The 121,896-nt window shown below is 41.2% G+C and overlaps 5 protein-coding genes across 8 annotated transcripts; 2 read left to right on the forward strand and 3 right to left on the reverse strand.

Annotated features, from left to right (window-relative positions):
• Positions 1–10,243: 10,243 nt before the first annotated feature.
• Positions 10,244–65,395, forward strand: enpp1 (ectonucleotide pyrophosphatase/phosphodiesterase 1). Of its 2 annotated transcripts, XR_003927931.1 has the most exons (27): positions 10,244–10,448; positions 14,822–14,894; positions 15,945–16,070; positions 17,608–17,733; positions 18,471–18,534; positions 19,915–20,012; positions 20,105–20,184; positions 21,283–21,402; positions 22,519–22,628; positions 22,792–22,857; positions 22,961–23,033; positions 23,573–23,681; positions 26,243–26,374; positions 26,513–26,544; positions 26,688–26,815; positions 28,257–28,326; positions 30,458–30,545; positions 31,489–31,673; positions 32,649–32,688; positions 33,222–33,382; positions 34,879–35,014; positions 36,925–36,999; positions 38,626–38,758; positions 39,911–40,055; positions 40,290–41,329; positions 45,790–45,794; positions 65,366–65,395. XR_003927931.1 is itself a non-coding variant. In XM_030046907.1 (25 exons), the coding sequence occupies exons 1-25, from the start codon at positions 10,311–10,313 to the stop codon at positions 40,440–40,442; spliced, it is 2,661 nt and encodes an 886-aa protein (XP_029902767.1). In that variant the 5' UTR covers positions 10,244–10,310; the 3' UTR covers positions 40,443–41,572. The 2 variants fall into 2 exon arrangements, 1 of the variants encoding a protein (XP_029902767.1); XM_030046907.1 differs by lacking the exons at positions 45,790–45,794; positions 65,366–65,395 and having other exon boundaries at positions 40,290–41,572.
• Positions 45,934–54,138, forward strand: sytl3 (synaptotagmin-like 3). 2 transcript variants are annotated; one of them, XM_030046908.1, is made up of 15 exons: positions 45,934–46,206; positions 47,119–47,334; positions 47,551–47,618; positions 48,064–48,115; positions 48,253–48,319; positions 48,425–48,497; positions 49,154–49,269; positions 51,063–51,185; positions 51,499–51,668; positions 51,767–51,869; positions 51,956–52,126; positions 52,269–52,374; positions 52,870–52,975; positions 53,124–53,320; positions 53,750–54,138. In XM_030046908.1, the coding sequence occupies exons 1-15, from the start codon at positions 46,085–46,087 to the stop codon at positions 53,839–53,841; spliced, it is 1,782 nt and encodes a 593-aa protein (XP_029902768.1). In that variant the 5' UTR covers positions 45,934–46,084; the 3' UTR covers positions 53,842–54,138. The 2 variants fall into 2 exon arrangements, with proteins under 2 accessions (XP_029902768.1, XP_029902769.1); XM_030046909.1 differs by having other exon boundaries at positions 52,272–52,374.
• ezrb (ezrin b) lies at positions 54,168–87,150 on the reverse strand. The gene is made up of 14 exons (XM_030046910.1): positions 87,061–87,150; positions 85,809–85,917; positions 79,704–79,787; positions 70,513–70,608; positions 68,087–68,361; positions 67,082–67,165; positions 66,757–66,903; positions 64,354–64,450; positions 63,566–63,729; positions 61,864–61,994; positions 60,220–60,380; positions 57,719–57,811; positions 56,605–56,844; positions 54,168–55,875 (listed from the first exon to the last, which is right to left on the reverse strand). The coding sequence occupies exons 2-14, from the start codon at positions 85,818–85,820 to the stop codon at positions 55,711–55,713; spliced, it is 1,749 nt and encodes a 582-aa protein (XP_029902770.1). The 5' UTR covers positions 85,821–85,917; positions 87,061–87,150; the 3' UTR covers positions 54,168–55,710.
• Positions 87,151–87,728: 578 nt separating this feature from the next.
• Positions 87,729–121,196, reverse strand: tagapb (T cell activation RhoGTPase activating protein b). 2 transcript variants are annotated; one of them, XR_003927944.1, is made up of 16 exons: positions 120,945–121,196; positions 117,166–117,251; positions 110,056–110,226; positions 107,067–107,228; positions 105,665–105,706; positions 105,091–105,175; positions 104,910–104,963; positions 104,372–104,441; positions 103,829–103,956; positions 102,801–102,962; positions 102,207–102,316; positions 101,653–101,839; positions 101,259–101,349; positions 99,357–101,106; positions 94,031–94,034; positions 87,729–87,740 (listed from the first exon to the last, which is right to left on the reverse strand). XR_003927944.1 is itself a non-coding variant. In XM_030047326.1 (14 exons), the coding sequence occupies exons 1-14, from the start codon at positions 121,032–121,034 to the stop codon at positions 99,926–99,928; spliced, it is 2,619 nt and encodes an 872-aa protein (XP_029903186.1). In that variant the 5' UTR covers positions 121,035–121,196; the 3' UTR covers positions 98,931–99,925. The 2 variants fall into 2 exon arrangements, 1 of the variants encoding a protein (XP_029903186.1); XM_030047326.1 differs by lacking the exons at positions 87,729–87,740; positions 94,031–94,034 and having other exon boundaries at positions 98,931–101,106.
• Positions 89,682–93,978, reverse strand: rsph3 (radial spoke head 3). The gene is made up of 8 exons (XM_030047327.1): positions 93,742–93,978; positions 93,048–93,135; positions 92,816–92,957; positions 92,530–92,675; positions 91,277–91,480; positions 90,719–90,881; positions 90,413–90,499; positions 89,682–89,852 (listed from the first exon to the last, which is right to left on the reverse strand). The coding sequence occupies exons 1-8, from the start codon at positions 93,852–93,854 to the stop codon at positions 89,791–89,793; spliced, it is 1,005 nt and encodes a 334-aa protein (XP_029903187.1). The 5' UTR covers positions 93,855–93,978; the 3' UTR covers positions 89,682–89,790.
• Positions 121,197–121,896: the final 700 nt, after the last annotated feature.

Genomic DNA, 121,896 nt, shown 5'->3' on the forward strand with positions numbered 1-121,896 from the left:
GGCTTCACCTGTGCAGTCAAAACCACAAAACCTAAACTTCAAAAGCACACTCCACCACATTTCTGGCTCTAAACTGGGAATTTTCATATTTCTGCTCTGCAGGTAGCTCTGCAGAAAGGTGCATGTTCAGTCTCCCCATGGAATAAAATAAAATACATTGTAATCAGGTTGTTACCTCTGATTAACAGAGGACATAGCTGTTAAGACATACAATGTAAATTGACTTTGGAAACATAAGCCTAAATGTGCTGCAAAAAACACTTTTCAAGATTAAAAAAATTGCACTTAAATGTAAACATGCTTTCACAGGTCAGTTAATGAAGTCCTGTGCAATTTGATCTGAGACGTCATGTTTCTAGTTCCAATGAACACAGAAACCCAACAGACATACTGTAATATGTGTCAGAGTGCATTTGCTGTGCATCTCTTAAACGGTGATTTATCTGTGAGTCATTGCCTCTCACATGAGCAGGCCTTCAGTTCGATGACATACTCTTTGAAGTGTGTCCTCTGAGATACACAACGACACAGCAGGCACTCAGCACAAAGTTAAGGAGGAGAAACAATAGATACAGGCAGGTCACCAGGCGTCCCGTGTGACTTAATAAGAAGTACAACCTCACAGCAAAGTCCAGTAAAGCTTTTCTTCCCTTCATGCAGCATTGTCCACCTTTGTTAGTGACAGAGCCCTGATGCAGCCTCTGTGCAACAACATCAGCTTGCATACTGTGAGGCAAAATCTATTAAGCTTTGCCATCAAATGCATCAAAATTTCAGACAATGCTCACTGACCAAAGATAAGAGAATAACAATACAAAACAATAAATGTGCATATGTTATTATGAATATTGCATAACAACAAATATTTTCCCGAGTGCCTCTGTTTATAGTTATTACATAAAACACAAAGCTCGACTATCCTCTAGAGCACATCCCCTGCTTTTTTAATGAAAGTCTCATTCACAAATTCCCATTTCACTTACCATGCAATGTTGCCAAAGTGATAAAAAAAAAAAAACAAAGGTACATAAAAAAAATAGTAAATCCTGAAGCAATAATGCACTTCAATTTTGCAGGCATCCAGGCGAAAATAATGCCATCTCCATTATTGCCATTTTATCTGTGTGCGTATGTGCACAGACATAATAATGCACACATACAGAAAGAGTCCTGGACAGACATGTAGAGATGCATGCAGATGCACACACACACACACACACACACACACACACATTCTTGTTTTGATACTGTATCTTTGCGAAGACATTGTAATGACTTCCTGTCTTTTTTTACAGCCTTCTACAGCCTTTCCCAAACCCCGATCATAATCAACATATGCCTAACCCAAAGCCTTAACCTTAACCTTAACTTTAAGTTTAATGTAACCTTAATTCTAACCTTAACCCTAACCTTAACCAACAAGCCAGAATCTACCTCTGTAGTTGTGAAATATCCCCACTTCCCAAAAATGTCCCCACTCCGTTGGTTAAAAATGAATTCTGGTCCTTATTATGTGTATTTACAAGTACACACACACATACACACACACATGCACATGCACATGCACATGCACACAGGCAGACACAGCACCATGTTAGATTTTGCACTAGTTAGCACAGCATGGGGTATAAGGCTGACTTAACATCCCTGGAGAACACATTACATAATCAATTCTATGATATGAGGACATCATCAAGGCAATGCCAGGGAGACAGGAGTCATCCCAAACCCCCCTGTCTGCCCCTCCCTCCTCCTCCCTCCTATACCAGCAAAGCATCCTGGGAGCGGTGCCCTTCAGCTGCCTACATCTCATTACATGAGAGCCACCGTGGCCTCCAGCTTCCCGCTGGCATTCAATTAAAGACTTTTATTTGCCCATCATTTGCTGTGTCTTCATAGCTTTGCCAGTGCACCTGCTGTTGTTGGATAATTATTACAAAAGTCCCTCTGATTGGAGAGTGAATCTATTTAGTGGGTAGGATACACCTGCCCTGCTCATCAGGATGACAGCATCGGGGGCAGTGAAATATAATACCACGACTATTTTTGATTACTTAAGAACTGAGACAGAACAGAGGAATTAAGAGCTATAATCTGATTGGTTAGATGGTTCCAGTTCATGCGGCATCACTTGTGACCGATAGACTTTTTGATATTTTGTCATGGTTGAAAGGTGTTACGAGGCTGTGTGACCCGAGGTCAAATTTAACAGGTAAAATCATTCTGAAATTGCTTAATTGGAGAACTGATTACCAAGAGGCTGCAATACTTCTACATCTAATTAGCTAATTGATTTTCCTTCTTGTTAAATTATATGTGACACTTATATTGAGACCTTTTTTAAATCTATCCAGCTTATTATATCCTGCATTTGCGGGACTTTCATTTTTGTCAAATGAACAAACCATTAAATATATTTACATAATTAAAAAAGAAAATAGGTGCCTCTGAGGACACTGGGTGTCCCAAATTTTCCAACATTTTGTACACAAAAACAAAATCAGTTTGTAAGGACTGTAATTCAAGTAACTCTCATAAAGGAGCATTTTTGTTTCTGAACAATTGATAATGCTTCAGTGAGGACAAATCACCTCTTCTGCTACTACAGGCTTGGTAGCCATGGCCTGAAATCTCCTGTAAACAGATGGTGAAAACATCTAGTTCTGTGAAAAAATAAAAATAAACAAAAAAATTAAAATAAAAAAATAGCAGGCTTGCACCCAGCTGGCTTTTCTCTGCAACTTCAGAAACCATCAGGTCATTCTAACACAGTCTTATCTGTTCATTGAATTGCCGTGAATGCGCTGACAAACTGCTTTAATTATTCAGAGATCCACTCTAATGAATACTGTCACATGTGTCATTGTATGTGACTGTTTTATTATGTAATCCTTGTCTGTCTATGTGAATATTTCTACTGTGGCTCCTCGTCATCACCAGCAGCTCTTCTTTTTATAGATTTGCACTCACTGCTGACAGCATGACCCTCATTAAAATTAAGGTGGTTAAGGTCATGTATTGATTTTGTGCCATGGATTCATCTGACGAAGATGGCAAACGCAATAATACATTTATAAATCATGAGCAACTGAGGACCCATGTCAGAAAATACTTTCATGTTCAGGGTCAGAGCAAAAAAAAATTGCAAAAGATTACCATAAGTCAGCAGAAATTAGGAAATTGCAATTCAAATTATCATAGAAATTATTATTATTTACTTTCTTTTACTTATGATCTCACAGATGGAGGTTGGCACAGGCTCCGTACAACAGAAAAGCCATTTGCAGATATAAATGAACACTGATTGTGCTCTTCTCTTGAAACACATTGATGAGGTCAGTCCAGGCAAAAGCAGTTATCCCTTATTGATTTCACCTAGTAAATCTATACCAATTATATAGGAACAAAGATAGACAAGTCCAATAAGGATTTCTTGTGACAACGTACATTCTTGCAACACAGCATCTTAAAGATGGGTTTAATATTGTATTATATTCAATGTATGCACATAAAAAAAAGCACGCAAATGTGGTATTTCCATAAACAACCTGAGTAGAGATGCACAAGAGAAGGAGCGACAACATCAGAGCAGTTCTTCTGAGGCTATTCTGAGGGATGCTGAAGTTGCACCTCTGCTCTTTAATCAGTTGCCTCTCCTGTATTATTGATGGATACTAATGACTGAGAGGGAAAAGTTGGGGCGTCCACTCCAGCTTTAGCTTGCCGTCCCGCTGAGTGACATGTGTGACACACGGTAATGAGGCACTTTGCACACCCTGGGCTTTCCAGCTGAGCTTTCCATTGACTGGACATGAGGCTGTCTGTCTGTCTGCCTAGCTTGCTCTCTGTCCCCCTAAGGTCTTCATCCTTCACATTATGATTTCAAATTATGTCATCTTAAAATTGGCTACGGTTGAAGCGTTTGTCTTTAAGATAGAAAATAGCCTTTTAGAATTTTTCAATCTAGCCCTGAATCATTTAGCCCATGGTGTAACACAATAGTAAATCAACATACTGTTAATGTAGTTTATGAAAACTACATTAACAGTACTTTTCATTTGCTGTTCTAAACACACTTTCCAGAAAAAGTCCTGTGATCTACTGGGGTTGATGCATTTTACACTTCTGGCAGCATCTACAGACGTTAGTTTGGAGTAAATTTCAGATTTCAGAAGAGATAGATAGTTAGCATGCATGTATGGAGTATGGTAGTATGGACTCGCCATGACTGAATAGACAGACAAAAACAAAAACAAAAACAAAAACAAAAAAAAAAACTAAACTAAAACTTCACTAACTAAATGAATGAATGAATGAATGAATGAATGAATGAATGAATCTAAGAAAAAATAAAAGTGATTTCTGGAAAGTACAGTGCAGGAACACCACAGCAATGAAATCCAATTGTCACATCAATAAATAAATAAATAAATAAGATAAGATAAGATAACGAAAGAATGAAATAAAGATAAATGAACAACTTAACAGCAATAGCAAATTTCTTTCTTTGACATATTTCCTCACTGACTGGCCTCTGTTTCCACAATCTGGAAAGTCTTGCATGTCCTCAACATCTCACGTCCCGCTGGCACTGATCACCAGAGACTCTGTGTGAGTGAGTCCTTCTGTTTGCCTGACTGTCTGTAGTTGATTGTACCGCCGTCCTGCTTCCCCTCTCATGGCGTACAAGTTCAACGCCTCACACGAGATGTGTTTTTTAATAGTATCGCCAAATGTTCAAGCATTCCAGAGACGTACGACCTCTTCAATCCCGGTTCTCACGAGGAAAAGGATCATTCAAGAGCAATCACTCCACACTGAGTCAGACATGTTCACAGACATACACAATGACAGAAAAAGATTAGTTTTAAACAGAAGACACGTTTATCACAGCTCAGTTTCCATGCAATTGAGATATAGGATAGAGGGGCAGGAGACGGCAGGGGAAGTAATAACCATAATATGAAGAAAGTAAATCCTGCTTTGTCACCACATTTACCTCTAACATTTAGGGTATCACTGCTTTCTTCCATTTCCAGAGGAAAGTTGATGGAGAAAAGAAGCTGGAGGATGTTTTGGAGTTGAGGTGTAAGAAGAGCCAACACACTTCTCATCATGAGTGGGCATGGCAGGCTGCATGATAAAATTAATCCTGAGGTGAGTGTGGTTGCAGCTGCAGAAACCGACCACAACTCTGAATACAGATGTGTTGAATGTGTGTGGAGTGATTTGTGTAGTCCACTGTTGCACTGCACCGTGCGATGGATCCCTGGGCTTCATTTCCAAAAATATATCCAGTTCAGGAGGGGGGAAAAAATCCACCGCACTCACCATTTAGTATTTAACAAACAACTGTATGCTAGGAGGTAGTCCCAATATATCTCAGCATTTATTCAAAACTGTTTGTCTCATTTTGGGCATGAAACTCTTCTATTTTTACTCTGGTAAAACAGAAAAGCAAACAGGCTTTTCATGCCAAACCTGCCTCTGTTGTAAAAGCCCCCACATCACCAAGCAGGAGCAGCTTCGAAAGCCTCCCACCAGCGTTGTCCTTTTGTTAAGTGGCAAAAGAGAAGACAACCTCGGCATAGTCGCACCATCATCATAAAGAACAGAGCTCGCAGCACCTGATGCAGACCTGTAGCAATACTACTCACACTTCACTTGGCTATATAAATATGGGTTTATGCCACATATGTTCTCCAACAGTTTGACTTATAGAAGCTTCTGGAGCTTCCTTGTCCCATCATGGTCCACATACATGTCCAAAATACAAATCTTTCATAATAATAATAATAATAATAAAACATGGAAGACTTGTGTTTTACTGCCACATACTGTCATTCTTTGCATCAGAAGATAGACAATAGATTTCACAGGAAAACAATTAACACATATAGGCTGCACAAAGCCAGTAATTGAGCAGCATTATGTCATGTTTCAGTTATGGATGGGTATTTATGAAACAGCTTTGAAAGGTACTCATTATGTCAGGAAAACAACAAGAGAAAACGGCACACCAAAGACACCCAACAATAAATCCTCGCTGACAAGTAGTCAGTTCCTCCAGAAGACAGCGGCTTTCAGCATAACGTGCCGAGAATTGTGTCATGCTGGATAAATAATTCATCTCATTTTTACAAGTGCCTACTGTATATCTCAAGAGGATGATGTGCCCATAGCTGTCAGCTGATGAATTCTTTAAGCACACCTACTCCTGCTCCGGCCGATACATTATTAATAACACACTGCTCGCTTCGAGTTGAGGCCACTTGTCGCTGGGGGTTTTGATTGTTCCAACAATAAAGTATAATTGATCTCAGCCCACAGACTCAACGCCTCACTTCAACAGCTGAGACCGTAAAACCGATTAAGCCACTATCTGGATGAATCAGACACCGGGGGGGTCATGATGATGTCACTTGTTGCTGCATAGCTCTCCTTTTAAATTTTGGGCTGGTGATGGCTTTGTCGTGCTTGTCTTACTTTTAATTATACTCATTATTGTTATCACTATTTTTAGTATTAGTGTTAGAAGTAGTAGTAGTAGTAACAGCTTAACTCTGCCAAAGTGCTTCACATAAAATAATAATAATAATAATAATAATAATAATAATAATAATAATAATAATAATAATAATATAAAATGCACACAAAGGAAAAAGGTACATCAGTCAAAACACAGAAATATACAAATTATTTAAGGCAATTTAAGGTGATTTAAGGCACAATTCATTGTATGTATTTGTGGTAGTAGCAATAGCAGCAGTGGTAGCACTAGAAATAGTAATCATAGTAACAGCAGAAGCAGCGGTAGTAGTGGTTGTAGCACTAGTAATAGTAACAGTAATAGTAATAGTAGTGGTAAAGTTATAGAAGTAGAAGAAATGGTAGCAGTAATTGCAACTGAAGTGGTAGTAGCACTGTTATTACTAATATTTATATATTTGCTGTTGGTTTTGTACATTAGTAACCAGAGGTGGAAGTAGCTAATTACATTTCCTCATGTTACTCTTTTTAAAGTCCTTTTTTAAAGTCCCTCACTTCACGATATATTAAATCACATCCATCATACAAATGATTACAAATGATCGATGACAGAATGTGGACACTCAGTCAGCAAAGATGAAAGGAGGAATCTGCTTCTACTTTGTTGGCTCTACTTTTTGTCATTTCCAAATTTCCAATAAAAAAAAAAGCACGATGAAAAATTATAGATGCTTCATCGAAACGAGAACTGTTTAGACTCAACCAGCAAAAAATATGGAATAGATGTGGGAAATGTAGACTCAACCATCATCACTATGTGCTTATTCCACATTAGTCAGTTGAGTCCTCACTTCAATCAAGCCCTGTGAGTTTTGCATAATGCACCTTTAAAAGAATCTAGTTTGTTCTTTCATCACATCACACCTGACTGTCACTGCTCTGAAAAAGTAACTCTAACTTTTACTCGCAGTACATTTTAATTAAATGAGCTGCTTTTTACTCTTTACAGTAGTATTTCTACCTCTATTAGTAAAGCAATAGTACTTCTACTTGAGTAGCAATTTGCAGTACTCTTTCCAGCACTGTTGGTGACTTTAGCACTTTTTAAACACAAGTTACAGAGAGCTTTCCAGACAGTAAGACAATAAAGATTAAAGTGCCGTGAGATTAACAACACAAAATTAGAAACTGGGTTAAAGCACAATTGAAAGCAAGTGAAACAGCCAAAATGCCATGGAAATACAATAGCTCTGAACAAATTACATAAAAGCCTGTCTAAAAAATGTGGGTTTAAGAGGTCATGATAAAATATGACAGTGATTTTGCCAGCAAGTCCCTACTCAGAACAAAGTGTTTCTTTAAAGCACTTTAAGGAGCAGGGAGGAACATGTGACGGGGACAGTAAGTGCTACATGCGTAGGTCAGAATTAAAGGTCATATTGTAATGGCCAGCTGGGTTGGGGACAGCTGTAGGGAGACACTCTGCTGGGAGACAAGCAGTTCACTGAGCATGGGACACACACAGCTCTCCTACACACTCGCTGTAACCCCCCAGAAAATAAATAAATAAATTAAAAAAAAAAAAACACATTGGAAAATGGACACACAGACATGCACACAAGCACACATTCACACATATAGCAACACAAAATCACACTCTGCTTCATGTTCAGGCATGCACACACACACACACACACACACACACACATGCATGCACCGAAACCAACAAGGAGACAAAGATAAACAAGCAGTGAGAACAGTTAACCCTGGGCTGTTCCTGAGTGCAAGACAACAGCGAGGTCAGAGGTCATGCGTTCCCGCCACAGCAAGACACATGTGATCGTCATTATCACACCACCTACCACAGCTGGCTCAGAAGTAAATCTGGACCTCGCTGGAGCCAAACTATTACTGCCTGTGCAAAAGCTGCCAGGGACGAGGGGCACTGATATTTGTGGCAGTAATATTTATAGCTGTTTTTTTATGTCAGGAAAACATCATCACTACAGGGAATAGCTGGTTTACTATTATAGTAGTGGTGTTGCAACATCACCATCTTGTGGATAGTTTTATAACGCATACACGCATGCACACACAACACATGACTTCCTGCAGGAAAAAAAAAGAGAAGAAAACTTTACTCATATTACTATAGTAACAGATGTAAACAGAGGTGCACACTTGGCATTTAGGGAGATCAATGTTTTTTTGTATAATTGTGGGTATGGTCATATTTGGCTCCAGCCACTTATGCTTAATTTAGGCCATGACATTACAGCAGTTCTGCCTCCAAGGAAACAGTTGCATAACTAAAGCTTCACCTTGCCAGAGGGTCACCAGCCAAATGTTTATTTTTCACTATTACTTTACTGTCTAGGAATCAATGATTTAACTCAGAGCTCCTTGGCAAGTCTGTGGATCTCTAGTGGTGGGACTGAGTACCATTCTTCCAAAAGACATTCCCTCATTTGGTGTTTTGATGAAGGTGGTGGAGAGTGCAAGCATATTGGTCCAAAATCTCCCATAGCTGTTCACTTGGGTTGATATCTGTGCACTGTGAAGGCCATAGAATGTGATTTATATCATTTTCATCGTTGTCAAACCATTCAATGAGCTCTCCTGCCCTGTGAATGGGGGCATTGTCATCCTGGTAGAGACCACTCCCATATAGGGTAGAAATGTATCAGAATGTATCAGAGGAGACCCAGCAGACCCCCTCACTGTCAGGGTCCAGCTTTCAGACCTGTCGTGTTCTCTTGATGGACATCACACATGAACTTGTCCACATATCCAGAACACGGTGAAGGACACTGTCTGTAATGGGTTTTTGCACTGCAACCCTACTATAATCTCCCACTTTATGTACAGTACCTTTTGGAAGAATGATTTTCCATCCCTCCAGTAGAGTTTCACAAATTTGTACAATCTATGCCAACACTTGATGACACATTTTTTCCCCTTTCCCTCTGTGTGTATGTCTGACTGTTTTGTTCACAGGTGACATCCCCCCAGTTATTCCTCATCTAAAGTAAACACCATCTGAGCACATTAGATGCTGTTCCTTTGGAAACAGAGGTCTATGGTCCAGAGTTCATCTATTAAAAGAAAGAAAGAAAGAAAGAAAGAAAGAAAGAAAGAAAGAAAGAAAGAAAGAAAGAAAGAGGTTAGGACCCGTCTTTATAAGAAAGAGGGCTTTCACTGCAATACTGTATAACACAACTTCAGTGTTAACCAGAAGGGGGCAGCAGCACTCAATCAGCTGAGTTAAAACTTCAACTTAATCCTGTGAGGTTCCCATCAGGTGTTTGACGAACAGACTGGGAGCGGTCACCCATTGTTGACCTGAACCGGACAACTTGGCAAAAGTAGACAATAATGAAAGGCATGTTTGCATGTAGTAGAATGGATTTGTCTGCTTTAAAATGAGACTTTAACTGTGGTGACAAAATACTTAATAAAATATTTTTTTGACTGGTGAACAATGCAGAAAGTTACAGGCTTAGCTGGAAACCTGCCCCCCTGGTAAAACACTAAGAGGTGGGTGAAATTACCACTTTTTTTTTTTTTTTTTTCATTTTTCTTTCTTTCTTTCTTTCTTTCTTTTTTAATATCCCACCAGCTACTCCAATGAATCGCACGTGCTGCCGCTCAACAAACTTGTAGTCGTGAAGAAACGAGGCGGGGCCACTCTAACGCACCGAGGGTCACATCCTACTCGCAGGGCTATACATAGGCTCAACACTCCAGAGAGTTTGCCAGGGGAGTGCTGTCCGCCACAAAGTCCCTTGGAAAACACTGGCAGCGGTTTTGCGCTCATCAGCATGGAAATATCCAAAGGAGGAGACGAGCGGTCGGCTGAGCAGGCTGCCTCTTTATTCGGCTCGCCGGGGCTGGACAGTGAAATGAGACATGAGCAGGGCAAGAAGAGGAGATCCAGGCACTGTAAAGTCATTACCGGGGTACGTACTGTGTGCAGCCCTACCTGCCCGTCTCAGCTGCGGGCCACCTACACACTGCTGTCCAAGTCTCTCACACCACCCGAGCCTGCAGGCAGAAACTTCACACTTCATGCCATGCTGTTATTTAATTTCACAGTAATATGAGGTAATATTATGCTGTTATTAAGTTTACTAACTGTTGGACCGCAAATCAGCTTGTCAAAAGCACTTTATAGGCTAAATAATATTCATGCAAGGGCTCCTATTGTTTTTGTAGCACTTAGGCAGTGAGTTTATAGTGATCTTATCATACTTTGTGGTGTTTTTATGCCCTGTGGTATCACTATAATCAGAGTGAAACATTGCTGTGGGTCAGAGATTTAGTTTTGTTGATTTTGCTGATGATAATTTTGCTTTAATGTGTTTCTTTCTTTCTCTTTTTTTTTTTTTTTTTTTTTATAAGTGAGAATGTGGCATTTCCTTTTACCAGTTTTCAGAGCCCACCATGTTAAACTGTGTAGTGTTGGTTCACTGTTTACAGTCAGTGTCATCCAGCCACAGCTGTCACACGGGCTGGCAGGGATTGGACAGTGAAATGCAGTTAAGTTCAATCCAATCATAAGAACACACACACAAAAAGTTAGGATTTTAATTTTTTTTCTGGAAAATTGTAGTCTATGACAGTGTCACATCCTCACTCTGTATCTGCTGGTTGGAGTGCTCCATTAAAGCCACATCACACTTGCGTTGAATGAAGTAGTCCAGCCCAACACACCATTGTTTTATGGCTGCAGGATTACATGAAATAGAAAAAATCTAGACTCTTGTGCACCATTTTATTCACATTTCCCTGTAATTCAGCAGGACATATGTGGCATCTCTGGAACTCCTTTGATCTCCACTAAAATTTAAATTAAAGCTCTGTGGGTTTGAACAGAGCCCGGCTGTGTGGCGTGCATCTCAATGTCAAAACCACCTATGCGACCAGCAGGGCTGAAGAACGCTGCTGTTTGCAGGCAGCAGGAATACATTTTCAGCTGAAAGTCATGTGCTGACAGACGCTCAAATGGAATCGGAAAGAGAGCAAGTTATCAGAGTCCAGACATCTTGATCTGCAACACTTTCTCAGAAACGGCCTTTGTACCACAATGCAAACAATCGTGAGAACTCAGGAGGAAGTGAAGTCCTCTTGTTCCTGTCAATCACATTTGCGTCAATATCTTCATAGTAGACTTATACTGTTTAAATGAGGAATTTATTTACCAAAGCGTCATTGAGAAGTGAATAAACAATAAAAACTGCAATGAAAACAAAACATCAGGCAACATTTCCTCACTGAACATTTTGGTTCAGTGAGGAACCTCCATCACACTGGCAGTGGATCACCTGACAGGCTAAAATGACATTTGGAAAAAAAGGTCAATACACCAGTTTAACCCAATTAATAACCAATGAAAAATACCCACCACCTCTCAACATCACCTATCAAGCCATTTACTTCCATAACTAAAATAAACCACAATAACCAGGGATTTCCCGTTTGGCAGCTGGATGGAAAGCACTTCTGCCCGTTTGGGACTGATTAGATATATATGTGGAAAATTCAGAGTCTAGACAACAGAATGCCCTGTGCTGTCTTGAATCTTGAACCACCATATTATGGCAAACATCTGTTAGTAATTGTGCTGTTGGTACACAGTCGTGCAGTGTTGTTTGAGGTCTTGCAACAGGAGTGGTTGCAACATGTTGTGACTAAACCCAATAATGTTAAGTTAATTTTTTTTTTTTTTTGTCTAGTATAAACTTCTTTACCAGCTAACGGGAGACATTAACTCGTCTAAGCCCTGCACCGCTGGAATAGTCACTCTTTTCATCTGTTCTCAGTGCTTTGTTGTTATTTGCATTTCATGGCACACGAGAGTTTCATTTGGCGGTGTGGGCAATCAGATGAAAGCCTCTTTTGCTGTCCAGTTTGAGTTGTATTTTGCCCATTGGCTTTATCGGATCCTTGTTATGTAGACACCACACACAGGGGTTGTACTGAACTAGACTTAGTAGTAGAGTGTGTTTCAGTAGTAGGTTTCCACCAGACTGTTGACTTTCTCAACCCACATAGATCGAGTCCAAAGGTTTTCCTAAGGAACCCCCCTCTCCCTCTTTATGTCTCTCTCTCTCTCTCTCTCTCTCTCTCTCTCTCTCTCTCTCTCTCTCTCTCTCTCTCTCTCTCTGTTTTTCTCCCCCGAACACACCACACACCTATGGTTTGAATGGGCGAGAAAATAAGAGCACATACCCAGACACTGTGCCCAGACCATATTTTCATACCTGTCTAGGAATTCCAGGTCGTGTGTGTGCGAATCACACCAAATGGATTACTTGTGGTGGGTGATTTCCACAATCCTCTGTTTTCGAGGACTTTAACATGAGTCTGTGAGCTTTCTCATGTGCCACGTTCTTTCTGTGACAGTTTTCAGCTGCACGTTACTAAAATTGGTTTCAGTGGATTAATCTGTGCCGTAGTCATAGACGCTACAGGAAATAACTAGAAATAAGTGAAGAAGTAAGTGCCTTGAAAACAAATAGAGTTACAGTAGGCTATATCATGCAGAATGTCTTAGTTGTGCACTTTTTTTTTCTTTTTTCACTTACGCCTAAATAGACTAAATTATTTCAGAAAGAAAAGTTAAAAATTAGGGTTAAATGAGCCTTGTGACTTGATAAGACCCGGTAAAATGGAATTAAACTTTTATGACCCTGGCGTGGGGGGTTTGGGCCCTGCAGCAGCAAAAGGATACAGCAAAGAAAAAAAAACTGAATAAAAACAGGATCAAAACAAATCCAGGGTATGTACTGTAACATTAACCCAGCTAACCTAATTTGAAAGGTGTCAAGATTACATTAAGTGAAGAGAAAAGAGTGAAAAGTATGAACTGGTGAGTTACAGTATTGTTGAGGGTTGAGATGGACATGGATGTTTGATTTTATGTTTTTGTAGAGATTCTTGTGGCTGAGACCTCCCATTCTATCCAAATGCATGTTTTATTTACCTCTCCGGCTTTAGACTGGGCTAACCCTCCCCCTGCTCTCTCACTCCCCCTCCTTATGTGCCACACTGCCCTGTTGCATCCTTTTAAGTAGCACACAGCTCTCCAAACAGCATGGCACCACATGTAACTACAAGGTTTAATACACAACACTCCAACTCCATGCCGATTAAAGAACTAAAGTAACCCCTGTGTGCTGTGTTTAGGCTTAACGTGGGCTTTGTATTGGGCTGAAATGCTACGACTGCTGAACTTCCCCTCTCGAAATGAGCTGATTTAAATCAACCCTCCTCGATTGAGCTCTTTGAACCGCCCTGTTAATTACAAAGCCCATGCCCCCGCTGAGAAGGCCTCTCTGGGCAGAGAAGTGGCCTGCAGCTGGTGGAGGAGCAGGCCCGCGTGCCTCCCACCCTGCTTTTACTCGTCAATTAGAGAAGGGTCAAAGACCTAGTTTTGGAAGGAGTTTAAATTATGCATGGGCAAAATTATTAAAAATCTCGGGGTGTGGAGAGTGAGTATGAACGTGAAGAGTCTCCTATCCTTCAGTTGCTACCATCTCAGGCCTAATGGTGATGACACTTCACCCACAGCTGATTAAAGATTAAAAAAGCCCCACAACCATGTGGAAACCTCACAAAAAAAGAGCTCTGCTGTACAGTTACAGTACCAACTCTCAGGTGCCTCTGAAAAATGAATATTCCCAAATTGTGGTTTTTGTCACGGCGATGCCAGAAATCTGTCAAATGTACATTTACTTTTAAGGCATTTTGCTGATTCGTTTATTTAGAGTGCCAGGTTAATCTTTGTGTTGTTAACAGATAGCTCAACCGCTGATTTCACAACATTATTTCCCTTTTCATAAGATTCTTACCTCACAAGATTACAACAGATAGCGAAAATCCGTCTCTTGCATGTGTCACCTGAGCTTTGCCGTGGGAACTTGACAGCTAGTTGGCAAAATGGCAATCAGTCATCAGTAATACTCATATTATTTTACATTAAACAAAGAAAAGGGCAGGAGTGTTGTAGCAACATTCCACAGTGTTTTGCTTTTCTGTTTTTCAGTGCTGCAGTTTTTTAAATGGGAGTAATGTTTGCATCACAAGATACTTTCACAGAAGTAATATGGCAGTCCATTGAGTTATTTTAAAAAGGCAGAAAAAACATCATTATTCAACAGACGGCCTTCTGTCTTTGCGGCAAATTCTCGCCAACTGTTGTGTTTACAGCCCACGCAGCGGGCCAAGGGTTCAGTCTGAAATTTAATATCGTTACATGAGCAGTATGAACTACAACGTTTCATCAACAGGTTTCACAAACACTCTCTTGTTTGTCCTTTCGGGGCTGTAGGTGCTGCTGCTGTCCTTGCTGCTTCTTATCCTGGCCATTGTATTGTTTACGAAGCAGCGATGTGACGTCAAAGGTAAGGTTCACTGTTTGCTGATCAACAGGCCACAATGCCGACTTTTGATTTTTAGTCTTAGTAAAGGCATTACATCTTTGACTTTTTTAAAAAAATATATTACGGTAGAGGAGTTTTCCTCTTTAGATGTAAAGGTGACATGACACAGTGCCCTTGTCTGTAAACCTGGGTGATGTCCTGTGGGCCCCCAATTGCCTGGACCAGGCAGCTGCCCTGATAAGATAGAGCTGTCTCCTAGGAAACCCAAGGTTGTAGAGGATAAGATGCTGTGTTTCAGACGGTCAGGGTCGGTCAGGCTGACTCCTCTGAGACACATATTGCATTTTTACCAGAATGCATACGTGAGTTTGGGTAACATCAGTAAGCATAGTTTCCTATTTTAGGGTCCCAGTATCCAATAGAATATAGATGAGTAAAGAAAAATGATATCTGGGTGTGTAGTAAATCTTTTGGGCTTTAAATATCCCTTGTTAAGAAGAAACCTTGAGAATTGGGTGGCATCACATTGTGGCGTCACATGTATTGCCCATCTATGCTTACCTAGATTGAGCCTTCAATAATAGCCTTCAATCAAGACCTGAGTTAAACTAGTTCTTAGTCATTTCCTTTACAATTACAAAAGGTTTCTCAAGTCTCGTGGGTAAGAACTACAATCCCTCCATGTTTTCCATTCAAAATCACTCTAACTTTAATTATCTTAGTCGTCCAGGTAGAGCTGGGGAATAAGGACAAAATCAAATATCACAATATCTTTGACTATCTATACTGTGACAATAGTGTAGGGATGATTGTGTGCTTGATAAGATACTCAAGAGGTTTTTGTAAAACAATCATTAGTGATGTGGATTTGATGACCAAGCAGGCAGAGGTAAATAATAAAACAGGTAGAACAGTGTACCAAGTTCAGAAAATTGCATCTCTTTACTGTAATGCAGCCTTTAAAATGCATGCTGTATCATGATATTGCAATATCCAAAATCCCAGACAATATATAATCTCAGCATTCTACCCAGATACTTTATAAATCATTTCTCTTCTCTGTGTCCACAGTGATGAGCTGCAGGAATAGGTGTGTTACAGGGAGGAGGGACAGCGCTGCATCCTGCCACTGTGACCCGTCCTGCGAGGCTGAGGGGTCCTGCTGTTTGGACTACCGGGAAGTGTGCCTGGAGCCCAGTAAGACTCTCCTCATGCCCTCACTGCGCACGTCTCAGCCGCTTTAAACTGGAAATATTCACAGCTGCAGAGAAGGGGGAGGTTCAGGTTACCAACCAGCCACTACAGAGAGAGAGAGAGTGGAAAAAATAGTGAGAAAGAAAGGTGGACGACAAAATGTACATGCATTCATTTCGTCCACAGGATATGATTGTGTCAGGGTGGTGCCATATTTTGGGTATTTTCCCAACCGTGTAGCACAACACGTCGTAAACACACTTCTCAGCCGAGGAGGAATGTTCACCCAGGGCCGGCTTGTTGACTCCAGCTAGAGACGAGCTATGGATTCCATCTGGTTAGACGTGGGCAGCGGTGTCAGTATGCTCTCTGTTGCAAACCGCCGTGCCAAAACACCCCTCTTCCATTTCAGCTGCAGCGGTGGTCACTGTGGGCAGCTGGCCCCAGCTTGGGCGGGGCATTTTCTGTGGCGTTTTTCCCTGTAGCTTATATTTCCGACCCAGCTAGCATGGCAGCCAAATTGGAGGGGTAAATTCTGACTTTGTGCTTGCCTTTGATGAGATTTTTGAATTTCATTAGCAGCGCTGGCTGTCATGACGCTGCCTTCGTTGTCCGGATTATCTGTGACAGGTTTCACACTACAAAAAAATCTACACCTTAGCAAGTGACTTCATCTCATATTCAGGCTTAACATCTTGTGTTTCTTAAAAGAGGTGAAAAGATCTGACAGCCGGATGAAATAAATCCAGTTGTTTCTCATGCTGATCAGCTTGTTTCCTGAATTTTCTTGAATCAAGTGTCATTTTCTTGATGCGAGTGGGCTCTTCTGCCTTATTCTGCTTTGTTTTAGATGATTTAAACCTGTTCCCAGGAAAATTCCTAAAACAAGTGAAGCTGCGCTGTGAGAAAATGTGAGATTGTCTCATCCCAGTGGCAGGACAAGATCCTAACACTGAACATGAGACTACATGGCTTGTTAAAATGGGGATTTTTTGAAGTGAGTGAAGGTTAAATAAAAATAACTCCTCCAAAAGAGCTTACAGTACAGCACGTACAGTATAAGGCCGATGTGAGAGTGTGTTTTCCCGTGGATTACTGACCACAGCAACTTGTCTCCTGAGACAGAGCGTCCCCCTGTTTGGCTGTCCAGTTGACCGCCGTCCAAACCACACTACTGGCCTAGAGAGAGAGTGAGGAGGGGCCTTCTCACCGACATGCTAAAGATTCCCGCTGTCATGAGCCTCGTCAGCAGCAGACGTGACAAACTGTAGGAAACATGGTGGCAGGCCAGTCGCTGAAAGACCGTTATCCAAAAGCTCCTCTGAGAGTATAGTTTAATGGAAGATTGTGTGAGCCATTACAGCAGGGAGGATCACTTTGAGATTCATTCCGACCTCTCTACTACCATGTCATTTGTCTTGATCATTTTGCAAATCACACACATTTGCTCACCCTCCTCCAGGTCATGTTGTGACTCTCCTCCCCTGCAGTATTTTTTCCACCCCATAAACGCCAGTTGTTCTCCCTGTCTTCCGGCCAGGTCAGCGCTGGACTTGCTCCAAATTTCGCTGCGGTGAGGAGCGTTTGGCCGACAGCCTGTGCTCCTGCGCCAGTGACTGTGAGAAAGTAGGCGACTGCTGTGTTAACTATAGCAACGTATGTAAAGGTGAGCATGTTGACAAAACCAACACTGCAGATACTGTGTGTGTTCACGGTTACAGTCGCCTTTTCCTCCCTGCTGCCTCTCCTGAAAAACAAATAAATACAAGCAAATACGGTTTGCACTACTTTTTTGTTCTTGAATCAAGTGAAACCAGTAGAATGATTTGACTTACTTCAATATCTGGCCACGTTTGGCAACATAAGGTGGCCACTTGTAAAATCTGGCAAAAACGCTACGCACTTTTTTTTTTTAGTAACAATGAGTCATACTAGATGTGTTTTACTTGCATCAGAACACACACTGCGAGCCTCCCTTTGCAAAGATCCTGATGTATGAATATTATTTAATCAGCCATATATGTCTCTTTATCCCTCTGCACATTTACATAATGTACGCATGTGACTGACTGTCTGGTTCCAAAAATGTCGCAATGACTTCCTCTCACTAAGCTTTAGAGAAGTCCTTTTTACTGCCTTTCATCATCTCATGAATACATGAATCACAAAGTAGCTGTATATTCTTGCTCTTGCACCGCCTGTTGGACGTCGCTCAAGCGGCCCCATAGTATAATCTCTGTTAATTTATACTGTAACCCATTATAACCCCATTTCCTTCAGCAGTAAAAATTCATGAGCTTTGCTTTGGCCGATGCAGTTCTAGCACACATCATTTGCCACTTTATGTAACTCAGGTTCATTAAATAATTTGGTATAAATGTGTAATCATGTGCTCTTTTCCAGTTGGAGTGAAGAGTTGGCTGGAGGATGAGTGTGAGGAAATTCAACAGGAGCAGTGTCCAGCAGGGTAATGCCATATTTTTGTACTGCTCTTAAATGTGAGAAACCTGAGTTTGATATTTCAAAGAAAAAAAAAAAAATAAATCTGAGTCTATTTGTTAGGATTACCTCAGCTCTTCTCCTCCTCACTGCACAATAGTCAGGGGACATGATATGACTGCCGAGTCAGCTCCAAGAATAATACAGTTTGGTTGTGTCACCCATAGTTTTCTTGAGTTTGGGCCATTGTTCCCTGTAGGCGGTTGTTAGTGGAAATTATACAGCGGAAAAAAAAAAAGAAAGGCCTCTCTGTCAGCAACGTGCTGCCTTCAGTCTTCATTTCTTGTTTTATGTAATGGTGTTGGTTTAACCCAGTGATAAACTCACCGTCTCTATGGAAACTTAGCTAATGGCTCTGAGGATTAGGCACATGTTTGAGAGTGTGTGTGTGTGATCACATGTGTGGTGTTCCTCTTCGGTAAGGGTAAGGGCGTAACCCCAGACTCATTAGACTATGGAAAAGCAAACTTTCTGGCTTCTCTTGGACTTGTTGTTTTTTTTAGGGAGTTACAGCTCCTCACAGATATCTTTGATCAAATGAACATTGTCTGTCTTTTTATTTCGACATTTTGCGTCACTCCTTTTCTGTTCAGTGTCTTTACGGCGTCTCTGTTGGCTGCAGCTCACATTTGAGGTTTTCATTTATTTTATAAGTGGTTTGCCTTTTACACGAAAATAAGAATCTCTCCTGGAACACTCCGTCTGCAAACATTTTTTCACTTTTTGGTTTTTATAATTACAAATTGTTTTACCTTACAAGCCCTAGTGGTAATCAGAGCTTAATAAGGAGTTATGAGATCTTAGAATTTAACAGTTCAGTAGTTAAATATACTCCTCATTTACTGTAAAGCAAAATAAAATGTAACCACTTTATTTTGATAACTGTGTGACTAATTAAGGGCAGTGTAACAATAACAACTATAACCTCAGTTCTGGCAAGCTAAAGACAGGGTATTTACATAAATGCAAAGTGGTCCACTGATTTTTTTTTTTCTTATTTATTTATTTTTGAAGAAAAGGGAAGGGAAAAATGCCACTATATGTGGAACAGAGGAATCTATTTGGACCACAAGTCTCAGATTCATTATCAGCAGAGTCACATTTCTCTTCCTGTGTTCCTCCATGTGTCTGAGTGCACTGCATTTTGACTCCGCTGTTCCTCAGTCAAAGAGCCGCTTTGTGCTCTCCACACAGAAGCTACTGTACAACGCTATTTCTAAACCCACCTACTCTCTGCCAAGGATAGTCACGTCCCCTGAGCATGAGGGATTCTGTGTCCCATTCACAAATGTACCTCAGTGCCCCATTTAAAGTGGCGTTCTCCCTCTCTCCTTGGGTCCCTGCCCAGTTTTTCCAAGTCTCCTGTGATCCTGGTGTCCATGGACGGGTTCAGGGCGGGGTATATGAAAGCCTACGGCGGCCTCCTCCCAGTCATCACCAAGTTACGTAAGTGACCGACAGTGGCATTGTCTGCTCCGCAGCTGCTGCACTGTTTATCAGACAAAACAGTCTTAATTGAATGTTGCTGTTTGTTTCAGGCAACTGTGGCACATCGACACCGTATATGAGGCCTGCTTATCCCACAAAGACCTTTCCGAATCACTACACCATCGTGACCGTAAGTGAGCCAGGCCGTTCACAGGGTCAAAGGTTAAGCTAGTGCACGTATCCAGTTGGATTGTTTACGTTACTTGACTGGAACATATTTCTGCAGAGGATTTTCTCCCATCATGTGAACCTGGGATTCTTTTCCCATGGCGTCTTATTAGAGCCACTGATGTGTGATAAAGACTGCTGTTGCGGTCTAAATGCATAGAAGAGGAGGCTGAAATGAGTTGCCTACATGCTGGACTGCACCTCTGCTGGTTGAGAGCAGACCCTACAATTAGCTACAGCAGCTCTCTGACAAAATAAACTGGCATAAGCTGTGGCTTCCAGTGATATAACAGTGTGAGAAGGAGAAAACAGAGCGGAGAATCGCTTGTTAATCCCTGCAGCTGTCATGTAATGCATGGCATGTACGCTGCAAATCTCTATCTTAACAAGTAATTTAGTCACACACATTGTAGGGGAGTAACTAGGTATGTGTAATTAAATTACAGAATAAATGTAGTTGTAATCAGTTACAGCAGCTGAGAAATTAAATGTTGGTGATTACGAAGGGGTTGCATCTGAATACATCATTTTCAGTAAAAAGCTTATATATAGAATATAACATTAATTTGAGCGTTGTTTTTGATTGGTTCTTGTTTGAATTTGCTCCGTCTCTCGTCTGCCAATCAAATCACTGCCCTCTGAGCAACCTGAGTGTGTGTGTGTCATATTAAACTGATTGTTTTTAGGACTTTTCAGCTTTATTGTCCCGTTTAAAATATTTTTTTCTTGGAATAGTAATCAAAAAGTAATCATATGTAATAAATTGCATTGCTTTGAAGAATGTAATTAAAATAGTTACATTACTAATTACATTTTCACAGGGTTACTAATAATCTGCAACCTATTACATTTCAAAAGTAACGTGCTCAACACTGGTAAAAATCTTGTTTTTCGTAAAAACAAGTGAAATAAAAATGCCAGTGGTGACCAATGTTTTTCCATATGATCTGCTGTACATTTTGTTACACTTTTTGTGTGTGTGTGTGTGTGTGTGTGTGTGTGTGTGTGTGTGTGTGTGTGTGTGTGTGTGTGTGTGTGTGTGTGTGTGCGTGCATTGCAGGGTCTCTATCCCGAGTCTCATGGAATTGTGGACAACAAAATGTACGATGTGACCCGAAATGCCACCTTCAGCCTGAAAATCGCAGAGAAATTCAACCCACAGTGGTACCAAGGCGAGCCTGTGAGTAAAGCCCACATTTTGCTTACTGAGGTGCAAACTATCTGTCTAGCAAATATTAGTTTTTCATGTGATGTCTTTGTCACGCTGTGAGGTCCAGTGTTTAGAGAAGTAAGAGCTGCTGACCTAAAACATTGGAAGGAGATTTTTGTAGGTGTTAACCAAAGCCGCATGCAGCCATGAGCAACAAATTCCTCTGCCAGAAATAATGCAGAAAGGGTGATGATGAGTAACATTTCCCACACGTATCTAAGGACGCAGAACAGCATTGAGTAATGTCTTGTGAAACTCAACAAGCCCTGGATCTGTGGAAAACTTGAAGTGAATCCAAAGAATGCACTTCTCACAGAGCGCCGCCGTCACGTGTAAGATATATGAATCACTGGTGGAGAACCCGAGTAATTGTGCTCTTGATCATGTTATCCACCGTGCTGTAATTTGCTGTCTATGAACGGCGCGAGCCACTTGTTTTGTTGACAGCGCTCAATTTTCATCTCTGAGAATCTGAGCTCCCTATAAATGCGCCTTTTGATATAATTACGGATTCTGCTTGGGCAAAATGACAGCCTGTGAGGGCTGCGGGTTGTGCTTGTTTAGACGCTCTGTGGTTTTCATTTAAATGGGAAGCCTCTTAAATTTCATTCTTCAGCTCAGTGACAGGCCCCCGCACCCCACCCCTCCTTCAATATAGACGATGTATGTGCCTTTGCAGGAGGGAAGGCTGCTGTGAATGAGAACGAGATGCTCTGTGATCCCCGGGGAGCAGATGAATTTGTCTTAATGGCATTTTAACCAATACAACTAAGTGCACTATATGTCCCTCCATCATATGCTCAGAAGCTCATAAATAAAAACCCATCTAGCTGCAAGTCAGTCTCATGGTTGTTGATTTAATGTAAACATATGGGACTGGATTTCCATCAATCTTGAGGGAGCAGCTTCTGACTCTAATGGATTAAACACTGCTGCTGTGATATATGATGATGAATGAGTCGGCTATTACCTGTGTGCAGCCTAATGTGTCTGATTTAACCAGTAAAGCTCCTCTCCTCCACTCCTTTCACCTCTTCTCTTCTCTTCTCTTCTCTTCTCTTCTCTTCTCTTCTCCTCTCCTTTCAGGTCTGGCTTACTGCCATGCGTAACAACCACAAAACAGCAACTTTTTTCTGGCCTGGCTCAGACGTGGCTGTCAGTGGCAAGTTCCCAGATTTCTACAAGAAATACGATAAGTAAGAGACATGTCGTTACCTTACATTCTTTTTTTTTTATTGATCCTCTTCTTTTTAATTGCGAGGCTATATTGCTTGCGGCAAAGAGAGTTTATGGCATGACGTAGCTTGTTCACGTTCACGATGAGTGTCCAAAAATGATGAAAGCCATTTTGTTTCGCAGGAACATTCCTTTCGAGAAGAGAGTTTCAACATTGTTTGAATGGCTCAGTTTACCTCAGGGACAAAGGTGTGCCTTCCTCTGCATTATCATTACAGTGATGTTTTTTGGGGAGGTTAATACAGCACATTTCAGTGTTTCTTTTGTAATGTTCTTTTTTTTTTTTTTTTAGACCTGACTTCTACACTTTGTACCTGGAGGAACCTGACTCATCAGGCCATCGTTACGGACCAGCAAGCAGCCAAGTAGGCCGTACCAACCATCACAGTAATCATAAGCTGGCAGGCAATTAATGGAACACCAAAATAGACAGATTGTGTACAAGATCGCCTACACAGCTGTGTGATATATTAATTATGATGCATGTAGGCTGTGAATAACTAACCAATCTCCTAATGGAAAAAACACAACTTATAAAAACTAACATTCATCACATTCAAAAGCACTGACTATATCACTTTACCCGGTTGTTTTTATAGGAATTGGTGACTTTTTTAATGGAGTGTGGTGTCAGGGTTCAGTTACTGGTCCTGTTTTTCATCAGTGGCCTTTCACCTACATTCCATTTGTTATTGTCGAAGCTGATGAGCAAACCTGATGAAGCAGTGATGTGAAGCACACCAAGGTTTTTAGTGCCTCACTGTATATATTCTAAGTTGAAATTTTATATTTGAGTGATGAAGTGGGTGATAAGGGCATTGATTTGCTGCCGTATAGTTTTTCACTGTGTCTCTTTATTCTTGCTCTGCTAAATGATTTTGTCGGCCTGCTGCTGTGGCTGCAGGTGATCGAGGCCTTGCTGAGAGTGGACAAGATCCTGGGCATGCTGATGGACGGCCTCAAGCAGAGAAACCTGCACCGCTGTGTCAACTTGGTCTTCCTATCTGACCATGGTGAGATAAAACACACATCACACAGCTCTCACCGAGGCTGTTGTACATCCACTAGCATCAACCCTCAAGTGTGAAACATATTTCATACCCACTAACGTCTAACAGGGTGAGATCAGACCCTAATTTGAATGAAATGAATGAATGAAAAAGAACCCTCATTCATTTTTTTTTTAAATAAAAATGTCATTACACAAGTAAAACACATGCCATTTTCATCAAAATCTACTTTATTCCCATTACATCATATTTGGTAATAATTAAAAAAAAGAAACTATCCAAGTTTCATACATATTTTGTAATTGGAAAAAAATAATACACACGGCTGAACTACCAGTCTAGCCTAATGAACAGCATGAACTGATGAAGCCACTTGGATAAGGCGAAACGTCTTCTAGACATATAGTTTAGTCCAGTTGACCTGATTCAGTTTCCTTAAGATTCTGAATCGCTGCAATATTGTTGCAGTTTGATTTTTTTTTGTTTGTTTGTTTTAGACTGTGTATGAAAATTTAAAAGCAGCCTGATTACATCTGCTACCCCAAATCTTTCGAGGCTTCATCTTATGCCAGTGCATTGCCATCTAAAAACAAAACACTAGTGTCCCCCACACTGGTTTACATGGGAACACATATTGTGAAACACTGCATTGATCCCTGTTTTGAATGTGACATGACACTCTGTCCTCTGACATTTATTTGTGTGCTCAATTGGAGAGGCAGCGATGCAGAAAAGTTCTACAGCCCCAGAGCCACAAACGCCCCATCCCCTAGCTCCATGCTGAAGCTCAAAATTATTATATTTACACTTTCTCCCACGTGCCATGTGCTTATCACCTGTTATCGGCATGTCAATTACATGCAGTGCACAAAACCTAGAATAAACATGTAGTGGCATACATCCTAAATGCTGTATTCTCTATCACACAGACTTTGCTATTGAACCCACACAAAACTTTGCAGTCAATACTCATGACTTAAAAATATCAAATATATTCATGTGTCAAGTCAATTAAACAGAAAATAAATCCAGAAGTCATTTAGTCAAAAAAAGGGATGAAAAAAAGCCAGTCAAAAATAAAAATGGGTGGATCTTGTCTTTTTTTAGGTGGATTTAAATAGCCTCAACAACAGATTCTTTGGCACAATGTGAGATTTACTACGCTTTATAATGAAGCAATATGAGGAAGTGGTGTTCTTTATTTCACTTTCATAAAAACCAGCTGTTCATATTGTTGCCGTTTGCAAACAAACTCGGTGCAGCCGTCTTGAAACGCTGTGGTTTCACACCAAGAGGGTCTTGGATTGTTTTACAGCCTGTGTGCTCTGGGTGCCACTGAGGGCTGCTTAGAGGCTCAGTGTCAACTTCTGCTGTTTGACTTGGTTGAGTCACTGCACCTGTTGCAGGGGAGCTACATGTCAGAGCTGTTGAAAAATGAGTCTGTTATCCGAGTGTAAGCCGTGAGGAATACTGCTTAACATGAGCTGTGTCTGTGTTAGGGAAGGCTGTGCCAGGAAGGAGTCGCTCTGGACATCTGGGGCCCAAATGTCTAGCCTTGTAATTATTTCTGTTAAAGATCAATGCTGTGAAAGAAATGTGGCTTAGGGCTATTCCCAACTACCCTTGTAATAAACGATGCATCAGGATTTTAATTTAAACTCAATGTGCTAGTTTTTAGTGTGTGGTGGCCGCCTTCAAGGATAAGAAAGAGTCGCCAGTGTTCACACGTCATGCCTGCACACTTCCTACTGGGAAGGTCAAGGGAAACACAAGCGATAAGGCGTTGCAACATGAGCCATTCAGAGGAATTTCTCATTTCTGATTAAATACAACTCCATTGTCCTTTCAAGGAAACCTCCAAGGAAATAGAACCATGAGGCATTGTACAACCAGCAAAATAAAGAAAAACATTCAGTCACTTTTTTTGGACAGTCCAATGCTGATACTCAGCTTGCAGTCTTTGGCTGTGATTTGTCACTAAAAAAAGAGAGTTTCAGGTGGTACAATAGTGTGAAAAGTAGTCAACGTACATCTAAGTTTTAGGTCAGGGACACGGAGTCTGTAAAACTGCAGCAAATAGGGAAGTGACACCTCTATGTCCATTTTAGCAAGTAATGCAGTCTCACATTAGCTGGTAAAATCTTGCTTTTCTGGAACCAAGTGAAAAAAATTGGCAGTTGCATGATAAAAATCTGCCGATTGGATGAAAAAATCTGACAATCGTATGAGAAAATCTGCTGACTCCAATCTGATTACATCTGGATGATGTATTGTTTCCAGTGTTGCTCAACGTGTCTCCAGAGTTTTCTTGAACCAAGTGTCATTTTTTTGTTACTAATGGAGGGATTTGTCATGTTTAAACATATTTACGCAAGTTACCACGGAAAATGCTGAAACAAGTGAAACTGGGCTATTGAAATGTAGTGTTAATAAACATCCAGGCACATTGTCATACAATCAAAATGATGCACAAGCTTTCCCTTTTCCACACTAAAGTAAAGTAATTAAGATAAGCACTGGTTATTATCATTATTGTGATTGTAATTATTATTGTCATTTTACAGGAATGGAGGAGGCATCCTGTAAAAAGGCAGTGTTTTTGTCCTCCTACCAGGACAACACTGATGATTTCAATGTCATCCAAGGCCCTGCCGCTCGCGTCAGACCCAAGCGCCTGCCAGAGGATTTCTATTCCTGTGAGTTCCTGCCGATAAGGTCTTGCTTCCTTTCACTCCCGGCGCTGCACCATCACTCACTGTCAGCGCGACCGCAAAGTAGACTAACGTGCCCAACCTCGTTCTCATTAACACTTTCCCTTTGTTTCTTTTTCCCAGTCGACTATGAGGGGCTGGTGAAGAACCTGTCGGTATGTGAAGTATTCCAACTGCTCTGCGGACGTTTGTATTGATAAGCAGAATGAAAGATTATCTGCTTGCTTGGCTTCATGTCAAACAAACCCATTCTCCCTCTGCTCTGTGTTGATTCTCCTCGTCTCTGTCTGTTCTGAAGTGCAGGACCCCTGACCAGCCAATGAGGCCTTACCTCAAAGAAAACCTTCCCAAACGCCTGCACTTTGCTAACAACGTCCGTATAGAGCGGGCCCACCTCTACATGAAGCCCACTTGGCAGGCAGCGCTGTAAGTCACCACCCAGTCCTTTGTCTCACTGGCTAGATCAGTCATCACTATGTTGGGCTTTGTATTAGGTGTATGAAAGGGGAAGTTCACCCCAAAATGGAAATTTAGTCATTGCCGATCAAGCACAACCTGTCTCAGACCCGCAGGCGTTTGACGGACTACCAAACATGTCACGTTACAAACTAAAGTTTCACTTCAGCTTTTTCCAGTCAAAGTGATTTATTTAAGATACAAAAAATACATGAATTTCTCTAAACATCCCGTGCAACATGTAGCAGGTGTTTTGTCACTGAACAGCTGGACGTGAGTGGATAAGGCCTGTATTAAAGTCCAGATGAAGCAGCATTTTGAGAATATCTAACCTCCGTATGTTGGCATATTTCTGAGTGAAACAGGATAGACGGGACATAATGGAGGGAGATTTGATTTGAACGCTGGAAAGTGTGTGTCATAGAAAAACATGGAGATTTACAGCAACTCAGAGTTGATTGTAGCCTAGAAACGACACAAGGTTTGAGGTGGTGGATAACCAAAGACACACCGTTAACTAACTAATGAATCTTAGCTCTGGGCCTCAAGAAGATTGAAGATTGATCGACGGGTGGATGATATGATATTATTGGTTGACACTGGTTGTTTCGTGCCTATAGCACATAAGCACGCATAATATTTTGTTTTACAGGAAGGAAAAAATGATTGTATTTTGACATAAGAATAAGAAATTATTTTAGTATTTTTTGGCATATATCATTAAACGGATGCACAGTATGACCAGAGTTGTGATAGAAAAGGGTTAAATGTAATTTTTCATTTCATCTCGATTTTAATTTTGGGTGTGTTTGTGGGCTGGGCATGTTAACACAGCAAGCTTTCTATTGGTTGGTTAATTGGAAACCGAATCTGCCAGTTTTCTTAGTTTTGATTGAAAAGTAGCAGTTGCGGTTTTCTTTACCTCATATACAGTAGTCGAGTTGTAAAAAAAAATTCAGGGGTGATGGTCAATTTTTTTCACTTGATGAAAAGTGAGGATAGCAGTTTTACAGGGGCGATGATTTTGACCGTTTTTATTTCAGGGGGGATGCCATCCACCCTCATCCCCCCTCAACTCGAGCACTGCTCATATATCTCTACATAATTAGGTAAGTATACAAGGAACAGTTGTGCAAATCATTCATCTGAGGTTGTTCCTGAAGGTGACCCGCTGCGTTCTCGGTTTCCACAGCTGACGGGGTCAAATAAGAAGGATTTCTCAGCACTTCCTGTGTACAGCTGTCACAGTGCCAATCCTCTGGGTTCTGTACTGTACGCAGAGTGGTGATTCCCCCGCCTCCCGTTGTGTTTCTCATTCTTGCACCCCTTTGTCCCTTGGGGTGTCTGTGTCTGTGTCCAGTTCACTTCTTTGACAGTGTTTTTTTTTTTTTTCCTCTATCTCCTCCCTCAGTGATATGAAGGAAATCAAGTACTGTTCCGGAGGATTCCACGGCTCAGATAACGTCTTCAAAAACATGCAGGTCAGAGACGGGAGCAGGGCATGTATCTACATCCACAGTCAAAGTTTACCAGTTAACTATATCCTTACAGTGGACAGAGTCTGGAAAATTAATTAATGTTCACCCTTAGAAGACAGGATAGAGTTTGTAAAAATAGCACTATTTCACTGTCAGATAGCAAGGTGTGCACATGCTTGTAGGTATGGATAAACTGAATTGTTGGTATGGCAACATTCAGTGGAGGACGTTGCCCAACCTCTGGCCACAATATGCTCTCACAGCTAAGAATAGAACATAGGAAAACCCATCACACATACTCCATGAAAATAAACAGACTGTGTTTAGACAGAATTGAAAGCACCAATCAGCAGGCTCACCAGAGGACGGATGACATAAGCTCACCATCAAGACATGAGAAGGTCTTTGCTGTAGCCGCTGTGGCTCCTTGGATAGCTCAGACGGTTGCACAACGATTAAAGGGATTTTTTTGCCCCCAGATTTCACAATGACACATCCTAATCCAGAAAAAAAGCTCTCTTTGATTACACAGGCTTTCATTCTTTCTAGCTCCGGTTGTAGCTGTGGTTGTTTGCATGCTGTTTTTAGATTGCTGGCATTTTCTATTTTTAAGTGAGAGAAGTTATTTGCCTCTTTTTCCTATTCCGATAGTTACTCATTCACATCTCAGGTTGAAGTTCAAGTTTGAATGTAGAGCAGAGTGAAATGGTCCTCTCAGGACCAAGGTGCAAAAGAATACACAAAAAATACTAGACAACACATAAAAAAATGATAAATGACAAATTGCATAATAATAAAACAAAAAAAAAGTCTATGAGCAGACAGGTACAAGCACAGCCCTCTACTCTGCTGAGCATTAACAGCAGCTGGAGGTTAAATGCACCGCCTCAGTTTTGTTGAGAGAAGAGAGCTTTCCTTGCATCAGATTTTCCCAGCCTGTCTCAGGATTCAAACAAGTCACCTTCCACTCCCACGTTGGATATTTGAAGTTGTAGCAGACAGACAGACAGCACTCAAGTTCTTGAAAGTCATTGGTTAAAACTTGTGATTCTCTCACTAAAACATGTTCGGCTCTACTCACTTTTTTTTGGTTTTCCATTGCAAAAAGTTGGGGATAGTACCTGGTGCCTGATGCTTTTTTTCAGTACCATCTCCATTGAGGCTCTGAGCGAGCTGAACTGATATTAAAAACTAAAAAAAAAAAACAGATCTTTATTTAAGCCAGGAAGGTGAAACTTGTGAAACTTGTGTTGTAGTTACTAATTTGTCAATGTATTTTTTCAGTAATTTTCTTATGACACTGTTCATGTGAAGCAGCAATTTCAAGTTGGTCTTGGAAAATGGGCATAAATGCCAGCTGTTTCTGTACACTGTAAATGTACTCATGCAGTAAAAACAGGAGTGAATACTAAAACGAGCACCTTAAAACACAGGCTAAAAAGTTCCCTGAAATGTTGTGTTACTCTAAAAAAGCAAGTACAGTAATTAGACCAGTTGTCAGGAGCCACTTACCACCTACACATGTTCTGCTTTTGGCTGGTTTTGTTTCCGCTGGAAATGTGTTTCACAAGGTTTCTGTCTGCTACCTTCATGTTTCTCCTTGTGATATGGCTGTGTAAGTTTCAGGACAAGGTTAAATTGACTAGGTATAATTAGCTAACAAGGTGCTTCCCACTTCCCTAAAAGACACTGGGCACACAAGCCAGGGAAGGTCTGCAGCACGAAAGCCTCCAGGCCTGCCTGCGCAGAGCAGACGAAAAACAGCAACAGCGTGCGTGAAATAAACAGTTACATCAACTGCAAATATTTCCACATTCCGCCTACTGCAGTTGTGTGCTAGAATTGGATTCCTTAATTTAACTTTTGAAGATCATTTCCATTAAAAAAAAAAAAAAAAAAAAAAAACAGTGTGCCTTTTAGTTTTTAGCACATTTTCAAATATTTACAAATAGTTTATTTATGGAATGAAATGTTTGACATCCAACTCTTGGTGAGTTTAAATGCAGTTGTCTCATTCTCATAAATGGAAAAGTGTTGTTTGAATAGTTCGCACTACTGTATATGTCCTTATTTTTGTATTTAGAAATTTCTGCAAGTGAATACATGAATTGTTATGTTTATCAACTTTTCCCAGGCTGTTTTCTTCGGCTACGGTCCAGCACTTAAACACAAAACTGTCGTCCCCCCGTTTGAGAACATCGAGGTTTACAACCTCTTGTGTGGTAAGTCAAATTGTGTACTTGGTGCACTGTACGCTGCCCAAACTGTAGCTCTGAAATATTCTGCGCTGTGTCTGTCATCGCGTAGTTATTTGATTTATTAGGTTTATATGATCTGTTAGATCTCGTAAATGCTTTCTCCCTCTCTCTCTCTCTCTCCCTCTCTCTCTCCTCCTCTTTTTTTTCTCTCTCTCTCTCCTCCTCTGTCTCAGTCCCAGCGATGCTTTATTGCCATGAATGTCAAACAGAACAATATTGCCAAAGCACCTCAAAACAGTGAGCTAAGCAAATACAATTCATTTAACAACAGAGTGAATGCAATCCGAAATAAGACTAGATCAATTCAATAAGAAGCATTCAGATAATAATATAAATTCATAAGCATAGCAAAATTGGAAAAAAACAGAAAATAAAAAGACATGTTGTACGATAAGTAAACATGATTGGTTGTCACATCCAGTCAGATGTTATTGCTGTCCCTAAGTTTGTCACATATTGTGCAGCTAAGTATGCGGCACATCCCTCCCAAAGTGTGATATATTGCTGCTGTATTGTTGGTAATTATTAGGCCACATTTGTTCACTCACATTTCAAGTGAAAGGGCATCTCTGTGTCAGTCTCATTAGTTGTGGTTGTGCCGTGATCACATATTCCTTCCTCTTTTGGTTTCTAGGGTGTTCTCGCCAGGCTGTAATCACTCACTCTGTACCTGCATCTGCTTTGGATCTCTTCCTGTGGAAAGACATTCTGTTAATATTCTCTCTCTCTCTCTCTCTCTCTCTCTCTCTCTCTCTCTCTCTCTCTCTCTCTCTCTCTCACTCTCTTTCTCTCCCTCTCTCTCTCTCTCCCTCTCTCTCTCACTCTCTCTCACTCTCTCTCTTTCTCTCTTTCTCTCCCTCTCCCTCTCCCTCTCTCCCTCTCTCTCTCTCCCTCTCTCCTCTATTAGATCTCCTTGACGTTTCTCCTGCTCCAAACAATGGGACTCATGGCAGTCTGAACCACCTCCTGAAGAGGCCTGTGTACCTCCCAGTTCACCCGGCGCAGCTCTCTCACGATGTCCCCTGTGAGGCCAGCAGCCCCGTCCCGGCTGGCGACCTGCAGTGCACGTGTAGCTCCCACACCACGACAGATGTACGTCCAAAAATCTTGCAAGGATGAAGCGGGACAAATACGCACAGGGACAAAGAGTACCATGATAGCCCTCTCAAATACTTGTGCTATTTTACTTAAAGGTGCATTAAGTATCTGTGACCTCTGTCGACCTCCGTCAGCAGCCAATAGGACATCGTCCCACACCCTCCTTTGACTGACAGTGGCTTGTAATTCAAACAGACCACAAAGCCACACTTTCACAGAGAAGAGTGTCCCAGATAATTAGAGCAGAGATCCAACAGAAGTGTCTCGTGAAGAAGTCATATATCACCACGCAAACTACTCAGCCTTTGTAGCTGAAATGTGTTGTGACAACCGTTGCTCCCTCGTAACACCTTCCTCCATGTGGAATAGGCTGACAGCTCCAGTCAGTAAATGAAGGGAAATTCCAGTGGCGAGGCAGTTTTTGTTCCAAAACAGAGCACTGTCTGAAAAGCAAGTTTATGAAGCCAGAAATCTCAGCGCCTGGAGAAGTAATCATTGAGTCTTGGGTATTGATCAGCAACCCTAAAAATCATACTTGGGCTGAATTCACACAGGATTAGTGTAAATACTGGGAACTACCACAGTGTGAAGTCGGGTTGCGTTGCAGCAAAAGTTGATTCTTGCTTGACTTTCTTGCCGGACACCACTGTGTTTTTTTGTGCTGAACCCCCTACTGCAGCCAAAACGCACTAACCCATTTACAATGAATGGGAGTCTATGTGTTTTTGCAGCAATGCCAGATTTGGAGTGAATTCAGCCGTTTTGCCCCTTTAGGTACACACCGCTTTGGTGTAGTAAATCAATTTCATCCAAAGTAGCTTGTTTAAAATGTTCTCAGAGAATACTGAAAAAACAGACATTACCATACAAGATCTTTCCGGTGTGTATTGCATGTTTTATAGACCATGCTGAGTGTTCTTAAAATAAAATTTAACGCAACTGGACTAACAACACGGCATTTCTTTTCAGGAGGAAAATATGAACAGACAGCTAATCGCAACTAATTCTAGTGAGTATCGTATTGTTTCATTTTGTTTGGCACTTAGTTTACAGGAAAACGTTTAAATTACCTCTTCAGCCCTACCGGTTCTGTCAGGGGGGTTGATATTGTTGCGTGGCAAAACTTGTTTCAAACCAACAGAACTTTATTTTAAATTATAATCAGTGATCCAAAAGATGCCAGATATGTCCTGCTGAATTACAGGGAAATGTGTATAAAATGATGCACAAGACATCTAGAAAATCATAATTTGATATAATGCTGGAGCCATGAAACAATGGCTTCTTGGGTTTGAATATTTCACAAAAATGTTGTTTCAGAGAGAAAAAAAATGTTGTTTTTGGAGATAATTAAGGGGAAATTTAAGGGAAAATCAGAGTTCAGTGGGTTAAAAAAGACTGGGTCAAAGGAGTATTCAGATTGTGGTGTCTGTTGTCATATCTTTTGTCTTTATCTTTTGACTCCTTTGGGGATTTTGTGCCTGCAGTTCCTCCTTGCTGCTTTCACATTTCTGTTCACTGATGGGTTTTTCCTCCCTGCAGGCTCTAAAGTCAGCATACGCCGCCTCCACGTTCCCTATGGAGTCCCGCGAGTTCTCCAGGAAAACGCTGACTACTGTGTGTTGCACCACTCTGACTACCTCAATGGATACAGCAAAGACCTTCTCATGCCTCTATGGGTGGCTTATACCATTCAGCCTCTGGTGAGTCTGACTTTCAGAGATCGCTTTTATCTCCAAACATAGCTCGTTCAGCTGAGTTGCCTTGGCTGGGATTGCGCTGTGGTTTGGGTTTGGCTGGGACATGAAAGACGTCGTCCAGAAACACTGCGCCGAGCAGCTCATTGGTGGCTCATCGTCTAAGCTCTTGTTGACTGGAACAGCTCTTGTCTTACTCATTATGTGGCGGTGCTTAAGTATAAATCACAAACCTATGACGGACCGATAGATGTGTACATTCTCATAAATGTTATGGTATACGTTGTGTAGTGTTGTGTGTTGCTCCTGGTCTTAACAGTTTCCAGTGAAGGTTTCCCTGTGGTTGTGGATTTGTTTTCATTCAAGTTTTGATTGAATAAAGGTCTGAATAAGTTCCTACCACAAGTCCTCAGAGGCACACAATGGAGGAACTCCCACACATGAGTCGCAAATGGCAAGAAAAACCAAAGCAGCTGAGATTTAAAAAAAAAAAAAAAAAAAAAAAATTGCTATGGCTTTTCCTGCCATTTAGATTTGTGTGAGAATTTCTCCAGAGTGTGCATGATATTTTTTCATTATGACATTTTTTGCTCCTCCACACTGGCCGTTTCACTAAGTCTAATAGCCTGGGTGCAGAGCCCTTACTCTACCACAGATCTTGAAGGACTCAAGCTTTAAATTCGTTATTCAACTACAGATTGTTAAAATCCATTTTATAGCATGACATATGAAGCTCAATGCACTGCATCACCACTGAAAACTTAATTTTCTTAGCATGTCCTGGTTGAAAGCACCCATTCCTTTGCCTGCCCAGAAAGCTAGATTGGCAGACACCAAGGTCATATGCAGTTCATTTGCCATCTATGTGTAGACGTGTTGACCATTTGTGCTTTCATAAGATATTTACATGCAAGCGGTTTTTGATAAAGAATCATTAATAATGTTAATGTAATGACCAAGCAGGTATAGGCAAATAATTGAGCAGCTAGAACAGTCTAATAAGCTCATAAAATTACACCCCTTTACAATAATACAGCCTTTAAAGCCAGGAAAAAGCAACACTATATCACAATGTTATGATATCCAAAATCCCAGATGATTTGTGGTCCTTATCACAGTGTTGATATGTTATTGATAATTCACCCAGCCCAGTAAAAATGTTGCTATATGCTTCCAGTACAACCTTGTAAGTTAAAATTGCATCTTATGTTACGCCCATCCGCAGTGCATACTTGTGTTTTTGTGCACATACCAGAACAATATGCAGCGCATTGCTCTTGATGCTCTATTTTTTCTGCCTATAATTAAGGGGGAAGTTTAGATTGTTTTAGCGTGCACTGTAAACAGAAAAAGCACTATGCCCTCACTGACCCACATATACGCAGGCAGAGTGAAACCAAGCCAAGTGATCTTGCACAACACTCAGAGCTCTGGCCTGGCCTGCAGTCCCGTCCACCTCTGACTGTCCTGTGTGGTGCTCTCTCTCTTTTTCTGTCTCGCAGACCAGCGTCCAACCCCTGAGCCCGGAGCTGGAGGCGTGTGTTCGTGCAGACGTACGCGTCCCTGCGCTCGCCAGCCAGAAGTGTCTGCGGTACAGAGATGACCCCGCTCTGTCCTATGGCCTGCTGCATCCCCCCAGTGAGTGTGGGGATGTTACAGCCCCCGCCTCCCCGTCCCTTGCTGGGTGTTCAATTAGGGTTGACATGTTTTAAAGTAGCGCTAGGCCACATTCTTTTGTAAACCTGTCTTTACAATCCAGTTTACAAAGTGTGGCTCACGAGAGTGGAATTGAGCTCATAGGGCTTTTTTTCCCTTATAATAATCAGCACAAACTCGATTTCTTGAGTGGCGGTAGGGAAAATCACTTCATCGGGTTACTTCACTAGTGTTTCACTGATAAGACAACAACACCTCCAGAGAGCTCAGTGGCATCATCTGGTGTCCCAGGTGTGCTATCGTCCACATTTACCCCTTCCCACAGTTTGATGGGCCACCTTGCAGCCCAGATCGGGTCATTTCTCTTCAACCAAAGCCAGCTGTTGAGTGTAGCAGGCTGCTACACTCGGCAGCCACCGACAATGACTGGTGGCTTGTCGTGTGACCAACCCAGGAGCTCCCATCTCTTTAAGGAGCCCAGTGGTTGATTTTGGCCACAAAACCTCTGTAGCCCACCTCCAATGGGAGCACTCACGCTCTCCATCCCTGCTGCACTGGTTCAGCTGCTACATGTGCATATTTTCAGTTTGATCCATTCATACACTTTACCCTTTGTAGCCTCTCAAGACACAGTTAGCTCCCCAATGCATAGGAACCTCTGACCACAAGAATAGGTCTAGCCTGAGATTTGCTGTCGTGTTCTCTGGTGGAAAGATGTGTTTTTGGTCTAGATCCACCTCCATCTTCCAGTCACGGGCTGTTTCCAGCAGGCCAGATTCCCTCGTTATAGGTGGAAACTTTGGGAGTTGTCCTGCTGTTACCCTGCTGTTGTCCTTAAGGCGGTGGTGTTAGAGAAACCAGTTGTTTGGAGTGGCAGAGCTTTGGCAGCTGTTTGCTCTGTGATACTTGCTAGTCGCCACAGAGTCTGATTGTGTCTCCAAGTACAGTGTATAGTGGCCTTGGCAAGGCTGGTTTTGCTGCCAGTGAGGATGTGCCTTAGAGTTGCCGGTTCTTTCCACAGTAGACATGATGGATATTCTCCAATTCACTGGTTTACGTTCTTGAGAGTGGGAAGCACATTGTAGGTGGCTCTAATGATGAAGCTATTTCTGCCTCCTCCCATCTCCCGCAGATCCCTCCAGGTGAGTTTGCAGTGCTCCAGGTTTTTCCATGTTGTCTACTGGCCTTGTTTGGCCTGTCAGACTGCTGTTGCACTTCACATTACCACCTCTTACTGGCGATCCTCAGCAACTACCAGCCACTGGATGAATGTTGCTTTGGGCCAAGTGGGTCAACTTGTGACAAGACCGAAGTCGAATGGATTGAATGTCCCATTGCCTCTAATAGATATGCACTAGATTTTTTCCAGTTTGCCATTTGACATTCTTGTCTTCCGGTTGCAAGCCTTCATTCAAATTACATCATGGTTCTACTGAGTGAACCCTACGCGAGAGCATAAACTTGGCTTTAGAGGCCATTGTTTTATGACTGCAGCATTACACCAAAAAGAAAATATCAAGATGTCTTGTGCATCAATTTATACACATTTCCCTTTAATTCAGAAGGGCATGTTTGGTATCTTTGGAAACCTCGGGTTCTCCACTAGAATTTAAAATAAAGTTCTGGTGGTTTGAACAAAGCTCAGCCACAAACGCAGCAAGCATTTATGATCTCATCCCTTTGGTATAAAACAATACAGGTTGGGCTGGTAAACATGAACATGCCATGTGTAATTTACTGACATCAGGTTACATTATTCCTGTTTCAAGTTTCTGCTGCCATTTGAAGCCAACAAAATGTCAAGTTGAGCTTTAGACCTGCAGATTGTGTTTTAGGTCATACGCATGTGGCTGATAACTTCTTTTTCCTCATTTTGTTGTTACTCCCTACAGACCTAAGTGCCAGTGGAACAGAAGCAGACTCTCTCATCACAAGCAACATGGCACCAATGTTCCCGGCATTTAAAGGTGAGCCACTGGTTAGTGAATTTCAAGTGAAGATGAAAGAGTGTGGTAAAGTGGTTACCACACTTTGGTTAGTGAATTTCAAGTGAAGTTGAAAGGGTGTGGTAAGGTGTTGAGAAAGTGTTAATTTGTCTTCCAGGCGAATGCCATTTAGTTTTAAGCAACTCTGAAGCAACTTTGAGAGTGAATATTCAAATTTTTGTGTTTAGCCTTTGAACTGAATCAGAGTCGACTAATTCAAAGAAGATTTACTCAAATAGTAGGATCAGGACTAGACATCATGTCACCCTCTGTTTTGTTTAAGTGCCACTGAGACGGCAAGATCAGGTATTATGGTTTGCCCATGGCCTTTAAGTGAATCATGTTTTTACTACAGAACATTTTATAATCCTCTCAAACTGAATTCCCGTAATTAAAGTCTTTCTCTCACATATACTGCAAGTCCAGGAGCTGAAACCAAAGCATTTCACTCTCTTATTCTTGCATAATGAGATGCAACAACAAAGACTCTCAAATCTAAACTTAACTCCAATTGGCTTTGAAATATTCCTGACAGGAATCCAAAGATCTTCCCGCCATGATTACATGGGACTAGTGTACTTTAATTTACGTAACCTTTACTGAGGGTGTAGCCACAGGAACTTAACCAGATCTGATACTCCTTCACTCTCAGGCACTACAGTAAGTTTGACTGTAAATGTAGATTGTAATTCTGTAAACATTAAACTGCTTATTCAGGTGACTGTACTGTTATTGTGAGAAACACATATGTTATATACCTGCCCTACAAATTCTCTAATCTCTAATCTCTAATTTTTGTTAGTTTTGTTAGTCTCCTTTGATCAGTTTAATAACTCTGTTAGATGAGAGGAACACTGGTTTATTCACATCATTTTGAAATGTAGATCTATGTAAATGTAGAATGTAGATCATCTTTAGTCAAGTCTGTTTTTGGCGTAATAGTGTTTACGTGAAAGAAAATGTGTTCTTTCTTTTAGTTTTGTGGATGTATTGCTTAACGCAGGTCTACTTCTCCATGAGGATAAGTCCTTACATGCATACTAATACTACGCAGCTGAGTGTGTTAAAAAAACAACTGTGTCACATCTTAAATCATCAGTGTGGTTTGGATAATAGGATCATCGGAAAGTGATCTGCATAGCTGCAAAGATGAGCCATGCCACTGCTTTTGTTTGAACGTGTAGATTCTGCCGGGTGATTAATGCAGTGGAAAGTCGATGCCTCAAATACCGTTAGTCACCGTAGCTCAGTGAGAACAACAAGCCACTTATAAACTGTTTGGACTCGCAGTTTTGGGGCACTCATCCTAAAAACACAAGCTCTCTGACCGCGAGGTGCATTAGTGAGATACGCCCCCCCAAATAGCTTGTGTACTGTAGGTTATGTTGAAGGCCTCAGCTTGCAGACACTGCCCTCTGGTGGCAAATGGTGGTACACTGTTATCGAGTTGGCAAGTGGTTCTCAGCAAAGAGGGAATGTGCAGAAATCTCATAAAGGGAAGTGGAAACATCTGATTTTGAAAGATTTTTTTAAACATGGGTTACATGAGTTTTATTACATTTATCATGTTATAACAATACTAAAAGCTGCTTCTTTTCCTCACTACAGATGTTTGGACCCATATCCATGGAGTCCTGGTTCCAAAATACTCGCAGCAGCTGAATGGAGTGAACATCATGAGCGGCCCCATATTTGACAAAGATTATGATGGAAGGTTTGATGCGCCCAAAGCAGCCACAGTGTAAGCAAATAGTCACACACACACACACACACATTCACACTCCAGGCCTACAGCCCTTTTGACTAGGCAGGGTGACTGAGTGCACATGATAGCTGTGTGTTGGTGGAGGCTGAGTTACTCACCTTCACCAGCAGTACCACATGCTCCTCTGGAACATCTGGGGGGTGTTCAGTGTCTGTCGAGGTTGTAGGAGACAACAGCGTTATGCCTTTGTTTCCACTTTCTCAGCTGGTCCATGCATGCGAGCCTCTTGAATTTAACCTTCATCCAACCTCATCATCATCATTTTATGCTCCACTTTCTGGTTGATGTATATGAAGAAAGCTGTGTAGTCACAGTGACAGTGCTTGTTTAATTTGATGTTGAAATAGTTTGTTGAGGTGGGAACCCAAATGTGTAAACCAAAAAGAGGTCAGATGAAGGGCAAAGATGTTTTATTTGATAGGAAGGGTGTGATTGATTCAATGTGAAGTCACGATAAATCCTGTTTCTTTAGGATATAGAAGTAATGGGATATTGATGTAAATAAATTAATAAATAAAATCTGAAATTATTCAGCAGTTATTGCTACAGTGGTGACTATCTCACACACCTGTAATGAACTGCAAATGAAAGTCAAACTGAACACACACAGCTTTGCTTTGCAGCTACAGTAGTTGGCTTTGTTAGTGCGGTCGAAGTCATTGTCCTGCAGATATGCCTGTTTCAAAAGACTTTCCACAGTAAATGTAGGTCAGAGATAAACAGGAAGGGATATCTAGACCTGTGTGTAAAACAGCACTGTTGTGATAATGAAACTTGTATTTCTCATCCTTCAGTCTGCGCTTTATGAATAATCAGCTTCTTAAGATATAGAGGATGGCTTAGAATTCAGGCATAGGCCTACCATTAGCATATTTAAAATGTTTCATTGGGATTAAAGTATTTATGGAGCATGTGCACAGCCCTCTGTGATGGTTTTACAAGCCTGCAATACCTGAATATAAGCAGCAGATAACGTGTGTATGAAAGATAAAGCTGGCACAACTGCAGCTGTTTCTGCATCAGCTTGAGGTAACTGCTTTGCTGTAATCCTGGGTCAGGTCATAATTATGATCATAACACCCTGAGACTATAATACTTAATGCTCTGTGGTCGTTTTTTGTCCCTCAGGAACGAGGCTCCCATCCCGACACACTTCTTTCTGATCCTGACCAGCTGTGGGAACTCGTCCTTCAGCGTCGGTAGCTGCGAGGGTCCACTGCAGGCCCGCTCCTTTGTCCTGCCCCATCGGCCGGACCACACAGAGACCTGTGCCGTGAGTGTAACACCGCTCGCCTGTCTCATTTCAACCTGCAGCACCTGTGTGGAAACATATTGACAAATTCTCACCTGGAAAAAAGATGTCAGGGCTTAGCAGTTTAAACAAACCACAGATTAAAATGATTCTCTAGGAGCCTCTTGTCAACTTTCCTCACCTCCTTGTTTCTGTTGTTTTTTCACATCCTCTCATCTTCTTTTTTTTTAAAATCCTCCTCTCTTCCTCCCTCAGAATGGGACGGACTTCTCGTGGGTGGAGGACTGGCTCCAGCTTCACGTCGCTCGGGTCCGAGACGTCGAGCTCCTGACGGGACTCAGTTTCTACCACGACAGGATATCAGTCGAGGAGACGCTACTCCTCAAGACATTTCTGTACACTGTTTAAAATCACATATCAGAGGTCAAATGAAGATTTAAATTCGTAACAGAAGCCATATTGGTCTGCACAAAGGCCATTTTTTTGGTCCATGGTGACATACTGTAGTCAGTGTGTTAGTGGCTTTAACAGGTGCCTCATTTATAAAAAGCTGCTCATGCTTCCAGCCAGTCTCTTGCCACATCATTACGATTCCAGCATTGTCCAGTTGTGTGCAATTTTCTGCAATTATATATATATATGAGTATAAAATAATTAATTTAATCAGTTGTGTGAATGTCATAGATCTGTCCTTTATTTGTTTTTGATCATACTTTCTGAGGTGATTCCTCACTGGGATTGAGAATAAAAGTCAGAGAATGTTTTTTATAAATGAGGCTCCACAACTCTGTACCAAAGACACCATCACAATTTGCTGAGTGGCTCCACTAATTAATGCAAAAGAAACCAAAACATTTTCTGTAGTACAATGGCTGGGGAATTTCGGGAAATCCCAGACAATCTGGAAACGTTTGTTTCACCCGGTTGCTGTCAGGCGTTCCTACCACACATTCGGATCCAGATGTTTGTGATCTGGAAAAGAGCTGAACACCCAAGATGAGAAGTTTGGTCAAAGAATAACAAAGTTTTAGTCTACGATGGGAAATCACAAGAAACCATGTTTTCCATGCAGTCATGCAATATGGAATAATATTTTTCTATTTTGTTTATACAGTGTCAATGCTGTTTTTTTTAAGCATTTTGTAAATTTTTTAAAGTTTTTTTGTAAATACATGTGGGGAAGAGCAGGAGAATTAAAATTTTGATGTAATTATTGCATTTGTATGTGTGTGTGTGTGTGTGTGTGTGTGCGTATGCCTGTGTGTGTGTGTGTGTGTGTGTGTGTGTGTGTGTGTGTACTGGTTGAAATTCGCTTGGGAGCAAAAGAGCCAGCAGTGACCTTCACTCTTTGGTCTTTCATCTTTCCTCTCCACAGCGACTGTCTGGCAGTCAAGGATGGCATCATTTGTGGAAAAGATAACACTTGAACACATCCTTACCATTTCCACTGTTTTTGTGTCGCAGCAGTTTTCAAAATTGTCAGAAATGGCAGCTATGGAAAAATACACAATTTCACATAAAGACTCTTTTATACTGACTTTGTGGCTCGTTTCCTTTGTTCCTCACCAATTTCACAAAGATTTGATGGCAACAACAGCACAGCATGTGCCCTGATGTTACCCAAAACAAAGAGCATCTTTCACGTGAATCTGAGGCAAACAGTTTCTCACTGCTCCAGATTGCAACATGGGTTTGTGAGGGCAGGAAGGAAACCGTTTTTTATGCTTACCTCTGTGCATGAAATCTGCCACTTCCTCAGGTTGGCTCATGTTTCAGTACAGTGAAGCAACCCAAGAGGTAAGAGCTTGCACTCTAGGTTTCTGCTCTGAACATTTCACTCTTAATCTGACCTAGTTCTCATGTCTGTCGGTGATTTGGACATTTGGTTATTGTTTCTATCAGGTGGATTGTCACTGTGTCTTCTCCCAGTTGCTCCAGTGTTAAAATTCTGCAGCAAAGTATGTCGAGCAAAACTTTTGTAATACACTGTTTGCATTTGACTCAATGTCATGACTAGGGGAAAGTTAAAAAGGAGTGTTACTATTAAAAGCAAACCAACTAAGAATTCCATTTATAAAGGTGAGAGTTCCTGTTCTCTGTTTAACTTAACTGTGTTTAGTTTGTCTCAAGGCAGGGTGCTGCGTAGAAGCATGCCAAAGGTTGTCAGAGCAAATGCCTGGCAGAATGAGGGTCATGACATGCTGTACGCTTGTGTCACACTTTAAACATAGCTGTCTATGTCACGCCAAAAGGCAAATATTGATTAATGTATAGACTTTAACCAAGCCTCACAGTTCAGCGACTTCTCATTCTGCTCTACAGCTTATCTTTGGTGGTGGTTCTCTTTCATGTGTGACTTACACTCCTGTCACTGGAGTTGTGGTCATGTAGGTGTCTGGATGTTATCTTGTCAAAGATATGTGCAAATATGGACCTGTGCATGTGCTGCCCAAATACACATGCATTCAAAGGGGGCCATCTGTCAGCTGACCAAATATGGGGCAGCCATACTGTAGGCTTGTAGTACTTGTCACTGCTGTCAAGAGGAAAACTTTGTAACTCCAGATAGGCTGTTTTTTCTGATTTTCATCTTCAAATTAAATTGTAAAATGCCTGACCCTTAGCCTATGAAAACTCATTGCATAATTTCAAAAATAGGGGGATATCAGCACCACACAAGCTTTTTTTTTTTTTCAACTAGGGGGAAATTGATGGGGAACACACACGGTCCTGTAGCCAACAGTGTTGCAGTGTACGAACCTTTTACTGTGTCAGTCAGGCTTCAGGTCTATTCGTTCATTTTAATGAAGCCCACAGTCCCTCTGTCACAGCTTGTGGTGTGTGAGCGGGACCATGACAGCTAGTGTGTCGGTGTGTTTTTATTTGGAATTTGGTTGCGGTGTGCCGTCTGGCTTTAAGCTCTGGCGCCCCTGACAGAGGTATGCAGTGGCTCTGCTCGCTCTGTCGTGCAGGGTCTTCCAGGAAGCTCAGCTCTGCTCTCTGGGTGGGAAATGTGTCAGAGGGCCTCATGAGGACTCATGTTTTCTCACGCCAGTCACACTCCGTATTTGGGTCTCCACATAAGCAGTCAGGTGGCCTTTGCTGTCACTGCTGTGGTGGACTGACAGCAGCTCCCCACCCTCACTTCTCGGATGTTAAGTCATACTGTCACTAGCCCTGGATCATTTGAATCATTATGGCCATCTAAATAGCAGAGGCAAATACAAAATGAGTGTGCGTGGTTTTAACACACTAATGATCGCCGCCCAGTACTGTTTACAGTGTTTTCCCAATTGCTAAAAGGCATTTCTTGAAACCGCCACCCATTTTCTCAAAACCTTAAACACAAATTAAAAAACTCAAACTACGTTCACAAAACCCCAGACTTTTCTATCAAAATCAAACTATTACCTCAAAACCTTTTATCCTGTGTTCAAAACCAAACAATGTGTTCAGATCATACACACAGCAAGTAAAAATATATCAGACACTACATAAAATAGTTTAGGACACAGCATCCAGGGCATGGAGTTAACAGAAAATGTTTATTGTAAATGCATTTAGCAAAATTATATTGTAGTCAAAGCAATATCTAGACTACGTTCAGCACTTTCATAACAAAAAATAAAACTAAATGAAAAGCACATTACTACACAATCAAAGTCACTGAGATTCATTCTTCAACATCATGTCTTTGTTGGGGGTTCAGCCAGAGGACTTCATCCACGTCACAGGCAATATTTACTCAAACTGGGTTGGACTCTTTGTCCTGCTTCCCTCGTTGTCATCCCATGAACAAGGACATGGTGTACAATAGTTTCCCAAATTTCACCAGTAATGATAGTTCTTGGTCTTCCTTGGCCTCTTCCTCGTCCCCTTCCTCATCGTCCACCACCTCTCATACGTACTCTTCCTCCTCTGCCTCTCTGTGTGTTTCTGTCCATTGTAGATGGATGCACATGTGCCCCCTGTGCACTCTGAACTGACCTTTATCCTGCCCAGTTGGTGTGATCACATCATTAGAATGATGTGTGTTGTGTGTAAAAGGTGACAGCTGTGTTAGAGTTGTGTTCACATTTAGCTGTCAGTGTTTACAGTTTTGCAACACAAGTGTGTGACAGTGTGAAATGTGTTTAGTGACTGAGAATGTGTTTAAGGTTTAGCAAAAAAGAGTGGATGAGTTTTGCAAATTGTGTCCAAGTACATGAACAGTGTTTAAGGTTTGGCCAAAAGAGTGTTTGATTGGAAAAATGAGTTGAGGCCACTGAGAATTTGGTTCAGAGAATGGAGTTTAGTGTTTTAGCAACTGAGAAAACCTGTAAAAGCTCAAACCGAGTGCAGGCAGTGTTATACAGAGTTGACACTTCTGCAAACCAAGACACATGAATATTGCAGAGGAACATCAACCACATCTCCTCCACAGAGACACATGAAGACCGGCTCCATGTACCGAGCATGCACACTGCAAAAAAACCCCTCCATCTTAACAAATCTTTTAGTCTCAAATTAAGAGTTAAAGTCTTCATATACTTAAAGCAAGGTAAAAATCTGTCAGTTTGAAGAGGTAATCCCACTTGCTTCCAGACCAAGTGTCATTTTTTTGATACTAGTGGGCTGATCTCCTTTCTTGTGCTTGGTTTCAACTCATTTCTTCCCAGAAAAGTTCTTGAAACAAGTGAAATGGCATTGGAAGCAAGTAGAAATATCCATCATCCCACTGGAAGTTTTTTTTTTTTTTTTTTCACTTGATTTCAGAGGATTTTAACATTGAATGAGACTAAATGACTTGCTTGCAGTGTAAGTGGACAAAATGTCTCAGAGTAGTATTTTCTGTAGCTGTTGCCTCTGTGAGCCATTGGGCCTAATTACAGCTGACACCAATTGTTGTCACTGGCCTCCAGGCAGCTCTGGATAATAACAAGGTCTGGGTTTTATCTTCCAACACAGGCTGATGTCCAGCCATTCACAAGGCCTGTTCCCTTCACTCTCTATGGTTTATTTGCCCACACTGTCAAGTAAAAATCAGGGGTTTCACTCCAAACTGAGATATCAAGGATTTGAAAAAAGAGACATGCTCTTATAAGTGTGACCATAAAATTAAGGCAGTTTGTGGCACTCTTTAAAGGCTTTTTCACAATTTAAGTCTGTATTTGATGCATTTTACAAAATTATCCTCTATATTGCTCTATATTTCAAAGATAGATGATAAAATTCTACTGCTCGGGTAATGACTCATCTTTACAAAATGGGTATTTAATACTTTTTAGAATAGAGCTCTGCAAGTGCAGCAGACCAGACAGGAAGGAGAAAAAATAGAACAGGCAGAAGAGAGACACACATGAGGCATCAATAATGCAAGGTTTAGCATTTGGTTTGTTTGGCCGCCCTGCCATCATCAGTGAAGCATCACTGCCCCGGCGCAGCCTCCGGACACACATGTGGGTTGTGAGTTCTGAAGAAAAACCTTGTCACGTTGACGTAGGACAGGATGATGAAGTCACGCACAACGTGAGGAGCCAGAGGGGGGGGCGGAGGGCAAGCGCAGACCATGCTGCAGGCACAAATCATGATTATCTGCCCAGAAGAATGGCCAAATCGTCTCAATGTAATAGTGCATATTTGTTCCAAAGGTCACCAGATTTTACATCCAGGCTCTAAGTCTTCATTGAGTTTGACTTGCTGTCACTGGAAACAGGATGTTCTCCCATATTCCTCCAACATCACAACATGTAGGATTGACAGCTAAGTGTGAGAGGTGTGGTTTTAGTCATCCAAGCGGAAACGCTGATAGAACGATCTATATCTGGCCGTGACGTGGTTGTGGCTCTGTGGCAATCGTGGTGAGGACAGGGGGCATCTACCACCGAGCAGGATAACCTTTAAACCTTTTCACTTGACTCCACAGCCTCAGAGAGACAGAGCAGGACATCTGGAGCCTGTGAAAAAGCATCCTGTGTCCAGTAAAACGCAACAGGGGAGGGATCAAGAGGGGAGAGACAGTGAACAGAGAGGCAGTGAAACAGAAAGAAGAAGAGCAGTGAGACGGAGAGATGATCAGAGACGGCTGCTTGGAGATGGATTTGAATTTGCTTCAAGCTCTGGAGAGAGAAACAGTCCTGGAGGTTCTGCAGAGGGACAAACTTCTACGCACCATTGAGGAGGAGAGGATCAGGTAAGCAATTTATGACCACTTTCATAAGTATACACTGTGGGAAAATCGTTTTATACCTCATTGATATCTCGGCATTGTTTCCGAATATGAGAGTGAACTCAAAAGGAGGCTTAATTATGATCTTTACTCAGTGACTGGGGTATACCGATTCACTAATTACTTTGAAGCATCGAATACATAAACAGAATCCATCACTGGACTCATGACTTTGTCCTGAATCAATATGAGACACTTTGAATCATAAATTCATCTTAAAAAAGACTTGATGTTATGGGGATGTAACAGAATACTTTAGTCAGTGATCATTATAATGTGAAAAAGAATAAATCATTTTATTTTTCAGGAGAAAGAATTACATTGGTTTGATACTCTTTACTATAATGCATAATATGAATTTCACATCACACAGCTCTATGTCAGCCTGAAAAAGATACAAGGATACAAGGATACAAGGATAAATGAAGTTTATTGGTCATTATACAACAGGTTGAATAATGAAATTAAAATGTGGTTCCCTCTTGATTGATTAATTGATTGTATAGAAAATAAAATTATTAAACATGGAGGAGTGCAGATGGTGCATTTAGTAGTCTCACAGCCTGTGGGAAGAAGCTGCTCTGTAGTCTGGTGGTACGGCAGCAAATACGTCTGTATCTTTTGCCTGACGGCAGCAGGGTGACCAGGTGGTTAAACTGAGTTTCAGTGGGTTAACCTTCATCACATCCCTGCTGATGATGCTGCATGAGGTTGACACTGACAGACAACTTGGATCTGTTCAACAAAGTGTGTTTAATTTAAGATACAGTAGCCTCTGTTATTTATTTATTTATTTATTTTTTTTTTGAAAAGATCTTGCACAGTGGCAGTTCATAAAAGTCTCCATTGATTCCTCTCCATCCTCCCTGATCCCAGGAGGATGAAACATGAGCTCCAGGAGCTCCGTAGGAAAGGTGCCAAGAGCTTTGCCAGGCAGTACGGGGAGCGGACCTGCGCCCGCTGCCAGAGGCCCCTGGGAAAGTTCTGGAACTCGGGCGCTGTGTGCCGAGGCTGCAGCCACCGGATCTGCAGCAAGTGCCGCGTGGGCGTGGGAGCAGCGGACTGGAAGTGCACCGTCTGCCACGCCTACAGGTTAGAGAACTGAGGGTCACCACCAACCACGAGACAGAAACAGCTGACATATTTCACTCCTGTCGAGGTGGTGATGTTTCAACCACAAGGACAGTAAATGAGATCTGTTCTGTCCCATCACACAAAATCTTCTCATGCACAAAAGCAATCATTATTCCCCTTGCTGTCAATAGTTATTTTTTTTATAATCTCTTTCTTGTTTTGTCCATCTCACAGGGAAGTCAAAATCAGGTCTGGTGAATGGTTCTTGGAGGAGAGGGCAAAGAGATTTCCAGTCACAACAGGTTTGTTTACAATATTCAGCCATCAAGCATGGACAAGTGGTCTGTGCATTCTTGCTCATTCCACACTGATTGATAAATAACGCATAATTACAGCAAAGAGTTTTCAGCTGTTTCTAAAATATGTTGTTTTGAACTGAATAACATACTGTTACCATCTGACAGTGTGGTGAAGCAGGTTTATTCATGTATTGTAGATCTGAATCCTGATTCGGATGGAGATCATTATGGGATTGAATCAGTCCATTTTAACACTCAACGTTGGGAGCAATTTTAACTCATTTATGATTTGTTAACATTAGTTATGTGTCAGATTGGTAATTGAACTTGTTGATGTTCAATTATGTCCACTTGTCATGCTGCAGGTTTAAACCAGATTTGTTTGCAAACACACAGACCAGGAGTAACATGTTTGAAGTGGCGTTCATATTATTTTTCTGCTTTGCAGAGAGACATGAGACTGTTGGAGAGAAATTATTGAAGTCCTGCGATGTACTGAGGTATGACACATTCTTTCATCGTGTTGCTTTGAGTGTTGGCTTTTGAATGTTTGTGCAAGACTTCATCCATCAGATGAAATTATTCAAAATAAAAGACTAAGTAATGTTTGTTTTTTTTATCCCTGTACTTTTCACAGTTATATATCAATTGTGCCACCTACTCCTCCACCGCATTTTGACGATTCAGTATGGAACAGATCTTTGGTAAAGTAGCGCCAATCTTACAGCATTATTAAGCCATCATTTGCACCATTATTTCAAAGTAACAACGAATATTACATGCCAATAAAGCTGTGGTTTCATTTGCAGACTTTAAAAAACTCAAAACCTTTTACCAAATCAATGGAGGACCTAATGGTTTCCTTCACCAGCCACATTAAAAGTAAGTCTGGGTTGATGTATCTTTATGAAACATGGTCAATTAATGAGTAAATTACCTGGTAAAATTACTCATCAGGAAACTCCTGATATAAATTAAAGTGGATTGACAAGTGCATTTTGGTCACAGTTTGCATGATTAAAATCAGATGGCTTAACATTCTCTCTCACACACACACACACACACACATTTCTGGTGGAGTTTATCACAGTTGCATCTGCTTGTACTTCTGAGACGTTGCACTTTTGCGCAACAATAACCGCAATGGAAAATTTTCACCACAGACATTTGACGTACCTCATCTACCGTTTCCTTTGTAGAGACAGTACAAATATTAACACACTCAGCTTAAAACTGATTTACTAAACAACGGCAATTTGGCTACCTGAACATTTGCTCTGGCAATGATTTTTTTCCTCCAAGTTGAATGTGTATTATTCCATTTTTTCCATTGTGAATGGCACAAGTCTTTAACTGAAGGTTTCATTTGGGTCTTTCTAAATAAATCTCAGCTCTGGGGCTTGTGAAACCTGTTCAAAACCGCTGTGTGATTTCAGAAATGAGGCTGTTCTCAATCTTTTTGAAAATGTCCTCTTGTGGGGATTTTTCTTCACCAGAAAGTGACCGACATCTCTCTCTCTCTTTTTTTTTTCATGCAGAGATGTCCATGTCTCAGAACGATGTGCGAGCAGACCACATGCTGCTGAGAGTGGACGAGTCAGGATACAGAGGCCAGAAGAGCCTGTCAGACACAGACATCAGCACATCTACCAATGTAAGTGAATCTTCCAGCACATATCCGAGCCACCCAACTCTTGAGTCACCAAATGAAGGAAAAACGAATTCAACATGAGATACAAAAACAAAAGCCAGCATTAAAGTGTTACTACTGCGGCTGACAAACCTTGCTGACTCATAGCCACCTGTCTTCCCCCTAAATTTCCCCAAGAATTAAGTAATCTATGAGTTCTGTCGACCTCCACTGGCCACCAATATGAACTGCAAAAACACTGACAAAGCTGGCAAAGCCTTCACTAACTGACATAAACAGTATGAGTCAAATTTCCACAACACAGACAAGTGAGTGAGCAGTTTGTGGCAGAGATCCAACAGAAACATCTGGTGAAGAGTTAAAGCATTACAGTGCACGATACGGTCATATGGTAACAATACGGCTTTGTTATTATGAATCACTCAAAGTACCGCCGTCCAGCATGAGGTTATGCAGGGATGAGGTGGAGGAAGACGTGCTGTTAAAGGTGCCTTAAGTGATCTGTGACTTCACGGCAACCAGCAGGAATTAAAACAATATTGACAGTCCTGTGCTCCTCATGGCTTTTGTTCCAAAGCAGAAAACATGTTTGAAAGCCAGAAACCTCTGCAGTGAGGAAATCAGTGAAGTCAGAGACACTTTGATTATAAAAGGAAACCATGCGCCATCTTGGAACTACCCCTGGTGACTGACATATATGTATTGTGTTTTCTCTCCATATTTAAACTGTAAACATCATGGAATCATTACTATTTGCTTCAAAGGACATTAAGGACATGCACATACTCAAAAAAAAAAAAAAAAAAAAACAGCAGGGATTGCCGTATTCTGCTTGGTGGCAGCTACTGTCATTGCCATATGAACTGTAAGGAGTCATGGCCAGCACAAGTCAAGTTATAGAGATCCATTTAAAAATGCATACATCAGATTTTTACCTGTATCAATTCTACAGTGTCGAGCAGGCCTACAGGTTGTCTGGGTTCAATGCTGTTGATGTCAATCTTTTGCCTCATACTTGCATGATCTCTCATGAATATGATCAAAGTTGTGCGGTTACACAAAAAGTGTGGTTGGCTGATAATGTCTTAAGGTGATGTTGACGTGCTGCCGTCTTAGCGTTTCAGCTCTTCTCATTCTAAACGGATGGTGTGCATGATTTCCTTTTACAGTCACAGTGTTTCTGGTTAATTCTTCAGCATAGCTCACCATCCCTATCAACTCCCCACAGATACAGTATGATCATTTTGAGCTCTGGTAAAATAAATAAATAAACAAATAAATAGTTTAAAGGGGGCCTGTTACACTTTTCTTTCTTTTCTGTCATACATAAAATTTTATAATAAATAATAAATGTGACCAAAGTTTCAAATAATGAGGTAAATATGTTAAAGCAGCTTCAGACTGCTCTGAATACTAAGTTACCGATTTTTTTCTTTTTCTTTTTTTTTTTTTTTTTTGCTACTTTGGCTACAAGCTGACATTGGCTTAAAACAGATTTCTTTATATCGTCATCTGCTCCAGCTTGTGTTGAGTGCTGTAATGAGAAAGAGAAAGAGAAAGAGAGAGAGAGAGCAGTGGTGGTCGAGCAAGGTAAAGAGTGAATGAAGGGAGGGAGTGAGAACAAAGCAGTGAATCAGAAAAATAAAACGTTATTTTGTGATTGCTTCACAAGGCCAAATAAACTACAATATAGAGCTGAAAATGATCACAATAGGTCCCCTTTATAAGATTTTTTTTAAAAAAAACTACTTGTTGCCCCTTTAAGTTTGATCTTCATCCCAACTGTGTGTTCTCAGCTCACCAAAGGCCCCAGTCTGCCCAACCTGTTCAAGAGAAGCAATTACAGCGACCAGGAGGGCTCGTCCACAGGGGCGGAAGAGGAAGCCTCCATCTGTTCAGAGTACTCTGGAGGAAAGAGGGTGAGTAGAAGCTGATAGAGACAGATAAAAGTGATGTTAAAAATGCTGCAAGCGGCATCCTGTGACCTCTAATATCAAATGATAGTGAGAAGATAATTTCTCATGATCTCATGTCACATGCACAGCCACTAATTTTCTCCCTAGCTCTTGTTTCTTTTAACTAGCACAGTCATTCACTCACGAGTGAGTGACCTGGAAATTTAGGCTTACATTACAATGCTCCTAGAAAGGGGATTGAAAAATGATCATTATCCGTGACGTGCCTCTCTAGCCTTAAAAATGGGAGGTTACACTTTGTGGTTTGCTCCCTCAGGGCAGCTGCAGCAGCATCAGCACAGAGTGCGGCCTCTTTGAGAGCAGCAGTGTAACAGGAGAGTTGGAGCTGGCCTTGACCTACAACACCGACACCTCCTGTCTGCACATCACAGTCAGCGGCTGCAGAAACCTCACCTACGGAGATGCCAAGAGGAGGAAGTGTCACCCGTGAGTGTCTCAATGCAATACCCACACTATATGTAACGACATTTCATCACTCGCTTGTCAAAACCCCAGCAATATGCATGTGCCCTTTTTATTTGCAGATATGTCAAGATCTACCTGTTGCCGGAAAAGACTCAAAGCACTAAACTGAAGACGACGGTCAAGAGAAATACAACTGATCCTGTCTATAATGAAGTTTTAAAGGTAAAAGGAAAAGCTTAATTTGTCAGTAATTGTTTCAAAAACTGTATGTATTCCAGTTTCATTGGAATCTCTGTTGGATTTCACAGTACCACATAGAGCGCCCTCTGCTGCATGGGAGGACGCTGCAGGCCTCTGTGTGGCACTCGGGCACCCTGAAAAGGAAGGTGTTTCTCGGAGAGGCGCTCATCCCACTGGAAGACTGGAGGTTTGAGGACAAGGCCTCGCAGGGCTTCAACTGGTACCTGCTGTGTCCCAAGGTAAAACCAAGGACCCAGGAAGGTTCACATCACAAGCTTTGATCACAAATGTGTGGACAAGAATTTGAAGTCTTGTTGTCAGGGGGAATGTTTTGTTTACAAGCTGTTTTTCAGCTTTCGCTCCTGTTACTTATTTCCCCAGCGGCCTGAGAGTCCAGAAGAGGCAGCAGAACAGGGCAGAGGAGAAATGCTGGTCAAAGTCAAGTTCAGCACCAAGCGCCGGACTTCCTATGTCTCTCAAACTGATGGTGAGTTACACCAGCTTCACTTCTGTGTATAATTACACCACTCACTTACAACTGTTCTTCAGTGAAAAAAAAAAAAAAAAAAAAGTATTTTCAGGGTGTCAATGTTCAGAAACTAAGAAAAACAAGACCAGAGCTCATAGAGGAGCATCTGATCCTTCATGAGAAGCTAAAACATGAAAGTCACAGAGAACTGGAGCTGCTTTTCCCCTGACGTTTGAGCACTTATTACTGCTAAGATATTGTACACCACTGACACCACTTATAGTTACATAATTTATATATATATATATATATATATATATATATATATATATATATATTCCACTACTACTACTATTACATTTTCCAATGTCATTAACATAACTGATGTTATTCCATTGTGTTTATGAGGTTTATGACTGAAGTAATTACTGTGCACTCAGTCCAGCACTAGGGGTCAGTGGAGCTTCTCTTTTGGATCGAGCTGTGACCATCTTGTTGTCTTGCTCCTTGCAGGGGTTAGCACCGGGCCACATGGCAATGATCAACTAACTGTCCTTATCAAAAGTGCCAAACACCTTCCCATTAAAGCAAACACTAGTCAGAGCACCTACGTCAAAGGGTAAATATACATCATTGTGACTGCGTGTGTCTGTGCATTTCAGTGTCAGCGGGTCTGCAAGGTGTGTTATGTGTGTTCTGGTGTGTATTTGAGAACGTATTTTGAGTGTAAGGGCGTGCTGTTGCTATTTGTGTGTGTTGTGTTTTAGATGTCTGACTCTGAGGAGAGGCAGAGAGCTCGTCCAGATGATGTCCATCCAGCAGGGGAGACCGGGCTCCGAGCAGCTGCTGTTTGACAGAGTTTCAGCCTCTGAGCTCCAGGACAGCTGTCTCACCCTGGACGTGTGGGGCCAAACCTCCTCCAGCCCCACAGACAGGCCCCTGGGAGCAGCTCGAATGGACCTGGGTAAGAGAGGCGACTTCCTTTTCCAAACCCAGAGATTGTGTCCAGAGTGAGAATCGGGGTAACTCGGTTAGATTCAAGGCAACCTTCAAATTCAATTTTTGGGGCTCTCTCAGATGTGCCAGGAAGCTAGAAATCCATGCAAATGAAATAAGTGGAGAAAATGGGGGGGGGTCATATTTCACAGATGAGATTTAGAGCCACGCCCATCACAGGAAGTGGTTTTGACTTATTTAAGAGTGAGGTATCCAGGGCGGACTCTTCAGCAATTCCCTCTGTACAATAAAGCCTTTCTTGTCTCTGCCTAAGCAGCGTGTGAAGGATATGCTCAGTTTCTGGTTTCACTGCATTATGAAAAAGAAAAAAAAGCTTGTGAGGAAGGCATGGTGATGTCACTGATCTGGCATTCTCTGTTAACCCCCGATTCCCCAGGGTCACTATGGCAACCGGTGTTGCAGATGCCCAACAAGTGGCATGACTTCAGCTTGCCCATTCTTGCCAACGTCAACAGTGGGAGAATATGACGGCACTGAATTCAACAGAGGAGGCCTGGACGTTTGACCTCTTTCCCCAAAAACAGACTCAGCACTTTAATAAGCTGTTTGCACTGACAACCACACCCCCTCTCACTTTCTGTCAGTACTTATGTTGTAATTATTATCAGCTATACATTATTTATTTAAATAGTTGGCATACTGTATGTTCTGATTGTATTTATATGATTTACTATGCCCAACTATGTTTGTAAGAAATAATCAATGTATTTATCTATCAAACTGTGTCACTTTCTGATTGTGATATATGTACGCACATCTGCAGCAAACATCAAATAAAAAATAAAAACACACCAGTCTGTAATCATAGGAGATTTTTATTGCCAATATGTTGAACACCTCATTATAAAATCCTGTTCAAATACAAAGGCCAGCAGAGCTGTGTGTCTCCATTACAGTGTCAGTAAAATGCTACTCTAGTCCACGTCCAGAGAGAGGAGAGTGAGATGTGCTGGTGTTACACTGCCTGGATTGGTCACTGGTGGCCAGGCTGCAAAACCAAGTCTTCAGAATTTTCACCTCAATCCTCACTTTAAGTATCAGCATAACACTTAACTTAAATGAAAAAAAACACAATCAAAATTGTGAATGATTTTTCAAAACAGAGCATTTTTTGACTTTGCATCTTGGCCAGAAAGTTAAGACCGAGTGTCTGGACTGGAACGTCCAGAAACTGCAGAGGGACACCAAGGAAAAGAAGGCCACTTGGGAGGATAAAAACCTCACAACACATACTCGACTCTCGCTTGACAGCGACATGATAAGGAACATAGACAGAAATAAAACACAGTAACCTACGTGTCCCCGTCAACACAGTGCTCTGAAATTGTGAAGATAAAAACATTCCTCAGCATTCTGTGAACTGCACGGCAAAAAAATCAAAAGTACCTAGCTAGAGATCTCCTTAACCGATTTTGGTGGCATGCAGCTGGATATTTCCTAAAGTAAAAAATAATAATTTACAATTAAATCTCTTTAATTTAGTGATCTAAAGGAAAACTTATGGAACATAAGACTGCTATTATTGTGGTCAATATATAGAACCTTTGAAACATATTAAATGTTCTCATTATCATTAGTAGATAGCAAAATAGCAAAAATATACAAACCAAGATGAAATACCCTTTTTAATGTCCCATATACAGTATAAATATCAAACTAAGCATGATTTTAAGCTACTGTATAGCAATATTAAACATAAATGGAAGTGTTCAAATATAATGGAAAACAAAAACAAACAAAATACAATTTTATGCTTATACTGTTTCCCCTTTCTGAGTGGTCCCTGCGAAACAACACAAACATTGTCCTTTTTCACCTTTCACAACAAATGATAGACATCAAAAAGAAGCGAGGCTTTCGATTACATCTGCTATGTGCACATTGTGGAATAATAATAATAATAATAATTATAATAAGGATAAAATTTGGCTTTCCCACTACTTATCACACCTCTGGTTATAAACAATGATTTGGTCTGAACCGATCAAATTACACACAATCAAATACACAAATAAGATTTGAAACACTAAGAAAGAAGGTTTTGGCACTAAGTTTTTTGTTAAAGGATTTGCTAAGCCCTGCATACTGCCGGACAAACTTGTAACAGGAGTTTGCCTCTTTGTAAGTGGTGATGCACACCTGTCACCGTGCTGATACTGCTCCAGTTTGGTATAAATCTGAAAAGGATACGTGTTATGTATGCACTGTGATGTGTTGTGTGTGTGCTGTGCTTTGTAACACCAAGTGTTTGTGTGTGTTAGTCGAGGGGTTAGTAGTGAGAGGTGGTGACCATTCAGAAAGGGTAAGTGGCTGAGAGCTGCCCGGCCCGGAGGCGTCTTATAAGGCCTCAAACTCGTCGATCCTCTGCTTGGTGTTGCCCTGCCTGATCTGTCGCAGGGTCCTGTACTTATCTCGGCCAGCCCGCACGTTCTCCGAGTGAAGCACGTCATTCTGGGTCTTCTTGCTTTCGTCACGTGCCTGGGCCAGCTCGCTGCTCAGGGCCTGAGGGCAGAGGAGGAGGGGCAGGTGTGAGATGTGGCCTCTAACAAACTAACAGCACCATTAATAGTAAACAAATGAGATTTTCACTTGAGGCAAATACAAGTCAACCAATTTGCTTAAGCTTAACATGTTGATACAAGGCATCAGATTATTTTTGAAATGTTCAGCATATATGCATATGTCCCTAACAAATTAACATTAAAATACAACAACAAAGATAAATGTTTGTCCTGCATGAAATGACATTATCTTAAAACGAGCAGCCACCTGCTTTTACTTCCAGATAAGGTAACTTAGGTTAAAAAAAAAACATGTTCAAACAAACAGAAAGTGCACTGGAATCTGACAACTTTACCCCATTCTATTTGGAGATTTTTTTCACATGTGTCAATAAGGTGAAACTGTACAAATGTTTCAAAAATTCCTTGTACCAATCAAGTTTAAAAGAGAAGTGTCACATGATGCCACTTATTGAAATTCCTCAAGGGAAACTGCATTGGAACTGAAGGGGGAGAAAAATGTGCTATTATTTAAAAGAAAAAAAATCAAAATCATGGTAGAATTTTTTTTGGAAGTCTACAGATTTAGATCGATACAATTTTCTTAGCACATTATGGCCTGAATACAGCTATTGATCATAACTGATCCATGTGAATTTATAGTGTTTTTATGAATGAGTGGCTGTGTGATGGTGTAACGCTGCATGGCGTGGCGAGGTGCTGTCCTCACCATCAGCTGTTTCTGGACACGCTCGTTCTTCTCGGCCTCGGTCACACGATCCTCCTCGTTGCGGTGGTCGTTGATGCCTTCATTCTGCAAGTCGGCGCTGTGTGTGCTGGTGTTCTCCTCGCTGTCGCTGTTGTCGTCCACGTGGTCGTACATGGGGGGAGGCGGAGGTGGCGGGGGCGCCGTCATCACCAGGTGCAGCTCCTCCTTGGTCTTTAGCAGGTCGTCCTGGGCCTCCCTGGCCTGGTCAGACGAGGAGAGAAACAGCAGCAGAGGCAGACGGGTGAGATCTCAAATGCTGTTTGTTTTCACTGATACAAACCATAGCCGAAAAATTCTTTTACTTGGTTCATTTAATTTCATGCTGTCCAATTACAAGCAAACTAGGGCGTGCAAACAAAGGTCACATGGACTCACAAGCGTCTCATTTATTGTTTTGGTAACCTGCCATCGTGTGAGGTTAGGTTTTGTCAGCATCATGGTAATCAAAATAAACCTGACTCCAGTCCCTGTAACTTCAAATAAAATTTAAACTAATTATTGACTTTCTCATGTTGGGACCGTCTCCTTAAAACTATAAACCTTCGTATTTGGAAATGTTTCCTGTAGTTGGTTCAGATTGAAGAGGATCTAAATAAACATGAACCTGACCGTGATTGAGACTTTATTTAGTGTAGTTAGTTGGTGCCACCCAATCATTGTTGTCACCTGCCCAAACAAGTTAAATAAATCTCTCCCAACATGCTTATTATGCCCACGCCCGCTATGCACAGAGAATCAAGAAACTGGAACATGTTCACCAACACTACATCACTGAATCCCTCCCTGTCAAAGGTTATACATGTTAAGATGTGCTACCATTTCTTAAAACACATTTGCCACACAACTATCTTTATTTACATTATTATTTACTGGATGTAACTCTGAGCTTTCCATTAAAACATTTGCATTATGTTACCACCAAGCATGACTTCTGCATAGATTACACATCTGGCAAAGGTTTACATTTGCACTTTTTGCACTGTAGTGTAATAGATTGCAGTATTAAGTCTCTGAAAACACATGCATAAATTTATAAGGCAGAATCAATTCCAGCTTGGATGGTTCAGAGTCTCACCCTGTGCTGCCATGTCTCGGCCTCCTCCTCCTTGCGTCTCTTGGCCTCCTCCAGCAGGGAAATCTTGGCTGTGTGCTCTGCAAGCTCTGCAGCCTAATAAAAAAAAAAAAGGAATGAAAACTTATTTAAGATTAAAGACAACTGATCAGGGGTTTCCACAGTGAAAGTTTTCTATTTGTTTAAGCAATAAGGCTACATTAAGTTAATTTTTAAAGGTGTTTCCAGAAAATGTGAATGAGTACATGACAAGCAGGTAGAGTCTCGACTGGCACTCCTCCCAGAACAACAGCCCTAATAGCTGCCTAATTTGGCAGGTTTGCTGTATTGTTATTGGCACAACCACGGGAATGCTTCCTCCTGCAGGTTTGTTACACCTGAATTGTCTGGAGATCAACATCCAGCACTGTGACTCTTCTGCACATGAGAATTTACGGAATCCACCTAAGAAACACCCTATTATTATTTATTTATTTATTTTTTGGAATAACTTAGTCAAGCATATTATTTTCATCCAGAGACAAGAAGCTTGAGAATATTTATGAACTTTATGCAACCTTAAATAATCTTTCAAGGGCAAGTTTGTGTGTCAAAATTTATATTATTATTATGATTGATAATAATATTATTATTGTTACAGAGAATTAGACAGTGAAAATTTTCATGAACATCTGCATTTACAGAAAATTGCAATGGTATGTTTCCACCCTTTTAAAAACAATTTCCACTGTTATGTATAGTGCTTTTTAATAGCCAAGAGGAATTTAATTAGTCCTCTAAGCTGTTGTAAAACCTCTATAAACCATAGACTCGCGTGGCTTAATTGAAAACCTGTTTTAAATATGGTGCTCTACATTGAAATTATTTTTAACTTCAAGTTTTCAGACCTAAAACAATGCTGGGCTCTGATTACTGTCAAGAATAGCAACAGAAAAAGGAGCCGCTGCTGGAAATGTTAACAATTACATCTCTGAATAGCCTGCAAGCAAAAGTGGTGCATTCTTTCTGACCACCACAACGAGAACAGCTTGTCTTTCAGCAGACTAAACGAACCAGCGGCACAGCATTAAATGGTGCACCTGCTTTTGTTGTCCACAGTGTGTGTGCACTGTGAGCCGTAAAGACTGCACACACACACTCTCACAGAGCTGTGCACCAGAGCTCAGCACAGCTTGCAACATTTGGCCATAAAATTGTTCTGAGAAAGGTGTTCGTCTGGCAAACGGTTTGCTCAGAGAAAAATATTTAACACAGCTGATGCATGTGGCACTGTTTTAAAGTTACCTGCTTTGGAAAATTTTTGGTAGGGGTCAACTGTACTTCATACATTGTTCACACATTTAAAAAACAACTCCCTTACGTGTTTTCACTGACTGCCAGGGGAAGCTGCATGGTGACTGAATCCATTACTCATGCATCTTAATAGGTTCTAAGCACAAAGGGTGTTGCAGCGGGTGTCTGTCTGTCCTTTACAACAGTGGTGGTGTTTGACTGAATGTAGACTAAGAGCCACTCCAGCCAGCTTTACTGCCAGGGCTGTTAAAAGTGAAGGAGGGAGCTCCACCTACACTGGGTCCACACTAAACCCTGTGTGTGGTCTGCAGCAGACTGGACTGGGGTTGGGGGGTCAGTCTGAAGTAGTGGGGTGTAGTCCATCTGGACGTTACATATTGGTTTTGTCTGGTACGGGCTCAACAGTCAACACTACAGCAAGCCTGGGCCAGACCCGGCCAACACAGCAGCTGGACACACTGAACACTTGAAACATAAAGGGTTCATTTAACTTATGAAAACAAGGCCCTTGCTGAGTGGAGAATTATTGGGAAAAAGGTTGCTGGACACTCATAGCTCCCATGAAGATTCATTTGTAAACTCAACAAAGCAATCATCAACAAAGCAATCATCTGAGTTACTCTGGGATTTAACAGTGCTCTATGTAAAACTGTTGATGGCAGACTGAAGTGAGGACCATTTAGACTGAAAACACCGAATTAGTGACTCAGGCTGATAACGATATCAAGACAAAACCATCATTACTTATTATTATACTTGTTCCATGTTTTTTCTCAGTTGAGTCCAACTGGTCCTCACTTCAATCGACCCTTGGCAAGTTTGCATATTGCACTGTTAAAGACTGCTCAGTTACACAGCTGAAGGCCATCAGGTTGCTGTCGCATGACCTGTGTAGACAGGTGCACAGTGACCACTTGGTAATGTGAAGAGAACACAAACACTAACTGATAGAATAAGTAAGTCTGTGTCTGTGTATGTGTATGAGTGTGCAGCAACTTTTGAGATCTATTAAGCAGATCTCTAACCCTTGCACCTCATATCTTTTTTCTTGTCTAGCGGGCATTTCGGCAGGTAAAGCATTAACACAAAAATGGTAGAATATACCGAACATGACAAATGATGGACTAAAAAGCTTGTTTCCCTTCCTGGGTTTCAGGAGCAAGTTTCTCTTGCTTATCAGCCTGTGGCAGTATATGAGGAGCTGTACTGACCAGCTGCTCCTGGTTCTTTATCTGGTCCTCAGCCTGGCGGGCCAGCTCCTCTTTGGCCACAAGGGCAGCCTGGCGCTCTGATTCCAGACGGGCTGCCTCATCTTCAGCCCTCCTCCGCTCCTGCTCCAGCATGACGGCTCTCTGGATCTGATCCTGCAGGTCTGAAATACAGTAATAGAAAGAAAGAATATGTTATGAGGCAAATGTTCAGCTAGTGTACACAGAGATACAAAACTACACCTATTGATTGATTTATTGATGCTCACTGCTGACAGAATGTTAAGGGAGAGAGTTTTTTTTCAGCTGGTTATGGAGAAATTCAAACTAAAATTCTCAATTTTTTCATTATTATAACAAAAACCACACAACTCTGCTGACTTCGCTTCAACCAGAGCTCCTTCTCACTATTTACAGTCACTGAGTATCAGCAATTTAGAGTTAAATTTCACTTGTGATCAGTCTTGCACCATTACATGGAGGCACTTTATTTAGAGTCAGTTTAGCTTTGACTGCAAGTGTGTTCTTCAGCATCAGAATCAGTATTTGCATAGCTGACAACAATCAATATCTCTGTAATATAAGAATCACTAAAATTAGAGGGTTGAAATGTGAAAAAGCTATAGCTTTCCTTAAAAATAAAGTCAGGTTTATGGCATCAGAAGAGTGCTACAACAGCACTGTTCATAGCTGTGTGCTGTGAATTCATCGCTAACACGCAGACAAGTAGCCTGTAAGAGAATGCCCTGACCTTCAGGAGTTCCCATGTTTGAGGTAACAAAGTATAAAGTAGCAATTTAACTAAAATTGCAAGTCAGAAAATTACAAATTACAACTTTTCAATGTTATATTGCAACTATTCAGTGTTGTATCAATGCTACTGCTTAAAAGCATATGACTAGTGTTGATGGAGAAAAAATCAGAGAGTCCTTGGAGACAATGGTCCAGTTAGATGTCAGTCTCAGAAAAGTATACAAAACTGGCTTTCAAATACTTTCCTATGACTGTCTAAAGTTTCAAGTACTCACACTGTCCAGTGTGGCAAACCACACTCAAAATGGAAATGGTTTAAAACAAACCACAGGTGTTAGACAGATTCCTGTTACAAAAGACTCAGGATAACACCTGTATTATCTTTATGACCAATGTTTGATAGAGAAATTGCTCATCAAGGCTGAAGAGGAGGCTTTGAATTCATTTAATGTCTTATCAGCCTGATAGGCTTATCTAATTCTGTGCACAAGGAGCTGGCAAGTATCAGCCTATAAAATGTGATCAATGACAAACAAAAGAAGAAAAGTACTGTTGAAGTTTTCCATTATACTGAGTACATTACTGCTGAAGTGAATCATAAGCCGTCCAAGTAATGCTTAGTTTTAGGTTTATTTCAGACTCCACTGATAAAGTTTACAAAAAAAATTAACCTGTCAACCTGTGGGAAACAGAGCTAAAATTCTACACGAATAATCAGCTGTGCCTCCAAATAATTCAATATTCATATCCTTCACCAACTGTACACACATAACCATATGTACATAAGTTTTGTCTACTAACAGAGACACACACACACATACACACACACTGCCTATTCTCTAAGCTAAATGACAGATGAGCTACTGAAAGCCCCTGATGTCCCCCACCCCTTACCTTTCTCTGCCTTCTTCGTCTTCTCCTCAAACTGGTAGAGCCTCATCATCAGCTCCTGCTTCTCTCGCTCCATCTGCTCCTTCTCTTTCTCGATGGCTTCCCTTTTCTTCTTCTCATTCTCCAGCTGGGCCCTGCAGATAAGAAACAGCCATCGTGAGACACAAAGAGAGCTGACGTAGCTGACACACAGTTAACACTGAAAAACAACAGTTGTGGGGCACAAGCATACACTTACACTAGCCAACACACACACACACGTGCATGCATATGTATACACAGACCCAGATTCTCTACACTTTTGTGTACCAACAAGTGCTTACCTAAAATGATAAAATCAGAAAGCCATATTTACTAACCATGCACAATGAGTGTAAAGTTGCTATTTAAGTTACATATGCATCAGCATATGTAACTTATACTCGGTAAATTTCATTATTTTTCCAATTTTCTGATTTTGGTGTTTGTAGGCATGGCCATGCAAAATGAGATTGCAGCATTAAGAAAGATTTTTCTCAAATAGTTCGACCTTTCTGAAAAGCTGTTTCCACTGTTACAAGATGCAGCATCATGATCAGCCAGTCAGACAAACAAAGTAGAGGGTTTTCCATCAAATAATCTAAATCAGATATAGATCAGATCAGAGGGTGCTCCCATATTTTATCTTATTTTTTAAAAGGTCATGTAAGGGTGCTAGAGTGCTCACATAACACCACAACTGTTCATATTTTACTTTATTACTAGCCTTTCTTGTTACTATTTTGGCATTTATTTCCCTTATCTATTGCTTTTGCTGCTGCCAACAACAACCACATTCACCCCTCAGGGATCAGTGTAGTTTCATACTCCTTTATTTCTTATTTGACAAATCAGCAGAAACTATGCGTCTGCTTTGGTTTGTGGCACAGACTCTCATATACCCTGACCACTGTAAGCTACCGTGTGTGAACCCTAATCCTTCTGCTGCACACCGGTGATCTACTGGTTCTCCATCTGGTGTTCAGTGTGTGACAGGCATGGTGTTACATCACCATGTTTGAACAGCTGTGCAGGACAGACACTGGCCTGACAGCAGTATGTGAGACATAAGGGTTGCCATCAATTCACTTTCAGTTCAGCTGATCCAGGAAGTGGATTTCCTTCCCAATCCAACCATGAAAATCCTGTTCCATATGTCCCATTGTGAATGGAATAACTGACGAATGAATGATCTATTATTAACCGCTGAATAGCAGTTTGAATTTACATATTGAACTGAATGAGGTTAAAGCGGACTGCTGAGACTGGCATCTGCCACTGGCAAAGCTGCTTCATTCAGTGTATAATGAAGTTATAGTGTACCATGTTGATCTTACATATATGGTGTGAATTATATTGGGTATCTACGTCACTGTTTTTGCAAAGAGCTGTTTCTGGTGAGTTTTCGTCATGTACATTTTTAAAGGCATAACCTCCACAAAAGAATACCAATCCTGCCCCACTGCAGCAGAGTGTAGGGAGACAAAGGGGATCATGACATTCTGGAAACCTTGCCAAATCACGCATAAACTATCATGATGGACAGACTGCAGTACTAGTAAGCATTAAAATGTCTTTATTTTATTTTGGGTGAATTAATCATTAATCATGTATTGGTAATATGTTTACTGTAATGTTTGCACAATGTTGTCTCTGTGTCTTTCTAGGTGTCAAGCAGTTTCCATACCTCTCCATCTGTCTCTGTTGCTTCTCCTCTCTGGCCTGGGACTTCATCTGCTGCACCTCAATGGTGTCTGGCTTACGGCGACGCATGTACAGCTCATGGTTGCCCATGCAAAGCTGCAGGATGCGTTTGTTTATACGCAGTCGAGGGGCATAGAACACAAAGTCCTGGGAATCAGAGGGGAAACAAACAGAGAAATCAGGCAAGGGAGGGAGAGCAGGAGCAGAAAAATGAGCAAACACCAGGGTGAATCAACTGTTGTGTTGCCTGCTCATTGTGCGTTTCTGATATGAATGACAAAGGCTGCGCTAATGGCCATGAGCTGATACAGGGGAAAACTGTTAACACCATTACAGAAACCGCTCGACTTTTATTGAAAGCCAAAATGTCTACAGGTGCAGAGATAAGGTATATGGAAACCACAGGGATGTATGTGTATGTGTGAATGGAGAGTGGGTGTCCGTCAGCAGTACCTGGACAGTAACCAAGGCTCTGTTCTACATGTTACATCAGAATAATGATATCTTTAATGGGTTTCCTTCCCACAACAGAGATACAAGATGGTATGGATAAGATGGAACAGGAGAACATCAAAAAAGTTCTGAAAACCTTTTTACTTAAAGTGGAACTGAATTTATGAATGCTTACAAAATATATTGGGACAGATGGCAGAGGTAAAAGGGGACAGAAGGGGGGGTTGGAGGGGTGGGGTCCTGGGGGAAACGGTACATTTGACACAGATGTCAAATCTAGATGAGGGTTGTTGATGCCGTATCTGATGTTGTACTCACCGGGGCTTTTTTGTCAATGGGTTTGATGATGAACTTCTTATCGTTGAAGGAAATGTTTCTGATCTCACTCCAGGGGAAGCCAATCTTTGGAGTCAGTCTGCAGGAGTGACCACATGAACACGAGTGTGACTGTGACACTGTTCCACACGTGCAATGCAATTCATTTGTCAGGTGGGAGTACTCATATCCACACATGCTCTTCAAGACCAAACAATCTCACTCAGATTTACAGTCTTCAATGTGTACAATAAATCTCTTCAGGGCTGGCTATAAACTTGTCTGTCTCTGTCTCCAGCAACTGTATGAGGGATGAATCAGGGGTGTAGCCAGCTTCTGCACTGTGCCAGACAAACCTAATGGATGCCAATCTCATTTGACATATGACAGAGTTGCAATGTGAACAGTAACAAGCTGTGTGTTGTAATATACTGTAGTTATGCAGTGATCCACCTCACAGTGAAACTGTACTGTCAGAGCCTACTGCCTGAACTGGAATTTCAATCCATTACTGACCCTGACACATGCTTGTGGAATTGAGAAAATAATTTGGAGGTTATCTTTGCAATTCAGTATTTCTGTCATCGTTCTGAAGGTTTTTCAAGGTGTGTGTACCCTTCAGTGTCACACTAGAGAAAATGATCACTCTGGTCATGTGATTTACAACAATTTTCTAAAAGCCAGCAGTGGCTTAGAAAGAGGAAGACAGCCCCAGTTGGTACACTGTTTATCTGGAAATAAGGCGCTTTGGCGGTTAATGAGAAGAATTCTTAACGTGTAGAATGAACGGCGATGGCAGGCGAGCAGGCTTTAGGAACCAGGGACTCAAAAATTATCTTAATAAAATGGATCTTAAGGTTTCACATTCCATAGAAGCAAGGCCTTACAGTACAAAAGTGGTTTACAAAAAAAATGGCGATGTGTGGAAACAATATTATAACAATTTATCAAAGTCAGATTCACCATTAAACTAAACAGATCAAATAGATGCCTGCTTTTACAATTAAACTGTGAGTGTGTGTGTGTGTGTGTGTGTGTGTGTTTGACAAGGGTGGTTGCTAAGAGGAAAGCTTGGCACCTCAAGCAAATCTGTCCTATAAAATGAGGGAGCAGCACTGCAGTTAGTGGTACAGGAGAGCAGAAGGAGTTAATCCCAAGTCAAACTGTGCCTTGGTGCAGCCTTGGCTGTACTGCTGCATTGTGGGCTTGCTGCCCTCATTGGAGAGACTCCGTGTTGTAGGTTAGCCTCACATTCTTAAGTGCCGCACAGCTTGAAAAACCAGTCGGCGTAACCATGGTTACAGCAGAGGGCACCGTGGAAGAGAGGCATTTCTTTGCTGATCCCAGGGAGTGCATAAAGAGACAGACTCACACAAGGACACAAAGCCCTGAATGTTCCTTATACTGTCTCTTCTCATCTACTGGCTTGTTACATTCAGAGGTGTCACAGTTATACAGTTATATAGTTGAAATATCATATTAACTTTGGTGCAAATAGCAGATAAGCAAATAGATTATTTGGACGCAAACAGAAAGCAAAACACAACTTCTACTAAAAAAGAAAAAAAAAAAAAAAACACAGGGTCCAGTTAGAGTCCTTAGGAGGGAGAAGTTTTGCTTTCTCATTAATCCATCCATCAATTAGCTGTATTTATTTCACCCATTGAGGCATAAACAGCAGACCACACTGCTTTCAATGCAACTTGGCATGGAGAGCTCACATATTGCAGCCAGCTCAATATGGAGGGAGCGACAGCTGGTAGTCAACAACACAACTGAGCCAGCAGGTCAATACAGAGAGTGGCTGGCGGGATTACCACCGCAGGGTCAGTGACTGAACGGCAAGTCAGCTGGGATGAGGGTGGACACTCTATGACACAGTCTACTTCACTCCAGCAATCCCATAGACCAGGCCAGGAAAACTTTTTTTTTTTTTTTTTATAATCCATTAGCCACGTGGATCCCAAAATGCTAAAATGTCTGGCTCAACAGACAAATGTGTCAACCACAACCAAATCTTACTAGAATTAGGCTGGTAACTGGTGGTAATTTCACATCCATTCATGGAGCTACACTATCTGACAGCTATTAATGCCCTCAGCTAAAACCTTTGGTCTTGATCTTAACAAAATCTCAATCACTAAGTAACTTTGAGTACGGTGCTAAACAGTAAAGAAAAACTCATCCAATGAGACAGAAAATGTTTACTTATTCCTGTCATACTGTCTACTGAGAAAGAGGAGAAATGGGTAGTGATTAACTACAGGCATGGACCTCGCCCAGCCACTTTACTTCTGTGTTGCAGGGCTGTAGCTAGGGGTAAGCAGAAAACAAAAAGCAGAACAGACACTGACAACAGGGCTTGACCTGAGCTGTTTATTTCTGCGATGGACTATAAGTGCTTACTTGTCCTCTTTCTCATAGATGTTGAGGCCCAGGGCGTCCACTCCCAGCCACAGCTCTGTCCCTTTCTTATTCTTGATGTCAAAATAGTTGACTCCATACATTTCAAGGTCCTGGGCAATCTTCAGGTATTCCAGCATAGCGTCCTCCCTGTAAAAATGGACAGGATTCAGGACAAGCACTAACAATCTATGTAACTCCTACTCATACAGCAGAAAAAATGTATGCAATATTTACATACCACAATATACAGTTATTGTTTAAATTAATTTTTTAGCTGCATTCACTCAATGTGTGCCATTGGCACATACACACAGCACACACTCACTTAAGCATCCCACGGTGCTCCTCGTGCCACACCTGAATCCTCTCCTCCCACTGTTCTCTGGACAGCTTGTGCTGCTCCAGGACTCTACAGGAAGAGAAAGGACGCTAGCAAACATCAACTACATCACAATACTTGGTACAGACAGGAGATCATATCTTTGGTTTTGCTAACAGTGGCAAATAGCATTATACCATGAGTAATGTCAACAAAGCCATCTGATTGCTAATGATAGATGACAATCCCTACAAAGGACAACAGGCCAAGTCTTATCAGTAGCTGAGCCAACTCTTGTGGTAAACAAGAAACTAATTAATTTTCGTTTCTCTTTTACTCTTATGTAAGTATGATACTTTGAAGGAAGTCTTTCATTCACACTGATTTTCCTCTTGGATGTTGTGGTACAACCAAGGAGCTAGTTTATGATCTTTCTGGTTTTCCCCCTGTTTATATGTTACATAAGGATGCTGCTTTCATGGAAAGTATTCAGTGTTGGGTATTACTGTTCTAATAAAACTTTGTTCTTTTTCTTGAATGCACTTGTATGACCAGATAGTGATCTCCAAGAATAAGTGACTGAAACTCTGAATGTCTGAAGGATCTAATTCCCCAAATATTTAGTTCAGAGTAGTGTGCTCACTCTTCTGATCTAAGTTTTATTCTTACTTGCTGGTAGGGATGGTGAACTGTCTTTGCTGCAGCAACAATGTGTTTAACCATTGTTGGAGAATCCAGCTTTCTCTTAAGTTTTGCATTTCACTCTAAATTTTTGATTTGTCATGTCCTGTGTGACATACCCACCAAATCTCAATTAGTACAGATGGGATACTTTTCTCTGTTGTTGCCAGCTCATAAGAGACTGGTGTGTATTTTTGCATAAAATCGCTATGTACTGCAGGTTTCACTCTTAGCAATTAATATACTACTATATTATACTACACTATAATACACCATATTATGCTAAAGCTTTGTTCTCCTCCGTGAACGTACTGCACTGATGCAACTCACCGCTGGGGCAGCAGCCGCTCAGAGGTGAGGTACCCAGGCCGGTGAATGTCTTTGGTAAAGTCTCCAAACTTGGCCTGGACGGAGTAGGAGGCCAGCAGCACGGCTGTCTCTGGTGGGCAGTAGACCTCGTCGCTCAGGATGCTCTCTTTCACCTGCAGGAAAAAGAGCTTCTGGGTGATTTCCTGGATCAGCTCCTCAGCCACGTCCTCGGGGAAGAACTTGGCCCGAAATTTGAACTGCAGTGGGTTCTCCTTCTTCACGTCTTGAGAAGAAACCTGGAGTGGAATTAGAACATGGAGAAGAACATATCATGCAAGCATTAGTCTCAAATGAATACACTAGAATTTACATAACTCCATATAAATAACTAGAAATGTCTTATTAGGTCTGAGGACAAATACTTTAAAACAGACATTTCATTATCAAAATAGTTAAGGCATTGTACATGGTACTGCTGAGAATTTTAATGGTTTGCAATACCATGAGTATCTTTTATTATCTTTTATCTGAAATAACAAAATATCTTCATCTCTTTAAATGACCATACCAGTGATTTTTAATGTTTGGGCTATTTAGTAAAATTTACACATATTTTCAGCTGTTGAATACTTTACCATGAGTCACTAAGCATTTGATCATTATTATTACGTGGTCTTAGAATGTGAATAAAAGACCAAAATATTATGTGGCAATACAGTGCAATATGCAATTTTAAATCACTTCACTTTACCTAGGCTATAGGACATCCTGCAGGTTCAGAGATATGCTGCCCTCACTGAAATATGATCTATCATTTGCATCCAGTAAACAATTGAATAACTCCCAGCTGTGTGTTTACAAAAAGTGCCTCTTCCTCGAATTTTAAAACAGGAACTAAGCGGTCTTGATCAAGAGAATGGAGCTATAAAAGGCCTGGAATATTCCAGTATGTGCAAGGCATTGTGCTGATGAGCTACTGTGCAGCGCAGTGTCAGCACACAGCAAACAGTTTACTGCTGCTGACTGAGGCAAGCGTGACCTTTTCTCTCACTCTGTTTATGATTCTAACATACCAAAAAGCCTATTTCAACATGTTTCTCACTCACGGAAGATAGACTGGGCACTCAATTAAAAACATGTTTAGCAAAAAGTATAAATCTCAATTTGTTTCAGTTACAAGCACTTTAACTGGAAAGGCCTTTGATGGCATTACATAGAAACAGCTGAATATGAGCTACTAGCCTGGGGAATACAGGTGCATGTTTGTGAGACTATTAATGCATTACCAAGTGATCTGAAAACACTGCAGGGTGTTGATGGATCGTATAGCCACTGTGATACAAAAACAATCTTGAGAATGTGGAATTCTGCTCATTTACAGGCATGGCTTCATTCCACAGGCTGATTGGCTTTACTGTAGGTACGTGCACAGCGTATATTGGACAAGGCAGAGTATGAGCACCTGGGGAGTAACAGCTAATGGAGGCCAGGCAATCTGTGTTTTCTCAGGGACAACAACAGAGAAAAATAGAGGCAGTTTATGGTGGTTCACAAAGAGTTCACACTCTTGCCAAATAGTACTGTTCCAGCTGATTATGTGCAGTGCCCCAACATCCAGCAGAGATGGAAACCAGACAGGGCTTAACAATTAGCAGCCACACCGGAAGTGGAACACCATTACCACAATGCAGACTCTGCATACATAATACAATGGCTACTAAGTAACTCAGGGAAAGGCAAACACAGCAGCACTGATTCTACCATTCCTTCAAATGAATGCTGTCTTTCTGTATCGCCTTCAGTATTTGGCTCCGTTCAGGAAGGTATTGCAAAACCTGAGCAATTGAAACATACCTGAGGAATACTTTGAGATTAGGAGTCAGTACACCATGTCAGGGTAATGTTGTATTTCGGAATATTTTGCAATGCTGTTTTACAATGTTATCATGATGAACTTGTAATCTGCCCGTAGCAAAAGACTACAGCAAAAACAACCAAGAATTACAAATGTAATTAGGTTAACTATAATTAATACTATTGATGTAAATTAGCATCGACAAGAACATGGATTGTGGTCATGTAATATTTATCAAGCCAACATGTTGTCCCATACCAGTGGTGCACCATTCACCTAAAATGGTATGAGATGAACAGATAGACAAATGCAACAATGAAACAATGCAACTCAGTGGAACAAATGCCTGGGCCAACATGTTGTCCCATACCAATGGTGCACCTTTCACTTAAAATGGTATGAGATGAACAGATAGACAAATGCAATAATGAAACTCAGATGAACAAATGCCTCTGGTCAAGAATCTGTGATAAAGAGCACAACCAGAAGTGGGCGTGGCCGTGTGAGCACCAATTCTAATAAGAAGAAGAAAGCATAAATATAATCTCACAAAATCAGACAAAAAGGACTTTTAATTGAAGCTGGATCTTACCTTTTTGTCCAGTTTTAGCCAGGTAAGATAACCTTTGCCGTCCATGTACTGAAGCCCAAAGTACCAGACCTCACGTAAGCCGATGGTTTTCACCACCTGCAAGGGGAAAAATAATTTTTCTTAACAGCGCTTAAACCCCTTAAAGTTTGTGCAACAAGGTCAGGAGGATCAATTTCCCTCCAGTTAACGCACTTCCAAATGCTAGTTGAAAAGATAATCAATATAATCCAGATAATGTTCATGCTCAAGAAATTCTTCATATATTGAACGTGAGCATCTTATAGCCCTAAAAGATTGCTGGTTTGTGAATTTGAAGACAATCCACTCCTGATTTGGTTGAACTGAAAGTGAATTCAAATTCCTGCTGCAAGAACAATTCTATATCTATGAAGTATATGAAGTTCATGCTAGTGAAAAAAAAACTGTAAACTTGTTTCAGCGATAACCATAGATGAAAACTTTTACTTTTTTTACAGGTGACAAAACAGTTCTTGGTATTGGACTCAGAGTTTTGGACAAAATAATCTATACAGTCGGCAACTTTTAAGAATGCACAACTCGTTCTTCCAGGAAAACAGAAAATGAGAGAACGTAACCGCCCCTGCAGTAGTCACACAGATACTGATCATACCTACATACTGCAAAAACCAGTGAAGTAATCTGTCAATAAAGTCAAATGAATTGCTGATGGCACTCTGCCAACAGAACGAGGGGCTGTGAAAAAGTCCTTTGAGGGTTTAGCAGAGGCTGGCAAGGCCTGCAGAATCTAACCTTAAGGTGACATACTCAGGTACCATGCTAATCTGGTGAACAACCCTCATTGGATTACACATTCCCAGGCCTCAGTATGGGCCTGGAGGACAGGTTTTGTCAGCTGGTGGAGAGGTAAACAAAATTACACTCAAACACTGTTTTGGCTCATAAGACTTTTTTCTGCTGTGTTGCTCTGATGTCTGGATCAAATTAGTTAAGTCTGCCTGGAAATAACAAATTCTAGACAGGGAGTTGTTACTAAACTCAAATGTTTATTATATTATTCATTTATAGATGTTGTGGGTAGCACCAAACAAACAACACCAATCATTAGGTTACATTATGGTTAATCTCTGGCAATCCTTCAACACTTTGCTCAGTTATTAGCGTTCTCGATTTACATTATAGTTCCAGTTAATTCACATCGCTCAATCTGTTGCAATACGCCACAGCACACATAAGGATCATTAGAAGGGCTGGTCTTAAACAATGAAGTCCTATTGTTTGGCTAGTGAGGAGGAGTGATATAACTGTGTAACTAGGGTGTGCTGCATGACTAGCATCCTGTCTCTGACTTCAGCATGCTGGAACAGAAGGAGAAGGCTGGAGTGAGGCGGGGGAGTCTGCCTCTAACAGAAATCCTCATTATTTTCCAAACTAAATGAAAAAGGCTGATTTTTTTGTGCCCAGTCTTAACTTCAAACCCACTGGAGACACAAACACGTAAGACTAATCTTGAACAAAAGAAAGTTTCATGATCAGTAATATTTGAAGATTTTTGTGCAGATTAAGCAGAAAGTGAAAACCCAGTTATAGCTCTGGAATAATCACTTGTGCTGTAGGAGGAGCTGCAGTTTTCCACTGGCTTCTGAGAGAAACCTCAACGACCAGAGGCTCTTTATGGTCTTCAGAAAGGCAGAGCAATTTCCTAACAGCACTGCACAGACCAGCACAGGAGTTTCAGTGCATGTCTGTGTGTGTGTGTCTGTGTGCTGCATACACTTCTCCAGGCCCAGCTGGAGAATCTCTGTACCAGGCCAGGCCCTTTTTGAATGCATCTCTGCCAAATTCCCCACCCAGTCACCAGGTGAGGTGCTAAGTTGCCTGGGTGAAGTTTGAGTCAACACGCAGGCACTCCGACCAAGCCCATTCCGACTGATAAGCTCAAGCCAAACTTAAAATTAAAATCAAACAGCCCCTCTTAGTGACTGACACAAAATACAGGGCAGGCTGACCTGTGGGCGCAAAGATGAATGGCTTAGATTCAGGAACCTTCCCTGATGGATTTTATTTAGTGCAAAAACAGGCGCTACCAAGTCCTGGAATGAGAGAGCACTTCAGACTGCATCTCACCTGTAATGAAACTCCTAGAACCTCACAGCACAATTGGCCCATTCATGGTGGTTTTGCTCTATGGAGAGTGGGAGGCGCGGAGAAAGACTGGGCTACTGAACAGATATCTTAATGAAGGATTGCTGTTCTCAGGGGATAAGCTACAGGGGGTTGGTACAATCTTGGCATTGTCAGAAAAACAACCATTTCCTCTGACAAGCTTGCTGTCCTTTGACAACACAACAAAATAATGCTGCTGAACTTCCGTTTACCAATACCAAGAATAGTATTCATTTGATAATAGTAGTTTTTTTTTTTTTTCAAACCAAGGTTACAAAAAGCTTTACAAGAAAATCTGTGCAAAATAAATTTATCTACAAGCTGCAATTCTGGGGTTCAAGCCAATACAACCTGTAGAAATTGAAAGCTGCAGCAGCTTAATTAAAAATATCTGCTTGTTTTGGTGATGTTTATACAAACTGTCATTGATGCCAGGCCCATGCACATGTTTGGTAAAAGTAACCGGTGAAAACTATTCTGAATTCGCTCAATGAGGGGCTCCACCTATTGAGTGATTTCCAAAGTTTTACACACTTGGTTCAACATAGTTATGAAACATATTGTGTGAGTTTTTTAATTATTGGGCAAACAATTTATTTACAGTCTGATTTGTGTCATGCCACGCCCATTTTTTTTGCATCTGTAGTGCACCCTAGTGGTCGATTTGAAGTACTTATGTGGACATATCCTGCAAGTTTCATAATGATTGGCCCAACAGTTGAGCCACACATTTTGAAGTTCATTGGTCGCTAGCTTGAAAACTGAATAAGATATCAACAAGCTTAATAAGCTTGGTCCAGTAATGGCCCAAAGCAAATCTGGTAGCAAGTGGACCTACGGTTTGGGAGAAGATATCAAAAATGTGTTTTTTCAAAAATTAAAAATAGCAGAAAATCCAATAGGGTGGACTTTTTGGCCTTTGGAGGCAAACTTTGCAGAAGTTTTCTGTAAATCGGACTTAAGGCATCGGAGTAATGATTTCTCTACAAAACTTTGTCCTTTAATTATGAGGCACCCATCAGGCAGCCTAGGGTCATATTTCATGGGCAGCACTTGCACACAACTTCCAATCAGTGTGCAAAATTTCAAGTCTCTACCATTTACCATCTCACAGCAATTTAAAGAAAACACTGACGAAGAGGAGGAAGAAGACAAAAGTCCTAAAAAGTTATGTATATAGATCAAACATATTTAATAACATGTTATAAGTGTTGCAAATAGCTGTTGGCAAAGGATACTGAAGATAAGGCAATTAGAGAGGGATCAAATCTGAATGTGAGGAGCCAGGTTTTGTAAACTGATCAGGTTGGTCTTGCAGGCAGCATTGATGATAAAGAATTTGCTCACTCAAATGAAAATGTTACCGTTGGCTACTCATCCTCATGTCTGTTGAAACACTGGTGTCATTTGTATGTCAGTAAAACAAATGGTAGATGTTAGTGTGCAGCTTCTTTTCAGCCTTGTCCAAACAGGAGTGAGTGGAGACTGGAGACTGCTTCTTTTGAGTTCCACCCAGCCAAAAACTCACCATAAATTCGCCCCAAACAACATAATCCAAACAATTGTACCTTGGGTCCAAAATTCCAATAATAAACTCATGATCACATTGATTTTCCACACTTGTTCTGCACTGCAAACTGTCTCTACAATAACAAACAGATGCTGCCCTCAAATGCTGTGGGAAATACTGTAATTATGGGTTGAGTGTGTTTAAACAACCCAATAAAGTCAGTGTCCCATACAAAGGATGTACCTCTGTAGCCCGCCCAGGAAGATATTTACTTTTTGGTGCAATACATAAACTTTAAAACAATGAACTTAACCATCTATCAACCCTTATGTCTGACTGTCAATATCCTCCTCTTCCTTCTGTCACCAAGTCATAGTCATCAAGAGAAGCTTCTTTTGTTTCAGGATTTGTTTTATCATCTCTGATTAAAGTGTAGCTCAATAAATGTTATGGTGTATTCACATCTATACAACCTGTATGTACGAGCTGAAAGGCAACCAGACTCTTCCACTGTAGGGCTCTGTGAGCGCACAAAAATCAAAAGTAATGAAGTAAAAGTAAGCATGTGGCTTTAAAACACACAGGTTATGTTGCACAACGGTTTAGAGTAAATCTGAAGAAAAGGTCTCCAGTCCAGTTGTTTTTTAAGAAAACTGAAAGGTAGCTGTAGCAGCAAGCTTGCCACGTGTTATATGGACATACAACTTTACCAGTGTTTCAACTGAAGTTGACTAGATAATGACAACATGGTCATTTTGGGGTAAACTACTCTTGCAGGTTTGCTTGCCAGTACACAGCAAAGACTCCTAACCATCATGCTCTTAACTGTTACAAGGGTGCTATGAAAAATGAACAACGAATGAAAAATGAAAAATGAATGCTGCAGAACAACAATGTGGGCAGCTGCTTACAATATGTCTGTCATTATATCTGTCCTATGAATAAACCTATATAAATAAAATCTGGAGGTTAAGATTCATCATACAAATGTCAAGAGGCTGTACAGGGAACCTCCTTATGAGAGCCACTTATGAGTTGTTACAAAACAGGGAGTCTAAGTTTACTTCATTCTGGCAATGATTACAGAAATTTAAGCTGAGTGAAATATTTGCAGTCAAGTCACAGAATCTAAACCTTTACAGACTCAGGCAAATCCTGATAAACAGAGTCACCAGCCACTTGAGTGCCATTTTAGGGTGGGGGAGCAGAGTTTCTGCTTTAATGTTAGGCAGCACGTGCCGCCTCCACATAGGAAAAGTTGGCGTGTCTTACAGTCTTCTGACTGAGAGTGAAAGTCTCGCAGCTGAGTTTATAGGAGCCTGGGCCCTGTGGTGAGAGAGAGGAATGCCGCTGGGCTGAAACAGCATTACTCACTGCATCCTCTGAGCTGACTAACGTGGACTCCTCTAGTGGCTGACGAGGGGAAGGGAGGGGCTCACCCAGCCGGGGCCCCGAACAGGGACAGGCACAAAGATGAAGGGAGTGTGTAGGGGGGAGAGTGGGTGCTGGCCCAAAGGAAATGGGTCTATTACTGTCAGACTACACATTCATTGTGAATAAGTAGAACGCTGAAGGAAGCAGTGCTGTCATGCTGAAAGTGCTTCAACTTCAATACCATTACTAAGTTTAATAACATGACAAACAGGACAACAGGACCAATAATACTATTACTTCTACAATACCACAGCAAACAAGAAAGGCTATGAAGCATCTGCACCTGAGATTAGAGGTCAGCTGGGTGTCTGTCTTTGTCAGTTAATATACTTTCGCCACAGGCACCAGTTTAGATTGATGTGGTTTCAGTTATGTTCAGTTCTGTCATCAACTGCTTAACATGTTGCCGCATGCTGTCAGCAGTACTGAAATAGTATTGAGATCTTCATTAGTATGATGGCTTTGGAGGGATGATAAATAGGAGAGACACTTTCTCTTACAAAAATGCTTCTCTGTGATGTAAATTCAATTAACAGCATGATGACATGCTGCAGCAGTTTGTGAACTGTTTGTACAAATGACAGTATAAATATAAATTTACCAGTTAATATACTACAGGGATGTCAAACTTGTGCCATGGAGGGCCAACAGGCTGCAGGTTTTCATTCCAACCAAAAACTCCACCAGGTGATCTCACTGATTAGTCCGTTCTCTCTGCTTGACGGTAAGGTAATCAGTGAAATCACCTGGTGAAGTTTTCAATTGGAATGAAAACCTGCAGGCTCTTGGCCCTCCATGGCACCAGTTTGTGCACTAGGGTATAGCTGAAATTTTTTTGTTTTGCTGCTTACAATCCCATAGCATTTCTGAAACACTGCTCATTGTGAAAAGTTTTTGAAAGCACTTTTCACTTGTTAGAGTTAGAGAGTGGAAGTCGTGGACCCGGAGAAGGCAAAAACACAAAAAACCCCACACAAAAGACTGGTTTATCCTTTCTAAATACCAAGAGAGCCAACTGATGGTGTTGACTCTCACACCCTCACAACCAAAACTAAACTGATCAGCAACTGCTCCTTATATATCCTCCCAGCCCTGCTGATTAATCAAAGACCTTCAGCTGGGAGTGGACACCACAGGTGCACCCACTTTCTCCTAACGAGCAGGGTGATTCTTGTGGGGGGAAAACAAAACTCCAGTACTTAACAAAACAATTCATAACACACTCATAATAATTTTTGTGTAACATTTATATTATTGTATCAAAAGAATATTGATATCTTTGTTATTGTGGCGACACTACAAGGGAGGCGTTGTTATGTATTAAGCCTTTCAAAACATCCAAATTATTGGTGTCTGATGATTGACTGTTGGTGTTTTAACAACCACTGATCACAGACATTACAACAATAGAACAGCTGTGAACGATTTTGTAAATGCAGTTAAAGGCATAATGAAACGAGCAGGGCATGAGCAGATGGAAATGAAACTGGGGGAGGAGTGTAGGGGAGTGGCAGCCACTCCTCTGTAAGAGTGACATGACAGGCACTAAGGCTATGATCAGAGCTGACCACAGGGGCCACACCAGGCCTCACACTCTCCCTGGGAATGAGCTCACTGATGTTACTCAGCATTTCCACAGAACCTGTCTATGTCTCTATCTGTGTGTGTGAGAGTGTCAGAGACAGAGTGTCCGTTGCTGTGGATGACTGCCAATGCACCCGTTCACGACTAAATCAGGCCAATGGCACGCTTTAAGGACATGAGATACACGTCAACTGAATTAATCTGCTGCCGTCAGCGCTGCTAAGAAAAGTACGCACCTGGAATTATCTGGACTTCAGACATGCTTCAAGGCCTGGCAGACAGCTTTATCATGCTTGATTTAGTTAACAGCAACTTTGTCCCAAAACTGAGCGTTGAACTGTCTCTGACACTATCACAGAGACTGAGTGATTATCTATCACACCCTCCACAGAGAGCCATTTTAACATGTAGGCTGAAGAATTCAATACCTAAAAATAGACCAATGTCCAAGAGGTAACATCTGGGTCTTGAGCTACACCTTAAAAAGAAAAGGGAAAACACACGCACACACATACACACAGACTCAGAGGGCAGACACAAGGGGAGATCTCAGAGCAGCGCCCCAGCTGCTCTTTTTGAAAGTACAATTTTCACAAGGACTTGGGATTCAGTAGGCCTACATCACACACACACAACAACACTAACCAAACCCCTGTCCACCCACTAACAGCGGAGGCATCAATATCTCACAAACAACATTTATTCTCTCTACTTAAAATCTTAAGAGTTAAGCTCTTGGGGATACCATGGGAAATATATTTCATTTCTAACTCTAACCCTAACTATTATGAGTTTTTATGACTAATATGGCCTGTAAAGACCCTGTTCTCAATAGTGAAGCTTAAGGAAAAAAACAGAGTGCCGATGGGTGAATCCCCAGACATGCAGCCACGAATACATACAGTAGGCTACACTAGCTATTGAAAAACGAGTTATACAGGAAGTGGCTAAAACAATGCCTTTCCTCTCCCAGTACTGGCCTCACAGAGGCTCACATCAATGACAGACATTTCGACTAGGCTACATTTAGGTTATGAGGAATTAATCTGAGCAACAGCAACTTCCAATTTGGGGAGCTGGAAAAAATAGATATTAAATTCTTAGCTCACTAACACAATAAAGCAACCAATAACAAAGAGAGCAAAGGTCAACACAACAGTGCCATGCCTGACGCCACAGCTTCTAGTTATTACATAACCACATGCACTGTAATGGGAAAGTAACAAACTTCATAATTCAGTACACACCATAATGTAGGAGCTAAGAGCTATTAAATCCATTTACGTTCTAGTGATGGCTATTGTGAAGTTAAAAGCAAATCCATATCAAGTGCCAACACAACAAAGGGTGTTTGTTCTTCTGTAATACATGTTTGCATATTTCATGAGATGGAGCAATTATGTGGCAGGAAAACTTTCATTACAACCAATGATCACCTTGATCCAAACATTCATTTCTGTGTAGATGGTAGCATGATGATGGTAAATGACAATTACACTGCCAACAAGACATATTATTTTTGAGAGTCCAGAATTATGTTTACTTGTGTCAATGTTTTGCAACCAATCAAATATCATTATAATAAAGCAATGTGAGATACTGCATCAAATGGTGCTAGAGGCAGACCACCTAAATTCTATTACTGATCAGTATAAATGAAGAAGTTATTAATGATTAGCTATTATATTTCCTTGTGAATGCCATGGTAAATACAGACTTCATATAGTGTTAAGAGCTATGATTACTAGGGGAAATATGTATGCTCAAGTTCCCTTTATGTTGTCCACACCCTGCACATTGTGTGACTGCCTCACAGGCCTCATACTTCTTGGTGTTATCAAGCAACACTGGTGATTTCATTCCTGTCATTAGTTCAATAACTGTCACAATGTTCTTTTTAAATCCTTTTTATTCACATTAGCTATGTTAAGCTGACATTTTTCATCACAGGAATTCCCTTGTAATAGTCTCTGTATCTTGCCGGGAAGAGAATGACTGATAGCGGCGCTTGCAGCCAAAAGCTCCTCCACTCTCTCCTCTGGCAGATAACCTATCAGACCTGGACGTAATGGATGAAAGAGCTTTGGAGGGATGATAAAGAGGAGAAACGCTTTCTCTTAACACGAAGCGCTTCTCTGTGACGTCAATCAGATTAATTAGCTTGATGACGTGCTGTAGCAGTTTGAGTCATTTGTACTACAGTTGGGTATAATTAGATGTTTTTTATGACAGCACTTTTCATTCTTTTTTTTTTTTGGATAATATCTACAAACTCCACCAGCTTTTACAGGTAGTACCACACCATTAATTGACTTGTTTTATTGTGTCAATAAAGATGCTTTATTGTGTCAATAAAGATGCTTTGAGTCTAATAGAGACCTGCGATTATTACACTGTTCATCAACTAGAGGGGATTGATACAGTACTGATACATCAATATTGGTAAGAGAGGTCAAAAAGAGCACTGATATGCATTGTTTCTGGATATCCAGTCCTAACCATAACTGTGCATACAGACCTGGTCAAAGAGCTGCTTGCCAGTGGTGCTGGGCTGGACGGCAAACTCCAGCTCAGCGTCCATGGTGGTGACGCGAACATTGACCTGTAAAAACACATAGGAAAGACAGTTCAAAAACTGACCAGAGCAACTGAGAGGTGCACAGGCTACAGACCAATACAAAGTAGAGAAAGCCACACATGCCAGACAGCAGAGCTGGGCTTCAGGAAGGTGGGGAGGAGGGTGTTTGCAGAGTAAACACATGGAACGCTGTGTTTATCTCTGCTCTCTCCTAGACAGAAGGGCTGATTGAAGGGAATTCAGCGGCAAAATCGAGAATGTTTTAGTTATACTATTTAGTTCTGGCCTTTTAGAATTCAAGAAAAATATGCACATTATGAAATATTCCATTCCCCCCTTGATACAAAATAAAAATGGCATATCTACTGCAAGTGCCACATTACAACACAAGCTAATAAAGGCTATTTGGAATGAGCCCCTAGTGGTGATAAGCACAGGAACCTTGGAGACCAACAGTCAGGGTGGGAAAATAATACCAGACACTCCACTAGCCGCTTTGACAAATAGTGAGTTGTCATCTTTAAAGACCATTTGTATCAAAATGGCTGGTAAAATTTCTGTCATGTGTGACTGACATTTCCTGCATGACTAACAGTCATGTAAGGATGACAAAGGCAGGGCAGTTAGCATGTCCAGAAAAAAGCCTTTCCTTCCCTTTCACAGAAAAGGGGCCTGCCTTTTAGTTCTGTGGTTAATGATTGATCAGATTGACCTATGCATACAAAAAAGTGGACCATAGAGCTGAGACCTGCTTTATGAGTGGAGAATTGAATGTCCAGTTAAGGGGATCCACCCAAGTGATTAATGTATGATTTAAAACCATTACAAACAGCTTTACTGTGTGTCATACAGAATAATGAGAGCTGACGTCAACTGTGTGCCAGAATGGAAAGAAACAATATTCTGTTCTGTACGTTAATTATCAGAAAATGACATCAGAATTTTGCTGACAAAAAACACGCAAAGACAGAGAAATATTTACAATGACTGCTTTGAGATAATGCACATGAACTGTACCTCCATTCTCTGGGTACAATGTGAAATGCTTCTGGTATGTGTGGAGGCTGTGAAAAAACATGGCACCCGCACTTATTGACTCAAGCTATTAATGCCCAACGAAAACCTTATAGAGGTTTGTGGACACAGAGCTGAAGCAAGCACAGCCTCCAGTGCCATCTCTCAACTCCTGGCCATTGTGAACAGCACTGAGCCTCAGCAGTGAATACACTGAATGACTCCCACTGGAAAAGCGGCATCTGGGATACAGCACTGAGTAGTCTGGTGACTCACAGCACCGATACTTCCTCTGAACCAGCACAGGCTGGGAAACTAACTGGCAAGTCAGTCCTGAAGACAGAGAAAAGCACCTAGCTCTGTGCAGTACAGGAAGAAAAAAGGGAAGAGAGAAAACTGTAAGCTTCACAATGCAATTTAGGGGTTACCCCATTTTTTGCTGTTAAAACTTGGCTGATGGTGGTATGTAACAGAAGGGGAAAGCCAAACACATGCTGAGCTGGAGGTGAGTAGCTTCGCTTGTGGGAAACATCTAAAAGAAAAAAAGCAGGGAGAGGAGGGGGAAAACTCCATTTACACAGCAAAACAAAGATCCCCTTTCAGCTCTGGGTCCCCAGCGGTCCTTCACCATCATCAGTATGCATTCTAGTGAACCTAGACTTCCAGAGTACAGCAAGACTGATCAGAAACCTTGCTTGCTAGAAGTGATTGTGTGAGCCAGCAGTAGCAGCTCAGACAGTGCAGGATATTTCTCTCAACGTTGGCATCTATACTTACAACAATTACATACGGAGCACCTAGAAAAGCACATCCAAACCAACGCAGAATGGAACATGTGAGTGGGCAGACAGACAAGCCAACAGAAACCACTGAGTGAGTGATATCTGATCTCAAAGTAAGTCCTCTAACGGTAACTCACAATAAACTGAGGCCATTCAGAGCGGTAAAGAAAACATGACACATATGCTAAAAATACACCGGGCAAAGACCCAGAGTTCCACAATGTGCAACTTTAGTCAGAGGAAAGTACTTGCATTTATATTAACCATGTAAAGTCCAGCTTCAATCATAAGAGTAATAACTGACTTATTATAGGACATTGATTCCCATATGTAGGCTAACTACCCTGCCATAATGACACCAAGAGCAGCTGACACCAAACACATTTACTTTTTTACATTCCTAGATCAAAATAAAAAACATCTGAAGGCAAGAAACAGAACAATGTGACATTTTGCCAACCTAGCTCTCTGACTACCAAGACACTGTGGTGGAAAAACTATATTAAAGTACTTTTTCCTGGAAAAGATATATTTAAGTGCTTTTTCCTGGAAAAGAGATCTTCATGCCAAAGACAGAGGGCACCTTTACCGAGTTCATCTTGTTAACCCTTCTTTGATTGGTGAGGTTAAGGAGCTTGTGCGGGTCAAGTTAAAGAAAACTGGTGGTCATCACCGCAGTAGTTAAACTCTGAATGAGTTGTGCTGCATTCCTCAGGCAGGACCATTCAATATTTAACCTTCTGCATAGTTTGAATGGCTTTACAAGAATCTTTTGCAATGGGTGTCGTCATGGGGATGGTGCTGAAACGCTCGGAGCAGTATAGCCATAAACCACTGCTGTGCCTGTTGAGCCAAATGCAGCAGCACTGTGGGGAAGGACGGTACCCAACCTTTCTTTAAGACTTGAAAGTGTCACATCTTTTCAGTGAATTACCAAAAACAGACCCTGTCACACGTGAACAGAAATACTTAAGATGACAGGAACTGCAGCAGTTTTTTGCCTAGTGGACCATGACCCAAGGGTGTTCCAGGCATGATTGAGTTATCAATTATTTAAAGGAACAAACACTAACAATAGAACTGGACATAAAAAGGAAACACCCATACATGTTGGTCATAGCCACACCTCGTGAGGTTTGTATCATGGGTCGTGACTGCGAGAAAACAGGATTCTGGAAGAGCCAGGGAGCACTATCGCTTACTTCATAACAATGTGTCATTCAGATAAGTGAAACATGAGTCACAGAGGGACCAAAACAGGCTTCAAAACTCCTCAAATCTAGACCAACTTTCTACAACTGGCTGTCTTGCTTCTATAGCTAGTATCTTTCAGCTTTCAACGTTGTGTCTTTCAAACACACAATACTTGCAGGTTTGAAATCATGACAGAAACACATGACAGGCCTTTAGATGCAACAGGTGTGTCAGCTGCGACCATGGAGGGTGTATGTGGGTTTCAAAAGCTAAAACTAAGACAAAAACTAAGAACAGCACATTTTCGTAAGCCTAAAATATGAAACAAATTAAAACAAATAAACATGAAACTAAAAAAACAATGTAATTAGCATACTGCAGGTCTGCTTGATTGGATATATTTCTCATTAGCTGACTGAGAGAGTCTAGAGTATAGACAAATGAAAAGCAAGTGATTTAAAAGCAAAACTGAAATGCATTCATGATTCTTTGAGACTCTGAGTTTAGAAATATTAAACTGTTCTCAAGAACCTGCAAGACTCCCTGTAGACTCACTGACACTCTGTCTACTAATAATCTGATTTCACACCACTCTAGAAAGCCAGGAGAACTGCCAAAATATAAACCCCCAATTTACACACCTCACCAGTGCTAAGACGATAGCTTGGCATTATACGGATTAATTTGAGAGTATAAAGCTTTTTTATAAAAAAAAAAAAAAAAAAAAAAAAAAAAATAGCCAAATAAAAGGGGTGAGTTAATTAAAACAGACTTAGTGTCTTATTGATATTTTTCATGCTATATTGCAAAGGCTGCCTATGAGCTGGGCCACTCATGAGGACGTGTATTGAACAGTAAGCAGGCTGGAGGAAAGAAAAAATCAGGGCTTGTGTGTGCTTCATATCATGGAAAAGAAAACAGTGAGCCACTATCACCCAAAAAGGCAGAGTTTTGTGGCTACCAGAGGGGCTGCACTGGACGGCTATCACACAGTGTAATGATGTCATTTCCACGGTGACGCTCATGACAACCCTGAGGCCATTATAAACAAACCAACAACACACTTTATGACACTGACCTATGCTGTGCTAATGGTTGGTACAAAACACGGCACTGTTCAACGGCAGACACACGTTAGTCATGTTCAGCCGGCTTTAGGGAGTAAAGTTTCATTTTGTTTTTGATCTCTCGAGTACAAAGTGTCCAAGTCTGAGCCTTTTTTTTTTTTTCATTTATCTAGTTTCATTTTTAGCAAAGTCTTTGTCATTAATATCAGTGGACATTTTGGTATATTTTTTAAAGGTGATGTAGTCAAAAGAGTAAAAAAAAAAAAAAAAAAGATATGTTCCCAGGCACTTTCCAGGAATAAAATTAAAAAAGTATTAAAACCTCAAATTCTCCCTTCTTAAAAAGTCTTTATTTTCTACTTCTTCTTTTTTAAAAACTTGCATCCATTTCCAAAAAATTCCATCATATTTTTCCTATGTAATGTCTACATTGGCTATTATATGCCTACTAAAAGTTTCCAAACAGTGAGCTAAGGGAGGGGCATGTGCTGTGTGTCAGTGTATGCAAGGGCTGGGGTGGGGCACAGGGAGGCAAGAGCTAGATGGAGAATATGCCTTGTGTTCTACCAACATGCCCAAATATAATTTGAAGAACATTTTCACCCACATTTTAAAGCCTTCATCCAATTTAATATCATTTCTGGTAATATGAAGTGGTGACTTTAGTCGAGTGTTTCATGATGTCTAGAAATCATCAAGCCGAAAGGATGAATATGGAAACTCGATACTTGACTAAAAGAGGAACAACCCTCAATTTCAATTTGGAAAATAAGTTCCTATGCCTTAGGGTGGACTGTATTCATCACCATCTAGTCTGGCAAGAAAAAAAAAAAAAAAAAGAAAGAAATTTTCCATCCCCTCTGTCTTTATGGTACCACGCCAGTGCACTATAAAGGATGAACTGGGAAAAATGGATATACAGTAGTGACTATGTCCTATTACTCACATGTTCAAACTCTGGATGCGAGACATTAGACAAACATTGCATGAATCTTTGTATGAATATCATGTTCAATGGAGATACACTGAATTTAACATTGCTCAAACATCACAGATTTCAGTCCTCAGTTTTGTTGCTGGTTGGACAGCCTCAGGCAACGAGAAGAGCATGTGATGTGAGTGGTATTGCTCTTCAAGAAAGGCATTACAGTTGAGTTTGCTCCATTAATAATAGACACAAAAACCTATGACACACACTATCAGTTTCGCAAAATATGGAAGAGTGTTCCTCTTCTGTTCAGTGTTCCTTGGCTTGGTGACATTCGTCCTATTTTAGAGGAAGCTCCTTCACCAAGAGTGTATAAGAAGCCACCCTGTGAATACTTGTAATTAAGTGGGCATGTGAAAATAGAGCTTCTGTGATTACTTAAGTTGGAGAGTGCATGATCTAGACAGCACAGGCGATCTGTTTTCACTATCAAGAAATACAGGGCAAGAAATGTTCCAAGCTGCAAAGCCTGAGCAAGAGTGGAGCAAGGACAACTGCTAGAGTTTATGTAAATCTCTTAAGAAAAAAAAAATGAAATGAGAAAGCGACTCTGAGCTCAATCAGCCTCCCCTCACACTTGGAACCGGCTTAAGCCCGTTTTTAATCAAAAGGATCCCAACGCTTTTGACTTAGTTGTTGTCAATTATTGGCGTTTTGAGGGGGGAAAAGTATTAATTCAAGCATTTCTCTTGAAAAACAGGAGTCCATCAACAAGGAATAACATTAGCCTACAATCTCTAACGTAAGTGTAGCACCTACCACGATACGTTACAACCATTAATTTCGGATAAAACGCATTAATTAATGTCGGACTAAAACGACAAACAAACTCTGCTTTTCGGATAGAAATGTGAATAAACAATTTAAATGGCTCCCACTAGCTAGCGATACATGTTGCGTTTTCAGATTGCCATGCCCGTATTAGCCTAATAAAGCAGTGAGGTATACAGTAATAAGCGGAGAGTAAGCTAAATTAGCCAATAAACCGACAGCTACTTACCGCTTTGGGCATTTTCTGTCCTTTTCCTGGCTCTGTGTGAGGAGCTGTAAAGTGTTTTCCCACAGAAGAGACCTGGGCTCCGTATGAATGCGGCTCTCCCTGCGCCTTCCTGATGAGAGAGAAAGAGGAGAAACGAGTTTCACCCACTTCGGCGATACTTAAACCACGGTGTGAGCCCCGCGGTACTCAAGTAGGCGACAGTCATCATCATGAATCACCAGCCGACGTCAAGCTGACTGTTACACAGCCGAACAACGGAAGTCACACGGTGTGGCCTTCAAAATAAAAGCACATTTTGTGCATTTTTGGAGAAAGAGACTGGAGATACTTTGGATTTGTAAGCGTGGTAATTGCAGGTTTAACAAATATAATTTCATTGCTTCACATTTTGTGCCCTACGCCATAAAACCGCTGGTTTGTCAAGAAGGCTTGTATTTTGAATTTCTCTAACAGGAATACCTGTTTTTGTAATCTAAGCAGCTTCACACTGGTGAATCACCCTTGCGCCGAGATTAAATATGGAACTAAATGAGCCTCACCCAACAGCTATGATAAAGTTTGTCCCCACCCTTCTCTCTATGCCTTTTTTGTGAAGCCTTCAATGGGTAGGAGACACAGACCCTAAATTAGATAAACGGAAGTCGTTTATCCCAGGCTTGGTATGTATCGCCTATTAAAGTCGTCCTCTGAGCCACAGAAAAACACCAAATTATAGGAAGTCATCAATGGATAGAGCTCAGGGAAAACGCCAGGATGGAGTCAGTAGTGACACTGTAACCTGTACAATGTTACACAGTAATCTTCTATTTCACTTTCTTTTGCATAATATATCAATTCCATGTAAAGTGAGCACACACCCATAGTGGCAAGAAAAACATGTAGGAGAAAATCCACATTTTAGCGGCGCAGAGAGCCACAGCAGACGTGGATTTTCCCGAAATCATCTGTAAAAAGACAAATCGTCAAACAGCAGATAGATTTAACCCGACGCCTTTCTCTCGGGACATAAGGCTATCAGCATCGTTGCATTTGGAACCTATTTCACCCTGACTTTTAACTTAGCCGTAGTCTAGGTTTCAGCGAGCAACAGCCTCACTAATCCCACAGACACCTGTTGTGAGATTTGCCTCCTTTGTGGGGAGGCGCGGAAAAGTGCGCAAAGTAGACGGCACGGCTCCGTCCTCGCCGCGCTACAGGCTTAATTCAGTCAACACATACAACACATGGGTGGTCTACATGTGCGAGGTCTTACCAGAGCTGATGTGCCTTTGATGATATAATTGCAAGACAGTCTTGCAGCGGCAGATTTCCCCCTCCCTCTGCTCAACCCGCAATATGGCGCTCATCCATCCCACTGTAGCGCCCGATCCTGTTCCTGTTATCACCGGTAGGCTGGAGCAGTGGGTCCCCAAACTTGGCCCGGGGACTTTCAAGGGGCCCCGGCGGCCTCCCAAGCAAAATAACTAGTGTAGTTACACGTTACAATCAGTTTTTGAAATCAGTTCAGCACAATTAGGGAATGTCTCGGGGGGATCGTTTTGATTGAGTTTTGCAGTTCCATGTGTTTTCTTGTTTACATCTGGAGGTTTGGCATGACAGTGATATAGGAACTCATGCAGCCAGCCCACTACCAGAAAATTGGGCTTAGGTTCCTACAAATCCTAAATCACAGAAATGTGAACCTGCTCTGCGGCGCCCATCCCGAGACAGGTGACAAACAGGCAGCCAGAGGCACTGGGCTCGCCTGGATACAGTTTCCGTCCCATCAGGCTGTATGGCCTGTCTCTGGGTATATGTACTGTATTTGACTGCTGCTGCAGCTGCCACATTCATGTAATTCTTCCAATTTGGCCTGTGCTTTTGTCTTTACCCTTCCCTCAGTGTTACATGCCTGATCCAAACTGTACTTAACACTTTTTAAGTCTTTAAGGTCTTTCGCAGTAAGTGAATCGTGATTTAATGATTATACGACACGATTCAAATAGTTTATGATTAGTTAAGATTGTTTACTCATTACTGTGCTGCTCCAAATGAAGCAATTTAAACGTGAGGACCCTATTCTGGCTCATCAAGCCCATAGACTTGCACGCTCGAGTCGCATTCCTTTCCCCCCAAAATGATTTCTTAATTATCCGAAATAACTTCAATCTGTGCCGAGCAAAAACCTTAAGTGACATCTGAGCAGAGTTGCATCACTTTGTTACAGAGGTACTTGGGTTTCTATTCGGGGAAGTGCGCGTCAGAGGCGCGCGGCATCCGCCCCGCACACAACCGAGGAAGCGCAGCCAAACGAGAGGGGAGGCGTCACGCGTGAACCAACCAATGGCTTGACAGGATTAAAATAGAGCCGTATATATCTGAGGTGAGACCTGGTTTACTACATTTTGCCCTTAGCATTAAGAGACCAAGTAGTGCCCTGACAGTGACAGCCAGCTGGTTTTCGAGCAGTAGCCTCATGCTGCCATCCACTTGCACCTTCACCAGCGTCAAGATGTAGACAGTGGCAGTCTGTTGAAAACAACTGGCACTTCTGTGGCACAGGTGGTCATTTACAGTTAACATTAACTAAAAACAAACAAACACACAAGACAGCAAAAGTTTAATCAGTCCCACAGTGTCTGAACTGTTACACTTGAAAACACAGATACAGGCATTTGCACAGGAATGAACCACAATAACCTTGTCTTTGTTGCCAAAAAAAGTTGGTGAGGTGGAGAAAGTGCAGTAGACAGTAAATTTCTTTGCACAGTGCAAGACACTCCTGAATTTGCCTATAACTGAATGGACCGCTAGCACGCCAAAGTGAGATGCAAATAGAAAAGCAGAAAAAAAACTGTGGGAATTTAAATGGTTCACTCAGTTTTCACCTGTAAACAAATGATACGCCTTTCTTCATTTCACCCTTTTGTAGAACCGAACATTTGTTCCTAGTTTGCGGTGGTTGTGAAAAGGCAGGAACTTTGTTCTGAGTAGTGGCACTGGGAAGCAAGACAAGTATATGCCTTTTTTAAAAGATTTTTTTTTTTTTTAACATATATGTGTGTGTGTGTGTGTGTGTGTGTGTGTGTGTGTGTGTGGTAATACTTAAAACAAAGTGTAACACATGATGAGCTCAATTTAACCTGTAGTAAGCAATGAAAGTGCCTTTAAAGGTGCTGCCAATAAACAGCTTTTATGACGTTCAGGGTGGGTAAACAATCTGGAGAACTGCCCTGTAGATTTGAATGTATACACTAACATGCATTGCACTTCAGTTTTTTTTTTTTTTTGTTTGTTTTTTGCATTGTTATTGGAATTGCAGTAATTGTAACTGGATATTACTTAAGAGATGTGATGGAGATTCTTTGACTCTGACAGAATCCAGAGTCGGAGATGACCCTGAATGAATGCCCAGTGACTCCAGGAACTGAAACTGCATTATAATCAACTCTTTCTGTCTGTCGAGTCCATTATTTTGGCCACGCTGATTGGCCAAATGGCATAAGAGGTGGAACAACAGTCCCTTGACTTGTCTCTGTCCTTGTGTGCTCCAGTACACTGGCTGCTCTTAGTGTTTTAGGAGAAAAAGTGTGTCCTCTCTGATCACAGCCTAAGAACTTCCTACATGACATCAATTATGGAGTCTAATAGGAGATTTCTATTAATTCTTGACTTTAAACCAGAGTCAGAGTCGATTCCAAAAATGCAGGAGTCATACATCACTAATAAATTGGAACATCAGATGTTATCAGATGTACAAATGTAGGAGTCAGCTTCATCAGAGTAAAAACACTATTAATCCATTACCAGATAAACTATAAAACCTTTATATGTGGAAGATTAATGTAATAACGTGGAGGTAGGTATCATGATATAATGCTGTTTGATCTTCCACATCTTTATTGTTTTATCAGTAGTAACAGAGGAATGAAAGCAAAGTTTATTTTTTCAGAATATTTTCATAACCTTGACCTGCCTCAATGTCATTCAGTCTGTCTATATTTCATTTGGGCTCCAGCTGATTGAAGATGTCCAGCCTTTTCTGAGTGACGTCGTGGATGAGCACTGAAACAGAGGGACAGGAAAAAGATGTTTCAGTGATGTTCTGTTTTGTGTACAGTTTATGCTAGATTTAAAATGAATGAATGTAGTGACCTCTGTAGTGTTCAAAAAGGACCACTAGATGGCACTCCTGCAGTGTCTATGAGCTGATAAATTGACCTGAAGGTGCACTTGTGAAAGGATAAACTCAGCACATGATGTTGGAGAGAGGTTTTGATCCTTGTCAGTCCATCAGATTGTTAACAAGATAACTCAAACTTGATTTGGTTGAAACTTGATTTGGCAGCTGTTTGCCCAAAGAACAGCTGGTGAGAATTTGGTGGTGAGCCACATCTGGGATTTCTACCATTAGGTAATTTTTGTTTTTTAGCTATAACTATTGCGTTGTGTTAATGTCCCGGCGGAAGTGTCTGACATGTGGGATGATAAGCAAACGTGACCTGTTCTGAAGGCTGCAGTTTTGCAAGCTGCAGAATTGTTCAGCGTGGGCAGGGAGTTTGTGCTTTTTACAGCATGCCTTCTAGCAACTGATTTTTGAAAATGTTTGTTGTGTATCCTCTTACTGTCGAGCAGCTCCCTTGCAGCGTATCTCTTCTCCAGATTGTTGTTCACCTCAGCCATCAGCCATGGCATGAAATTAGTCTCAAGATCTGGAAATCACAACCACATATACAAAAAGGTTAAACAATGAAATTAGAGCCTTAATAGGCACAATAAACGTCAGTACTGCTCATAGTCTGTCAACACATGTTGAATTTGATCAAGTGGAGGCTGTCATGGGTCATGAAGCTGTCAATATCTGACTAAAGAGGTAGCTGAGTTTGAACAGAAGTTGATGCAGGACTGCAGCATGGCAAAGAAAGGCCAACCTTTCTCCACGGGGTCATAAAAATAGCCATGGGTCCTCAGTGTGGACATGGCGGATGGCAGAAGGTCAGCCAGGTAGTGCTTGGTAAAAGCCCGGGCAGCGATCTTTTCAACAGTGTCCTTCTCTTTCTCAAGCACCTCCTTCTGCTCAGCAATCCTCCGCTCCTGAGGGCAGAGAAACCAGACTTTCAAAATAAGTTGCCACTGCAGACTGGTCAAGTCTATTGGCTATAAGCCTGTGGAAGTAATTATTCAACACTAATTAATCTAATGAGGCAAAATGGAGGTAATTTCCCTTATGTTGGTAACAGTTGCCCTTGAGTTTTTCACATATCCACTTTTGATAGTTGGAGCTCTAATCAATATTCATCCAGCCCCATGATACTGAGGTGATGGGAGACAGGGGAGATCGCAGCAGTCGAGAAACCTTGCCATATTACACAGAAACTATCAGGATGGATAGATTTCACAAGGGTTATGTGAGAAAGTATATGTTTGTTGTGTATATTTTGGGTTAACTATTTTAATTTCCCTGCGACCCCCAAGCTAACTTCCCATACTTTTTCTTCACGGTGGCGTCTCTCCCGCTCCTCCATACGCTGCACCTCGGCCAGCTCCGCATTTCGGAGCTCCTGGAAGACCCTCTGCTGAGCCTTCAGGGAGGCCAGCTCCTCCTCCTCCATAACCTCTAGGAGGGATTGTTCCATTGTCTTCCCCACTAGCACCTCCAGCACCGGCTGCACCTCCCTGTCAAAGTCAAACAACTGCAGGGGACATGAGCAAGGAGAGGTGTTACATACTTGGCCAAATTTGGTCAATATTGATCATATCAACAAATAGATATTCAAATAGTTTTCATACTTCAGCCTGTGGACAATGGAATGGTCTGAGTCTGTTAAACATGATATTGCAGGTAATATTTCAGATACCACCGGTCTGATTTTGGTGCTGTGTTCAGGACAATTAGAAACACAGCACTTAGAAACCTGATGGAGGCACTGTAATTAAAGGACCAAACCTTGACTTTTGGAACGCCGTAACTGCTAAACCAGAAATTATGTTTCACAAAAACCTGCAAGTGGTCTTGAAATTGAACTGGTCTTGAATTTTGCTCAGTTATTAGTCTTCTTTAGTTATTTCAAATTGTAGCCACTGGTATTTTTTCTGCTGATTTCAGCATTAAGCATCCTGAGAATTTCAAATGCTTGTGGCATTGCATTAATTAGGAAAAACTATAACGTTGCTCCTACCCATGTGAACTAATAAAATTACTATGTATTTGGAGCTTAAGGCAGAGTGCAGACTCTCTCCTTTTTCTCTCACTGATTGCATTAATTGATGATATTCTTCCTTAGTTCATTTTTAACCCTGATGATTAAGCTTTTGTTTTCAAGCAGCCTCTGCTCTTCACATGTTCATGTTTAAATTGGGTAACTGAACACATTTATTGATTTCATTTTATCCTATTTTTTCATTTTATCCTATTATATCTTATCCAATTATTTTTTAATACATTTGTTATGTACATGTATTTTCTATTGCTTTTATGTCCCTGATTTTGTATTGCGTCTGGTGTTTGCTAAGGTTGATGTTGTTATGTATCATCATGTGTTTTAATGCCTGCTGTAAACCAGATGTCCTTTGGGACAACAATAAAAGTGAAACTGAAATTAAAGTTAACTGAGTTTAATTTTTTGCTACCTCCCAGCACAACTAATCCCTTTGACCGTAGTAACATGTTCAGTAGTAGTCACTTAGTCAGTTGTTATTGCTCTTGTTATAAAAATGCATGTCTGTATTTTAGGATGTCTACCTCTCCCTCCTCTATCTGTGTGGCAACATCTTTGCCAGATTTGGCCGGTATGAAGAGCGGGGTCGCTGGTTTGTCCAGAAAAGCATCAGTCTGGCACTCAACATTGGTGGCATCAATTATATCACTCAGTTCCTCAAGGTACAGCTCTGGAAATAAAGGTCAGCAAGTTCAAAACAGGAAACCACAATTTATAAGCTTGTAATGACTTGAACCTAATGCTGAAAAACATCTGGTGTGTCGAGCGCAGGCAGCCATCACAGCTGCTGAGCTGAGAGCAAGGCTTCACCTGTTTGTACGTCAGCGTGCATCCTGCCCTTTAGGGCCTCAGGGGTCCTGGGTACAAACTGCTCCCTGGCCCGCTTACGAGCCATGGCTCTCCTTCTAGCTTCCTGCTGTCTCTGTATCTCAACAGGGTGTGGCTGGGCGACCTGTAAAAGGCAGATGTTATGAAAGAATTTTTAAAACATAGCAGTCAAGGAAAAAGGAAGCCTACAGTGAGGAAGATGTTTCATACTCACAGTTGGTATGATATTTTGGGCATAAGTGTTTCCTCTGACAACACGACGGTCATACATGATGTTTCCATAGGTAATGTGTCCATCATTCCTGTGTTATCAAGGAAAGACAAATAGTAAGCTACCACACATATAATTCATAAGCAAGTTTTGCTCTTGCTGGCTTCAAAAGTGAAACATTGATGTTATGTTGCCAGTTAACCTGCCAGCAGGCAAATGGCAAAATGCTTCAACTACAGCACCTATATTTCTTCATTGTTAATGAAAAGTGATGCTCCCTCACACAACAGTGGTCAATGCTGAAGCAGGCAGGCTGGATACCCAAATGGACAAACATCAAACAAATCCATAAATCCGGTAAAAGGGGATCATTTGCAGCTGACTTCAGAAATCCCTGCAGCACCATGTCGAAGCTTTCCACGGTGCAGTGTTTGCTTTGTAAATGAAGATTAGCCACTTCTTAATATCAGCCAAAACTCAGCTTAGCCTACTGACTGGGACCACACTGGCTGCCAGACAGCATTAAGCTAGTTTCTTAGAGATGAAGTAGCTTTTGCTGTATTTGCTGGTTATTTCAGAGCAAACTGGTTATGGCAGGTGTAGCTGGGTTCAACCAACGCCACAGTTTCCCAACACGGAGATGGAAAGCTGTCGTGAGGGCATGTAAGGCTGAAACACAACACTTGAACACACTTACTGCTCCGTGTCAGGCTCTCTGTATTTGGGGCGGTTGTGAACGGGTCGTGGCCGGCTGGAGAAAGTGTACGTGCCGTCAGAAACCTCCTTACGAGGCTGTAAGACGGATGCCATGCCTCAAACTTTTATTTCTCCACTGTCTAATATTTGGTAGTGACAGGAAAAACACCCTCACTGCGAATTAAAACGGGTTAGACTCAAGTAAAACCTGACGAGCTCAAACATGACAGAGGCTAACGCAACGCTGACCACAGTTTGTCATAGCAACCGTATCCAGGAAGTTTGATGACGTACCTGCCTCTACATCATTTCCTTTTTAAGATTTAAAAAAAACTTGATCACTTTAACACTAACTTTAATGTATGTTTTTACGAATTCTATCTGTAGTTTATTTACTACTACAAACAAAAGTAATAAGAACTATACATACATACAATTAGTGTCAGTAGCCTATTATCAGTAGTATTAGTATTATTGTATTGTAGTGTAACAGTAATTGAATAATCATCTGCTTAGTAGGAAGGAAATGGCAGCAGAAGTGAGATTATGTAGGTTGGTAGTTTTACCATAATGCAACCCTGCAAGCTGCAGACGCTGTGTGGCGCCCACTGTTGGAAAAATGTGGCCTACCAGTGCTTGCTTTATATGCATTGCCATTTTAGATTCAGTATTTCTAAATGAAAGTTAGGGCGTGGACTCCTCATGCAAATACTGCTTGGTGTACATATAGGTCAAAAGATGAGGATGTGGGCCTTGTGCTGAGCATAAGAACATACTTATGGCACACACACACACACACACACACACACACACATAAACTTAACAGATATCACTTCTTGCATCCAAGTCTTTCAAGCTCTGTCAAATCTTGTATTAAAATGTTCCTTTGTACTCATATCGGTAATAATCCCAAAAGGACATTAATTCCCAATATCATTTTCTCCACACACACACAAAAAAAAAAAAAATCAATAAAATGCACAGTTAAAAAAGAAATTTCCAGATCAGGTCATTCATCAACATCAGCTCATCTGTGGAAAGCGCAAAAACATGACAAAACAAACCACAGTCAGCCAGAAAGTACCTACAATCACACACACACACACCCAACCAAAACAAAACAAAACAAAACAAACAAACAAACAAACAAAAAATGGACAGTATTTTTCTAATTAGTGTAAACAATTAGCTAAAGCAGCTCTATTCTCAATAATGATGAGATACAAAAGTTAGTATTATCAACAAGCAGTTTCAGAGTTACAACATCATGAGAGAAAATTTGGGCTGCGGTGGCAATTTCACACACGCTGCCACTTGGGCCACACTTTTCATGAACAAAAACAAGCTGTGTTGTTGAAAATAAATGGTTTTGTTTTGCCTTTAGGCTGCACGGGAACGTAGGTGTCACAAGGTATTTTCAAAGGGCACTAGGAGCTGAACTCACAGTGATGTTAACCACAAACAGCATTATCATGTCTCCAAAATGTTTCAAAGAGTCACAGAAAAATAGGGCACCGGAACCGACATGACAAAGCTGTATGTCGTGACAAAGGTGAAGCCTCTGTGGTGAAAGTATACACAGAGCTGGCAACTTTGCATTTTGTCCCTGCGCTCCATATCAAGGCTTTATGGCGAAGAGTTTTGCATCTTTGCATATGCATATAGAGGTTTGCATTTCGATTCTGCATGTGTCACATAACCAAACAAAATACTGACAAAATGCAGCCGAGCTGTTCTGTGCACCAGTAAAGAGCCAAACACAGGCAGTGCTGCTGTAATTCTTGGAAAAGAGCTCGTTTGAGCTACGTCACCTCTTTTTGTTTTTTCCTTAATAAGATTAACAAATGCTTATTGAGACGGGTCCAGAGGTTCCTGTGTCATGAAGAGGTCGCATTTGCTGTCCTCTTTGCATATTGTGTTCTCCTAAGCTGTCAGCCATCATTAAGGATAATTATAGGGTAAACTATTCAACTGGCCACTGCAGTGTGAGCTCTGTCTCATTAGTGTTGAATGTCAGCCATGAGATTATGCAACAAGCAAGGCATCCTTCCTTGTGTTCATCTTTTTAGTGCAGTATTCATTGCATCATTTTTTCTTTACCAATTCATTCAAGACTTGTAGAGGTGACCTCCAAAGCAGTCCGTGGTCCAATTTAATTGCCTATATTTCTTCTCTTTAAATGGGCAGGGGTGAAAAATGGACATAGATGTATCAGCTTCAGGCCCTACTCAGTGTGACATGAGGTTGTCTTGGATGGCTAAGCCTTTTTAAAAGCAGTAGGCATGATTGCAGCTGCTGATTAGGCAACAGTTGGTTAATGCAAAGTGATAGCAGTAGTTATACTACAGTGTGTGCAGTGCAATCACATGGATTAATATATTCTGCTCTGGCTTTTTGAACACAGATTATTCATCCCCCTACTTCATTATGCGCTATGATATTAATTTACATAGTGAAGCAATGCTGCTTGAAGATGCAGCTGATGCTATTGCCATTTACACTGACTATCCTGATATTCTATGTGGGCCATGCTATGAAGCACAGTTAACACATATGCTAAATGTAGAAATTAGTCAGGCATCTACGTCCTTATGTTCTGTGCTATCAGTGTTGATCAGCAGCTCAAAGATCTAGATCCATCCGATAGGCTACCATCTGACTGTTGATTTCCTTTTTACGGTGTATACCAAGAGAGAGAGAGAAAGAGAGAGAGAGAGAGAGAGAAACTGTGAAAAGTATTTCACACATTTGAAGATATTTACCAGAGCATTTGCTGGTCTAATGCATTGATGTTGACATTCCACTTGGATCTGTATATCAGTGCAGCAGGGGTGCCACTGGTCAGGTTGGCTATAGAAACATTCAACCTGTTGGCATTTTAGGAAAATATATATGTGTTAAAGGACCATTGTAATGGTTGCTCTAAGAAAAAAGATTTAGACTCATTTAGATTCATATGAGAGCCCATAAATTCAAAATGCTTCTCCTTGCTCTAGTTTGTCATCCAGGTCACCACCTCTACATGACATACTGCTACATTAGTCCTAATGTATTAGATGAAAACTGTGTGATGGAATTCAAGGAAACGTTCAGCAGCTGACAAGATCATGTCCTGACAGCAAATTGCCAATTTGTCTTTCCCAATACACCCTTCTGATGTTTTCCCAATAGATTTTTGAATAAGGGCATTGCAGCATGTAAACTACATTCATGCTTGTGCAAGTGATGCAATACATGACATGGAATCTGGCTGCTTTACCTAAGGTATTGATTGCAGCATATGGAGACGCACGCTTTAATGATGGCTTGCATTTCTCAAATGGCATCTGACCTCACCACAAGGGGGTCTTCATAGCTAGAATTCAACCCAGTATTTAACTAAATGCCTTATAATAAATATACTTGTTTTCATATGTACATTTTAAATACTTTGTCTCCATATTGTATTTCTCAGCATGGCCTACATGGAATACCAGGTTGTTCAGTGTAAGGAGCAAAAGCATGATCAGGAAATTAAATGTATCTCAAATGTATCTTTACACAGTCTAACTGATGTCACGGTGCACTTTGATGCAGATGCCCCAATAAGTCCTCAAATTATCCTACTTGGTTACACGCAACAAGCAAAAGTTTACATAACACTGCGGTTGAGTGGGATCAAAACAAAAAGAAAGGAGGCCACGAGCGCAAAAGGCTAGAAATTGTGCCAAAGATGGAAGACTTGCACCCTTTAAAACCCGAATGAGTTGTACGTTTCATTTCAACAGTGACAATGAATGTTCAAGGAGAGTTCAAAAGCTATCATTGGTGCTCATAGTTTCATGAGCATATATGTATTTAAAAGTTTGCCTTTAATTAACCATATACTTTGTGAGGTAAATTCACTGATGATGCATGGAATTCAGTCATAACTCAAAATGCAGCTTAAGTGTTGCTTAAGTGTTCATTACCAGAGTGTGTAGCTGTCCTATTCTCAGGGTTTGCATCAAATCATTTGATAAACACCACAGATACATCATATTACATTTTACAGACATGGGCTTTAGAGGACTCAAATCCCGTCAAATCCATCTTTAAAAGAGTAGGTGTCCCAGATGTTTCCTGCAGCAATTTTGCAGCTGTAGGCAAGATAAAGCCCTCTTTGTCATCAAACATTAGAAACTGAATTTACCTTTACATTTCCATAGTGGTCTGGCGTGTGGCTGCATTATGGCACCCCCTGTTGGAAAACAGTGATGTCTGTTTACATAATGATTTACTGGGTGGGAGGGAAAGAAAGAAAGAAAGAAAGAAAGAAAGAAAGAAAGAAAGAAAGAAAGAAAGGACTAACAGCTGCAGGAGCTTGGTGAACGTTTCTGAGCCTCAGAGGAAAGTAAATCTGTGTTTCCAGCTCCTTCTCCATCTATTGGTCAAATTCTGCAAGAACATAATGACTTTTGATCATATTTTTTGATCAATTTTGATCATAACTTGACTCAAAATTTGAAATATTCACTGTAGTTAAATAGTGTCTTATTTTCTATTTCAAGTGTAAACTGGTGTGGCATTCTTAACCTCTGAGATTGTGCTGTGCAGATGATGTTACACTATCATTACCACAGATGACAATCAGTTGCTTTCTCTCAATAATCAATAAATATTATTCATCCAATTCATCCAAGAGTTGTTAGCACTGCAGAATGCCAATTGTGAACGAGTTTGCAGCAATATATGAACTGGGATCAGAGTTGAGGTAGGAAATAATATGTCAAAACAGGAAGGAAGAAGAGGTGGCACTGGCTTTTCAAGGAGTCAGACAGCAAGCAATTCAGAGAAAAACCAAATCCGTCCATGTGACCACGGCTGGTTTCCTTCTGCTTTAGCACATGTGTCAGAACACGCTGTTCTCTGAATGAGGGCGACTGGGCTCTGTTATGCAATCACTATAGGAAGATGCTGAGCCAAACTTCAGTAACTCTCATCAGTTTACTCATTAATTCATACATTAATGGTCTGACCAAGAGCCAAGACTGAACCGCTGACAAGATCCATTTGCAAAAAAGCCTGTCTAAGGGCTGTTTTTTGTTCTCTTACATTTTTGCTCATCCATTCTCTCAAACGGTTACCAATAATTAGCACGGGCTTTGTTTTGACCAACCATTTACAGTGTGGATGTGCATGGAGGATAGTGAACACACAGCTTGAGAAATATTACTCAGCTTTATCTGTTGGAATTTATTCAACAGGAGAAAACAAACAAAACATGGTTCATCAAAAAGGTGCTGTAGTGGAAGTAAAGAACGATGCAAGGAAAAGACAAAAAAAAAGTATTTACAAAAAGCTAAAACAAACATGTGCTCAGATATTCATCTACTATACTGTACATTTCACTAAGCAAATAAAATCTCTGACAACAAACAACAAACGGTGAACAAGAGAAAATTAAAATTCATAGCATATTTTCAGAAGTTGTGTTTACATAGCTTCTTTGTGATAGACTAAATATCTATCCTGGTGACTAATTGTTTTTATATTCCCGTACTCTAAACAGTACTACTGCGAAAGTCCAACCGATAATGGTTGCACACAGCGGGCGTACATTCAAAGTGAAAGAGTGAAACATTGGCTAGATTGGACTTTAAAGTGTACACACCTTTCTTAGAGGCGGGGCAGCCTTGGAGGCAGACATAATCTCATTGGTTGAGTTAAACATTAGTGGGCGGAGCCAGAGAACCATATTATTTTCTGGCAAGTAAGGTTAGACGGAACCCCAGTGAAAACAGCAAGGGCAAAGAGGGAAGAATGCTAATATGATGAACCATTGCACTACTGCTACTAATTGAAGAAATGCCACCAAGCCGTGCTAATCTAATATTTTACATAGCAAGCTCCACAGCAAGCTTTCACATAGCTATTTACGAAAGCTAGTTATCTTATCTGCTTTCTAGATTATAAGTGTCATTGTTATGATGAATGAAAAAAGAAGCTACTGCTATTTAAATGCGTATTTTTAATTTGACCAGAGTCCCTTCTTTTGCCATTCAAGTTTGCCAAGTAACCAAGTAACTTGCCCCTCCAAAAAAAAGGTTCCTTGGAGGTTTAACTCAACCAACAGGATTATTTCTGTTTCCACAACAGCTCTAAAATGTTTGTGTGACTGAAACTCCAATCTCATCTCTCTCTCAATCGTTAAGTCCCAAAGCCAATCAGACATAAGACTCCTTGGCATAAGAATACTCCTCAAACATTGGCTGGCTACATCTCCGTGACAACCCATCCCGATGGGATCTGGACACAGACTCAGACATGGCCCTCTGGCGGAAAGGGAGACGCCGGTCAACAGTGCCGGCTGTACCCTCTGCCGCCTGAGCGAAACAGTCTGCGTATTGATTGACTGGACATGTAGCAGGGAAGTCATAATTCACAGAGGCCGGCCGAGACCTCCTTTCTATGGCATCTTTTACTGTCATGGAGCCGTAAAGAGGAGGCAGGCCTGTATTCTGAACGGCCTGCTCATAGGTCGGAGGCCTGCAGGGCAGCCTGGAGTCCACCTGCTGGAAAACCTCGATGGCTGACAGAGGCCGGGGCTTGTGCAGAGGCTCGGCTGGCAGCTCTGCCTCACTCTGGGAGTCTTCTTGGAGAGTTTCACAGGGGAAGGGGTTTTCTTTCTGGGGGTCCCCTTTCTTCAGGCTGCCCCTGGTAAAGGAGAAGGAACCCAGGCTCTTGGTCCTCACTGGCAGCTTGCCTTCAAGCTTCATGGACTGCGAGCGCTTCTTCCCATTGGAATCTGTTCTGACAATATCCTGTCGGAGCTTGGCACCCGCCGGGGCCTGGTGGATGGAGTGGGCCCTGCGGGGACAGGTTGGTGACACCACTGGGGAACTGGTGAAAACGGAGCCCTCTGATTGGTTGGAGGCAGCACTCTCCAGAGAGCAGGAGGAGGAGCATGTGCAGTCCTTGAAGTGATTACATGCAATGTGGGTCACAGGATCCATGCCGAGTTTTGGGAACGACAGAGATGGTGTGGCTCTGCCTCGTCCTCCAAGTAAGAAGGAGTCATCAGAGATCTGCTTTTTGAGAGGCTGCTCCTCAAAGTCCCTCCCCTCCAGCGAGCAGTCGTCGTGACTCCTGGCCGCGCCGCACAGCCTCCTCATCTCAGCCGAGTGGAGGATGATGGGCTCGGAGCAGCGGCGGTTGAATGAAGGTTTTGCGAAAGTTTGGAATATGGCATCAGAGGGCCAAGAGGGGATGGCTTTGCAGGAGTGGAGGAGAGAGGGAGACGACCAGCTCCCTTCCTGTGTGGAGCCCGTGCACTCTCCTGGATCTCCATCTGCGTCTGGGTCGGTGCTGTCGTATGCAGAGTCATGCTGCTGTGAGGACAGGGAGTCTGCACAGAGGGAAAGGGAAGGCATGGTCAGGATTGATGAATTTCATATTAGTCATTCTCATTTGATGTAATTACAGAAATATATTTTCAGATTAACTCCAGAGAAGGGAGATAGGAGTGACAGTGGAGGTTTGAGACGTGTGCCAACATACCTGAGTTATCCTCATCAGTATCCAGGAGATTCGGGATATTCTCTCCAACTATCTCAGAGTGCTCAATGAGGAACTCGGTTAGCACTGTCACCTGCATAACAGAATAAATAAAATTGATTCAGTATTGACAATATCAAGATTCAAAACCAAAAATGAAAATGAAAATGAGATGATGAATTTTGAAATCAACATTGACTTTTGAAAAAGGTACAAGGTAGAGTGTTTCAGTAAGTAAATATATATTCTTTTCAGTATATTGCTACACAAGCTATTGCTGTTTCATATTAGTGTGTGCAGCTGTAACCCATTTTTTTTTATGAAACCTTTTGAGGTTTCCCGTGCACAAACCACAAGGCTTCAAAGGGCAACACTCAGTCATAACTAGACTTTCTACCTTCTTCATCTGATCGTGCTGCTCATCCAAAGGGGTGCTGTCCAGCTGCAGCAGCGTGGGCGCGATACACACCGCCAGGTTGTGGGCATTCATTTTAGTAGCATCCTCATTCTCAAGGATTCGGTGGAGGACGCTCAGCAGATACTGCAGGAGGAGTTTGTTGAGCCCCGGTAGCATGTCTACCACCCTGGTAAAGAGGAAGCAAGGGGGACACAAAAAAGAAAATACAGGAAGAGGACACAGATCAGTTTGGCGGTATTTTTTCAACTTCTCTTTTTTAAACAGGTCAGGCAAAAAGAGAAGTGTTTTGTGCAGAGCTGACAGACAGAGGGCGATGGGCGAACATCACTTCTTCTTTCCCCCAGCGGCCACACTACATTCAAAATCCCCATGAATGTTTCACCACATAAACAGTTAGGGAAATACCAATGGCTTTCCAGTTTCGATTTTGTCCATTTGAATATAAGAGCTCCACCACAAGGGGAGAGGACTGCGAGCCACAGTTGCTGGTAAATGTCACTGTCTGGACTCATTAGCGCTTATCGTATGTTTACCTCTTGACTTCCAAAGCCCTCTGCTGGGTGTCTTCATTATCCAGAGCCTTCATCCAGTTGTCATAAAGTTCAGACACCAGCAAGCTGCCAGGAAGTTCCTTCAGAAAACTCTGCAATTAAGAGGAAAGGAAAGATGATGACACATAGTGTTTTTACAGATGATCTGATGTGACACTCCCTTAATCTCTAATCTTCGTATGGTGAGATCGCTCTTAGATACCTTGCTCAGATGTTAAATAATAAGGTGAGAACAAGTGCTCTCATTGCAGGTAAAGTTACAGTACATATAATGAATATAGTGACAGTAGTAATGGTAGTAAGACTAGTACCACTAGTAGTCTGAGCAGGAATAGTAGTAGTAGAAGAAGTAGTAGTAGAAGAGGTTGTAGTAGTGGTAGTGATAGCAGAAGAATTAGAAGCAGTAGCTGTAATGGTACTAGCAGTGATGGTAGTAGGAGTTATATTAGCAATAGTAATATTAGACATTGCACCTATTGTCATTTCTAATTACAAGCAATACTTTGGTAATATATTCTAACAATGCAGAGCACAGAGATTAATGATGTGAACATATAGAATAGGATGGTTGTTTACTTTGAGGAGGCCCACTAGAAGGACGACAGGCAGGCTCTCCATGTCCACCTCCAGGCCGCTGTTGAGCTGCTCTCGGATGGTGCGCATGTTCTTGTTGTGGCAGGGCTTCCGAAACACTCCCTCTGTGGACGGGCCCTTCTTCCACAGCAACACCAGTATCTCCTGGGGAGGGGAGGGGGAGGGGTGATCAGATTATGATAGCAATAAATAAATAAATGAATAAATAAATAAACAATAGCGTAAGTATGTGGTGGAAAGGAGGGATGATTGTTGGTTGGTGATATGACTAAACACAGATGGGAGATAGGGTACGTGTGTGTGTGTGTGTGTGTGTGTGTGTGTACTAGGTATTGCTAATGTTGTGGGGACATAAATCTGTTTACACAGTCATGTTGTGGGGACTCACCTCCCTTATGGCGACAAAAAGCAAGTCCCCATAAGTGAAAATCATTAATTTTAGGGTGAAGACTTGATTTAAAGCTAAGATAACTTTAGGGTTAGGTTAAGGTTAGGGTTAGGGTTAGGGTTAGGCAGGTAGTGGTTAGGGTTAAGGTTAGGATAAATCTCCAGGAAATGAATGTAAGTCAATGTAATGTCCTCTGAAGTGATGGAAACACGACTGTGTGTGTGTGTGTGTGTGTGTGTGTGTGTGTGTGCGTGTGTGCGTGTGTGCAGATAAATTCTTCAGTATGGCTTCCAATTAATTTTTCTCACCCTTCTCAACACCTTGTGACACCTGGTGTCGGTGCTACAGAGAATTCACAGGTCAGCTCAGAGGGTGTCGCATGTTATTCTGGCCCTCAGCAAGATCAGTGGCTGCTCCTTTATCAGTGCTTATCCTACCACAAGTGACTGAACTTATTCAATGAGGCTTGTTGACTAAGAATACGTGTGACTAGGTTGTAGCTATTTAGACACTTGGATGTGGGAGCTGCCCAGCCCTGCAGCAGTGTTTGATGAGGGAGTGTATGAAAACGGTCAGAATGATAGCGCTGTCACAGATGATTTAAGCTGAACAGACGACGTACTGTGAGTGGTTTGGGTAGAGAGGAGTTGTCTGGGCAGATCTTGCAGAGTGGCTGTCCAAACAGCTGGGTCTTGGTTCGCCCAGATCCTCTCCTCAGCCTCCTCACCAGGTTCCACTTGCTGTTATTTTCTGAAATGGGAAAAATGCTCCCTCAGTCACCTAATCACACATTTCGTTCTATATATTCATATTCTGGAAATGTAGATGCCCTTCCAATGAGTGCAACAGTAGAACATATGTAAATTTCAATACTGAAAGCAGGAACAGTAAGGTGTGAAGAATCAAAGCCACAGTGCAAAGATGGTAGAGAGACAATTTAAGATACAGATGTTGAAATGGAAATTTTTTTCTTTTTCTTTTTTCTTTTTCTTTTCCTTTTTTTTTTTTTTGTCTCAGCACCATGACGCTTAACAGATTTCCTCTTGTTCTCCCTGTGGTTGCCCTCAGCCTGGTAGCTTTCTCTCTTTACAAAGTGCCACAGAACGAAACGAGGCCCCCCTGCCGTTGAGCGTTGAGTGATATCTGTAGAGGTTTTCAAACTCACCAATCGGCTGTGACAACCTGTCCTCTTGGTTATACAACTGCTTAGGCTGGGCAGAGATCTTTGCGTCGCCCTGGCAACAAAATAAAGAAAAAGGGAAGTTGTGATGAGCACACAAGAGGAACGTGTTCGCAGAGGAAGGGAGGGAGGGGTTGTGTTTTCTCAACACCCCCAAGACCACACACCCTCATTTTTCATGCCTCTTGCCATGTGAGGGAGATGAAGTGAAATAATCAGACCACAAAAACAAGTTTACAAAGGCAAACAACCGGTGTGGATGAGTCAACACCTGGCATCTCATTATTTTTTACAAAAACAAGTCGCTTTCAGGTGGCTCATGCACTGTTTCATGTCCCGTATTGTTTACAGCTTTACATATTTTTGATCAACAGCCTGAAACTGTAGGTAACCCACTGCTGTTCAGCTGTTTCATACAGCCTCCTTTTAGCGAAGTGCAGGTGTTGGACACAAATAAAGATTTTACTTGAACATCTTTGACCTGAATAAGAAAAGAACGAGTGGAACAGGTTTTTTTACTCACATCAAGTGGAGACTCAATGAAAGTTTCCATGCCACCACCTGTTAGAGTTTTACTCTGAAAAAAAAATGGAAAAGACACACAAAGAAAAACATAATTTATTATCGGCTGAATCTATGACATATATTTAAATATATAGGTCTATATCGACTTGTATAAAGGACTTGGCAGCAAAGAGACTTACTGTGATGCTGCCACTCAACACCTTCATGAGGACGCCTGGAGGTGGAGAAGCACAACCAGCTCTCTGTTTTGCTTCTTTAATTTTCCTGCATTCAGGACGAAATGGAAACTATTTACAATTCATCTTTGATCTTTGATTCATTTGACCCATTTCCTTTTAAGTTATTCACAATCGATTCACTTTCTGTAGATTCAGTTACAATTTTACATAGCCGAAAAGCATACTAATGTGTTTTTCTTCTTCATGTTGTGAAAAAATTCAAAACTAATTTCATCGCTCAAATATTTTTCAGAGTAGGAATGACAAAATGAATGAATGGGGTGTTTAAAGATGTCACACTAACTAACAAAATATTATTTTCCTTCTCTGTTCTGAAACATAAAATTGAGTGCTTATATTAATCTAGATGACCTATGTGCACTTGCAGTTCTATGTTCATTACCAGTATTGATCAAAATGTCTTTGCTGTCTAAGTCATGCACTTAAATGAGTTTCTTACTAATTATCAAATATATTAAAGTAGATTTGTCGGTATTCATTTAGAGATGATTACATTTCTAAAGCTGTCTCTTACCTGTGAAGAGTATCCAACCAGCGTTCTTTCACCTCAGGCGAGCTGTAAGCGAAATAACAGCATAGTATGAGTTACTAATCCACAGAGAGAAGCAACCAGGCCAGCGGACACAGTAGGAGGACTGAAGTGATGAGCGCACACTCAGACTCTTTTAACAACTCGGCTGGAAAGTGTAACTCAGTCATGGGAACAGGAAGCAACGTCACGGCGGCCCCCAACCAAACACCTTCCACTTCCTCCTGGACTGATGCTGCTCTGCTGTGGCTTGGCGTCCATCAGTGGAAACACAGCAGTGACGGTTTCACACAGGTGTGTGTCTACATCAAAAGCCTTGATTATCTGTTAACAACATGTCATATGACCCAGTTTTGTTCAAAGCACCTGGCACTGACATGGACAGTACATTCAGCACATGCGTCTTTGGGTGAAAGTGCTTTTGTAGGTCTAACCACATATCACTTCTGATCAGGCTCCACGGCTTACTTTCATATGAAAGAGAAGGAAAGATACATTCATACCAAAAAACACAAGACAACAAAAAGAAAAAAAGACAAAACAAGGCATGAGCAGAGCTAAGCTGCTAGTGGAGAAAAATCAAAATCCCCTACAAGAATGGCATATCACTTTCAAACAAAACAACTCAAAAACCATCGTGGCATTCATCAGCATCTTGGAAGGACATACGGTAACTCAGCAACAGATACAATGCTTGTTATTACTTATTTGGCGAGAAGTGTGGGAGTTCATGACTAACCAGATGACTGCTACAACTGATCTGTTTCTTAACCAGTTACACTTACTGTTTTTACCCAAAAACACAGCCAGTATTCGCTTAACTGTAAACCAAAAGCACTTTCATTCCTTTCATGCAATTTTCCCTGACTAGACAGAAATATAACCGTCTTTCCTCATCACTTCGCCTTTATTATAAAGCCCAGGACTTCTAGATAAAGCTTGTTGTTAATCCCCTGACCTACAGAGAGCACATGTGATCTGTCCACACTTCCGATTTCACAAGCGATTGTCTTGTGATGCTACAGTGAAGACTCTCTCCCTGGCACTTCCCTGTTTTGATAACAACCACACACACAGCTGAAGCCGGCTCACTGTGTGTGTGTGTGTGTGTGTGTGTGTGTGTCTGTATTCCATGGATGGCCACTGGTTTTATTGATACTGTACAGCGAGAGCGTGAGAAATCACCGGATACGAGACAAAAAGGAATCAGCACGTTTGTATGAGAACCAAAGTTTTTAGATCCCACAATGAGGACATCTTTGCAAATAGAGGTCATTTTGCCAGGCTAGTTTACATTTAGGATTTGGGTTAGACAGTTTCACATTAGGATTACGTTTTTTTTTTTGTTTTTTTTTTTAGGGAATGATGACAGTCTATGGAAGCTCACCGGAATGACACCATGCAGAAATTGAGAGCCCACGCCAAGAGGAGGGTCAGCTTGAGGTCAACGTCTGCCACTCCGTCCTCCTCGTCCGGCTCGTCATCAAAACCGTAAAGCCACACGTCCTCCAGACTCACTCTGTGCTTCAGGCGGTAGCTGGCAGTCGACCTGCTCAAGCAGAGGCAGGGCCAAACAACAGAGAAACACTGTCAGAAAAAAAACAATAGCTCAGTTAATGGCATAGGCCTGTGTTGGCCAAAACCAGTGCACAAGTTCATGTCTTCAGACCAGAACAGAATTTGAGGCAACAAATCTAAGAAATCATACATCTGGATGGTTTTCTATTAACCCTGTGTTGCACCCACATCCAAACTGAGAGGAGGCTTTTGTTTTCACCTACCTCTTTTCAGTGACATTATAATTTGTCTCAGCTAGTCATGTTTTTCTCAGCAACCAGAGATTGAGTTGATATATGATGTATGGGTATTTTTCCCCCTCTCACTGGCATCCTGTCTGAATATGCCACAAAGATGGCATTTAGATAGAGAAAAAAGGTATGCCCTAGCTCTTAAAGGTACACTATAAAACACTGATGAGTGCTGATTAAAGTGAGGACCATTTAGCCTCAAATGAAAACAAAAAAATGTGGACTATGGACAAAATGTTATGCTTCGTATTGTTATCTGACTCATTTTCCTGCAAAATCAATGTCATTTATCATTTGAGTCAAAAGGTCTTCACTTCAATCAACCCATAATTTTACATAGAGCACCTTTAACACCTATTTTGAAACTTTTCACGTCACATCCACTTTGAAACAACAGTGGATTTCTACAGAATTCACATGCATACTGCAGCTATTTTTATAATCCAACACATCCCCCTTTAACTTGAGCGGAATTTTTTTTTGAGATGGAGAGAAGAAAAACAGTATATTTTGCAGCGCAGGTGCTGACAAACACTACGGACTGTGTGAGAGGCGTATTGGTATGGATGGTTCAGCTTCGAGAAATGGTGGAATAACAGTATAAGAAGGCAAGGTTGGAGGCTGTTTGTGAATAAGCTCAGCCAGGTGAAAACATGTTTGAAAGTGTGGTGATCAAGATGACTGAGCTCCTTCCTAAATGATGCTCTTTGTGTCTTGTGTGATGGTGGTATGAGTAGACAATAACGGCTTCTAGAAAAGATGAACAGTTGTATAAATGAAGAAGGAGTCACTTTTTTCTCGTTTCATAGAAAAGGGTGTGTGGGGGAGTGTCTACAATGGCGTTCAGGGGCAAAAAACAACACAAAACAAAACAAAAACATAAACAAAACAAGAGATGAAGCCGCCCGAAACCCAAAGCCACCCTTAAAGTCCCAAAAATCTTTCTTAAAAAAAGCCATGAGGAAAAAGGCTTGGGAATTGGACGAGGACAGGCTAAAGCTTAACAACACATTTCACATGAGAGGCGTCAGGTGTATCTTCTTGGTTCATATCAGGTCCATTCTCCCACACGCCTCCACACATGCGAGCAGACCTGAGTTTTCCACAGCTTTTGCTTTGATCATGACCCCTCTGACCTTCATGTGCTTGCAGCAGAGGTGTGCTATAGCACTGATAGACTGGAGGAGGAAAATAAAAACGAAGAGGCAGAAAGGGAAGAATGCCTGACCAGAGGTGAAACAGAAAAAAAAAAAAAAAAACAGGAGTTAAAATTCAATAGAAATAGGTCAGTTTGACCATAATACCGAGAGCACTGGTGCCTATGAACCCAACTACAGAAGTTAATTTTTAACACCATAACATGACCACAAACTAACACTGAATGAATCACATATATGCACTCTACAGAAAGTGGACACTCAGATACAGACTAAGAAACCCATTTACTGTATCATACTGTAGTCCCAGCAGTGTGTGTCTACCGGAAGAGTGGGCAGTATTGTTTGTGGTTGTGAGATGAGTGTGACTGAATTCCCACTCACGAGCTAAAAAGCCTCCTTCAACTATTATTATTACAGCAGAATCATAGAAAACTCTCACTGCTTTCTTACTCTTACTTCTTAGTTTTCCATTGGGTAAGCAAAGTTACACCTACTGATGTCTGTGTGTGTATGTATGTGTGTGTATGTGTGCCAATAGGTTGTTAAGATGAGTGTTTTTGCTCATGTATGTTTATTGACTTTCTTGGTGTAACTGCTGAGAGGGAATCACCATGCTTTCCTCCGTTTGGGTGAGGACACTCTGGTTGAACACAAACAGAAAACCTGTGCTTTGGGAGATTCCCCCAAAAAGTCCAGGTATGCAGTTCAAAAATAAACACATGAAGTTTTCACTTCCTCTTTTGCGCTTCCTCTTTTACTTTACTATGCTTATTCATTCTAATATGATGGACAGGCCTATCTCAGGGGAAGAGGGATTAGCAAATGCAATATAATCATAACAAGTGTCCGCTGCTGATCTGTCCGTTGATTCAGTTGTATTTGTGTTGCAATATTTTTTGCGTCATGGGTATTTTCCGATTGTAGGGTAAGGGCAGTAAAGGGGTTGTATGGGGACAAGCTGAGTGAATTAATTACCCAAAACTTGATTAGTTTACTAAATCCAAAATGTATGGTGTACATCTAAATTTAAATAATTTGAAGCAAGGCTAAAGGGATTGATTAGGAGAAAAAAAATGAAATCCTACTTTCATACTTAGGCTTGCAAACTAACTTTGGCTTCAGGAAAAGGTTGTCAGGGCTCAGTAGAAGATAAGTTTAAACTTATCGAGTTCAAAGTTAGTTAGTTAGCTAACTAGTTTGGAAGGTCAGCCAATTGACCTCAGAGAAATCCTGTGGTTCTTTGGCTCCACCCTCTGAGATTTAACTCAACCAATGAGATGGAGAAATGTTTCTGTAATGAAAATAAAAATGCCAGTACCTTTCTGGCAGAAATGAACAGCTGCATCACATACTGTCTACCAGTAAATGGCAAACCACTGGAAATAAACAAGATACCCGCATTTCTTACTTCAGTTTAGCAAAGACGATGACGTCGCTGAAAAGGAAGAGGTGTCTCTCCATGGTCTTTGTGCCCTCGGTGACCTGAACGCATTCATCCAGCAGCAGCTCTCCATTCTCACTGCTGAGGCCGAGGACAAACGGGCTCTGCTCCACGGTGACCCAGCAGGGGGCCTCCTCCCTGGGGTAGAGGATGTACAAAGGAGGGTTGACAACCACAGTCTAACTCCATGACACGCATGTGACGTTCAAAATTTTACACTGCATACATTTACACACTGTTGCACTGGTGCATCACATACTATGTTCCTATGGCATTAACACCTCAAAAGCTGACATACTGCTCACTTAGTATTTATAAAAGTGCCACATTGTGTTATAAATAAGAGATCTTGTTAATTCATATTGAAATTAAATATTCTGTACATAGAGTGGATTTCCATATATGGAATATATGCCCATATTAAATGCTCATACATTAAAAGTATTTGAATTTGGCTCATTTTAATGTGGACACATATGCCTGACACCTATTATATACATCCTCCACATTGTCCTGTCCATTTTTTCATATATGTTACACATATGTTCATCATACTACACAAACAGCACCATATCCATATGTTAGATTTCAATGTAGGAAGAGTTTCAGAAGAACACTTTGCACACCTGTTAGACAGATGCGTAGGAGAGGGATGAGTAGATCAAAGGTTGCACAAAGACTCCCCCACTCTGTCTGACTTGCAATGATGCATTTATTTGTGACATTCTGGGGGCAAGACCTTCATCATGCAAAATCTGTGGGTGTGTATGTGGGGGGAGGAGTTGCCAAAATTCCATAACAGATTCATATTTATCATCAAATGTTCATGTCAAAGGCATTTGCTCTTTGTAACAGTGTACTGTGAAGGGTGACAAAAGAGGGGAAAAGGATTTGACCCGTGTTTAATTCAAAGCCGTATTATCACAAGTGCAGGACTCACTGGAAGCTAGTGAACATCAGCTGCAACACTGCGATACAACACAGGATGTAAATATTTCAGCATCACTCTTTCAACTTGTAATGAACTTAGTATCTCATCCTAACCTGAACTGATAAGTGAACTGATGCCGTGTTGATGCTGAGCATGTACAGGCACACTGCACAGGTTCACAAGATGACTGAAGTGTCATTCGCAGATGATACAAAGTTCATGCTAAGTTGAATACTGACACCAGACAGTTTAAATAAGCATGATCGTTTAGCATTATCTTGTGTCTTGGCGCTTGTAGCCGGTCATAGTCATGGACCTGGAAACCAAAACACAGCATTTTCCTAATAAAAAGGATATAGGGAGTTAGGGTTGGGACCTGTTTGGATTTTAACGATTCCGATTCCTTAACGATTCCCTCTTAACAATTCCGGTTCCTACCGGTTCCGATAACGGTTCCAAATATATACATTTTTGTATTTTTTTTTTTTTTTATGACACCATTATACTTAAAATAAACAAGTAATAAACAACAAGCTGCTGCCAGCTTGAACGGATTGAGTTGACTGTTGCTGCTGGTCTTATTCTTAAAATGTAACATTGTATTAATGAACAATTAATTTAGAGCCAATTTAACAGCAGTTGAGTAAGTTGTAAGTAAGTACAGACAGATTTATGTTTGCTGATTTATGGCTCTAGTTAACTTTATATCAGACAAACGTCACATCATTAGCGTTCTAATAACAAAATAAACAGCAGATTTACAACAAGCCTAATAAAAAATGGACATTTCAAGATCCATAGTGGCGGGTAGTAATATATAGTAGTAGGAAGATCTCAAAAAAGAGAGAAGTTTCCGAACCTCCGGGGGGGCGGTGGGAGGGGGGTAGTTTTAGTGTAATGTAGTGTTAGTGTATGTTTATGAGTTGTAGAACTTAATAAATTATCTTGAAGGAGTAGACTTTTACCAGTAAGCTTGACTCCAATAATTTAACAATATGTTAAATTATGTTTTAAAAATGTAAATTACTTATCAAACAGACATAACAATTCAACTACCAATGAATGAGCAGGAGTATGCCTGTGATAATATAGATTGAAAAATAAGCCGAAGTGATACCTCTTCTCTAAATACACAAGCTAAGCTGTCAGTGTGCTGCTGTTAGCCAGTGAAAATAGAGCTGAGTGGTAACTCTTTACCTTATTACACAATCTATGTCAGTGCGCTGCTGTAGCTGGAAAGTTTCTTTGCCTTTTGGACTCGTACGGTGCCGGTGCCGGTGCAGTTGTTTTTCTAAGTCCGCGATTCCGTCTGCGATTCCGTGTTCGCGGAAATTATAGGGCCCTAGTTAAGTTGCATTTTTCTGGCTTCGGCATTGTTTGGTTACACTGCGGGTCTGCGCCCCTCCTCCTGCCTCTCTTGGTAATGATGGTCCGTCATTCCTCATAGCAGTGCAGTGGGGGCGTTTCCACCCCGGGCCGCTCAGTCTTGTAGGTGACGTGACGTCACCACAGTTGCTTCAGTGCACACAACTGAGCAAAATTAATGCAGATGAGAAATTCCAGGAATCGTTCTGAAACCCGGTTCCAGTTCCCAACCCTATAGGGAGTGCTGCACCAGTCAGAAAACAACTGTGTAGGTAGTGTTGGAAGGGAAAAATCAGCTGATCTTTGAGAATGGGGCAAACGGTTAAGTAAAATAAATGACTGTCCAGTTAAATTGCAGTGGAAGTGCATGGGGTTGGCAGGCAGTTTAGAGAAAATCCAAGGCACTCCGATTAGGCTGTAAGTTAAAAATCCTTCACTTGAACCCCATTTCCATCAACTTTCCATCCATGACTTAATACAAGATTTTAAACTTATAGCCTAATCAGACAGCTTCAGATTTTTTCTAGACTACACTGCATTTTCTTTCTCTTTTTTAATAAAAATGTATGGACTGATTGCAATCGATAGTGTTCCTCCATCAAATAACAGTGACAGCAGAATAATATTTTAATTTGGAGAAAAATGCCATACACATCCACCAAAGCCTATGAGATACACCTCCCAATCAATTCTTGGCAAAATAAACTTTGGCTGGAGAATACCGGTTGTGACTGATGTACGGTAATTATTTCACTATGCTGAGACACACAGGAGGGAGACTCAATCCTAAAACCAAAATGCATGGATTAGATTGCTCAGATTGTTCACATTTTGTCATTCGAATGAATTTCAGTCTGATCTTTAATCTGTCATACTGTGACACCTTTGGCCTTTGTCTGTTCCCACAGTCTGATGAGAGTAAAACAGACTTTGGCCTCAATAAGAAAAACACACAGTGACTTTGGCTGTGCTTTATTTTTTATTACTGAAGGGATCAATTTTCATCTCACATGGCATTTCAGAATACATCTAATTAACTAAATAATACCTTGGTGTCCATGTGTCAGAAATAATATGCCATCAGATAAAAACAGGTCACAGAGCTGCTATCTAATGAAAATCTCAGACGCTCAACGTGCACGAAAGCAAGATTCAAGCGGCAGTCGTGATGTGTGCCTGTGCCACAGTTAAGTTGTTGTTTGTACATAAGTGTACCTGTGTTACAGATGAATGTGAAACCAGTTTTGGTCATAGAGCTCTTCCCACTGACTCTGAGCTCTTGAGGCTAAAATTCAAAGTGCAACAAACACGGTACTTTCCCTGTTGGCCTTGTGGCAAACTGAGGATGACACATATGACTCTGGTGATCAACATATGGGTCTGCAAACAGCAACATAAAAAACAACCCCCCCAAAAAATTACCATAAAAACAGTGAAAAATACTTCCGTGTTTCATTGGAAGACACAGTTTGTGTGCAGCCTAAATAATGAGACAAGTAAGCCTAGTTTAATTGAGTTTGTGGGGTTTTTGGGACGGTTTCTCTTGTCCATTATGGGGATTAAATCAGAGGCTGTTGTCCTGGTTTGTTTGTTGTAAATCTGTGGGCCTGTAAAGCTCGTTGGCTCACATTTAGGTATGATAATTAGCTATCATCATATGGCCCATATGCAGCAGGCTTCTCTACGTCAAATACAATCCCACTACAGTGAAACTAACACCCCTGAACTGGCCTCAGTGCTCAGCGGGTGGGAGTTTGAGGGTGGGATGTGTCTGTGACATCTGTCGCATTGCTTTGATGGACTCGCCCACCAACTGCCCCGCAGATCTGTGTGGCAGCCACTGTGATAGCTGGCGTTAAAGGTTAGGGAATTCAAGACAAATTTATAAGAAGTGATGAACACACACTTTGAATCTAAACTGTGAAAGCAGGGGTTCTGTTGGTGCTTGGTATGTTGGCGTATTTATCAACAGCCTGATGATAAGCTGTATGATTAATGACATTTTCAGTTGGGTTTGGTTTGACTTGTACCGCTCAAACTCTCGGGGGTTAATATGCAGATAGAGTGAGCTGGAAATGGAGGCATTGTCCATGTTCGACATGCGCTGGTGTGAAGGTCATTCAGCTTTAGATTTGAAATTTCCAAAGGAGGAACTCATTCTGTCGATATATCTGATAACATACCAATGCCCCAATTATCTCTATCTCTATCTTAGTTAACGTTAGTTAATGCCGTAATGGTTAATTAACTATTAGTTAATGATTATTATGACATTTACTAATGTTAATAATGCAATAATACAATAACCCTTAAATAACATATAAATTAATACCTTAGCATGAACAACATTAGTACATGATTCATAGAGACATTAGTTAACGGTTAGATAACTGTTACTTAATGTTTATTACTTGTTACTTAATGTCTATTACGACATTAACTAATGTTAATTGTTGTACTCTTATTGTAAAGTGTTACCAGAGGGGGAAACCAACAATATTAGGCTAAAAGAAAAATTGGAATAGGTATGGGAAGGAAGGAATTGGAAGCCTTGTGAGCTATATTCCAAAACCATTAATGCTGTGAATATGAATGAGAAAAAGTCACTGCCATTTACTATTTTTATTTATACTGTGCGAGTCCCATCTTAGCCATTCAAGGTAATTTGCCTCTGCTTCAGGAAGATATTTGTCTAACTAAAATTTCAGTCTGCCTTTCAGGCCTCGGAAAGTACAGCGTTTTTGATTTAGTTCATGCATCTCATTCTTCCCTATAAATCAGGGTGAGATTTTGTATATACGGCATTATGCATCGAAACACTGACTTTAATCTGACTTTGCCGCCTCCTCCTCCTCCTCCTGAGATTTTGTACTGTGACACTCCAGAGGCTGTCACTGTGCATCTGTGTTTTTTTTTTTTTTACGTAACATCCAGTTAAAAGTTACTGCGACTCTAACTGTGAAAAGGTCAAGGTCCATTTCCTGATGACCAAACAGTGAACAGCATAATGAAGCAGTGGCTTTTTATTTAACTATTTCACATTGTGTTTGATTTACCAAGAACATAATAGTTTGAGATGAAAAGAAAAACAACAACATTATGAGAGCATTTGGTCCTCAGCTTCAGCCTGTGATATGGGGGAGTTTGGGCTTTGCGCAGACAGCTGTTTCAAAACCCACGTGCCACAAATTCCCCACCATGTCACCTGCGTCTGCAGCTGGGGCCGAGTGGGCTCTGTGGCCCACGCGGTGTCGCTATGATGCTGAGCTGACCTGACACTGTTCGACATGTGGTGAGAGCTGAGGGAGGGGAAAGCGACTCTCTTCATACAGCATCTCCAGTGTGTCTGAACATGTAGTGAGTAACCCGATTTGAAAATCATATTCCCATGTATGCTGCCACCTGTAGGGCGGGGGTTGTAGTGAAGAGAAACAGCATGAGAGCATATACCTACTGTTTCAGTACATGTGAACCAATTATCTAGGCTGGAGCATATCTGAGCTTTTTTTTTTTTTTACTTGCCTGATAATTCATCAAAATAAAAATGAAGTCCTCAGTGATCTGACGCACACAAGAATAAAATGAAAGTCCCTGCTGGAGGTCAGTCTGTGAAAAACATGCTTTGGTACAAACTGTATTGTCTTGTTTATGATGTCTGTGTTGGGACAGCAGTCAATTTCAAAGTAGGTTTAACACAGCAAAGTTTGTATTTTAAAAGCCACAATAAACCAGTAAATGTCATAAAATCTAATCTAACTACATTTTGCAAAATGATTGGTGTTAATACAAAGTAATACAAACTGACCAGCTAAGACGAGGGAGGTGGCACTCAGATAAATTTAGCTGCCTCAAAGAGAAAATTAGCACATTATAGTTTTATAATAAAAGTGTCCTGATCAGAATATTGGATCCCCAGAGAGCCTGGCAGAATATGAGGCTTGGAAAGTGAAGAAAATGTAATGAGCAGATACAAAAGCATGGAAAGGAATTAGAGGTTTTGTAATTTACATCATGATAATCATGACATAAATCATCATAACCATCTATGTTTAAACTGATATCACTATTGCAGACAGATAAACAGTGAGACATACTGCCTCTCTTTAAATCATTGAGTTTATGATATAATTTATTTCGGTCATGTACCACTGTAACATTGTTTTGTCTCATGTTTGTACTTAATGCCATTTGGTTTAGAGTAAATGAATGAAGACAGACATGTTTCCTTATGCCTACGCCTCTGTAGAATAAAACACATTCACAGACTGCATTTTGTCCTCTTTGTTGTCTTGAACGCTGAGAAAGAACAGTGCTGTCAGTATTATTCTTCAAACGATTAAGCATGTCGGTATGACCTTTATGAATTATTTTATATACAACAGTAATGATGATGCATTCAGAAGAAACTGACTCAAACCAGAAAAAATAGATTAGTAATCAGGAGGGTTTGCACACAGCTTGTGATCACGAAGCTGCAAAGGCATGACATCATTTATGGTTATGTTTGAATAAAGCAAAGTTTCTTTCTTCTCGTCTGAGGCCGCTACCTCAGTGATTTTGGTGATGAGTCAGAGTCTAAACTTTCATGAGTGGCAGTAGCAGTTTGCTGATGGGGAAAATGTTTGGGCATCACCTTTGGTGTCCCTCACAAGGATTGATTGCAGAGGGGAAATTTTTCTGTCTCTTGCCCAACCACTTCATGCATGTGTGAATGGGATGCAGGTTATTGCTGAAAAATGGCCCGCTTGCACACAGTACGGCCTCGGCAAAGATCCACACACCTGATCGGAGACCACGGCATCCCCAGGGCCTTCCCAAAAGCCAGTGACGGGGCGGAGCGTCGCCTTTGAGCCAGACTGCGGAGGTGCTGTAAGAAAACAGAGAGCTTCAGCAATACAGACATTTACACATGCATAGTGCACAAGATACAAGATGGAAGACTTTTAATTAAAAAAAGAAAAGTTCTTATTCTTTGAAAAGCTTGATATGTGTCAGTGAAACACCTTTAACCTTATAAAGCCTGAACTATGAAAGAATTGGCAGAAAATTCCAATGTTTTGAAATTGAACCCTTTATTTAGTCCTATAACAAAATATATATATATAAAAAAAAAATCAAAAAATATGTTATTATGATATATATTATATGATATGATATATGATATGTACTTGAAGTGCCAATGGTATGGTCCAGGATGAACAGGGGAAGTGTCCAAAGGTATAAAACAGTATTCTGGTCAAGTATTGATTAAACTGAAAATGAAAAACGGAATTGAAAATGTGTATCATATATGATACAAATGGCTTTATAGGGTTAAAAAAAAAAAAAAAAAAAAAACACTATTTCTATTAAACATTATATATATGCTAAAATGTATTCACTTAGCTGCAAAGTCTCATTGCAGCAGGTAGAATAAAAGAATTTCATAGCCACTTGTAAATTATTCCTTCATTTCTGATAGTCATTACCTCTCTGGCCACCCACTGCACATAAACACTATTAACACTTCAGAGCAAATGTATGTCTGCCAAAAACAAACGCTGAATAATGGTGAGTACTGTGAGTTGCACTGGCCACAGTATGACTTGCACAATTTCTTCATCATCTTGTTCCTCTTGTCCTGACAGTGGTAATTACTGATGAGTCGTTGCATCGGAAAAGAAACAGAAAGGAAAGCCCCGGCAAGAAAACATCTCCAGTTGCATAAGAAGTGAAATAGTCAAATAGAGCAAAACACAGAAAGAGAGGATGACGTCAGAAGAATGTGAAGAAGAAACTCCAGTTCTTTGTATCCGCTGGATAATTCTCCATGGCAGTGGTGTTGTATTTTTATTTGCTTTCATGTGACAGCCAGTGGACTTGCATGTCACATAAACAGAGGCTCTTCTGCAGAGCTGCTGCAACATGCGACACTCTAGCACTCTGCAATATATGTTTTCACACTCATTTTCACACTCACTCTCACACTCTTGCTCATTGTGAATTGGCAATAGTGATGTGTCTGGTTTAATACTGTTTTGTTTCACTGGTGAGCCTCTCTGATTTCAGGAATTGTAACTGCTGAAAATAATATAGCCAGTGTATTATTATGTTCCATTACCAGCAAATTAGTCCAATAATAACAATCATTAGTCGCTTTGTAGGTGTGCATAAGCTTTTTTCTGTGGTAGCCTTTTCATTTTGGGATTATTGTTATTTGACAAATGGCACTATGACTTCTCACTATTTGAACCTGATGAAGGTCTAAGGATCGAAATATCATTTGCTAAATATATATATATATATATATATATCTTGCAAGAAATTCAACAGAGGAGCCTTCTGTTTCTTCTGAACTGCTACTGAAACATTTCTCTGAGCCACCTGTGACTTTGTGGGTGTGCATTAGCTTTTTTTTTTTTTTTTTTTTTTTAAACGGTAAACCTTTTTGAAAGCCACGTTTTGGTAAATGTAAAGACGTGTTTTCTGGATAATCCATAATCCTTTCTTTTATCCGTGCAGGGTGAATTTTTCTCACTCATTTGACGTGGCTGTGGCTATTCAAGATGCTCATTCTGTTAAAATCACATCAATACTGCATTGTCAGTTTGGGCCACTTGCAATCAGACCAAACTTACTTCCCCAGTGCGCTGAAAGAAAACAAATAGATTTTCTGTCTCACTGGTGCTGTCGCGCTCTAATTGCTCCGCTCTAGACAAACAGAGAATCTGGGCTGGCGATGCTGAACTGAAGACAAGAGGGGAAAAAAGCAAAGCAAAACAAACAAAAGCAAGGAGAGTTGACAAAGCATCTCTTTCTCTGCTGGGTTTCTGGTCTCTTGTGGCCTCTCTCCCCTCAGAGCCAGGTTGGCACACAAGTCCCCTGATTCATGATGGATCAGCGCTGGACCACATAGAGCCAGAGTGACCTACCTAAGCTCAAAGTCCTGGACACACACATGCATGTTGTGATGTGTGACGATTGCATGATTTAACATCCTCACAGTGCACAGTCCAGGACAGCATCATCTTCATCTTTAACCCTCCTTTCCATCAGTTAGGGGCAATTTGACCCCTGTAATTCAAACCTACATAAAATGATCATAATAAAAAAATTTAACCCAAGTTTATGTATCAGGTACTTTGTGTCTTGTTGACGACCTAAACTGTCCTTTTAATAAAACATTGAAAACATATCATCATGTTCATTTTATGTTCACCCACTTGTCCCCATTAAATTAAGAAGTCAATAATTTGAAGCAAAAAACAATGTTAATTAAGAGATGTTAAACAATGAATGGGGTCAAGGATAATTAGAGGGTTAAAAGAAAATAGCAGCGGTGTTGATCTGTGTCATTTGTCATGCAGGCAGGTGCAGGACCGAGGCAGAGAAAGGCTCCTGCACAGTTTTAATCAAACATGTATACAATTGTTCAATATCTTCTTGCGTATGTCTGAAAAACTGGATTAAATAGTTTCAATACGCCTTCAGGGTATCTGAAAATGATTTTTTTACACCCTTCAGAACCTATAAAAATACCACATTTGAGGAAAATATGAAGCAACACTTTCATTAAAAATGCTGTTCCTCTGTATATATTTCCTACCATTTCTTATTAACAGAGAAAACAGATTAAAAATACACACAAAACCATCAAAACATGTATCCAGATATGATATTATCAATAAATTACATTGGGAAATGCATTATAGGTCTTAATCTTAAAACACTGTCATATGAAACGATGAAAATCGAGAGGGGAAAAAAATTTGCATGGCTTGAACATTTAATGTAGTCATTCATAATTCATACTTAGTTTGCATATTTTAATTCAGTGCACATTCTGCTTTGTGGGATAATCTGTGTGTATGATCAAAGGCGAATTGCTGCATATTCAACGCGTTATGAGCATTAGTGAGACTGTCTTGCTGTGGAAATTTAATGTCAGGGATATTATCGGTCATCTCTGAAACTGATGTGGACTTCTTTCTTTTATCTTCAGGAAATTAGTGGACTAATGTCCTGTACTTTGTAAAATCTGACTTTAAGCTATACAGTTAGACCTCCACGATCTTGTGTGTTGTAGTTTCTCTTAATGTAATAGGATGTGCTGTATAATTGAACAGAAAAAAGACTTGGGCACTGAGAAGTTGAAATTAAATTTAAATCTGATTATATAGTTGTGAATGAAAACATTTTTAATTCTTACACTGCCATTCTCCTTTTTCAAACATATGAACTCAGACAAGTTTGACTCCAGCCCTGATCTTATTATGCCGAGGCGGTGAGATGAGTAGTTGTGAGGCTGTTTCCACACAATATTACATATTTATCATTTTTCTTGCACTGGTTGACATAATGTTTTCTCTTCATGTCCTTGGCAATGGCCTTTCCTCGTCCCTCCTGCTTTGTGTGGCTTCAAATCTCTCTCACATAAACACACACTGGATAAGATGCTTTACATTATGCATCGTGAAGTCATTAAAAGTTTGAGGTATTTTAGGCTGGATCACTGAAAACCACTGTGAGTCATGTTCAGTGCAACAGGTTGTTGTTCAGTGAATGTTTGCTGGCTACTCACAGGGCGCAGAGAAGTTGCAGCGTCATCGTAGCTTCCTCTCCTCAGAGCGGCAATCCTGTGATCTCGGCCTCCAGGACCCGGCGTGTCCATGCTGGTGTCTCCGGGCCGACAGCAACCCCAGTGTCCCGCTGTCTTCTGGTTTCTGTCAAAGTCCCACTGGTGGTGGCTGTTTACACAGAGGAGGAGCAGCAGAGTGACTCTCCCAGTTTGCGTCCCAGTGTGAGGACTCTTGTTGCAAGCGAGCTGCAGAATGAGGCTCCCTGCTCTGCAGAGCGGCTTCTTCAGCTGGTGCTAATGAGGGTTAGAACAATGGAGGCCTGGCACACAAAAGGGGGAGAGGGGGTTCTGCTTGACCTGGACGTGCTGGCCCCCACCGGCCCTGCAAGTCCCATTCTGATCCAAACCCCCTCCACCCACCCCAAAACCCCAAACCCGCTCCCTCCCTTGCTGTCTGTCCATCACAGCCTGGCCTGTTCCACTCCAGCGGGACAGCTTCCTCCCATAATGAGATCGCCGTGCGTCCCAACAAGGCCCACCGGCTCGTCCCCATTTCCAGGCTAACAAGGCCGAGATGCCGTGACAGCCTGCACAAACAATACTTGTGGAGAGCTCACAGACCCCCCCCACACACACACACCCACACACACGCACATACACATGCATGTGTACGTGCACACACACACACATAAAACACATACATACATACACACACACACAACACATACATAAAGTATACTACAAGCACATGGCAGACTCTTTCAAGCAAGCCGGGCCATCCATTTAGCCTGTTGTTGGTGAAATTTACACCGAGTTTCGCATTGTTTAAGGATTTTGGCATAAGCTGACCCAGCGAGCACCTGACAGACAGCGATGTGCAGGACGTCAGCAAGATCAGCTCAAATAAGCCCAAGAAAGATCATCAGACCTCTTAAATGAAGAATTTGCATGAGGT

This window comes from Myripristis murdjan, chromosome 24 (assembly GCF_902150065.1).
Source record: "Myripristis murdjan chromosome 24, fMyrMur1.1, whole genome shotgun sequence".
NCBI lineage: Eukaryota > Metazoa > Chordata > Actinopteri > Holocentriformes > Holocentridae > Myripristis > Myripristis murdjan.

Excerpts from the sequence above, each read along its gene's own strand:
- ezrb (XM_030046910.1), bottom strand. Across the intron at positions 67,166-68,086 it reads GAGCGGCTGCTGCCCCAGCG|AGTCCTGGAGCAGCACAAGC; the intron begins GTGAGTTGCATC and ends CTCTTCCTGTAG. Across the intron at positions 55,876-56,604 it reads GTGTCCAGAAACAGCTGATG|GCCCTGAGCAGCGAGCTGGC; the intron begins GTGAGGACAGCA and ends CTCTGCCCTCAG.
- rsph3 (XM_030047327.1), bottom strand. The coding sequence starts at position 93,854 with ATGGCATCCGTCTTACAGCCTCGTAAGGAGGTTTCTGACGGCACGTAC. Across the intron at positions 93,136-93,741 it reads AGAGAGCCTGACACGGAGCA|GAATGATGGACACATTACCT; the intron begins GTAAGTGTGTTC and ends TTGATAACACAG. Across the intron at positions 90,882-91,276 it reads GACGCCACCGTGAAGAAAAA|GAGCGGAGGATTGCTGAGCA; the intron begins GTATGGGAAGTT and ends CTCTGCCCTCAG.
- enpp1 (XM_030046907.1), top strand. The coding sequence starts at position 10,311 with ATGGAAATATCCAAAGGAGGAGACGAGCGGTCGGCTGAGCAGGCTGCC. Across the intron at positions 10,449-14,821 it reads ACTGTAAAGTCATTACCGGG|GTGCTGCTGCTGTCCTTGCT; the intron begins GTACGTACTGTG and ends TCGGGGCTGTAG. Across the intron at positions 35,015-36,924 it reads TGGCCTGCTGCATCCCCCCA|ACCTAAGTGCCAGTGGAACA; the intron begins GTGAGTGTGGGG and ends TACTCCCTACAG.
- sytl3 (XM_030046908.1), top strand. The coding sequence starts at position 46,085 with ATGATCAGAGACGGCTGCTTGGAGATGGATTTGAATTTGCTTCAAGCT. Across the intron at positions 47,619-48,063 it reads GAGATTTCCAGTCACAACAG|AGAGACATGAGACTGTTGGA; the intron begins GTTTGTTTACAA and ends TCTGCTTTGCAG. Across the intron at positions 52,976-53,123 it reads CAGAGCACCTACGTCAAAGG|ATGTCTGACTCTGAGGAGAG; the intron begins GTAAATATACAT and ends GTTGTGTTTTAG.
- tagapb (XM_030047326.1), bottom strand. The coding sequence starts at position 121,034 with ATGGACACGCCGGGTCCTGGAGGCCGAGATCACAGGATTGCCGCTCTG. Across the intron at positions 117,252-120,944 it reads CTGCAACTTCTCTGCGCCCT|CACCTCCGCAGTCTGGCTCA; the intron begins GTGAGTAGCCAG and ends GTTTTCTTACAG. Across the intron at positions 103,957-104,371 it reads CAGGTTGTCACAGCCGATTG|AAAATAACAGCAAGTGGAAC; the intron begins GTGAGTTTGAAA and ends TTCCCATTTCAG.